Here is a 127,727-nt window from a genome sequence, read left to right as displayed (position 1 = left end):
CCGATTGACTTATTTTGCTAAGCATAATACCCTCTAGTTCCATCCGCGTCGTTGCAAATGGCAAGATTTCATTTCTTTTAATGGCTGCATAGTATTCCAGTGTGTGTGTGTATATATATATATATATATATATATATATATATATATATATATACCATATCTTCTTTATCCATTTATATGTTGATGGACATCTAGGTTCTTTCCATAGTTTGGCTATTGTGGACCTTGCTGCTATAAACATTTGGGTGCACATGCCCCTTCAGATCATTACGTTTGTATCTTTAGGGTAAATACCCAGTAGTGCAGTTGCTGGGTCATAAGGTAGCTCTATTTTCAACTTTTTGAGGAATCTCCATGCTGTTTTCCAGAGTGGTTGCACCAGCTTGCATTCCCACCAGCAGTGTAAGAGGGTTCCCCTCTCTCTGCATCCTCACCAGCATCCGTCATTTCCTGACTTGTTAATTTTAGCCATTCTGACTGGTGTGAGGTGGTATCTCATTGTGGGTTTGATTTGTATTTCCCTGATGCCAAGTGATGTGGAGCGCTTTTTCATGTGTCTGTTGGCCATCTGGATGTCTTCTTTGCAGAAATGTCTGTTCATGTCCTCTGCCCATTTCTTGATTGGATTGTTTGTTCTTTGGGTGTTGAGTTTGCTAAGCTCTTTATAGATTTTGAATACTAGCCCTTTGTCTGATATGTCGTTTGCAAATATCTTCTCCCATTCTGTCAGTTGTCTTTTGGTTTTGTTAACTGTTTCCTTTGCTGTGCAAAAGCTTTTGATCTTGATAAAGTCCCAATAGTTCATTTTTGCCCTTGCTTCCCTTGCCTTTGACGATGTTCCTAGGAAGAGGTTGCTGCGGCTGAGGTCAAAGAGGTTGCTGCCTGTGTTCTCCTCAAGGATTTTGATGGATTCCTTTCTCACATTGAGGTCCTTCATTCATTTTGAGTCTATTTTTGTGTGTGGTGTAAGGAAATAGTCCAATTTCATTTTTCTGCATGTGGCTGTCCAATTTTCCCAGCACCATTTGTTGAAGAGGCTGTCTTTTTTCCATTGGATATTCTTTCCTGCTTTGTCGAAGATTAGTTGACCATAGAGTTGAGGGTCTATTTCTGGACTCTCTATTCTGTTCCATTGTTCTATATGTCTGTTTTTGTGCCAGTACCATACTGTCTTGATGATGACAGCTTTGTAATAGAGCTTGAAGTCTGGAATTGTGATGCCACCGACTTTGGCTTTCTTTTTCAATATTCCTTTGGCTATTCGAGGTCTTTTCTGGTTTCATATAAATTTTAGGATTATTTGTTCTATTTCTTTAAAAAAATGGATGGGATTTTGATAGGGATTGCATTAAATGTGTAGATTGCTTTAGGTAGAATAGACATTTTCACAATATTTGTTCTTCCAATCCAGGAGCATGGAATATTTTTCCATTTCTTTGTGTCTTCCTCAATTTCTTTCATGAGTACATTATAGTTTTCTGAGTATAGATTCTTTGCCTCTTTGGTTAGATTTATTCCTAGGTATCTTATGGTTTTGGGTGCGATTGTAAATGGGACTGACTCTTCAATTTCTCTTTCTTCTGTCTTGTTGTTAGTGTAAGAAATGCGACTGATTTCTGTGCATTGACTTTATATCCTGACACTTTACTGAATTCCTGTACAAGTTCTAGCAGTTTTGGAGTGGAGTCTTTTGGGTTTTCCACATATAGTATCATATCATTGGGCAGGATGATTCTTAACCACTGGAGGCAACTATAGACTCTAATCAGCCCAGAGAAGGCACCAGAGGAATCTACATAACAAACTCATTAAAACAAACCTTATCTTCCATGGGTGCCTCTGTATATCTACCTTCTCACAATCTGCCACCCCTAAAAACCTAAACCCTGTTTCCTTTCTCTCATCTTTTCTGCAAATTCATTGTTCTTTTGGTAAGATGTTATATAAGCCCAAGTTCTAACCACTGCCTTTGTGTTATTCATCGCTGAATTTCTCCCATGTGTGCATACAGGTAGTGCATGTGTTGATAAACTCTGGTTTTCTCTTGTTAATCTGTCTTTTGTCCATCTAATTTGCAGGACCCCAGGCAGAGAGTCTAGAAGGGTAGAGTGATAAAGTTTTTCTTTCTTTGTATGGCTAATTCTGTCGCATTAATAGAATGTTCAAATATGGGAATGGTCAATTCACCAGGCTAGAAACAGACCAATTTAATTTAATTTAATTTTTGAGAGAAAGAGAGTAAGTGTGGGGGAGGGGCAGAGGACAAGGGAAGGGGGAATAGCAAGCAGGCTCCACATCTAGCCCAGAGGCCAATGAGGGGCTTGATCTCACACTCTGAGACCATGAGCTGAGCTAAAATCAAGAGTCAGATGCTTAACCAACTAAGTCACCCAGGGCCCCAGGCCTATTTTATTTTTGAAGAAAGGTCTTTCCTTGAGTTCTTTGCCATATTATTTGAAGCATTGTGCATGCTAGAATTTATACTTTTGAGAGTAGATTAATTTCTTGCAGCAGCAACTTTCTGTTGAAAGGAATTCTCAAATTATCATGATAATAGGGCACATAAACACATTGTTCCTTTTTATATATACCCCAAAATGTATCTATTGCCAAAAGTAACTAATTTCATTTTCTTTCTTTACCCTGCCCACTTTTATTAGAGATGTTAAGAGTAAGGTACACATAACCAACTATTCTGACCCTGGAAATTGAGGAGCAAAAAGTGAAATTAAAAAAGAAAGGTAAAATTTACTGGAACGAATCCTTTAGACTAAAAAATAACTCTTTTCTCTTTGCTGTTACTTAATCTCATTTCTTCCCTGATTAATAGAAATTCCTTAAAAAATGACTACTTCTTAATATCTTTTTTTCCCTCTGGCTAATAGCAAAGATCTTTTCTTTGTTCTCATGAGTTTCCCTCCTACATCGTGAAATATATATAACTTATAAAATATATTTATAAAGTAAATGTATATAGCATATAACATTAAAAATAATTTCAGTAATTATCGCACCTGCCTGGCTCAGTTGGTGGAGCATGTGACTCTTGGTCTTGGGCTTGTGAGTTCGAGCCCCATGTTGGGTGTAGAGATCCCTTAAAATAAAATCTTAAAAAAAAATAGTAACAATAATTCTTATTATCATCATATTAGTTGTCTATTGCTGTACAACTAATTACCCCATAATGTAGTAGCTTGAAACAACAAGCATATTATCTCACAGTTTTTGTAGGTCAGTAATCCAGACAAAGCTTACCTTAGTACCTGGGGCTCAACACCTCTCACAAAGTTGCATTCAGACTGCAGGTTGGGATTGTGATTTCATCTGAAGGCTCACCTGGGGGAGAATCAACTTACATTTCACCCATGTGGTTGTTGGCAGGATTGAATTCCTCATTGGCTATTGGCCAGAAGCCTCCCTCAGTTCTTTGCTGTGTGGACCTTTCCAAAGAGTGGGTCAAAACATGGCAGTTGGCTGCACTCAGGGAGAGAGGAAGAGAGAGAAAGTTCCAAGATTTTGTAAACTAGCATTAATACCAATACACCATCACTTCTGTATTATACTCACTAGAAATTAGTCGCTAAGCCCAGCCTATGCTCAAGGGAAGGGGATTACATGAGGGTGTGAAGAGCAGGAAGTGGGCATCCTTGAGTGCTGTCTTAGAGGCCATCTACCAGAGCCTGTGACCACATGACCATTTCTAGAAATGTATGACTGAAGGGTGCACCTCACTCATCTTTTTGGCCTGTCACCCATGCATTCTCTCATGTAACTCTTTCACTGGCTACAACACTCTGCCTTGTTAGTCCTCTATCTTTTCTGTTTCTTTTTTTTTTTAATAATTTTTTTAAAAGACTTTATTTATTTATTTGTCAGAGAGAGAGAGAGTGAGAGAGCACAGGCAAACAGAGTGGCAGGCAGAGGCAGAGGGAGAAGCAGGCTCCCCACAAGGAGCCCGATGCGGGACTCGATCCCAGGATGCTGGGATCATGACCTGAGCCGAAGGCAGCCACTTAACTGACTGAGACACCCAGGTGTCCCATTCTGTTTCTATTCTGAATCCTTTTTAAGTCATTTTCCTTTTCCAATTTCTTTTGTTTTGTTTTGTTTTTAAAGATTTATTTATTTATATGAGAGAAATAGCTCACATGAATGAGGGTAGGGGCAGAAGGAGAGGGAGAGAGATTCTCAAGCAGACTCCGCACTGAGCATGGTGCCAGACATGGGGTTTGATCTCACAACCTAAGCCAAAACCAAGAGTCAGACACTTAACTGACTGAGCCACCCAAACACCCCCTTTTCCAACTTCTGACTTTCATCTCTACACTGTTGCAGAAAATCCATCTGTCACCATTGAGACTTCCAGCCCAGCTCTCCCACCTGATGTTCTGCAAAACCGCTAACTGATATGCCAATTCCTCTCCTGAATTCCTGTAACACATAGAGGCAGTATCTTCAGTTGAACAGTTTTTTTCTCTGCTTATCTTATCTCCCAAAATAAAATGTTTGAGTGGGGATAATGATTTTTTTAACTGTTTTCTTGTATATCTTGAGTGCTCTGTGAGAGTACTTCCAATTCTAACATTCTATAACGCAGTGATTCCCATCTTCTACCTAACACAGTAGAAGAATGACATTGTTTTACTTTATTGGAAATCAATCTGGCGTATATTCATCCAATGGAAAGTAATAGGCATTTACTTACTGAATGAATACTTATCAAGTGCCACTATATGCATTGTGCTAGGTGTTTCATGCTAGGTGCTTTGGAATATAAAAGTGAAGAAGTCAGACATGGGTCCTACATTCAGGAGCTTACAATCTCAGATAGAAGTACAGTAATCACGCAAATAATTAATTATAAATATAAAAGAACCATGAAGGATGGGTATAACATGCTATGAAACTAAATAACTGAGGGGAATATTATCTAGTCTGGAAGATTATATTAACTGAAACCTTGAAAACGAAGCAGGAGTTAGGCAAAAAGAAGTGTCAAGGATGGATAACTCAAGGGCAACGTCAAGTTCTAACAAGCTCCTTATACTCTCCTACTGCTTAGTGAAGTATATTTTAAATATACTTTTAAATAATCATATTCTCTACTTGTGTCATGGTGTTACTTTCACTTTACTTCCTTTTACATCATTTCATCAGAGTTGTAACAACTGTCATATCAATTTATTGTCTTTAAAAAGTATTTGTGAACGTGGCTTCTTCAGAAAACGTCTACAAGGTAAGCGACCCATCCACTGCCTGCTTCTTTGCTTTGCTTCTGGAGCAACTGAGTTGATGTTGATGCCATTGACTGAGATAAGGAAGAGTGGAAGGGGAACAAACTTGGCAAAGTTCACTTGGGACATTTGAGTTTTATCTGGGATACTAAGTAGCTCTGTCAACTAGGCAGATGGATGCACCTATCAGAATTCAGAAGAAAAGCAGGGACTGAAAAAAACACATTTGGCAGTTTTCAATGTACAGATGTTATTGAGAACCTGGATATGATGAGAAAGCCTAGGTTTAGAATTCTGAAGAACTCAAAAGTTTAAAGTTGGGATGAGAAGGAGGAGTTGCCACAAAGAAAACAAGATATAGCCAGAGAATTGTGAGGAAACAGGGTTTTTGAAGGGACACATGTAGGCTCAAATTCTAGCTTTGCCCATTATTAACTGTGTGACTGCATAGCTAATATTGGTCACATCTTGTGCTGGAACACATCTCACTTTCCACCTGGAAATAGAGATAATTATGCCTATCTTAGAGAAAGCTAGTCTAGGCTCATGGCTAAATAACTTCATCTAAACTGCCTGACTCCTAATCTTGGCTCTATCACTGACCAGCTGGGAGCGTGGGCAGGTTCCCTAATTTCTCTATCCCTCATTTTTCCCATTAGTAAAATGAGCTTAATAGTACTTATCACATTGGATTATTGTGAGGATTAAATAATTAGAGCATGTAAAATGTTTAGAACAATGCCTGACACATAGTAAGTAAGGTCAGCTGTATTATGATTGCACTGTTTAAAAATTTAAAAGAGAATAGTTGTAGAGAACTTGCAAAATACTAAGTACAAAAAGATGATAGCTGTTATTATTAGTTTATCATCATGATCATTATTTTGAGAGAGAGAGTGCATGCGTGCAAGTGTAGAGGAAGGGGCGGAGGGAGAGAAAGAGAGAATCCTAAACAGGCTCCACACCCAGTATGGAGCCCAATGCAGAGGTTGATCCCACAACCCTGAGATCATGACCTGAGCCAAAAATCAAGATTTGGACCCCTAACCAACTGAGATACCCAGGCACCCCTTGCTTATTATTGTTATTATTAAACCGATATTGAATGTTGCATATGAAAAATTTAATCCAAAGTGTTTAGATGAGTCTTTCATGAAGATGGAAGAAAGAGGGCAAAACACAATGGAATGGCTATTTATACAGCTTTTATGGGGAAAACTTAGGGAAGTATAATGTATACACAATATGTCTGCAATATAGAATCTTCCCAAAGAAAAATAAGTTGGAAACTACACCCATTCTTTTACCCTTAGCAACTGACACAAGAAGTGAAGTGATGTCAGACTCTTTGGGTAATAACTTTTTCCCCCGGTTCTGTTTCTCACTGTGACAATATCATCTGGGTTATGAAGGCAACCACTTCTCATTTGGATTCTTAAACGCTTGGAAGCAGTGACAAGAGGTATTGCCAAAATTAAAATAATGAAGTTAGGGATCATAAAACCTAATCTACTGATTTTTAAAATAAAGCATCTGAGTCACAGGTTATAGGTGACTTGCCCTAGTTTCATTGTGTTACATGTACAGTAGCCAGGCTCCAAGACCAGACACCTGGTGATTGATTTCCAGCCCTTCCCCCTTACCTTTGTGTTATCGTGGGTATAGATTTAGCCATACACTGGTCTGACCCAGGCAGACATTCTTGTTTTATTATATGTACTGGTCGGCCTTGTTAGAACTAGATTATAAAATCATGTCTGTTCTTATTCTATATTCTGTGTAACTGTGTAAAAACGGATATCGATACTACTACATGTGTGGAACTCAGGTATATAAAGTGGGGAAATCCAATAAAAATGGAATTCTAGGAATTTTCATTCTAGGAATGGAAAGAAATACTGCACAAGAGCATGAGCATTGGAATCAGAAAGTCCAGACAAGAATGGAGATTCTACTTAGCAGCTATGTCATCCTGTGTACGTTATCTAACTACACTATACCCTCGTTTTCCCATCTCTAAAAACAAAGAAAATAACCAAATAGGATCATTGGGTGGATGAATGTGTAAGGCACACTAAGAAAGAGGCATCTGTTTATTTCCCTCCATTTATTCACTGAATCACTCAATATTAAAAACTTGAATTAGTTTTAATGCAAATCATGAAGAGGAGTATAGGGGCCTATATTTGGGCTGCTAAGCATTGGTACGTTGCTTGGTAAATAAAAGTGAAACTGCAGTCTATGATTGTTTGATCTAAAATAATGTGTTCTTTTCACTCTATTTTAATCCTACATTCCTACCTCAGTACACAGATTTTCTCCCTCTTCCATGAGAGCATTTGTAGAAGAGGAAAGTTTTTTCTCTACTCTCTTAGGTGTTTTTTCTGAGGAATGTGAATTAAACTGACAGAAGACAGATTAAAGGGGGAAATGGCATACAACTTCAATGGATATTTTTTATTTTTTCAAAGATTTTATTTATTTATTTGATAGACATAGATCACAAGTAGTCAGAGAGGCAGGCAGAGAGAGGAGGAAGCGGCTCCCCACTGAGCAGAGAGCCCGATGCGGGGCTCGATCCCAGGACCCAGAGACCACGACCTGAGCCGAAGGCAGAGACCTTAACCCACTGAGCCACCCAGGCCCCCCTCAAAGGATGTTTTTAATTTTACATGCAAGGAGGCTACACAGAAAAGAAATGAAAACCTAAAGAAGTAGATTTAGGTGCTTACATTCCACTTAAAGGGTGATAAATTATGGAAAAGTGACTGGACAAGGGGAGTTTGGACTTCTAGGGGCAGTAAGTTGTGGAAAGGTAAATATATGTGGAAACTAATGGGACATAAGACTTGTTTTAGTAAGGTTTGTTTGTCCAGACTCATCTTGGTGTCAATTTTCCATCTTCTTCATATTTACAAATCTCTCAGAGAGAGGATCAATGGAAGTCCTCATTTCATAGATGTTTATACTTTCAATCAGATAATGGAAAGTCTGAGAAGGCTTCTTTGTGAATCTGTTAATTCTGCCTTAATAACTGCCTTCAGCTCAAAATAATCCATATGCCAAAGTGGCATATTTTGGAGTAGAATATTCTAACCCCCTCATATCCATTCACTTAATAATTCCTTCTATCAAAATATTATTAAATGTCTTCTATGGCTCCAGGACACAAAGATTAATAATCTATAAATCATATCTTCAAGGAGCTCACAGTTTTTTTTTAAGATTTTATTTATTTATTCGACAGACAGAAGTCATAAGTAGGCAGAGAGGCAGGCAGAGAGAGAGAGAAGCAGGCCCCCCGCCGAGCAGAGAAGCGGCTCCCCACTGAGCAGAGAGCCCGATGCGGGGCTCGATCCCAGGACTCTGGGATCATGACCTGAGCTGAAGGCAGAGGATTTAACCCACTGAGCCACCCAGGTGCCCCAGGGAGCTCACAGTTTTAATGAGAAAACAAATATAAACGAATCATTTCAATATAACGTGATGAATGTTATAATAGAGATGTTCAGAGGCTGCTATGGGAAGCCAGAGATGGGCAGGGACCTAATCTGATAGATGTGGGGTGGTGGTAATAAAGAATGGGTTCCTTAGGGAAATAATCCTTGAGCTCCTACTTAGGAAACATTCATGGGAGAAAGGGCATTCTAGACGGAAGTGTAGTATGTGCACTAAGGAAAGAGGAAGTCCAGTCTATGCAGGTTACTGTTGTAACTACAACTTAGACCTGTGGCGGAAGTAGCATGAAGTGAGACTAGACATATAAATAAGAGCTATGCATTTTTAAGGGCTCCTGCTAAAGACTCAAGAAGTTTACCCTGTAAGGCAGTGACTTCCAAAGTGGGTTGACATAAAGGGGTATGTAAAATTATTTCCTTAGACACAAATACTGGAACTTCTATTTTTTCAGTTTTTGTTGTAGTTGTTGTTTGTTTTTTAAATTCTTACCTTTTCTATTTGGGGGAAGGTACTATTATGTATATATTTGTGTAGTACACAATTTGTATCTAAGTAAATATTACATGGATTGGGAGGATGACCTCCACCCCTCCCCATATGATTGTATGATCAAGGAGGTTTGGGGACAATTGCCATTGAAGGGGGTTGAATGATCTAATACTCTCCAAGGTCTGTAGAGGGCAAGAGTAGAAGCAATTAGGAAGAAGAACTAGATGGTTGTCAGCAGTGTGGGTTTGAGTTATGTGGCTATGAACTGAAGCTGTGGGGGTGGGGATACGGATGAGGACCAGGGCAAGATCTTTCTGAGATATATCCGTTGCATTTGAACAAGGGATGAGGAGTGAGGACTACCTAAGTACTGGAGAGGCAATACCTTTCCTCTCCGCTCTTACGTTCTTCATTTGGAAGTGTGTGAATTACACTAACAAAGGCAGATCAACAGGAGAGAAGGCACACTGTTTTTATTAATATTTACATGCATAAGAGTTCGCCAAAAAGAAGCGAAACACAAAGAAGCAGTTAGACTCAGTGTTTACACACCATTTTAACAAAGAAGGGGCTGTGGTCTTTAATGACAACTAAATATGGGAGTGACTTGGAAATACATGGGAAAGTGAAGGAAGATAAGTCCGATCTGTGTTTGCAAACCTTCCTGGGTGTTGACTATCACCAGGGATTTCTTCTTCCTGACACTGGGGTTGGGGTGGGGGGGGCAGACACCTTCACAAAGGGAGATTCAGGCACTGCTTTTAGGTAGATAAGGAGAGATTTAGAGAATTCTTCCTGCATCTGTTGATTCTCAGTTGCCTTCAGCCCAAAATAATCATTGTGCCGAAGTGCCGTATTTTGGGGTGACATATCCTGATCCCCTTTAGCACCATTAACTGAAAGAAGAAAAATAAAAGAAGTAGGTGGAGTTGGAGACCAACATGAAGTTCAATTTTGGACATTTTAGGTTTGAGGTGTATGTGGAATATTTCATCACAGTTGTTCCACAGCAAAGTCTTAGAAATGTGGGTTGGGAATTAAATTAAGACTATAAGACATAGGGTTACCTTTCTCACCCCCCCTCCAATATTGAGATTGGTTATTCTCCTGGACAAACTGACATGAAACCAGAATTAGAAATGTGATTTATAAACCTCTGCCTTTATTGGTTACAATAGCTGAGAAATCCCATCCTTTTTCCCCCTCCCCCTGCCAGCTTTATTGGGGTATAATTGAAAAATAAAATTGTAAAATATTTAAGGTATACATTGTGGTGATTTGATTTTTTTCCCCCTTTTTAATTTTCATTTTCAAATCGTGTTCTTAGCGCAGATTTCCAGTGCTTGGAGTAAAGGTTTCAGGCACACTGGTATCATACCAGAGTTAAGGACTACTGAAGCACTATTTACTCGGACTACAAAGCCATTTAGATGACTGTATTTCCTATTTCTGAAATGAGTTAGTACCAGCTAACACAGAGCATACACTGTGAGCACTGTGCTAAGTTCTTTTTATGAATCACCTCATTTACTGTTCAGAAAGCCCTATGGAAAAGTGCTGTTACTATCAAATTTTTGAAATACTTTATGTATGTATGTATGTATGTATGTATGTATGTATTTACATATTTAAGGGATGGGTGGCATGCGAGCAGGAGTTGGGGCAGAGGGAGAGGGAGAGAGAGAATCCCAAGCTGACTCCACGCCCAGCATTGAGTCAACGTGGGGCTCAATCTCATGACCCTGAGATGACAACCTGAGCCTAAATAGTCGGTTGCTTAACCAACTGAGTCACCCAGATGCCCCTATTATCAAGATTTTTAAAGAATTAAGAGCTGTGATCTAAACTGGTTAAAGAATTAGCCCACACTCAAATAGCTGTTATATTTTGGAACTAGAAATTGAATTCACGTAGTCTGACTTCAGAGATGCGTGCATCTTGCTTTCCATGGACCAGTTCTCTTTCATCCTCTTTCAAAAGCCTCAGCTCTGGGGCGCCTGGGTGGCTCAGTGGGTTAAAGCCTCTGCCTTTGGCTCAGGTCATGATCCCAGGGTCCTGGGATCGAGCCCCACATTAGGCTCTGCACAGCAGGGATCCTGCTTCCCCCTCTCTCTCTGCCTGACTCTCTATCTACTTCTGATCTCTCTCTGTGTCAAATAAATAAATAAAATCTTAAAAAAAAAAAAGCCTCAGCTCCTCTGGGTTTGTTCATTCCGTCTATAGTCCCAGTTACTGCAGCTCTCCAGAACAACATTCTGATGTCCTCATTTGTCCCCTTTAATTCACTAAAGTTCTTGGCTTTGTTAAGAAGAAAAGCACAGGCCCCAAATGGAGTCGCTTAGGTTAAAGGCCTCCCTTCAGCAAACCAAGACTTAATACTAAACCCAATTGCAGTTTCAATCCCCATGGGAACATAACCTTTAACCAGTCAACATGGAATTTCCTGGTCAGTACTAGAAAATATACTGATAGACCACTTCTTCCCCTCAGGAGGGTTAACTTGTCTAAAACAATGAATTCTTTGCTAATAATTTCCTTTATTCCCCTCTTTGCTTTAAAAACTGTCCCTTTTCTACAGCTTGATGGAGCTTTTTTCTGTTTGCTAGATGGATGCTGCCCGATTCATGAATCATTTAACAAGGCCAATTAGATCTTCAAATTGACTCAGTTAAATTTTTGTTATTAAATAGCTCTTTCATCACCATTTTCTTGGCAATCTCTACTCCTGTTAATCCATTAGCTCCAACCACGCTCACACATATACCTCATTCCCCTTAACTTCCCTCCAAACCCAGCTGAGAATCCATGATCCTTCATGACTATCATCTTCTTGCACACACACAATCCCCCTACTTCTCATTTTCTTTATCATCACTCTCATGGGGGGAAAAAGCCATAGCCTTGACTAAAACTAACTGTTCATCTCTTCTGGAGAAATTGGCATATGTAGGCTGCATGGTTTTAAAATTCATGATCAGAAACACCAAGTAGTGTCAGCAGCAATCCTTAATATGTATGTATCTCCATTGCTTTCATGCTCTTGAAGCTGTCTCTTTTCTATTTCCCCCCCTCTTTTCAACCTCCCCCAATCTCTCCCTTACCCCACTCTTAGCTGATAACCTTGCTTCCAATTTCATGATCTAGGAGGAAGTCCTTTACAATCCCCCTTCCAAGTCTATAAACCTATCTGTCCATGCATTCATCTTTGTTTTCTCTCTTAATATCTTGTGGAAATGCCATTGCTTCTATCAAAAGCACTCTTTCTTCTCCTTCTCCTTCTTCTTTTTTTCCCTTAAGATTTATATATTTAGGGCGCCTGGATGGCTCAGTCAGCTAAGCGTCAGCCTTCAGTTCGGGTCGTGATCCTAGGGTCCTAGGATCAAGCCCTGCGTTGGGCTCCCTGCTCAGCGGGGAGTCTACTTCTCCCTCTGCCTCTCCCCCTGCTTGTGCTCTCTCTTTCTCAAATAATTAAATCTTAAAAAAAGATTTTATTATCTTTAAAACTTTATTATCTTTAAATCTTTTAAAAAAGATTTTATTATCTTTAATCAGATCTTAAGAGAGAGAGGGAGAGTGGAGGCAGGTGTGGGGGCAGGGACAGCAGGAGAGGAAGAGAATCTCAAGCAGACTCCAAGCTCCACATGGAGCCCAACACATGGGCTCCATCTCACAATCCTGCGATCAAGACTTGAGCCGAAACCAAGAGTTGGATGCTTAACCGACTAAGCCAACCAGGTGCCCCTCGAAGGCACTCTTTCTGCTTGTACTTCAGATTCTATTCCTTCTTACCACTGCAAGAATTTTGCTCATTGTTACCTTTTTTCTTTCTCCCTGCATCATTAATATTTACCCCCCTACTTGGTTATGCCCAAGAGTATACTTCCTCAATATCTCTCATTAAAAATACAAAAAGATACAAACTTAAAAGATAGAAATCTAGCTTAAATTAGTCAAACTAGACATCAGCTTCTAAAAGATGGAGGTAGATTTATTTAAGATATAGCGCACATTCAGCAGGGCACCAGGCAGTTCATATCACGTGAGCCCTGTTTTTTGCTTTTTTTTTTTTTTAATTTAGGATTTATCCTGCCCTGAAATTGTAATTGCTTTCTCTTGCCTTTGCTTTCTAATGTGAAGCAGCATTGTAACTGGGTTTTATTTATTTTTAAAATTTTTTTTAAAGATTTTATTTATTTATTTGACAGACAGAGATCACAAGTAGGCAGAGAGGCAGGCAGAGAGAGAGGAGGAAGCAGGCTCCCCGCGGAGCAGAGAGCCCGACGTGGGGCTCGATCCCAGGACCCTGAGATCATGACCTGAGGCAAAGGCAGCGGCTTTAACCCACCGAGCCACCCAGGCGCCCCTGTAACTGGGTTTTAAATAGAAAATAGTATCATGTAAATTATATGTATATCCGTTTTTTCATACGTTGTAGTTCTGTCAACTGAAGCAGGCAAAGAGGAAAAGGCATTTTTTAGAATCTCCTCAAATAATGAAATATCTAGATAGACACTTAAAAACTAAATATAATGTAGTTAAAGAAAATAGTGAAGTTTGAATTATCAGAATGCAAAAATGATGACTTCTTCAGAGAAGTGTATTTATTCCAGTTAGACATTGCAAATGGTATCCTCACATCAGACCACCAACGTTGGTGGTTTTTGACATTTTTCTTTGGAAGGAAGACAACGGGGAGTGTTTTCAGTCTATGAAAAAGTCTAGGCATTAAGGCAGTGGGATACATCACAAAAAGCTTGGGTTTTTGGAGTTGGACTTGTGTATAATACTACGTTTACTAGTTTTGTGATATTGAATTAATCTTTCTGTGACTCAGTTTCTATAAAATGGGGATTGTAATACCTATAGGATTATTATGATTATTAATTAAATAACAAATTTAAAATAAGCAGAAGGTCAATAAAAATGCTCTCCTTTTGATCCCTGTATTCACATGATTTCCTTTTAATACCTCATGAAAGGTAAAGACCGACTTGGATAGGCATATTTATTCATTAACAGCATAGAGGTAAATTTTCTTAAGGTAGGCAGAGAAAATGAGAAAAGCTTTTCAAAAGAACAGCAATGGCCATTTCCAGTACGGTGGTTTGGGACAGTTCTATTTTGTTGTTTTTTTGAAGTAGGCTCCATGCCTAGCATGGAGCCTAACACAGGACTTGAATTCACAATAGTGAAATCCAGACCCGAGTTGATATCAAGAACGAAATGCTTAGGGGCACCTGGGTGGCTCAGTGGGTTAAAGCCTCTGCCTTCGGCTCAGGTCATGATCTCAGGGTCCTGGAATCGAGCCCCACGTCGGGCTCTCTGCTCCGCGGGGAGCCTGCTTCCTCCTCTCTCTCTGCCTGCCTCTCTGACTACTTGTGATCTGTCAAATAAATAAAAATCTTAAAAAAAAAAAAAGAACGAAATGCTTAATTGACTGAGCCACCCAGGTGCCTCCCTTCTATTCGTTAATCAGTGGTATAGAATAGCAGCATATCTTTCTCCTTCACTACCCTTTAAATGATCGACCTATTAGCAATGTTTTGGAAAAAAAAATCTAAGTACAGTAAACATCAACACTCAATTTGTGAAGGCGATTTGCCTGCTACTAATAACTGTAAAGCGAACCAGTGAATAGAGGCAAATGGGCAAAAGCTGAATGCAAATGAATCTAGATCCGGCTCACGTACTTGAGGTTGGTAGCAGCTCATTTAGCGGGCTTGTGTATCAGGTGAGGCGCCACATGTCAAGCAAGAATCAAGACCAGTTTTGCACCCTTGTTCCTTTGGCCCCCGACCAGTCAAAACCAACCAGTATGAACACCCGGTGAGATCGTGTTAGAAGATCCAAGCACTGTTTTGATAAAAATCGGAGGCCAGATACACAGAGGAGATATACAATTCAAGAGCAGTTAAGTCGTGTGGATAAACGAACACCCATTTAAAAAAGTTGACTTGGTTTCGCACTTGGAAGAAATGACAAGACCAGCCAATTTTTTAGACGAGTGATTACATTCAGTAACTCAGATCATTCCATTTTAATTTTTTTAAAATTTGCTTGCTAGGACAGGGTACTTTCTAAGATAGGTTGAGAAAAACCTCTGTTCTTCACTCTGGGTTGTTTTTATGTCGAACACCCAAAAAGTGCTTCTGGAAATTCCCCCACGGGACTTTCGGAGTCTTTCTAGGGCACTCTTAAATCTAGACCCATTCCTAACCAACTTTTACTTTTCCCACCAGCCATACTCTATAGCTTCTCCGGTTTCCAACTTCCTAAATCTTCAACCTCACCCCTCAAATTAGTCCAATCAAACTTTCCCTTCTTAGACCTCTTCCTTACGTTCGCTCCAGGAAACTCCCCTGAGAATCACGTGGCCAAATTTGTCCTTAATGGCGCTCCGTAATTCTCCTACTGTTCCACCGCCCTTCCTTACCTCCTGTTAGCTCCGCCCTACCCCATTCTAACCCCCCCACCGCCCCCCCCCCGCCAAGAGCCTGCGCCTGCGCATCTACAATTCAGGCGCTTTCCCTTTCCTGGCGACCAATCCACTTCCTGCCTCCGGTCCTTGGACCGCTCCTCCCCTCCGCTGGGGACCTGACTTGATATGCTGGTTGTGGCTGCCCTGTTCATTGCCTGTCTGAAAAACTGGCTCCTCTTCTCCGGTGGACAATTTGAACAAGTCTCTATCTGTATCGCACCTGTCTGAGCCTTTGATCGCGACCCGCCACTTCGGGGTTAAACTAAGGGCATCGATATGCCGGGGGCAGGGAGACCCGGACAGTTTTCGATCAGGCAAGAGCCCGAACAGCTTCCCTCTTTCCTCCTCCCTCCGCCCCGCCCCCACTCGCAGCCCGGCCGCGCTGGTGAGTGGCGGGCGGGAGGGCCGGCGGGCGGAGGGAGGAGGGGGAGCTGAGGGAAGGCGGGCCCTCGGCTGCGAGATAGGTGGGGGGAGGGGAGGGGAGAGCCCGAGCGCTGGAGTTGGTGCTGGGAAACCCGGGGCTAATGTTGACAACAGGCTCGAGGTGAGTCCCGGGGAACCTCCTTCCCCTCCGCTCCAACGATCGGGAGGAAGCGGGGCTGGGGGGCACCGGCCTGGACTCCTACTCCCTGAGGGACCCAAGAGGCGACTCCGCACCCCAGCGCTCCGGGGGCGGCGAGCAGTAGACGGACCGCAGCTCCGGCGTCGTCCTCCTCAGACCCCTCTCCCGGAGACTCCCATCAACGCGGGCGCCCCCGGCCCGGGGCAGACATGAGGGGCGGTCGAGGGGGTGTCTGCCCCACATGCCCGGGCTGGGCCTCGGGGCTGAAGGCGGGCAGCCTGCTGTGGCGGGGTGAAGGTGTTCGGGGGTGTGGAGTAGAGAGAAGGGAGGTTGGGGAAAGCTCTTCGGGAGCCGGGAGGGAAGCGAGGGCGAGGAAGTGGGGAGGGTGCGTTGAGTGGGAGGATGTGGAGTAGGGAGACCAGCCGGAGAGTCTCGGTCTCGGGTGGTGAAGGGAGTGTGGGGTGAGAAGTTAGGGTTGGGGCGAGGATGGTCAACGAAGGTGACCGTAGGTACCCGTAAGAAGGGGAGTTGTGGCGGGGAAGCGTGTGGGGTATGGGAATGTGCAGCAGGAGCAGGGGTTTGTGGGAGATACGTGTGGAGGGGAAGGGGTTTCGGTGTTTGGGAAGGGTGGGCATGGGTTATTTGGTTTACTTCTTTTTAGTCCCATAGGCTGAGGGTTCTTTGCTTTGCCTTCGCCTTCATCCCAAAGCTCCTAGTATTTACTCTCATTGGTACTTTTGAACTGTGGAGATCATCACAGGGTATTTGGTTGTCAGGTTGACCAGACAGAGCCAGCTTATGAGTTTGGGGTACACACTGAGCCGGGCCATCAGCTCTCCTGCTCTTTTAGGACTTGTATGTAGTAATGCATCAGACCAAAGTAAAATGATCACCCACCCTTATCGTTTATCGTAGTTTTTAGGTGTTTATAAAAATTGTACAACTCATCAAGAAAACCAGTTTTGAACTCTGGTGAAATTTATAAAAACTTTGAACGAGTCCTTGATATTAAGGACTTTTTATAAAGCTAGACACTGGGAGATAAAGCCCTTGTGCAGTTAGGGCTTAGAACATTTTGAATAACACAGAATTAAAAGGTGAAACAGCATTGTCTTTCTCTGGACTATTTTCAGAGCAGTCTGATTGTGATTTCATACATAGTCCATATGGTACTTTCCTAGAGGACTATCTCTAAAAGGGAAACACCCTTACTCTGCACTCTGTCCCCTGGTACACTCCCTGGGTACCTGTTTTGCTAATAAAGTAGTTCTACTTTCTTTTGGACATTCAGAGTATGTTTAGAAAACCAAATAAAATATACAGCCCAAAGGCCAGGGCACTACTTGGGGAGATAGGAAGGTGGTTTTAAAACATGGCTTCCTTTTAAGGACTGGCTGTAATTGTATTGAGTAATTTGTAAGAACTAAAAAAGATCACTAATATTAATTTTGATTATTTTGAGATGAAATCTATTTATAATTTAAGTTTTTACTTGAAAAACATTTTGAAATAGTTCAGTTAAAATATTTGGGTGTTTATTAAAGCATGGATTATCAAAATAATTTAAAGAAATATTAACATTTCACTAAATACAGTTTAATTGATAGTACAAATGCATACGGATCTAAATTAGGTTGTTGGTATATTTTGTTTGGCTTTTAAAATCTTGAGTCAGGGTATATAGTGGAGAAGAGCACTGGACAGTGAGTCTTGACCCAGCCATTAAATTAGTGTAATAGGGCAGGTTATGCCTCTGCTGCCATGTCAATGTAAAAATTGAGAATTGGAGTAAACTTTAGTGGTCCTAATTCTAAAAAAAAAAAAACTCATCTTCCAATGAACTTTTCAGTGTTTTGTGTGAAAGAATATACATTTATTGAATGCCTTCTTGATACTACCTTCCATGTTAGTAGTTTAAGAATTCTGTAGGAGAGGTAAAAGTACCTCCATTTTATCAATGAATAGACTCAGAAGTAAAGTTTCCCAGTTCCCATAGCTAGCAAGTTGCAGAGTTGGGATGCAAACTTTAAAAGTCTGACTTCAAAGCCTATACTGTTTTCACATGTTGCGTTGCTGGTGTTTACATGGGTCTTTATATTTCTGTCACATTTTTTGTTCACTGAAATTTAGTTCAAAGTGTACTTTGGGTATGGATATGCTTTTAATACAAGGATGAAGTGATTTAAAGAAGTTATCAGTATGAAGATTTAAGGGTCTTACTGAGAATCTGTTTTTTTATGTTCTAGAGCAGGATCAATTCATGAGTGCCTACTACAGTTTGATATAGTAGGCACTTAAACATTTATTTTTTTTTAAAGATTTTTAATTTATTTGACAGAGAGAGAAATCACAAGTAGGCAGAGAGGCAGGCGGGGCGGGGTGGGGGGGGCAGGCTCCTGAGATCATGACCTGAGCCGAAGGCAGAGGCTTAACCCACTCAGCCACCCAGGCGCCCCTAAACATTTATTGAATGAATAAATACTGTAGAGAGTCACAAAAGTTTAGGAGACTCTGTAAAGCTAATACATGATCCTTTATGAATTTGTTAGATTCCAAGTGAATTTAATGTTTTTATAGAACTTAATATCTAAATTATCGTCATAAATGAAACATTACTTGTAAATTTTTAGGCCATTCTTTTTATTTTCTGTAGTTCTTGTATCATTGAAGTACCGCTTGTTGATAAACTTCACTTCAGAAAATACCAACTCTGTATATAAAGAGTATTATTTTTTTGCACATAATGACAAATATCCCTAAGTAAGATTGTATTGTTAACGTTAGGAATTATCTTCTCCTGTATGTTTTAGCTAGGGTCTAACAAAAGTTTAAAAAGTGTTGTAAAAACTGCTTTGCCATTATCAGGGACTCTTTCAATTCAGATGCATAATTCTATGATTTGTCAATATCTATGATCAAGTCTTCCACCTCACAGTTTGGTACTCTCAAGGTTCTTAATAACTTTAGCTGAGAGTATGGGTTCCAATTCCAGCTCTGTCACCAGCTGTGGAGGCCTTGGTCAAGTTACTTACTTGGTCAAGTCTCAGTTAACTCATTTATAAAATAGGGAAAATAATACCCACCTGATAAAGATTTTAGTATTAAATGAGATAATGTATGTAAGATGTTTACTGTGGGGTCAGTGAGTGGTAGCTATGAGTATTTTCTTTAAAGTTTGCTTGGTTTAGGGCATGGTTTTTTCACATTAAAGGTGGTTATTTGAAGCTGCTACTCTTCCCAGATGATACAAATGTTAAGACTGCTTTGCCACGCAAGTAAGTAAGTATGCTGTTTCAACGGGATTAAGAGCTTTTTTTCTTGAGTTCCACCACTGAGGTTAACTGAAGCCTTTGGGTGTCATTGTTAAAATAAATGCACAGAAGGTAGAATGTAGGGGCGCCTGGGTGGCTCAGTCAGTTAAGTGTCTGCCTTCAGCTCAGGTCATGATCCTAGAGTCTTGGGATCAGGCCCTACAAGAGCTCCCTGCTCACCGGGGAGCCTGCTTCTCCCTCTCCTCCCCACTCATTCTCTCTCTCTCTTAAATAAGTAAATAAAATCTTAAAAAAAAATTAAATGCATAGAATGTGGACCTGGAGGAGAGTCAGAGTAAAGGAGAAAAAGGGAAAGGAAGAGGTGGTTGAGAGAAGATAGAGTGTTGCTTGTGCCTCCAAAAATTACTTAAAGGGCTTCTTCTATTGGCCTGGGTTTTCTTTCTGTGATAACATCCTATTGGACTGCTGAAATAAATGTATTGTGTTTATAAAATATTTAAAAATATTTATTGTTGCAAATGTTTTGTTTGCTAACCTAGTTTTTATTGCTATAACTTAAAATCTGTATTTGAAAATGATTAAGAATACTGTGTGTATTTTTAGCTCTTAATAAAATTAGGAACTTTAAATAGTTTAATTCTGTATTAAATAGAAAGTATTTTGATTTTCTCATGTACAATTTTCAGATGATGTAGGACTTAAAACATGAAGCACTGTCCATAAAAGAAATTACATTAGAACACTAGTTTTTTTTTTTTTTTAAAGATTTTATTTATTTATTTGACAGGCAGAGATCACAAGTAGGCAGAGAGGCAGGCAGAGAGAGAGAGGAGGAAGCAGGCTCCCCGCTGAGCAGAGAGCCCAATGCGGGGCCCGATCCCAGGACCCTGAGATCATGACCTGAGCCAAAGGCAGAGGCTTTAACCCACTGAGCCACCCAGGCACCCCTAGAACACTAGTTCTAAGTAGAGAAATTTTTTAGGAAAGAAAAATGCTGAATTTTGCTGGGAATTACCGTTTTTTGTTCCCCAGTTTATTTCCAGTTAACTGTATAGAGCCTGTACTATCAACCAGTGTTATCCAGTAGAACTTTCTGTGATATTTAAAATGTTGTGTTTCTGCACTGTCTGATGTGGTAGCTGCTAGTCATGTGAAATTGAGCGCTTGAAATATGGGTAGTGACTGAAGAACAAAATTTCAAACTCTTAATTAATTTTCATGTAAGTAGCCACGTGTGGCTAGTGCACTGTTTCTCAGCTGGTGGTGATTTTGTCCCCAGGCAACATTTGGCAATGTCTGGAGTAGTTTTTCGTTGTCAGAAGTGGGGAGATAACTGCTGGCACCTCCTTAGTAGAGAAGGCAGCGATGCTGCAAACATATAGTGCACAAAATAGTGTCAATATCTTCCCTTCCCCACCAAAACTCCCAAAGAATTAGCTTGCCTGAAATGGTAGTAGTGCCAAGCCTGAGAAATCCTGAGCTGGTGGCTACTGTATTGGCAGATGTAGACAGAATATACAGATTTTGTAAACATCATTATGTTTATTTATAGATTAATTTTGGCTAGTACTAATGAAAAGATTAAAAGTCTAGTATAATTTGAGATAGTTGATGGTTTCTGTATTCGAAAATTTGATAAGGTTAGAATGATAACATGAAATCTGTCTTCTATTTTGTCAGTTCATTTATAGGAGGCGAGAGCTTATGTTCCAACTTAAAAACTTCTTTTCCATGATGTGTGAAATATGTCACCAGCATCTCCTAACGGATGTGAAATGTTGGGATTAAAACTGATTGAAAATATTCTCAGATACATACCAAAGTATTTAATTGAATGTTATGTTTTGTAGTTGCTAACGGTTGAATTTGGGCAGTGAGTATATGGAGGTTGGTTATATTGTGCTCTATATTTTTGTTTGTGTTTCAGTTTTTCCTTAATAAAAAGTAAAAAAATGGGGTGCCTGTGTGGCTCAGTGGGTTGAGCCTCTGCCTTTGGCTCAGGTCATGATCTCAGGGTCCGGGAATCGAGCCCCACATCAGGCTCTCTGATCGGTGGGGAGCCTGCTTCCCCCCCATCTCTCTCTGCCTGCCTCTCTGCCTACTTGTGATCTCTGTTGGTCAAATAAATAAATAAAATCTTAAAAAAAAAAAGTAAAAAAATACTTAGATGAGGTGTAACTAATAATGATAGAATGTGGAATGTGACCAAGAAATTATTTTATCACAGAAATAGTATTCATTTTGCATGCATTTATTTAATCTTCCACAACAGTTTCATTAATATGTTCTGTTTAGAAAACAGTGTCACATTACTAAAAGTCACTGCATCTACAACAGTACAAAGAATACTGACATTCTTTTACTCTTACAGATTGTTCTGGGTAACATAATGCCAGCTGAGCGTAAAAAGCCAGCAAGTATGGAAGAAAAAGAAACTTTACTAAACAACAAGGAAAAAGACTGCAGTGAAAGGCGGCCAGTGAGCAGCAGAGAGAAACCAAAAGATGAGATCAAGCTTACTGCCAAGAAGGAGGTTATTAAGGTCCCTGAAGATAAAAAGAAGAAACTGGAAGAAGATAAGAGAAAAAAAGAAGACAAGGACCGAAAGAAAAAAGAAGAAGAAAAGGTGAAGGCAGAGGAAGAATTAAAGAAAAAAGAGGAAGAAGAAAAAAAGAAACATGAAGAGGAAGAGAAAAAGAAGCAAGAAGAGCAGGCAAAACGTCAGCAAGAAGAAGAAGCTGCCCAGTTGAAGTAAGAGCAGTTATTTTATTATTGATATGAAGGAATGGGAAGATTGAAATAGTAGGAAAGCAGTGATTATTTGGAATCAGACTTCTGGGGTGCACTTCAACGAGAGTATCTTTGGTTACTTGATCTGTTATTTTCAGTGACTAGAGGCATGCTTATGATGCTTTAATTATTTGTATTTTTTTTTAAAGATTTTATTTATTTATTTGTCAGACAGAGATGACAAGCAGGCAGAGAGGCAGGCAGAGGGAGAGTGGGAAGCAGGCTCCCCACCAAGCAGAGAGCCCCATGCGGGGCTCGATCCCAGAACCCTGAGATCATGACCCGAGCTGAAGGCAGAGGCTTAACCCACTGAGCCACGCAGGTGCCCCTAATTATTTGTATTAAATAATAGGAATTTTAACATATTTTTTGAGGTGTGGAGTAATCTGGATTGTTTCTGACTTTTTTAAAAGCTTTTTTTCTGGTCTCTGTCTTATGTTGAAAATCTTTAGTTCTTAATGGGTCTTATTTGCTGAATTCTTAATATGTGCCAGGCACTACAAAATATATCAGCACATATCCTAAAGGCAGCCATAATAATCCTCGTTTGAAAGATTAATAAAATGAAGTTTGAGGAGGTTACAGTAAACAGTGGAGTTGCTGGGTTTTTTGAACCTAGGTGACTTTAAAAACTTGTCCCTAAAAAGAACTCCATAATGCTTCCCATACTTATTTTCATCTAAATCTGTTTTTAGGGATGCCTAGCTTAGTTGGTTAAGTGTCTGCCTTTGGCACAGGTCATGGTCTTAGGGTCCTGGGATCAAGCCCCACGTCTGGCTCCCTGATCAGCAGGGTGTCTACTTCTGCCTCTGCTTCTCCTCCTGTTCATGCTTGTTGTGCTCATGTATGCATGTGCATGCGCGCGCTCGCTCTCTCTCTCTCTCTCTCTCTCTCTCCCTCCCTGAAATAAAATCTTTAAAAAAAATAATATCTATTTTTAACTTTGTAAATCTATACAGGTAGCATAATGACCTGGCGAAAAACAAGGTATTTCTCAGGAAAACTACTAGGATGTAGCATGAGTGACAACTGTTGAATAGCATGGGCTGTCCTCTTCGTGTGTGTGTGTGTGATTAAAAAAATTGCAAATAGGAATTTTCATGGATCTCTAGAACAGCTCAACCACCTATTCTCCTACCAAAGTTCTTTAGCCCTTCTATTTTTAGTGAGGTACTGGAGCCTTATGTATGGAAGGCAGTAGCAGAGGCCAGTTTGGGAATATTCAGAGCCATGATTCTTGAGAGTTTCTTGCTTATAATTTACTTAAAAAAAAAAAATAACTTACAAGGAGCTGTGGACCCACACAGAATGAAGTGGGTACAAAATGAGATTGATGTAAATGTGAGTGTTAACATTGGATTTTAAGGCTCATGAAAAAAAGAACGTAATGCATTTCTCTGCTTATTTTATTTTAATTACATGTTCAAATTAAACTATTTTAAATTTGTGCTAAAAATGTATTCAAATTAATTATAAAATATTCAGAAGGGTATTCAATTTCACTGTGACTTTTTGCTTTTCCCTCTACCCTAGTACAGAAAGAGCAAAAAAAAAACCCCACACACACAAAAAAACAAACCCAAAAACCCCACAAACAAACAAACAAACGAAAAAACCAAACCACCAGGCTCCCAACTTCTTATTGGGAAAAATCCAGATATGCAAAAAACAGAGAAGAATAACGAACCAGTCCTCCCAACTCCCCCCCCCCAACCGTCTGTCTACCCAGCATCAACAATTATCCTCTTTTTTCTTGGAGTACTTTAAGGCATTATTATTTCAGTGGTAAATATTTCATTTATGTATCTTAAAGTATTTCTATTGCAGATGAAAATGGACTTACTTAAGGCATATACATGATGAGTTATTCTTTATTAAAGTGTGCTCTCACTGTTAATCCTTTATTGTGTGTAGCTGGGAGACTCCGAGAGATACTCACATGTCCTGTGTTGCCAGTGATGGATGCAACTTCTTGTTAACTTACTGTGGCTTTTAGTTGAAAAGTTATAGAAGGGTAGCTCAGGGATGGTTATCTCTGAAAGGTACAAATGTGTTTTTTAGAAATTTATATTTTAAAGTTACATATTTTGGTATCTCAGTAGCCTCAAAGTCAGATTGTCTGTACCTTCCTGTTCCTGCTCAAGTTATTTTACTACTTTTGTGATTTAAACATGTTCCATCTTTTAATTTTTTTTTTTCCAGAATAAACTGTTAGCCTTTTTTAAAATTAAAGGAGTTGTATCTTATAACTATCTTCTGGTTCCTTTTCAGATTTTCTTAATTACACTTGAAATTTAAGACCCAAACTGAGAAAGGTACTTTATTAGAGGTTTGGTTTAGCCTGAAAAATATGGAAAAGTGGTACTTAACATATCAAAACATTTTTAATGCATTTTTTAATAAACATTATTCCTTAAAATATTCTTAGTGGACATTTTTCTTTCCCCGTGTATTCCCAGTGCTTTTGTCTGTTTTAGGTCTTATATCCTTCCCAGGCATATTATTTTATATTTTTCATTTAGTGCATCATGTGTTTAATCCATTAATTTTTGTAGCTTTATTGAGGTAGAATTGACAAAAGTATTTTATCCATTTAGTTTGCCAGTTGACAGAATGATTTTGCTCTAGTTATTCAGAATCATCCACTCTGCAACATTTGGTATTTTCAGTATACTGGGTTCTTACCATCCTAAGTCATTAATAAAATGTCTTTAGAAGTTGGAAAAGGGATGCCTGGCTGGCTCAGCCGGTATAGCATGCAACTTTTGATCTCAGGATTGTGAGTTTGAACCCCATCTGGATGCAGAGATTACTTAAAAACATAATCTTAAAGTAAGGGTACCTGGGTGGCTCAGTCGGTTAAGTGTCTGACTCTTGTTCAGGTCTTGATTTCAGGGTTGTGAGTTGGGAAAAAAGATCTTAAAAAAAGGTAGGGGCTTTTTGTGTGTTTCGTTTCTTTAGGATGCTGATCCTTATATGATTATGTTTTCAATGTCTTTCACTCTTATGACATTTGTCAGTGATTCTTCGAAATATACAAGGTATTTTATTTACGTGTTTGTTTTTTATGCAGAGAGAAAGAGGAATCCCTTCAGCTCCATCAGGAAGCCTGGGAACGACATCAGTTAAGGAAGGAACTTCGTAGCAAAAACCAAAATGCTCCAGACAACCGACCAGAGGAAAATTTCTTTAGCCGACTAGACTCAAGTTTGAAGAAAAATACTGCTTTTGTCAAGAAACTAAAAACTATTACGGAACAACAGAGAGACTCCTTGTCCCATGATTTTAATGGCCTAAATTTAAGCAAATACATTGCAGAAGCTGTAGCTTCTATTGTGGAAGCAAAGCTAAAAATATCTGATGTGAACTGTGCTGTGCACTTGTGCTCTCTCTTTCACCAGCGTTATGCCGACTTTGCTCCATCACTTCTTCAAGTTTGGAAAAAACATTTTGAAGCGAGGAAAGAAGAGAAAACGCCTAACATTACCAAGTTAAGAACTGATTTGCGTTTCATTGCAGAATTGACAATAGTTGGGATTTTCACTGACAAGGAAGGTCTTTCCTTAATCTATGAACAGCTAAAAAATATTATTAATGCTGATCGGGAATCCCATACTCATGTTTCTGTGGTGATTAGTTTTTGTCGACATTGTGGAGATGATATAGCTGGACTTGTGCCACGGAAAGTGAAGAGTGCTGCAGAGAAGTTTAATTTGAGTTTTCCTCCTAGTGAGATCATTAGTCCAGAGAAACAGCAGCCTTTCCAGAATCTTTTAAAAGAATACTTTACATCTTTGACCAAACACCTGAAAAGGGACCACAGGGAGCTTCAGAATACTGAGAGACAAAACAGGTGATTTTCAAATATTTCTCAGAATTGAGAATTTATTTTGGAGCTCATACTTAAAAATATCCAAAGTCTTCATTCATGCCACTGAAAGAACTTGTGGAAAGGGCTCATTGCAGGTGATTTCTTAACATTTCCAGGAGAATTTCAAAGTCCCAGTCTAAGTACTCATGTTTAAATGGGAGTCTGTGATAGATTTTATTTATAAATTTGAAAGAAACCTGGCAAGTATATGGTGATTTTTACTTTGTGGATGTGTTTTCTTCCTGTGACTTAAAAAAAACTCCTTGATGTTGAGGGATAAATTTTCTTTTTCTGTCGCTTTAACTTAACCTGCTGTTATTTTTGTGTGTTTTGTTGTGCCCTCTCTATAATAGTTTTGCTTTCATTGTTTTGTATCCTTCTTATTGATGTCACTGTTGATACTACTACTTCTTAGAAGATGAGTCATTAGAGCAGAAATGAGAAAAAGTACAGGTTAGTTGTGAAAAAAAATTTCTTAAATGCTACTATGTAAAGTGCATTTATAGGAGTCTTTCTCCTGGGAACATCCATTTAAAGTTTCAGGGAATAATATGGAATAATGTATGTGCCTGTGGTAATTAGTGAAGATACCTGATTGAGCGGCCACCTTTGACTACTGTGTAGCCTCTGTACCTGGAAGGCATCAAGTTAGAAGCTGATGTAGTTGGTGAGCAGTAGATCAGTTTTTATGGAAGGTGGATTTGGAGGAGGGCTGAGGAGTACAGAAAAGAGGCAACAGCAGTAGCGTTTGGCTGAGTACTTTGCACCTATTTAAAGTGCATGGTTAAGAGTCTGAAATTGCTGTTTTTCAAGAAGTAGTATGGGAGGGTACACTTTATTTCTGTAAACCTGCAGTTGGGAAGGACGTGCTGGTTTATTCAGAAGGTGATTGACTTAACTAGAAGCGAAGACTGTAGCATGTAGCAGTACGGTTAGGTCTGCGTCAAGATAGGTCCACAGACCGTAAGACTAAACCGTGATGGTTGAGGGTCACTCAGGATGGGAGAGTTTAAGATGGCAGTGGTGTTCCTCAGGGTTTCTTTTAAAAAAAAAAGAAGAAAAAAAAGATCTTTGTTTTGTGCTTTGAGGTCTGTTTTAAACTTCGAATAGGCAACTTCAGGGTGTATTTATGTAGTCAATAATGAGTTTAAAAAGAAAATAGTGGTCCTCTAATTCTCACATATTTAAGGGATCTTAATTACAGCTTACATAGTGTTTTGTCATTTTCTTAGTCCTTTTTTTCCCCCATATGTTCTACCTAATACCTCATGGCTGATTTTATAGTATGCTTTGATTACTTTTTATTGGCTACTTTAGGGATTTTGTGTGTGTGTTTACTTCTGATTGGCCTCAAGGAAGCTTAGAGGATAGAGTCTACAATGATTTAATCCAATCACCTTTCCAGTGCAGGAGTCCATTTTACAGATTATCTGACAGATAAAGTATTCTTTCTTTAAAAGTGCCATTCCAGTGTTGGCACACCTACTTACTGGGAATTCAAGCGGCAATTTAACTTTCCATAAAATGGTTCCCTTTGATTTAACTTCTGGTAAATCTGGATTTTGATTTCTGGTACCAATGAAATAAAGCTGCTTAAAATGGGGGTTCATGAACTGTTTACCTGTTTGCAATGAATTAAGTATAGGAACAGACTAAGAACTTAGACATCTTTATAGCAGTTTTCCATTATTCCTTATATTGTTACTGTATTTTATAAAAGCATCTGCAGTGATGAGGAAAAAACTAATTCCTTTACCATAGATAGTTTGAGAAACACTGATGTGGGACATGTCTCCTCTTTCAGACCCATGATAATACCTCAAATATTTGCAGACTGCTAGGATGTTTCCCTTTCATCTTCTCAAGGCTAAACACCTCTTGTTCCTTCAGCTTGTTGCATGATTTCTACACGCCTATCCTTAGGACGTTCGTTTTGGATGCATTTTTTCCTGCCTGTAACCTCAGATTCCATTGCTTTTTATAGCCGCCTTGTCATTCTTTTGACTGTGAACTTGTATATACCTGAAGATTAATTTCTCAAATGAACTGCTGCCAGACCAGTTCTTCACCTTGAACTAGTGGAAATCATCTCTTAAACCTGAATGCATTTACCTCTTTCAACTTTATTTAGGTGCTTTTGGCATATTACTTTATCCTAATGATAATTTTGAATATTGATTGTTATTATCTGCTCTATATATTATTATGTACTTACATGCTGATCACATTCACCTTTGATAAGCAGACCTGTTCTTTTATATTATTCAAGTTGTCATGAAAATTTTGAACGGGATGTAGTGTTAAGAGCATGGTTTTGTGGCCTTTACCTAGAAATTTTTACTCATTTAAAGAGAACTGTTAACGTGTGGTTATTAGGGAGGTTATATACCTAGTATAAATTGACCTTAGCATTGTAGCAGTCATTTTATTTTTTTTTTAATTTTTTAAAAGATTTTATTTATTTATTTGACAGAGATCACAAGTAGGCAGAGAGGCAGGCAGAGAGAGAGAGAGAGGAGGAAGCAGGCTCCCCACTGAGCAGAGAGCCCGACGTGGGACTTGATCCCAGGACCCTGAGATCATGACCTGAGCCGAAGGCAGAGGCTTTAACCCACTGAGCCACCCAGGCGCCCATAGCAGTCATTTTATCATGGGATACTGTCTACTTAGATGTAATAATTTGGGAGATGGGAAGATTTTTTTTTTTTAGATTTTATTTATTTGACAGAGAGTGAGAGCACAAGCCAGGAGACAGAGGAAGAGGGAGAAGCAGGTGCTCTACTGAGCAGGGAGCCCAATGTGGGGCTTGATCCCAGGACCCTGGCATCATGACCTGAGCTGAAGGCAGCTGCTTAATGGACTGAGCCACTCAGGCACCCAGGGAGATGGGAAAATCTTAATCACAGTATAGAAAATAATTGGCATATGGCTTAATAAATAACTCATGCCTTAGGATAGCTTTAAATTGAGCAGCCTCTGTAGTATAGATTTGAATACCTGACTGACCAAGAGACATGAGGAATGGATTAGTGGAGTGCCTTGGCCTAGTATTAGTACATTACAGTGTACTGTTAAAATGACCAGTTTCCCAAGGTTTCCCCTTCCTGGTCATTACCCAGTAGGTGTTTTGAGATTATTCTACATCATGGGAACAATTGTGGACAATAGTCTTTACCCAGTAAGGTTTCTTTTAGGCATGGTCATGCTGGAAATCTCAGTGCTGAGCTAGCGGATATTTAAGACTCATGTAGTTAAATTACTTTAAGCCTTATTCAATATCTTAATAATGACAGTTAAAAAAAAATGCTTTCTATTTTCAGTCTGTGAGTCCTAAATGCTTTGGGTCATTTTAATTAACTTGGGAGATGGCACTGTTCATAGAGGTTGTGAAGTCTTTGTCTATACTCATTAAAGTCTATACTTAAGAATTCTTTCAGCCAAATTAAAAAAATAGAATAATAAAATCTCTGTTATTTTCTAAGAGACACTAATGAGTGAATGAAGACAGTGACTGGATAAGACCTGTTGAGCCTTAGCTGTTCTTTTCTCGTGTTGCCTGGGCTGATACTACAGGTATTAGATAGCTAGTTCTGTTTCAAAGCCCCTATAAGCAAGTAATACAACTGACCCTAGGATTTGGTGAATTCTCATAAATTTGACCTGTTAGGTTTTGTACCTCAAAGAACTTTTAAAATACATTTTGATTAAGTGATTGATCCTGGGGAGTATAATTAATACTTACTTACACATTTGAAAATACCTGGTAACATCTGCCAGTTTAGAGTTAATAGCTTTACTTGGTAGGTTTTGCTTTTTATAATGTTCAGTGCTCTTACTTTATACTTAAAATACTTTGTGCTATGAGATATTATCCTCATGGAGTAATATGACCTACTATTTTTTGGCATTTAATAAAAATTGAAGAAATTAATTTTATTAGATATAATTTAATTATGTAACAGTTTGTTTTTTACAGAAGTGAAATCATGAATTCATATATTAAGTCAGTTCTTGCTTGAGTAATTTTGAAATGTCTTAATTCCTTTCTTTCTCCCTAACTGGTGGGAATGGTGGCAAAAGTTTCTTTTTTCAGTAGTGGTGAATAGGACCTTCATGATTGCATGTTCAGACAGCACTAAGTGATTTGATTGAAAGTATAGGAGAAAGATAAGTAGAATGTAGGCTTCCCTGTTGTTAATAAAATCAGAGATTTATTTCATTTATTGCAAATTCATGCAGTATTACTTTGCCAGTGTTAAAACTTAAAAGCACATTAATCTAAAATTAAGTAGTGTTGCTTTTACCTTCCACTTTCCTTCCAGGTAAGTTGTACCTTGCCTTTACAGGTGGAATGTTTGATAAATTGTATAGCATTTAAGCACATTAAGATGTTCTTTCACTGTACTTAAGACTCAATGAGGCTTTAACAATTTTGTAAGTACTCTAAAATTGTTACATCTTTTCTGAAATTCTCATTCAATGGCTTTGACAGTTATTTAATAAATATTTGATTGAGTAGTTATGCTTATTATGCTGTAGTATCTTTTCATACAGGATTTTAAGACACCCATAACCAAATTCTTTTTTTTTTTTTTTAATTTTATTTATTTATTTGACAGAGAGCAAGCACAAGCAGGTGGAGTAGTAGGCAGAGGAAGAGGGAGAAGCAGGCTCCCTGCTGAGCAAGGAGTCTGACACAGGGCTCAATCCCAGGACCCTGGGATCATGACCTGAGCTGAAGTCAGTTGCTTAACCAGCTGAGCCACCTAGGCGCCCCATAACCAAATTCTAAAATAAAACCAAAAGAAAATTTAATTGGCTTGAAAATTTGACTAATTGCTAAAGGAGACAAGTGAAACCTAGTTGTTTTTCATAGTCTGCTTTATGATTATTTTTTTCAAGATTTTGGCCATGTGTTCTGTTATTTTGCATGACTGTATTAGCTCAAAGCTAAAATGGATTTTCTGTGTTCTTGCCAAGGTTTCTTTTCTTTTTTAATTTGGCTAATACAAGACCAAATAATATTTGGCATTGAAGATCTTAACCTTTTTCACAGTGGACTGTGGCATTTTTTTTCTCATTAAAATACTGTTGTACATTGATAAAATGCATCACATGTTTGATTTTAATTGACCTTCATAGTACCCTTGAAAGAAATACTTCTATTTTGAAGGTGAGCAGATCTAGGGATTAAAGAGCTTGCCCATTGTGATTTATATAGCAAGTGACAGATATAGTTCTTTCATACCTCTTCATACTTTATTTTTCACAATTTCCATATTACTCATCTTCATCTCCATTTAGTACTTGTACTTGATTTTAAAGTGTCTGGTAAACACAGTAGCCTCTCGGTACTTACCAAGTGAGATTCAAACAGAAGGACCTGAAGGAATATAAAATAAACACCCCAGTGTGAGAAGGCTTGCCGTTGATATATGCATTTGAGAGACATTCTGATTTCAGTATAGGGTACCAAGTGGGTAATTTTAATTTGGGAGGCAGTATAGTCTAATAGTTGTAAGCATGGACTCTGGAGTCAGTCTCCTTGGGTTCAAATCTTAGATCTGTTATTTACTCAGTTCTGTAATTCTTGGCAAGTTATCTCACATCTCTGTGCTTCAGTTTTCTCTTCTGTAAAATGGAATAATAGCAGTCTACCTCTGAGATAAATGTGAGTGATGCAGTGAATTCATGTGTAAAAGCACTTTTAATAACAGTATCTGGCTCATTGTAAGTATAAATGTGAGTTTATTATTTGTAATATATTGCCTGCTTAATCCTTCAGAAAGACTTGATGAGAATTTCTCTTGTGTCTTTTGATGATTTTGAAAATGTGTATTTTTAAAACAATGCAAAACAACAGTAAACAGTGTATAAAATAAAAGAGCAAGAGCGTCAAGCAATAAGAAAAATTTAAAAAAGGAAAACAAAACAAAAATATGTCTTTTAATAGAATTTTTTTGAGGCATTTATGACTTTTCTTATGAGATAGAATGCGCCATTCAAGAATGGATTATTTGATATTTTCTGTCAGCTTTACAGTGTTGAATTAGTAATATAAAAAACACTAGAAATCAAAGATTGATGTACCTTAGGATTGCTACCAGATAGTGATAACTCATCATCGGGTGAAGGAGGTCTACTATCTTGTATTTTTATTATAATGAATAAGATTTGGAATTAATTTTGTTTTCATTGTTTTTTATATCTTTAAAATGCTCCCAGTAACTCCCTATTTTATAGTGATGTCATGAGAGAGAATGTACTCACTTGCAATACATTTAACAGATAATGATTCAGTGAACTCTAATTATAGCACGGATTGGCAAACTATGGCCCACAGGCCAGATAGACCCACCACTATTTTTTATACAGCTGGTGAGCTAAGAATAAGAATGGTTTTAACTTTTTTGGATGGTTAGAAAAAAATCAAAAGAGAAATATTTTGTGAAATACTGAATATGAGTTCAAATTTCAGTGTCCATAGATAAAGTTTTATTGGAACATAGTCATGCTCATTTGTTTATGTATTATCTATGGCTGCTTTTATGCCATATCAGCAGAGTTGAGTAGTTGCAACAAAGAATGTATGGTCTGTAAAGCCTAAAATACTTATATCTGGACACTTTGCAGAAATAGTTTGCTAACCTCTAATTTATGACCGTCTCAAAAAGAATGGCTTCTATTCAACTTTCTGAATATATGTCCTTCTGAAGAGATTGTAATTAAAATGATATGTGATAAATCATGTATTCAGCTTGATTTTGCATAGTGATATAGTCCCATGGAATTCTCATAAGAAAATTTGGTGAGATTTATACCAGAGAGAGTAGGTACTTTGGTCAAATGTGCTGCATAATGTTTAGTTCCCTCATATAGGTCTTCTAAAAAAGTTAATCAAACTGAAAATCTTTTCCAGGGGGTTTCATAAACATAAAAAACTGCCATGTGTGGTACAGTCATTAAAAAATGTTTCATTTTAATTTGATGGGCACTTCTAAATGACTCTAGGGATTTTGAATGTTCAGGTACCTATGATGCATTTATTTCTCTGCTTGATCTTTATAGTCTTATTAGGTGTTGTATGTTTAGTCTGATGTTTAGTAAATATATTAAATAAATGGTCAAGGAAAATATGAAGGACTAGGTAAATTCTGTGTGTGACAGAACTCTTCCAATGCCATTTCATTGATATCTTGTGCTGCTTGCTAAGTTTTTAGTGTAAGATATGATTAGAAAATACATCTATCAAAACCTAAGCTTTTGTCCTGAGGACTGTTCTTGCTAGGTAGTGACCTAAGCACATGTAAGTTAAGCAGTGAGGTAAAATAGTACTGTTAAAAAATTTGATCATGGAAAAAAAATAAATTTGATCATGGGATTGAGCTTTGGGGGAGTATGGGAGTTACCTCTGGAGTTTCAGAATTTCTAATTTGTTTTAGGGTGATTGGAAAGGAACTAGAATGTGTACAAAGGGAACTATCATAGAGTTAAATCACTCACTGTTAATTGATCGAATGCGAAGTCACAGGCAGATGTTTGAAAATGAGATTGATATTGGAGAAAGTACCAGTGTTTTTCGTTGTGATAAAATAGTCATCACTTTATTGCTGCTTATATATTATAAATGCTTGGTGAATGTTGTATAACCTAAAACTGGATGTACTTCAGATTACTAGAATGTCAGAACTTGTTAGAGAAAGTTCCAGGTTCTGTTATTTTGAGATGTTTTCCAATTTCTTTTCAAGTACTGAAATAATTTTGCATCTTAATTGTCAGTAGATGTTTTGAAATCTCTCAGGACTGTTACTATCACTCTGAACATAATCTTACAGTTAATCTTACAGTGAATCTTATAGAATAAACTTAAGTTTTTATTGACATTTTTTCTAATAGTACACTGCAGAACATTTTAGAATAGCCTACTTTTGAGTATTAATTTAAACAATTTACTTAATTTTAGTGTCTTTTTTATCTTCAAAAATGATACAACTTCTAATTAAAAGTTCTAACAAGCTTCCTCATTCAGAGTAATAGTCATTGCTTTCATGAGTTCAGCATTTTTGAATGTTTTGGGTTTTAGAATTCATTCATAAAACTTACTGAAAGAATTTTTTCCTGTAAAATTAGTTTGAAATAAGTGGTTAAAGAGAGAAACTCTATCCTTGTTCATTGAATGACACTAATGTACTTTTAAATAGTAAGAAAATGAGTGAAAATTCATCGTTTTGGATTCCTAATAGGCTGGATTTGAAAACAGAAGATTGGACTTAATGAATAGTATCCTATGCATTGATCTACCCTGTATATACCCTTATAATGGGAGCTGATATTCCTAACTTAGAAAATGTTGGCTGGAATGTTACAGCATTTAAACAAAAGTTTATGTGGGTAGAAATTGGGTAAGATAGGAAAATTTGGAAATTGTTCTAGGTAAGCTGGGATGAGTAAATTTAGGCATGGTTTTTCACTTTATTTTCTGTAACTCTTAATAAGATAACATCACCAAAAAACACCTCATTTTCTTCCTTGTTCATAAGAAAACTCAAATGACAAGTAATAAAAAACTTTTGTATATTTTGGTTTTTTTTGTTTGTTTGTTTTTAAAGATTTTATTTATTCATTTGTCAGAGAGAGTGAGCACAGGCAGACAGAGGCAGAGGGAGAAGCAGGCTCCCCGCTGAGCAAGGAGCCCGATGTGGGACTCGATCCCAAGACCCTGGGATCATGACCTGAGCCGAAGGCAGCCGCTTAACCAACTGAGCCACCCAGGCGTCCCATAAACTTTTGCATATTTTGAAAATGACTTAATTTACATTTATAATTGGCTTTTTGAAACCTATATTGTATTTGCATTAAGGTTTTACATTTCACATGTTATTATGTATGTACTTAGTCAAAAATAGATGCAGGTATAGACATCTCAGCTATCTGTTTATATAGTAAGATTTTTATTTCACTGTTCATTTTGAAAATTTTCAGTAGTTCTATATTTCTGATTATGGGTGGCTTATTAGTGATTTGTTTATAGAGTGGAAGACTAGTTATATTCTCTGTTCCTGAGATGACCTGCCCTTGCTTAAGTGTGTTGCTCCATTAATATTGATTAAATGGATAAATAACCAGTACTTGTACAGTAAACTGAGAAGTGGCTGTTTGGGAGATGTGGGCTTTTTCAAAAAATCTTGATTCAGATCATTGTAAAAAAATTTAAGGATACTGATTTTATAACCTGTTGTTTTGAATAGTAACTTTTTAAGGTATGTTAAGTATTTTTGATTAACTATCTGAAGGGAGTATTTTAACAAAATACTTTAAAAATAATTTTTAATTAGTGGCATTGTCAAATTTTACATTTCTGCAGGCATAGTTAATCACAATCGCCTTTGAAGAATTAATGTTGAAATTTAATTGCTTAGGTGAATTTGATTATACCAGTTTTAATTTTCAGATACATCTTGAAAATCTTAATAAAAATAAATTGAAGAAAATACGCAGAAAGCTTATGTGATAAAATAAAATTTTATGGAACATTCCCAGTGTAACAATACATGATCGCATGTATTTTGATGAGATTATCAGATTATTTCATCGTTTGTTTATAGGCGTATTCTCCATTCTAAAGGGGAGCTAAGTGAAGATAGACATAAACAGTATGAGGAATTTGCTATGTCATATCAGAAGCTGCTGGCAAATTCTCAATCCTTAGCAGACCTCTTGGATGAAAATATGCCAGATCTTCCTCAAGACAAACCAACACCAGAAGGTAAGATGGCCCTAAAAACATTGTGATTTTTCAGTAAGCACTATCACTTGTCTTTACTTTGTCAGGTGTACAGTATTGAAAATTTAAGTTTTAAACATGCCTTTAAAATGTTTTAAATGAAGAAGTACAGTATTAAGACCTAATAAGGACTTTGAAAAGCTGCTATTTGAAACACTCCTATGAGTGGAAAAGGGTTTACACCCAGAGAACAATAATTAACTCATATGATTTTACGATGCAGTCCTTCAGGTTTTTTTATATTAGGTATCTTTGAATTACATCCAACTCCAACAGGGGCCTCTTTTTTTTTATTTTTTAAGATTTTATTTATTAGAGCAAGCACATTGCAGGGGGCAGGGAGGAAAAGAGCGGGAGGGAGAGGGAGAGGGAAAGAATCTAAGAATCTCAAGCAGACTCTGTGCTGAGCGTGGAGCAGGTCACTGTGCTAGATCCCACAACCCTGAGATCATGACCTGCACGAAAACCAAGAGTTGGACACTTAACCAGCTGAGCCACCCAGATGCCTCCAACAGGGGCCTGTCTCAAACCACAGTTGGGGTTGTAAAAGGATTCACTTTATTTTTCATAAGGTGGAATGGATTTTTGGGATTCTAATATTTTTTATATTTATTTTTAATCTATTTGTTTTGAATGATATAGTATCTTAAATTGTTATTTAGAATTAAAAGTTACAGTTTTGTGAGATAAATTGTTTATCATTTTGTGTGATGAGTTGTTTTCCATACTGTTTCAAAGATGTTTTAAAGTTCCATTTTGATTGTCCTTAGGTTGGTAGGGCTATTAATCTTCAAGCTATCTGGCAATCCTGTTCACTTAAAAATTTTAAGAGTAAAGTATTTGTAAGATAGCCTTCTATAATATCAAAAGATATTTTGTATTTTACATCTCAATATGAAACACCTATTGTATAGTGTTTATATATAATCATGTGTATAATGCCTACTAATTTTTATATCCCTTCATCAGTGAACCTCAAAATTTTTGCTTTTTTAAAAGAAGTTCCACTGTGTGTATAATTTGTGTTTGTTTTAATCTGGCAGGCTTCTTGGAACTTTTCAGTATATTTATCGTATTTTAGAACTAAAATCTTTGATATTGTTTGGCATTGATTTGGTATTGATTTATTTCTACTGAAATTTAAGGTAGTTTTTCTTTTAATGTTAAATGACTTGGAAAGTATTTTTAGGCATTTTCCAGAGATAACAGGCCAACACAAAATTCTGTCCTCATTTTAAAAGATATTTTAACCAGGTATAGAATTTTAGGGTGACTTTTTTTTCTTTGAATAGTTTTGGTTTTTTTTTAAACATATTGTGTATTTTTCCTCTGGCTGCTTTAAAATTTCTTAATTATGATGTGGCTAGGTGTGGTTTTCTTTACGTTTCTTGTGCTTGGGTTTATTGGATTTCCTGAATCTTTGAGTGTTTAATTTTCATCAAATTCAGAGAATCCTGACCCTTGTTTCTTCAAATATATTTTCTGTTACTCTTCCACCTGCTACAGAGATGTAATTTTAACTGTGTTAGGTGGTTTGAAGTTGTCCTTTTTATTCTCTAATACTTTTTTCTCTGTGTTTTGTATTGGATAGTTTCTATTGCTGTGTCTTCAAATTCACTAGTCTTTTATTTTACAGCGTCTAATATTCTATTAGTCTTTTTAAAAAAGATTCATTTAAGAGGGAGAGAAAGCACAAATGGAAGGGGCAGAGGGGGAGAGGGAGAGAGAATCTCAAGCAGACTCTGCTGATCTTGCGCTTGATCTCACAACCCTGAGATCATCACCCGAGCTGAAACCAAGAGTCTGATGATCAACTGACTGTGCCACCCAGGCGCCCCATATTAATATTAGAGATGTAATTTTTATTTCTAGAAGCTTGTTATATTTTCCATGGTCTCAAACATGCTTAGTCTATCTCCTAGCTTATTGAGTATATGAAATATAGTTAGAATATCTGTTCTAATGTCCTTATCTACTAATTTTATCATATATGTCATTTCTGTGTTGGTTTTTAATTAAGTGATTGATCTTCTCTACAGCTCTCGTATTTTTCCTACATTTTGCCTTTTCATCATGTTTAAATTGGATAACTGCTGGATAGTTTTGTATTCTTAGAAATATCATTGACCTTCATTCTGGGGCACAGTTAAGCTACTTTGAAACAGTTTTACCCTTTTCAGGTTGGCTTTGTTAGTTGGGATCAGAGCAGCCTTTAGTCTAGGGCTAATTTTCCCTATTACAGAAGCAATATCCTTCTGTACTCTATTTGATTTCCCATGAATCTTCTATGAAGATTCATAGTAGTTATTTTCCCAATCTCAACAAGTTCCCTCAGACATAGGGGCTGATCAGTATTCCACTGAACATTCAGGAGGAGCCCTCTACTGATCTTTAAGGTCTGTCTCTGTGCTTTTCTTCTCTGTGGCACTCTGTCCTGCAGTATCTGGCCACGTGGGCTAGAGTCTGGCCACATTCTCAGCTTTGTTGTTTTCATCTCACAGAGACTTCTGGGGTCTGTTTTACTTCTCCCTTACTTGGCTATAGCCTGGAAAATCTTACCAGGCATTAAGCTATAGGAGTTAATTGTAGGGCTCAGGTTTTCTGTTTCTTTTCTCTAGGAATCACTTTCCTGTGCTATCTTATATCCTGTTCAAAAGCTTATGTATGTGTTGTCTGGTTGGTTTTTTTTAGTTGTTTTAGAACACTGGTACCTCATCTTGGTCTGAAGAGGCCTGAACTTTTAAGTGATCAGAATACAGGTTCCTGCCCTGCTGAAATGAGATCGTATTATATATACTGTTCTGCAACTACTCTCTTTTTTACATTTTATTTTTATTTTTTAAGTTTTTTAAAAATTCCAGTCAGTTAACATATAGTGTAATATTAGTTTCAGGTGTACAGTATAGTGATTCAATACTTCCATAGGGTATATGCATTTTAAGTTTAAATATATAAAGTTAAATATTCTTCCGGAGAAATTTATATGCTACTAGCTATGTGAGAATGAGTTTTTCCTTACGTTCTTACTGTATTGTAGTACTTGACTTTTATCTTCTGAGTGACGTTGAGCATCTTTTCTTTAAGTTCATTGGCTGTTTTATATATATGTTTATTTCTCTGTGACATATTTGCTTGAATTCTTTACCGCTGCCTTTTCTTTTTAGTCAAATATTTATCTATTTTTAATTAAAGTATAAAAGCACTTTGCATATTTAAGAAATTATTCTTTGTCATATGCATTGCAAATAGTTTCCTGTGATTATCTACTGCTTTTCGACTTCGTAGCATTTTTTTGCTTCTCAGAAGTTGATTTTTTCATAATTTATAATTCCTGTGCAAATACATTTTTCATATATGTAAAATATTCATGGATATTATAGAGTAGAAAGTGAAAGTCTCCTGTCTTATGCATTCTGTTTTCCAAGCTATCCATGGTTAACAGTTTAATATGCCTCTATCCAGACTTTTTAGTACAAAATACATATGTAAAGTACATAATCAGATTTTGATACATAGTTTTCTTGTTAATTTATATAGTATGTTATTTTGTATTAACTTTTCTATTTCAATAACATATTTTTGAGAAATTACTGAATTCAGATAAATATGCTTCATTCTTTTAGTGTCTCATTAATATTACAGAATGTATAAATGCATTTTGTCAGCCCTTATGGGTAGATATTTAGATTCTGTTCAGTTTTGCTCTGTTACAAACAGTGCTACAGTGAATATCCTTGTAAATCTTACTTCACATTTTCTTTTATTTCTTTGGTATAGATTCCTGGAGGGAATCTTACAGGATCAAAGATTATACTTATTTTAAATATTGATAGATACTGGGGCGCCTGGGTGGCTCAGATGGTTCAGCGCCTGCCTTTAGCTCAGGTCATGATTCCAGAGTCTGGTATTGCGCCCCATGTGAGCCCATGTTGGACTCCGCACAGAGGGGAGCCTGATTCTCCATCTCCCTCTGCCTGCTGCTCACCTGCTTGTGCTCTTTATCTCTCTGTCAAATAAGTAAATAAAATGTTAAAAATAAAATAAATATTGATAGATACTGACAGATGACATCTCCTTAATGCTGTGTTAATTTATACTCTAGATAAGAGAGTGCTTATTTCCCTGTGGGCTTGTCAACATTTGCTTATATCAGTCTTTTAAACATAATCTAATGTGTTGCAGTGATAAATGTTAGTTTTATTTAACATTATCCTTTTTAGCATTGAGGTTAAGGTTCTTTTCATATGGTCTTTTACTTAGCCTGTTCAGGGGCTTTATCCATTTTCTATTGGGATTTTGGTTTTTGGTTGTAGGCCTCTTTATGCTATGAATATTAATTTCTTTGTATGAATATTGCCAGTATTGTCTTCTAGTTTGTTTGTCTTTGCTTTTGTTTATATTTTTCATTGCACAAAAGTTATAAATTTATCAGTCTTTTATACTATATGGGTTTGGTGCCCTGTGTTTAAATAATATGTGCTGTAAGGCATATAAGGAGTGTGCTAGGGAGCCAGTGTTGTGTTGATTTTTGCACTTGGTCTTGTTTTTGCTATGAAATGAGTCATTTTCTTAGGTTTTTTTTTTTTTTTAAGATTTTATGTATTTATTTGAAAGAGAGAGAGAGAGAAAGAGCATGAGAAGGGGGAGGGTCTGAGGGAGAAGCAGACTCCCTGCTGAGCAGGGAGCCTGATGTGGGACTCGATCCTGGGACTCCAGGACCATGACCTGAGCTGAAGGTAGTTGCTTAACCAACTGAGCCCAGGCGTTTCTCTTATGGTTATTTTTAATCTATATGATCATTCTCCTACTTACAGTTCTAGTTAGGAGAGAAGCACAGTGAGAATAGATAAATTCACGAATGATCTCATGATCATGAAGTTGGATATTAATTTTATTCTGATTTTAGGAAGTTATAGTTGTATGTAAAAGGTGGACTGTGTGTGTGTGTGTACATGTACATGTGCAAATATTTGCATGGTTTTCTACCATCTACTGAAATATCTTCATAGTTTTTCTTCTTTCCTTCTGTTCTTTTTCTGTTATTTATCTCTTGACACTTGATAGCAACCTGCCTTATACCACGGATTATACCAAAGAATCATACCAACACTTAATTTAAAGCTTATGGTTTACTTCTGGGGCACCTGACTGGCACAGTTAGCAGAGCCTTGACTACTTTTTTTTTTTTTTTTGAGAGAGGAAGAGAGAATGCATGCGTGCGCGCACACACACGAGTGGGGTGGGGGCAGAGGCAGAGGCAGAGGGAGAAGCAGACTCCCCACTGAGCAGGGGAGCCTGACACACGGCTTGATCTCAGGAACCTGAGCTCAAGGCAGATGCTTAACCCCCGGAGCCACCCAGGCACCCCAGAGAGCATGTGACTCTTGATCTCAGTGTTGTGACTTTGAGCCCCACACTGGGTACAGGGATTGCTTAAAAAAAAAAATCTTAAATATTTTTTGGTTTACTTAGAAAGATAATTGAGATGTAAGTGGTACAGAGGGTTGGGAGTCATAAAAAAAATGCTTTATGGGAGATGTGAATATTCTAGGAATGGCCAGGCTTATATATTTCTTATATAAGAGAAAAAGCATCTTTCACATATGTTGTCCTCTAGTCTGTCCTGATTTGATATTAAAGATGATTACATGAACAGTCCAGAGTGTTTGTTGATTGAAGAAGCTTCTATTAATTGAAACACTCCGGATTCATCAGTTGTAAAATTGAAAATATCTTGTTACGTGGTTTTGCATACAATACCTGAAATGGTTTTAATTTCCTCTGGCTTATTTTATTGTAGAGCATGGGCCTGGAATTGATATTTTTACACCTGGTAAGCCTGGAGAATATGACTTGGAAGGTGGTATATGGGAAGATGAAGATGCTCGGAATTTTTATGAGAACCTCATTGATTTGAAAGCTTTTGTTCCAGCCATCTTGTTTAAAGATAATGAGAAAAGTTGTCAGAATAAAGATTCCAACAAAGATGATTCCAAAGGTAAATTCTAGAGGATAAATTTTTATATTAAGTGCTGTAAAAATTAATTTCAAATTAGTATTTGTAAAAGTATTTTTTTAGTTACTAGTTTTGCAGTATGAACATTGAGTCATTAGATTAAATAAATGACAGAATAACATGGAATGGAGAATGAAAGGGTGATAGATGACATAATTTCAACAGTACCAAAACATTTATGTTAATGTGAAATAATTTGAAAATGTTTGTTTATAATGTAATGAGTTCATGTGAGATCTTGGCAAGAGCTGAAATTCTCCCAGTTGAATTCTCCCAGTTAGGAGAAGTGTCAGTTCTGTGGTGCTCTTTACCTATAAGACTCTTTCTAGGCCAGATAACCCTAGCTCTTTGTGAAGGAGAGTTAATTTAGAGAAATCACAAGCTTTGAGATCATTAACATGGTGGAAGGTCCTGAGTACCAGTCACACCATGTTCTCTAAAGGGAATTCTGCCAAACTAGAGATGGAGGGGAGATGGGAGGGAATGGTGGCAGGGATTTGTAGAGATAGCAGATAATTTTTTTAAATGTACTTTTGTAATCCGATATATTTATTAGGGAACTCATGTAAAAAAATAATAGCTAGTAGTTTTTATTTAATAATCACTTCATGCCAAACATCATTTTAGTACTTTATAAGTAAAACATTGTTTAATTCTCTTAATAATCCTCTGAAGTGCAGCTACTATTATTTTCCCTGTTTTCAGATGAGGAAACTGGCACGAAAGGGTTGAGTAACTACCCAGGTTTAGGTAACACAGCTAGTAAGAGGTGGATCTGAAATCTCAGCCTTGTTAATGAATGACTTGGGCCCTAAATTCCTGTGTTAACACTGCTTTTTGAGTTATGTTAAGATTAGTAATTTATGTGCCTTACACTAGAAACTAGAAAGTAATATTCTTTGCTTTGGATGCAGGTATTATAATACATACTTCTAAAACAGTCCATCATTCCTATACCCATGAAACAGTTTCTCTCCATTCCTCCCTTCCTCTAACCCCTGGCAAATACCAATTTGCATTCTATGTCTATGGATTTATTTTTAGTGTGTCATATAATTGGAGTCACAAAAGTATGATCTCTTGTCTTTTTCTTAGCATCATATTTTGGGGGTATATTCACATTGTACTTTTGTTAGTATTCCATTACTATTTATGGTTGAACTATATTTCATTTTGTGTGTATATCACATCAGTGGACTTTGAGCTTTTTATTTTTTTAGTTGAAGTATAGTTGACATGTTATATTAGTTTCAGGTGTACAACATTGTGATTAGACAGTTCTGTATGTTGTATGGTACTCACCACTGTAAGTGTAGTTACCATCTGTCACCATACAAAGCTATTATAATAACTACAGAATGGGAGAAGATACTTGCAAATGCTATTTCTGATGAGGGGTTAATATCCAAAATATATAAAGAACTCCTACAACTTAACACCAAAAAACCACATAATTTGATTAAAACATGGGCAGAGGATCTGAATATACTTTTTTTGAAGAAGACATATAGATAGCCAATAGACCATGAAAAGATGCTCAACACCACTACTCACCAAGGAAATACAAATCATACAAATACAGTGAGATATCACCTCCCACCAGTCTGAATCACTAGTATCAAAAAGACAAAAAAAATCAGAGGTGTTGGTGAGAATGTGGAGAAAAAGGGATCTTCATTATTGTTGGTGGGAATATAAATTGGTACTACAAATAGAAAACAGTATGGGATTTCCTCAAAAAATTAAAAGTAGAAATATCATACAATCCACTAATTCCACTATTGGGTATTTACCCAAGAAGAACAAAAACAGTAATTTGAAAGGATATATGCACCCCTATGTTTATTGCAGCACCATTTACAGTAGTCAGACTGTAGAAGCAAACTAAGTGCCTGTTGATAGATGTGAACGGATAAGAGGATATGGCATATATATAAAATGAAATGTTAGTCATAAGAAAGAATAAAACCTTGGGCGCCTGGTGACTCAGTCAGTTAAGTGTTTGCCTTCCTCTCAGGTCATGATCTCAAGGTCCTGGGATGGAGCCCTGCATCTGGACTCCCTGCTCAGCAGGGGGGTCTGCTTCTCCCTTTGCCCCTGCCTGCCCCACTCCCCTGCCCCCCCAACTTGTGTTTTCTCGCTCACTCTCAAATAAATAAAATCTTAAAAAAAAAATAGAATAAGATCTTTTTATTTGCAACAACTTGGATGTTGTTGGATCGACCTAGAGAATATTATGCTAAGTAAAATAAGTCTGATAAAGACAAATACCATATGATTTCACTTATATGTGGAATCTGAAAAACAAATGAAAAGAAAAAGAAAAAAACCAGAAACATATTTGTTAATATACCCAACAGAATGGCAGTTGCCAGAGGGGAGGGATGCAGACGGCTGGATGAAATAGGTGAAGGGGATTAAGAAATACAAACTTCTATGTTTAACTTTTAGAAGTTTTTACAGTGGCTGGACCATGTTAACATTCCTACATTTCTCTACATCCTTACCAACACTTGTTGTTTTATGATTTTCTTTTTCCTACAGCCGTCCTAGTGGGTGTAAAGGTGGATTGTAGTTTCGATTATGTTTTCCTAATGACTAGTGATGTTGCATATCTTTTCATGTGTTTGGTGACCATTTGCCTATCTCTTTTTAAGTCCTTTGTCTATTTTTTAACTAAGTCATCTTATTGTTGTAAGAATTTTTAAAATATTCTGGAGGGCGCCTGGGTGGCTCAGTGGGTTAAAGCCTCTGCCTTCAGCTCGGGCCATGATCCCAGGGTCCTGGGATGGAGCCCCGCATGGGGCTCTCTGCTCAGCAGGGAGCCTGCTTCCTCCTCTCTCTCCGCCTGCTTCTCTGCCTACTTGTGATCTCTGTCAAATAATTAAATAAATAAATCTTTAAAAAAAAATAAATAAAATATTCTGGATATTAGACCCTTATCAGATTTGCAGATTTTTTCCCACTCTAAAGATTGTCTTTTTACTTTCTTGATAATGTCCTTTGACACACAAAAACTTTTTTTTTTTAATATTAGACTTCATTTTTTAGAGCTAAAGCTTTAGGTTCACAGCAAAATTAAGCTGAAAGTATACGGTTCCCGTATCCCCCATTCCTCCATACACACACAGCATCCCCCACTGTCAGTATCCCGACCACAGTGGTGCATGTGTTACAGATAACATATGTAGTAACATATCACCCAAACACCTAACGTTTTTAACTGACAGCTTTTTTTTAAAGGATCAGTTTTGTTTTCCTTTTCATATATAACATATATTTAAAATGGGGGATAGGGTGGTACTGCATACTAATTGAAAGAAGAGTAATAAAACAATTTCTTTTTATGACATTCTTATTTAGAATCTAAGTTCTAAAATATACTGAATGTGAAATGAAAAACAGGCTATTTTTTAAAATTTTATTTTTATTTAAATTTAGTTAATATATAATGTATTAATGGTTTCAGAGGTAGAGGTCAGCAATGCATCAGTCTTACATAATACCCAGTGCTCAGTACATTACATGTCCTCCTTAATGTCCATCCCCTAGTTACCCCACCCTCCACCCCACTCCCTTCCAGCAACCCTTAGTGTTTCCTGTGCTTAAGAGTCTCTTGTGGTTTGTCTCCCGCTCTGATTTCATCTTTTATTTTTTTTCTTCTCTTCCCCTATGATCCCCTGTTTTGTTTCTTAAATTCCACAGTCAGTGAGATCATATGATAGTTGTCTCTCTCTGATTGACTTATTTCGCTTAGCCTAACACCCTCTAGTTCCATCCATGTTGTTGCAAATGGCAAGATCTTTTTATTTTTTGATGGCTGAGTAGTATTCCAAAAATTAGGCTATTTTTGTGTACACTGTAGTTGAGGTCATCCTATGGTAAGAATGCTGTAGGATGGTGGTACCATAAAAATATGTGGCACTATATTGTGATACCATAAAAAAATAAAAACCTCTTGGTTAATCTCAAAGATGTTCTTACCTTAAGATAAATTTTACTTTATATTTTATGGAAAGTAGTGTTGAAATATTTGAAATGTTTCAGGAAGTATAAGGAAAAAATATATAAAATGCTTATTTTAGATACCTACTGCTCAGTTTTGTCAATTAAAGTTTCTCAGAAGGCATTTCCTCATATATATACAACTGAAGCCCTGAGAAGTAGTTTCTAAAACATTAGTTACCTCAGTATTTCTTTCTGCCATGGTAGGTTTTTCATAGCATCATTCAACTTTGACTTACTTGAAAGGTTCTAATATTTGTTTTTCTTTGAGGTAGTGGGATTAGGGTATCAACCTCTCTTGTGAGATAATGTACTGAGGGACATGGACAAGACAAATATGAGCAAGTCTGTGGACTTACAGTCACATTAGTGGGGAGCAGCTGGGCCTCAAAGATTTAGAATATGAAAGAAAGTAGGAGTGGGGCCATAGGAAAAGTACAAGAACTGTGGCAGTTGAGACAGTGGGGCTGGGGGCACCTGGGTGGCTCAGTCAGTTAAGCTTCTTACTCTTGATTTCAGGTCATGATCTCAGGGTTGTGAGATTGAGCCCTGAGCATGCAGCTCCTTGCTCAGAGTGGAGTCAGCTTGGAATTCTCTCTGTTCCTCTCCCTTGTCTCCTCCCCCGCCATACACCATGCACTTTCTCAAATCTTTAAAAAACAAAAACAAACAAAAAAACGCGTGGGGTCAGTAACCATGGTTGGAGATCAGATAAAACTCTGTGGCAGAAATGGACCTTTGTGACAGACTTTTTGAAGCTTAACTTGAATTTTGACATGAGATATTGGGGTGGACCTTCCAAGTAGAGAGAATGGCATGAAAAAAAGACACAGAAGCTGGAAATTATCTAGTATATTTGGAGAGGAAATGAGGATCAAATAATTCATTTTGCCTTTTTAGAAGGTATAATAAATTAGAAGGGTAGTGAGAAATTCATTTGAACTATCTCACTACAGACCATGAGTATCATTTATTTGAAGTTAAAATAACATAGATGCATAGCCGTTATTGATACACAGCTTTTTGTTACTGTTTTGTTACTTTCTGTTAAAAGGTTACTCTGTCAGTGGTATGGGATAAATTAGAAATATGGCGTGGACCAGCAAGTCTCTGTTTTAGTAATATAAGAAACCAATCCTGTGAACAGTATTATGAAAGGAGAAGGGGGGATATGGTCTTATGTACAGAAATGTACCCAAGAATGAATAGATCAAAATTGGTGACTGACTAAGCAGTTGAACTTATTGAAAGAAAGAAAATGCTATTTTATTTGGTAGAGGTATTCTGTGGATAAAAAATTATAGGACAGTTTCTACTAGTAACTGGTTTGAACTTAAGGCATCTCTCTTTACCTTTCATTCCTACCAATATGATAGAAATTAATCTTCCCAAACTGCACCAGCCCTGAAATTACCTCAAACCACTAACTTAAATACCTCTGTGTCCTTATACCTTATCTTCTCAGGTACACTCACTGCCCCTCTTCTGCCTCTTTTGAGACATCTAGTCCCTTGCTTGGCTTCCTCAATTTTTAAAAATTTTTAAATTTGTGTTTTTTTTTTTTTTTGGCCTTCCAGTAGTTTCCACCTGCCTTCACTTACCTTCTTTTCGAGATTGCATGCTGCTATACATCTTTAATATTTCTCTTACACATTCTTTCTCCTTCTGTCTTTCATTCATACATGCCTGTCAAGTTCAGCCCTGGATGAACTCAGTCATCCGCCATATATTGATTTCTGTATCCAAACAGTTGAGTTCTCTTAGAGATGATCATTTAGATAGCTTGATAACTTGATAAATTCATGGTCACCAATCTCAACTAGGTTCTCAACACTGCAGGGAAACTTGACAGCATCTCTGTCCTTAGTTCCCTCTCCCCCACTTCATAACACATTTTCATTCTCTCTCCCATTTTCGTTCTGCTTCCCTCCTTAGCAGAAGATGATGTGCAATATAGTACTTCATAGAGAAGATGGAGGCCTTCAGATATAATTCCCTCAACAGTGTACCCCTTCTAATTTATAAATCTGCCTGTCTTAGAGCTTATACAGTGTTTCTTCCCTGGGTGATAAGGTGAAATGCTACAACTTCTGTATAAGGCCAGGTCATCATCTTGTTCTGAATCTTGTTTCCTTCTTTGTCCTGAACCCTGTTGCAGTCCATTATCCCTTTTTATCTCTTTGATATCAAATTCTCTGTCTCTCTTTCCCTTTCTCTACTGGATCCTTAATCTCAGTCTTCAAACATATTCTCATCTTTAAAAAACAAAACAGATCAAAGCAAATTGTGAATACTCTGAAACCTCCTGGGCTTGCCATCCTTTGTCAGGTACTGTCCTGTCTCTTTTTTATGTAGTCCTTTTGAAACATGCGGATTGTTCACTGTCTTACTTCCTCATTAGTCTACTTCAGTCTGGCTCCAGCCTCACCTCTACGCCGAAACTGTTTTTTGCCAAAATTACCAGTCATATTCATGTTGCTGTATCTCAAGGGCAGGTTCCAGTCCCTGTCTCATTTGATCTCTCAAACCATTCAACACAGTTTACTATTTCCTTTTTGGAGCATTTCCGTTCCATGGCTTCTGTGGCACTAAACCTTCTTGTCTTCTCTGCTTATCTTCAGTTTCCACTTTCATTGGACCTTTTAAATGTCAGTGTTTTTCAGGGTCCGATAGAAGAGGAAGGGGCAGTCACTGTAGTAATCAAGTTTGCTTATTTCAACCTTTTACATGTATCTGAGATTGATTTTGTTCTTACTGCTTCTATTCTAATCTAAGGAACTATCGTCTTTTAACCTGGGCCACTGTGTGATTCTTCCTCTCTGGCTGCCCTGGATTTGCTCTTGCTGCCTTCTGTACATTCTAAAAATTAACTTTACTCTCCTGTCTTTTAATGGCTTTACATTTATTTGGAAGATAATGTAAACTTGTTAACCTTATCTCTTGGACCCTGCACAGTTCGGTGTAGGTCTTCCTCTCCAATATCTGATATCACATTACCCTTACTTTTTTCTCCTTTTTAGCATCTGCAGCAGGATAGTCCTCTTGCTTCATGGCCTTCCCTCGTCATGTTTTCTGCTTGTAATCCTCTCTTCACCATACTACTCACTTGTGTATATTAATTTAATTTCCTTGGATAGATCATACATTTCTTGAGAGCAAGAGTCACATTTATGCTTTTTGTGAATGTTCAGTTTAGCATAGTTTTGAATACATAGTAGCTGGTAGTAAATGTTGGTTTTTTTTGATAGCCAGACATCAGAGAATACTGGGAAATGAGTATATGCTCCATATGGGCAGGGGTTTTTATCTCGTGCAAAGTGGTATCCTTGTTGTTTAGAACAGTAGTTAGCATGTAAGAATTTAAGTGTTAGTTGAATGGAAGGGTAAATGAATGAGAAAACTGTCTCCAATAGAGGTAGCAGAACCAATCCATATTAGAGTTTTGATTCTTCCAAATATGGGATGGGATCATGTATCAGTAAAACATTTCTGCTTTTACTGCAGAAATTATGAGATTAGGGACTCTAAGAGAAGATGAGGCTGAGAAATATAATTTCAGTGGACACCCTAAGTCTACTACTCTTTAAAGCATAAAGTCTTGAACTCAGGCTTTTTTGTTTTTTTCATTTATGAAAATTTTCAAACACAAAAGTAAGGCTAATCCATTGAATATTATGGCAATATTGTTGAAATTGAGTTTACTTCCACTTTCACTTTTATCCTTTCTGTTGAGCCTTATTACCAACTCCAGGCAATTTTCCTTGGTTTTGTTGCATTTTTTTATTTCCTCTAACCCCTGACATCTGAATTATAAGGATGTTTCCCCAATTTGTCTTTTTGCATCTGGTCTCTCTGATTAATCTTGTGTATTGTTGCTAAGTCAGTTTTCACATCACCTCACATTTAAATGTTATCTCCTGCTCATGACCCAGCAAAGCTCATACTGTGTAAAAGAGAAAGTCTGAACTTGTCATCATGGAGTTTGAGATCCACCTTAATCTGAGTCCACTTTATCTAATCAACTTTATTTTCCTCTCTTTACCACAGATCCTCATGCCATGTATGTCTCCATCCATCCATCCATCCATCTACCCACCCACCCACCCATTCCTACGGTTAATAGATGGCTTATAGAATCAAAGAAGTTATGGTCTTTGTTCTCAATGAGTGTACTATATTTTATAAAATCTGAGAATATTAAATATATACTCAAGTTTATTGCCAGGTATATATGTAGATTCTAAGACAAATGATGCAGATTTTATGAATTCTTATCTATTTTTGTGACAGGATTTCAGTATGACTTTTAATTCAGAGATAACTGATTCTTTGTTTTCAAATAGAGACAAAAGAACCTAAAGATAATAAGGAAGTATCAAATCCTGATGATTTGGAACTTGAGTTGGAGAATCTAGAAATTAATGATGACACCTTGGAGTTAGAGGGTGGAGATGAAGCTGAGGATCTCACAAAGAAACTTCTTGATGAGCAAGGTGAGTGTTATTTTGCTAACAATTTAATTCTTGATTAATTTTTATACACAGAGCTCCTGCTTTACTCTTTAGTTCTCTATTTTCCTATTCTTTCCAGGCCATCACTTTTTTGGAATTTGATTTGGAATAGAAACATAACATGTCCCATGTAATGTAAATACACGCTTTAATGATCATCCAAATTCTCAATATCTTAATAGATATTTCTTCTGCATCTTTACTTGCTAGTGTGTCCTGAATTTACTTTATGGTATGATCTTTACAGTCTTAACATAAAAGTACTTGAAAGTTATTCTAAAATGGTTGAGAGATAAAAAGACAACTAGTAGATCAGTTTGTTATAATTTTATTTGTTTTTATAGTTGAGTAATATTTTATATTTAGTAAAAAAAGTTATATTGTTAATTATTCCCTAAATACTTCCTATTAGGTTTTTTTAAATTAGTTAGGACTTTTTATTGAAGTACAATTAACATACAGTATGTTATATTAGGGACAGTTGTACAATATGATGATTCAGTGATTCTGTACATTATCGGTGCTCATCATGATGTCTACTCCTGATCCCCTTTATCTATTTTATCTGCCTGCCCACCTGCCTCCCCTCTGGCAACCACCAATTCTCTGTATTTGAGAGTCTTTTATGTTTGTCTCTTTTTTCTTTGTTCACTTGTTTTGTTTCTTAAATTCCACATATGAGTGAAATCCTATGTTGTTTGTTTTTCTCTGACTTATTTCACTTAGCATTATACTCTTTAGGTCCATCCATGTTGTTGCAAATGGCAATATCTCATTCTTTTTATGGCTATTAGTAATATTTCATATATATATACACACACATATATATATATGTACCTCATCTTTATCCATTTATTAGCTGGGATTTTTTTATTAGAAGGATACCTTTTGTTGGTATTGCTTACTTCTCTATTGTCTTCATTGTTTCCTACTGCAGTTTTTTTTTTTTTTTAAGATTTTATTTATTTATTTGTCAGAGAGATAGAGTATAGGCAGGCAGAGTGGCAGGCAGAGGCAGAGGGAGAAGCAGGCTCCCTGCGGAGCAAGGTGCCTGATGTGGGACTTAATCCCAGGGCACTGAGATCATGACCTGAACCAAAGGCAGCCGGTTAACCAACTGAGCCACCCAGGCAACCCTACTGCAGATTTTCTTTTCTCCATGTCATGAAGGGAGGGTGGGTGTGGTTGGAGGCTGCACTAGGCCCAGGTCCTATCAGCTCTTAATATCAAAGGACAGGAGAGTCTCTCTCAGTATCTATACATAAATGTCATGGAAGGATTTGGCTAGTGGTTGCCTGTGGCTAAAAGGAAGGCAATATGCTGTGCTGTGGCTGTGCCCTTCCCTATCAGAATCCCATGAGTTGCCTTCAAAGCCAAGCAAGTGATGGGAGGGCTGTTATTACTTGAAGATGTGGGGGCGGGAAGCTCAGCAGATAAAAATAACAAATTTACTATAAAACTACATGCAATTTATGTTTGAGTTTTTATGTCTAATGCAAAAGTTTGCCTTTTCATATTTGATACCTGAAAGCCTATAGTGTCTTTGGGTTCTGATTCTAGATATACCCAAATATTAGGGTAATAGCTTCTATTTTTCATAAAAATGTTTTCATAAAAAGGCTTCCATTTTTTCATAAAACTCCAGATGATCTATTTGCCAAATAAGTTAAAATTGAATGTTTCTATTCTTGTCTGTATTGTCTCTTTGTATTTTTTTAACCTATTTAAAAAATAATTTTATATTAGAACAAGAGGATGAAGAAGCCAGCACTGGATCTCACCTCAAGCTCATAGTAGATGCTTTCCTCCAGCAGTTGCCCAACTGTGTCAACCGAGATCTGATAGACAAGGTATAATTGTCATGGTTTAACTTTATGGAAACACATAGACCTTGTGGGATAGCTCTAATTAGGAACGCCTGTGGGTTTTGGACAGTTTTAGCCATAGAATGAACTATGTCTTCAAGTGGACTCTTATATGGGAATCCAAAATAAACATAGAAAATTGGAGCCAACTTGTAGATGTTATCTTTTAGTGTGAAACTGTCTAGAATTGGCTTGATGCTTCTCCCCTTCATATAGGGACCCCACAGTTTGGAAAATATGGTTTTAGACCCGAAATTCTTAAAGTATGCTTTGTCAGTTCCTGGATTCTTCTGAGGCGCTTTCATGAGGTCTGTAAAGTTAAAACTCTTTTCATACCAAAACTAGGGTCCCGTCCCCCCCACCCCCACCCCGCACTAGCCTTGCCTTTTCATTGTTTTTGACATTTGAAAAAGCAACTGGCAATTTAGCATGAGTGGGTGAAAACTGTGCTAGTAGCCTTTGTATTCTTCGCTGCCATGATTTGCAATTAAAAAGAGAGTGCTACTTTTACTTAAGAATCTCCTTGATGACTAAAAAATTTATGATTTTATTTCATTTCTTTTTTTTTTTTTATTTTTATTTATTGATTTTTTTTTTATTTATTTATTTGACAGACAGAGATCACAAGTAGGCAGAGAGGCAGGCAGAGAGAGAGAGAGGAGGAAGCAGGCTCCCCGCTGAGCAGAGAGCCCGATGTGGGACTCGATCCCAGGACCCTGGGATCATGACCTGAGCCGAAAGCAGAGGCTTTAACCCACTGAGCCACCCAGGTTCCCAGATTTTATTTCATTTCGATCTTTGAATGCACATCCTTTTAATCTGAAAAAATGGGACTTTCATATAAGGCACTTCTGCTTTCTCAAGGTTGTCTTGGGAAAATCCAGTTGTGTGATTGAGTTTCGTGCTGAACTAGTTGCTTTTTTCATAGAATAAAATTTTTACTTGAAAGAAGTGATGGACAAACTGTTTACTCAGACTTGGGTATTTAGCAGACAGTTTTCTAACATGAACAGGGTGATCCTGTCACTTCAAGGACAGCAACAAAGTATTTATTACCAATGAAGGAATTAGTTTTTTCAACAAAAGAATTTTGGGAAACTTAGGTCTACCACAATAAGCTTGATACCTTCCCAATTGTTTTCTGAAGAGATTCATTGATGAGACTTTCCTGATGAGATTGGCAATGATATTAAATAATGTAATTTTAAATATATAAAATTATGTCTGTGGAAGATCTGCATCACTCAGTGAACCATTGTTCTAAGTGACCACGAGACAGTGTTCACAGAAAGATTGACTCCAAAGTGCAAGTTAGACCAGTGGATTTTAATGTATCATGAAAAATTGATTTATATGGTTTTGGTTCCACATTGCAACTAACCGTTAGGAAACTACCACTTGTCAAGTTTTGGGGTAGTATCAGAGAATATCTACAATTAGTGGAAAGTATACTAAAGTACACCTCCCTTTTCTAGCTATGTATATATGTGAAGTTGGATTTTCTTTATTTACTTCATCCTAAAAAAACAAAAAAACACATCATGACAGACTGAATGTATAAGTAGATATAAAAATCTAGCTGTTATCTAAAAAGGTACCACTTTTGGCACTAAATTTTTTTCATCTTGAAAAGTATATAGTTATTTCCGAAAAGAAGTAACAACTAATAGATTTATTGGTATTTTTGAGTGAAATGATATTTTAAAAGTCTCTCAATTTTAATTTCTAATACAGTAAATGATGATAAATGTAACCCATGTAAACAAAGTTCTTTCAGGTAAAGGGCTTTTGAGACCCAAAGTTTGAAAACTTGCTTTAAGCCAATTTTTTTTTTTTTTTTTGGTCAAAGTATAATATAATCATTTTTTCCCCATAATGCTTTGACAGTCTCCTGTGGAGAACCACAGAAGTTAAGTTATTTTTCAACTTTGAACTCGTTTAGCCCTCCTTCAAATAATTTAGATGTATTTCACTAACTATTCATGTAATCAAGTAGGCTTGAAACTGTTTCCAAATTGGCTTCTTGGAGTGATTAGGTCATTGTACAGTTTTCAAAAACGTATTAGCAAGTTTGAAATATGAATGAATATTTCCTCTGCCAAATTTTCATGTATTTATTCATGTGACATAAACAGAGGATGATAGAGAGATACCTTGACACTCCTGCTTCATCCCTATACCCCATTTTGAGTTGTATCATGAAACTTGAAGGTGAGAAGGAACTCATCAGTTTTGTATATATAGTAGCATTATTGTAATGAGTCTGCATTGGAAGGTATCCTCTAGCGCCCTGCTCAGTATTAAGAGTTATTGCCAGTAATGACTGTAAATTCTGAGTTAGCCCTCTGAGGGTCACATGGGCCACTCCTCCCTATTGGTCCCCAGTTTGTTCCTCTGGGGATTGTTCCTCTGGGGAGTTAGCGTCCTCATGAAAGGAATTTCCTCCATATACACTCACAGATGTCCAAGTGGCTTAAAGAGAAAAGTACTTGGGAAACAGAAAAATCCAAGAACTCTTTGAATTCAGTAATTATGTAACACTATAGAGACCAGAGTGAAGATTTCTTTTAGGTAACTTCTGTGAGTAATGTCATTCATGGTGATGTTTGTTTATTTTTTTTTTAATGTTTATTCATAAATTTGATGATCATAAGAATTTATTTTTACTTAATAAAATAAGAAATGATTATTGAACTTTCATTGACCCAAAATGTTTTGAAACAAGTTTTCAGAATACTGCTTATTGAGTTGCCAATCAGCAGTTGTTCCTTAGGCAGCTAGATGCTGCCAGAGAGACTCTTTGCTTCTTTTTTTTTTCTTTTTTTTTGCTTCTTTTTTTTCCTTTTCTCCCAAAAGGACAGGACTGGTTAAATCTAAGAATAATATACATATGAAACTTTTCTCTTTTTAATTTTCCGAAATTTAACAATTCTAACAACTTTCTACTCATCTTGTCTTTTATTTATTCTATATACTTAGAGTAGTAGAACCCCTACTGTGTGTTGGGCATTGGAATGCTTTAAGGATGACTGATCTGTGGAGAGTTTTGAATATTGTAGGTTTTTTTTCCTACCTAACTGGCCTTTGATTATTGTGCTAGGTGAAGTGATTATTGCTTTTTCTGTCTTTCTAAAATTTATTTAGGTAGAATATGCAAAGTATTTACGTATTTTAAAGGACAGTGTTCTAAAGTATTCACTGAAATATATTTTATTTTTCATGTTTTCTAATTTGTAGTGAAACATAAGCCATTATTGGCCTTTTAAAATGTTTCTAATATTTTCAAAAATGTTGATTTGAGAGTTTGTGTGTATATGTCTGTATGTGAACTTTTCTAGTGTTAACCTGTTTTATTTTCTGAGTACATGACTTTGGGGTTTCTGTTTTTTAGGTCCAGAATTTTTCAATGTTGCAAATGGGTGAATTGATTATAGGAAATTTATTGTATTTTCTCCTTTCTCTTTGTTATTTTAATTTGCTATGAGAAGCTTTAATGTTATAAAATGTAAGTTTTAATAACATTGATTATACTCTCTTTACAAGTAGAAGAAAATTCTAAATTGATTTTTCTGTCTTGACTAATGTTGATGTACAGTTTTGATCTTGGTGAATACTTGGAATGTGAGTTAGTGTCCCAGGTTTGAATCTAATCAGTGTTAGTTGTGCCATTTCCTCAAAAGATTTAACCAAATGGGAGATATTTCAGTGCGTTCTGTCAATAGTGAAGAGTAGAAATCCTTAATAGATCTGGAACCTGTGGATCCTTTACGTGCATCTGATAATCAAGAAACTAAGGATTGGGATTAATGATAAAATAATCATTATATTACATGTGAACCTATGGAAGGACAATATTTGAAATCCTCAGAATTATATTTAAAGGTAGTTTATTCCTTTTAGAAGTGTAACTTCCTTATTTTTCTTAAACCAAATATACTGAAAATCTTTAACATTTTAAAATATACATGCCTATGTTTTAAAAATACCAATTACTCATATTTTTGCTTTCCACTGGCTTCCTAGAACACATACCTCTCTCAGCTTTTCTTTTATGCTTAATTGTCAGACATAGTGATGAAATACTGAACGCTTCTTTGTTCTTGCTGTATGGAATGGTAGATTGCTGCACTAGATAACAGGTGTGGGTATTTATTGCAATCCTGTGATGTTTTTTCTTTAAGTTGTCGAGTCTGACTGTTGACACTAAACTAAAACTTTTTAGTCAATGCTTAGGCACTTATTTTTACATGTTCCTGAGAATAATATATACCTTTCTGTCATTTCTAGTTTATCTCTGTTCTTTTGATTATCCTGATTAGTGGCAATAATTTTCTTGGTTTCTGGTAACTTTTCTTGCTACTTTCTAATTCTGTCAGAATATTTTCCAGTATTAATGTTGATTTACTTGACTTCAGTGAGCTCAGAGGCATTAGTTGCCATTTCATATAAATGTTTGCCAAACAATTTGTGGCAGGTCTTCAGTCCACTCACTTGGGTTTCTATTTGTAACACTAGGTTGCAACTAAAAAGCTTATGAGACATGTATTTTGAGATCTAAAAAGAGAGAAGATTTTAAACTTCAGTGATCTTTTAGTTTGGCATATGCTTACAATGCTAGTGTTCTAAAACTATTTTGAAATGCTTAGGAACAAGTAGAAGTCCTTTGTAGCATGCATGGTTTCTGCTTTCATTAGCTAAATTGAAAAAAAAAATTTTTTTTTTTTTAAGAAAAAAAGTTTGCTTTTTCTCCTTTAGGCAGCAATGGATTTTTGCATGAACATGAATACAAAAGCGAATAGGAAGAAGTTGGTACGGGCACTCTTTATAGTTCCCAGACAAAGGTAGGTATTAAAAACCAAAAAGTAATTTGTTAGTGTTTTTACGCTGTAGTGATGATTGTAAGATAAATGTTTTTACTCAACTATCTCTTTAAAAACATCTCTTGTCAACAGACATTATTATTTTTAGCATATTTTCTGGAACTTTGTTCTCGTTGTTTTCTGTTCTTTTGTTCATTAGTTTTAGTGGAAGTATTTCTTCTGATACTAATCTGTTATTTGAAGAGAAAATGTTTGAGAATAATAGCAACCTAAGAGTAATAATAACTTAATCATTTCTAGAAGCAGTTGGTTTACATTTTTGCCTCTGAGAAGAAAAAAATAAAAAGGTATATAAGTTTTTTGAAGAGTTTTTATTTTGTATAAGGATCAGACTAATGTTTCTAATTTTTGCAGTTGTATTTAAATGAAAAGTTCCATGTTTTTGTAATTATGATAGTTTAGAATTGAAAGTTATATTCATGATTATGTTGCTAGTAATTCAAGCAGCATATTAGTTGCATAATGCTTTTAGAGAATAATAATGCTGTAAATTACACTAACTTAATGATCCTGAAATATGGAGGACCACTCAATCTATTGTCCTTACAAACCTGGAGGAGATGTTTTTCTGTTTATTCAACAGTGAGTAATTAAGTAATTTTGTTCACTGTTATGATGATTATATACCACATAGCTAATGTAGATACTTCCCCAGAAAGTAAGGGTTCTGAGGGATTTCACTAAAGGTTTCTTAAAGTTTTCATTAGGTCCATTTGTTGGTGGAGGCCCATAATCTGTTGATATAAGCTTTCTCAGTGAAACCAAATCGCTACTTCTTTTTCTTTCATACTGGTTTTTGCCTCCTGCCAGCATCATTAGTATGAACATTTGATTTTTCATCTTAGTGGGATAAGAGAGATGGAATGTATTAATAATAATAATTAAGCATTCTCTAGTTGAGAATGTCATGTACATGAATATTTTTATAATATGCATTTGATTTCATCAAATCTAAGGTGCCACCAGTTATGAAGTGCACCATTATGTAAAACTAAGAAAAAATATTGCCGTTATTGTTAAGTCCTTAATTGTGAGACACATCCCACTGTCATGTATTTGTAAGTGGGAAAAAGAGTATGCCTCTCATTGATGAAAATTCAGATACTTTTTCCTCAGTATCTTGGACTGATTTTTTTCAAGTGGTTCTCTTCTTATACAATGGAAATTTATTTTCAGATTTTTTTCAACTCTATTTGAATGAAGAAATAGGTATTAACAATTATTTGAACTTAATATAACACAGAATAATCCAAAGTTAGCAAAATAAAAGTCTTTGTTTACAAAAGAAATCATGCAGTGATGTTTAAATAGTTTGCTTACAAAAGAGCATCCTGTCTCCCTTCATCCCTACTCTGTCCTGTTGCACCCCACCCTTCCCCTCCTCTGGCGGCCCACCCCCCAAGAAGGCCCTCAAAAACTGCACATTATTATTTGGTCTTTGCTGGTTGTATCCTTTATAACTCAGTTTATCTGCTTAGCTCATCAAATAGCTGCAAATTAGATGTACTTGGAATCTGCTAGAAATGTAGACTTAAAGGTAGTAGTAAGTGACAATTTATGGTTTGAGAGGAGAGGGAAAAAGTAAAGAGACAAGTGTATAGTACGCTAGAGCCATGAGGAAGAGACCTATATGTAGTCTTATATACCCGAAATGTATAAATTCAGTCCTTTAGGTTTTTTTTTTAATAATATACTTGAGTGATCAGAAAAGATTATGTTCTAAAATTTATTTATTTATTAACTAATTTATTAAGAGTTTGCTATATTCTGTGCTAGATTAGTGTTAGAGATACAGTGGTAAACAGGACAGATTAGGCTCTTGTATTCACAAAGCTTACAGTTTAGAAAAGAAGAAATACAAAGACTTCTAAGTGCAGTTACCAAGAAGAATCAAAACAGCATGCTTTGAAGTATTAGCAAGTGGAACTGATTGATTTAGTCTGGGGAGTCTGAGAAGGCTGCCTGGAACAAGGGTCATTTAATGTGAGTCTTGAGAAAGGAATTAGCTAGGCAGGGATGGCTGGGGAAGGGGAGTGTAGAGAGAGCATTCTTGTGGAGGCAGCTGAGTATGTGCAAAGAGCTAGAGACGGGAAAAGTGTTGCAAAAACTGCTTTCTTGTTTCCCTGGACGTTGTCCTCTAGACTAAATAAGCTGCAGGGAGGAGGCCCTGTTTCCTTCTTTATCTCCAGCACTCAGGGTAATATCGGACAGGTAGAAGGTGATAAAATTACATACCATGGTATTTAATGCCTTATCTTATCTAGCCCCCTTTCAGCTTTAGACGGGAATTCTGTCCACTCTTCTCTTGCAAAATCCTGATTTCTTCAATACCTTTCCCTCTCTCAGCTTCCAAGCCTCTGTCTTCTAATCTGTCTGGGATAATCTTTATTTTTCACTGAAAATTTCTGGCTCACCCTTTAAATCTTAGCCTAAGAGCTATATTCTCTGAACAGCCATCTTCATTGCCATTATATACATATAGATGCTCTTATAGCACTTTTAATATAACGTCTTTGTATGAAGAATCAGGTACATTTCCCAATATTGCTTTGCCACCTGTATCCTTACCAAACTGTATAAACTACAGGCTCTTTAAAAGGGAGTTCTTCCCCAATGTCCATAACCCATTGGGGAGGGTATGTGCTATGGTGAGTGCTGTGAATTGTGTAAGACTGATGATTCCACAGATCTGTAGTCCTGAAGCAAATAATACATTATATGTTAATAAAAAAATAATAAAATATATGTTAATATGTTAATAAAAAATAATAAAAAATAAAAGTGTAAGGTGTGGAAGGAAAAAAAAAGGGAGTCTTTCGGAGTTCTTGCAGCACCTGGCTGGCTCAGTGGTAGAGCATGCAACCCTTGATCTTGGATTGTAAGTTTGAGCCCCACATTAGGTGTAGAGATTACTTAAAAAATAAAAAAGAGAGTTTTGGATCTTTTCATTTTTTATATTTCAACACGTATAGTTCTGGTAAGTGCTTGAAAATAATCAATGAATTAATGTTGGTCATATGCAAATCTAAAATTTCATTTTAAAAAATAAGTGAGGCATTTATAGGCTCAAAGCCCAGAAGTATCAAACACTGTGCTGAAAAGTATCCTTTCCATCCTTGTCTCCTTATACCCAGTTTCCACTTTTCCATTTGGAAACCCCTGTCTTGATTCTTATATATCCTTCTAAGTTTCTTTTTCATTACATTACGTTACATTACAAGAAAATGTAATTATAGGGCGCCTGGGTGGCTCAGTGGGTTAAAGCCTCTGCCTTCGGCTCAGGTCCTGATCTCAGGGTCCTGGGATCGAGTCCCACGTCGGGCTCTCTGCTCAGCAGGGAGCCTGCTTCCCTCTCTCTCTCTCTCTCTCTCTGCCTGCCTCTCTGTCTACTGTGATCTCTCTCTGTCAAATAAATAAATAAAATCTTTAAAAAAAAAAAAGAAAATGTAATTATAAATTCTTGTATTTCTTGTTTTTTATACAAGGGCAACTTACTGTACCTGTCATTCTGAACATTACTATTTTCATTAATAATATATCTTGGAGAGCTTTCATATCCATATATAAAGATTTCCCTTGTTCTTTTAAAGCTGCAGTGTTTCTAATTATGGATGTACTATATTTAACCATTTTGGACATTCCAGTCTGCCATTACAGACAACGCTGTGTTTGTACTTCCCTTTTCTTTTTTCTCCTCTTAAGCATGTCAGCTAGAGGTTTATCCATTTTTGTTTTTCTTACCAGAAAACCAGCTTCCAAATTATAATTTTTTCTATTGTTTTACTATTTTTTTTACTCATTAGTTTTGGCTTTTGATCTTTACCAATTCCTCCTCTCTTGCTTTCCTTCATTCATTTTGTTACTTTTTTGGCATTTAACATACTGTCTTGAGAATGGTCTTAGCTGTATATTGTAGTTCTGGCATGTGGTGATTTCTGTTTTTGTTTTTTAGAAATTCTCCAATTTTAGTTTTAAGTTTCATTTTGTTCCCTAAGGAGGTATCTGAGAGAGGTTTGAAACTTCCGGATAGTGGGACTTTTTTTGTTCTGTTTTCTTGTCTGACTTGGTTACTAATTCATATTTTTACTACATTATGAATAAAAAATACAGCCTAGACTTTTTGGATTTTTTTGAAATTTTCTTTATGGCCTATTATATAGTCAGTCTTCGGGAATATTCCACAAGCATTTTTTTTTAAGATTTATTTATTTTTTAAGATTTATTTATTTATTTTAGAGGGAGAGCATGTGGGGGCGCAGTGGGGCAGGACAGAGGGGGAGAATCTTCAAGCAGACTCCGTTCCCAGAGTGAGCTGGGAACCCAATGCTGGGCTCTATCTCATGACCCATGAGATCATGACCTGAGCCAAAACCAAGAGTTGGACACTTAATTGACTAAGCCACCCAGGTGGGGGATGCCCCTTCCCCCCCAAGCATTTTTTTTTAAAAGGTTACGGTCTTTGTTTTTATGGTACAGAGTTAAATGTATTGATCAGGGAAGTTTACAGTATTAAATTAACTTTTATTAAGTTTGTCCATTTTCTTGACTTTTTTTTCTCTACCCAGGGGTTCTGGACTAAGGTGAATTAAAGACTGCTGTTGATGTGTGGTGTTTTCCTAATAACTGCTATGATTTCAGCTTTTTGAATGTTACTGTTGTTATTTAGTATGAAGATAAAACTTACACCTCACTGTGGATTGAGCCTTTTATCACTATAAAGTGTCATTCTTTGTCTTAATGCTTTTTTGGCCTTTTACTACCTTATCTGGTATTAATTTCTTTCTTTTTCTCATACGCTTTTGACCTTCTATACTGACCTTCTATATTCAGTATTTCAGAATCACTTTATTTTAGTTGAGTCTCTCATACATTCTGGAATTGAATTTCACTTTGACATCTTTTCTGAAAAATATGTTTCTTATCAATAAGTTAGGCTGTTCACATTTTTTTTAATTAGATCATGAGCAGGAAGTGGAGGTGGGGGGGAGGAACAATGAGAAAAGGGAGAGGGATAAGCAGACCCCTGGCTGAGCAGGGAGCCCGACGTGGGGCTCTATCCAGGACCCTGGGATCATGACCTGAGCTGAAGGCAGATGCTTAACCACTGAGCCACTTGGGCACCCTGTTTACTTTTTGATAAGATAGATATGATTGGTCCAAGTTCTGTTATATTATTTGTCTTTTTGGTTTTATTTTTAAAAAGTCTTTCATTATGTAATCTGTATTGTTTTATTTGCCTTACATATGTGGGTATTTGTATTTTCTGGTTTGAGGAAGGTTTGTATTTTTATTTTAGTAGTTCCCTTCATAATTGTAGGTTTACTTCATGGTCATTTATTTAGATAATCTTTGTTTTTCCTGCCACAAGTGATGATGAAATTAGCTTGTGTTCTCTTCCTTTCGTCTCCCTCTCCTTACCCACCTGGTGTCGGTCTGTAATGTTACCTTCCTTGACATTTTCCTTTTTCAGTGTTAAGTGTGCTCAGACTTGTGTCATTTGGTTTGTCAGCTTTCAGTGTTAATTCTCTCCCAGCGCTACAGGCAGGCAAGCAGTAAACTTATCAGACTTCCCCTTTTCTCTTCTCTTCGTCCGCCCTCCCCGGTTTTTGTCTCCATGTTGATAACGCATCCTAATTTGTCACTCTAACCCCCTCATTTGTTTTGTCTTAGTTCTACAGTTTAAAATACTCCATGCTCCCAGCCAGCCCTGTTTCTCTGGTTTTCTTAGTTATCTCTTGGTTTGCTGAAGTTCATCTTCTAATAATTTTCTCAAGAAGCGTTCTTGGGAAAAAAATATCCCTTGAGCTCTTATACATTCAGTGATGTGTCTGTGGATTTCTTTCTTGAAGGACAGCTTAGCTAGTTGTAGGATTCATGGCTCATACTTTATCCTTAAATACCTTATTGGTGTTCCCTCAGTGTCATCAGACATTTGGTGTTACTGTGGAGAAGCTGTAGGCCAGCCTGCCTTTTTCTTTTTCTCCTGTGTGATTGACTTGGTCATTCATACGGCTCCCCGAAACTCTTTCTCTAGTAAATCCAGTGGAGATCCAGGATGGAGATTCCTCAGTGTTGTTGTTCATTCTCCATGCCCTTTCAGTGTTCATATTGAATACTTCAGGGAAGTTTTCCCAATTTTCGTCTTTAAGTATAAATAGATAATTGTTCTGTTCTCTTGTTTTGGTTTTCTTTTTTAGGTACTCCTAAAATCTCCTTTGCATATTTCCAGCTACCATATTCTCACTAATCACTTTTTTCAGTGTCTTCTTTTAATCTTCCGCCTCTTAGTGTTCTCAAAGTATGTTCTCCCCTGTGCTCCCTTCCTCATTTCTTGTTTTGGGTTCATTTCATATTTTTATTATTTTTAAAAGATTTTATTTATTTATTTGATAGAGAGATCACAAGTAGGCAGAGAGGCAGAGAGAGGGGGAAGCAGCCTCCCCACCAAGCAGAGAGCCCGACACGGGGCTTGATCCCAGGACCCTGAGATCATGACCTGAGCCGAAGGCAGAGGCTCAACCCACTGAACCACCCAGGTGCCCCTCATTTCATTTTTTTTTTAAAGATTTTATTTATTTATTTAACAGAGAGAGACACAGTGAGAGAGGGAACATAAGCAGGGGGAGTGAGAAAGGGAGAAGCAGGCTTCCTGCTGAGCAGGGAGCCTGATGTGGGGCTTGATCCCAGGACTCTGGGATCATGACCTGAGCTGCAGGCAGACGCGCAACGACTGAGGCACCCAGGTGCCCTTTCATTTCATATTTTTAAAATCACAACAAAATGGCCAGAATTTTAATATATTTTGTGGCAATATTTTTCTGGTAAATTTTGATATGTTTTAAAGAATTTTTCCTTTTCTTCTTCTTCTTTCTTTATTTTTATTTTTGTAAGTGCCCAGTGTGGGGCTTGAACTCATGGCCCTGAGACCAAAAGTGATCTGAGCCAGCCAGGCACCCCTTTGTATTTTTTAAATAAATTGTGGTTAATAATATTAATAAATAGATTTTGAAAATTTTCCCTGTTTGGATTAGCTCTCTGTTCACTTTTCACTTGTGGCTTCTGCTGTAATTTACCTTCCATCAAATCTGGATTGATTTTGGTAGCTCCATTCAAACCTTAAGCAACATTGGCGTTTACTCTGAAAAATGAAGTTTACAGACTTCATCTTATATCGTTGCCATTACTTCCAGGATTGCCATGGCATGAAGGGACAGTGTGTGACCTCAGCTCATTCCTGGGTACCTTGGACAAAAAGTTATACATCGTTTTCACCTCAGCCCAAAGCCTAAGATGACAACAATGACATTTGGAAAATGTAGGGAAGCATGTGGAGCACTCGGGTAGCACTGTTGCCATTGCTTCAGATACACTCATAGAGATTTGTTTGAGGCCATTAAATTTATATTTCTCTAGTAAGTTTTCTCACTGAAAACGATAAAAGAGATATTAAGTATGGTTTGGCTGATAGAGGGCAGTCTGTTCAGCAATGGAGTTTACAAGTAGCATTGACTGTTAACTCTTTACTGACATTTCCATATTTCACACATATTTCAGATGAGCTGCGTTTTAGAAAAATCTCTAATTTATGTAAGAACAGATGTCTCATCTGTCTACTTTTCTAGTGTAAATAGTATTCTCTAGTCTCCTCTAACGATTTCAGTGTTTAGCTAAAACTTGTCTTGTTTATGTTCCTGAGTGACTTGGAAAGGCAAGGACTCTGTTTACACATCTTTAAAATGGTGAATTAGAGTCTCGGACAAGGTTGATGCTTCCTGGTTAACTGTATATTTTTATTGATTGCGATAGCCTTTAATTTTGAAGGGCTTTTGTTGTTGTCCTTAACCCCAAGGCATCTTTCTATCTTACCTGTGCTATTTGGGTTGTCCTGAGGATTATAGCTTGGTCCCTAAGGAGGCCAGAGTAAAAATAATAGTCAAGTGCCATTAAGTCTTCTCTCATTCCATTTTTCGTTCTCTTTTTTTCCTTATTCTCTTCCCTTCTCTCATAGGCTCACAAACCCGTCTCCATCTTTTATTCATTTTATTCATTCAGTCTTGAATAAAAGAGATGACTGATCGCCTGTAGGGGGAGTGGGAGGAAGAGGGAACAAAGCAGGTTGGGTCTAGAGTGAGCATGCTAGAATGTTCTCTTGGGTAGCCAGTTATTAGTGTATTAGGAGTAGCAGTTATTTGAGCCCTCTGGACTTGGGGACGAACTGGGACCCTTTGGGAGAGAGGGCCAAGGAGATTCTTTACACGTTTTAGCTCTTGCTCTTATCTACCCCCACTGTCTGCTGTGTCCACATAGACTCTGTGGGACCCCTTTGATAAGGTGCATCTTTCTTTTTGGGTGGCATTTTCTCTCCCCCACCCTCCCCAAAGGACATGAGTCCTTTTGAGCGTCTTTGTGGCCAAGATTCTTTACTTATGGCCGGGATTCTCTCCTTCATCCAGCCCATCCTGCCTGAGCTGACCAAATAATGTGCTACCAAAATCAGAATAAACTATTTGTTGTTTGAGTGCCTATGGCTGTGAGGGCCCAAAGGTTTTATATATACAGTGGACTCTTGAACAACATGGGACTTAGGGGCACCAACCTTCTACACATAAATTAATATATAACTCTTGACTCCCCCAGAACTTAACTAAGGGCCTTCTGTTGACCAGAAGCCTTACTGCTAACATAAACAGTTGATTAACATGGATTTTGTGTGTTACATGTGTTATATACTATATTCTTACAATTAAGTAAGGTAGAGAAAAAAAAGGTTATTAAGAAAATCATAAGGGAGGGGTGCCTGGGTGGCTCAGTGGGTTAAAGCCTCTGCCTTTGGCTCAGGTCATGATCCTAGGGTCTTGGGATGGAGCCCCGCATCCGACTCTCCTCTCAGCCGGGAGCCTGCTTCCTCCTACCCGCCTCTCTCTGCCTGCCTCTCTGCCTACTTGTGATCTCTCTCTCTCTCTTTCTCAAGTAAATTTAAAAAAAAAAAAAATCACAAGGGAGAGAAAAATAACATTTACAGTGTTATACTGTATTTATTAGGAAAAAAAATCCATATTTAAGTGGATGTGCACAGTTCAGTCTTGTGTTCAGGGGTCAGCTGTATACAGGTTCCCCCACTACCCAAAAGTAGAATGTTCCTATGAAATCTTTCTTAAGTTGAAATGGTGTAAAGCAGTAATTACCGTAAATTTATATGGAAGTCTTTGCATGGACCCAGACCCTTCCCACCACCAAGAAGAAACCTCTCTTAGACTTTTCTGATAACTTAGGACACATCTTAGTAACAGAATCCAGAAATAAATCTAGCTAAGGCATGGATGCTCACAGACACAGTTGAAAGCTCTGGCGATTTGATGTCAATCTGTGGAGTGTAGTTCTTGGGGATGGAGCCGCTCTGGCTGCTCCCGGTGTGCACCGCCTCTGTAGCTGCCTCACTGCAAAACCAATGCTGAACCTGATACTTGCTTTTCACCTTTTTTGTGCAAGTGAAAAATCCTCTCTGGATTTCTTCCAGGTAGCAAAACCAGGTATAGCTGTAGGTCTTAAGCAGAAGCAGAGTGGTATAACGTGAACTTTTGAAAGGCAAGGGGATCCCTATATGGCTAGTGTCTGGTAGAGAATTTGGCTGTCTTACCTAATCTGTATATTTTAGTTTAGGAAGCACTAAACTAGGTAACTCTTAAGGTTCTTTATGGATCTTTTCTTAAAAAAAAAGCAGCTTTATTGAGCTGTGATTCACATACTGTACAATTCACACCTTTGAAGTAATACATTCAGTGTTCTAAATATCTGTCACTATGATCAAATTTTAAAACATTTTTGTCTTGCCCAAAGAAACCTTCTATTAGTAGTCAATCTATACTTTCTCTGCCCACCTTTTCTCCCGCCCTAAGAAACCACCAGCCTTGGGGTGCCTGGGTGGCTCAGTGGGTTAAGCCTCTGCCTTCAGCTCAGGTCATGATCCCAGGGTCCTGGGATCAAGCCCCGAATCGGTCTCTCTGCTCAGCAGGGAGTCTGCTTCCCTTCCTCTCTCTCTGCCTGCCTCTCTGCCTACTTGTGATCTCTGTCTGTCAAATAAATAAATAAATAAAATCTTAAAAAAAGAAAAGAAAAACCACCAGCCTATGTTTAGTTGCTATGGGTTTGCCTATTCTGAATATTTCATATAAATAAAATACAACATATGCCCTTTGTACCTAACTTCTTTTACTTAGTATCGTGTTTTCAAAACTTATCCATGTTATAGCATGTATTAGAATTTCTTCCTTTTTAAGGCCAAATAATATTTCACACAACATTTTGTTACTCATTTATCAGTCGAGGGACAATAGGATTGTTTCCACTTTTTAGCTACTAAGAGTAATGTTGACATGACTACTTGTGTACAGGTTTTTGTGTGGGTATTGTTTTCATTTCTTTCGGTGTATGTCTAGGAGGTGTATGTCTAAAAATTGCTGTGTCCTGTGGTAACTTTTTAACATTTTCAGTAATTGCCAGACTTTTTCACAGTGGCTGCACTATTTTACATTCCCATGAGCTATGTATGAGGGCTCCAATTTCTCAATATCCTCAAAACACTTGTTATTGTCCCTTTTTTGCTTATAGCCATCCTAGTCTGAAGTGGTATCTTTCTGCGATTTTGATTTACATTTTCCTAATGGTTGATGGTTTTAAGCATGTCTTCATGTGCTTATTGGCATCTGTATGTCTTCTTTGGAGAAATGTCTGTTTAAATCCTTTATCCCCTTTTTAAAATATGTTATTTATTACTGAGTTGTAGGAGTTCTTTATGTGTTCTTTGTATGTGTGTCTTACCAAATATAATTTGCAAGTATCTTCTCCCATTTTGTGAGTTGTCTTTTCACTTTCTTGGTGTCATTTGTAGCATAAAAGTTTTAAAATTTAATGTCCATCTGTAAAATTTTTTTAACCTGTACAGTTTTTATTTTTTTATTTATTTTATTTTTTTTTTAAAAGATTTTATTTATTTATTTGTCAGAGAGGGAGAGAGAGTGAACGAGCACTGGCAGGCAGAGGCAGAGGGAGAAGCCGGCTCCCTGCTGAGCAAGGAGCCCGATGCGGGACTTGATCCCAGGACGCTGGGATCATGACCTGAGCCGAAGGCAGCCGCCCAACCAACTGAGCCACCCAGGCGTCCCAAACCTGTACAGTTTTTAAAGGTTCAGTCTGAAACAGTGTTTTTACTGTTAGTGTGTTTTTCCTTCATTAAATAAATAGTTGGTCAAAAAAAATCTTAGAAGCCTGGCATTTTATCTCAGCCTATTGAAGGGCTCCATAAAATGAAATCTACTAGAAATTCCCTTTGATGTTTCATATCATTTTATAGTTAATTTGTAATTTAACACTTATAATTGAAATTTTGTACAAAGTATTCACATCTTAGGTATACCTATGTATCCACCACCTAGATCAAGTTAGAGATTGGGCTTAGTGTCTCAGAAAGCCCCCCGCCCCCAAACTAACTTTGAGTGTAAAGTACTTAGAAACGGCTTACTTGTTCATTGTTCTGGTACAGTCGAACCCAGTATTGGTTTTAATGACTTTGAAGTTGTATGAATTTCCAAGTTTTTACAGATGGATGATCAGAATCTCTTTAGATTTAGATTAATATAAACAAACTTCAGAGAATGAAGTGTTTCCCCTGATTCTTTTAACAGCTTTTCCTTAGTCTTTGAAGCGTGTTAGCATGTTATACCACTTGATGGCGCTGTTGCACTGGGAGTGGAACATTGTGAAAAAGTCTCTAGGGCATTTGGTTGTTGATTTCGGAGTAACTGACTCCAACCTTTTGTTACGTTTCATATGTTTTAAATCATTTGCTTCATTGTTTCCTTTGTATTCTTTTAATTGAATATTGGCAGTATTCTTTCACATTCCTCCTTTTTCTAGGCATTTTTGAACAAGGTAAAATTAATACCTTCCAACACTTAAATTCTTTAGATTTTAAAGAGAAAAAGAAAAGCTGGACATTTCTTTTAGAAAGCTGATTGATTATGACATAAGAACCTTTAAGAATTTCTTTTCTTTCCCCTCAGTAACAAAATGTGTTTCTGCATTCTTTATTACTTGTAGTTAATGACTGGATGTTTACTAACTTGATGATCATTAACTGCTAGTAAGATACTTAAATGTGTGATTTAAGAGACCTTAAAATGTAAGCAAGGTTTTATTATTTAAGAAAAAAATGTTCTTTTTCAAATGGTTCAGTCATTAACTGTTGGTAAAAATAATCCTCACTCTGAAGACAAAAATTGTTTTCAGAGGGAGGATCTAAGTTTATTTTCTAGTTGACTTTCAGAAAAGTCTAAAAATACATATCTAGCTTAAATTTTATTATAAATTTTACTCTTTAGTTTCATTAAAATGTTTTATTTTGTAGTTAATACCTTTAATGTGGTTGGCATAGCATTTAGCACTCCATTCCCTTGCAGCCTTGCATGCATAGAGGGTAGAACAGACAGAAAGGCGTACTTAAGCTGGATTAACATTGAAGAAATATATAATTTATTACCTTATTTACAACATAAGGGGTTTTAGTCTGCGAAGTAATGGATGAACAGTCAAGAAATTGAAGATTTTGGGGCACCTGGGTGGTTTCAGTGGGTTAAGCCTCTGCCTTCAGCTCGGGTCATGATCTCAGGGTCCTGGGATCGAGACCCACATCGGGCTGTCTGCTCAGCAGGGAACCTGCTTCCTCCTCTCTGCCTGCTTCTCTGCCTACTTGTGAACTCTGTCAAATAAATAAATAAAATCTTAATAGGGCAGGGTGACATTTACTTTCAGCCCTCCTTTTAATTGTGACAGGTATAATGGAAAAGAAATTTTATTTATTTATTTATGTATCTTATTTATTTATTTATTTATTTGACAGAGAGAGAGAGAGAGAGAGAGCGCACAAGCAGGGGGGGCAGGGAGAAGCAGGCCTCCTGCTGAGCAGGGAGCCTGATGTGGGACTCCATCCCAGGACCTGGGATCGTGACCTGAGCTGAAGGCAGACATTTAATAACTGAGCCACCCAGGAGCCCCAAAGGAGGAATTTTAGAAAAGTGTTAGTTTGAGAAGAACTTGGTGAGCTTTTATATGAGTAGAGGATTCCGAGAAAATAGAATATCTAACTTCACTTTCATGTGGCCAGAACAAAACCCAGGATTTCTAACTATCTGCAAAGGCATAAAAGAGTTAAGATCTTCCAGGGAATCCTTAAACTATTTTTTTTTTTGAATCCTTAAACTATTTTTAAAAATCGCTTTGGAAGTTGAAAGCACTTACCTATTTGTTAGTTCACTGATAAGAACCTGAATGGATAGCACAGATTGGTTTCCTCTAGAAAGGTTAACTATCTCTACCTTTCTTTTGAGACTAGGAAAAAGCTTTGATATAGATTGGGCTGATTTTGTAGAAGAAGAAAATAATGAAATAAAGTATAAGTGACTTGTCCAGGAAAAGAAGAAAAAGGAAATGATACAGTTAGGTTAAAATTTTTGTGCTAAGTGGATATAATCTTAAATTGTATTTTTTTTCTAAAATATTTTATTTATTTATTTGACAGAGATCACAAGCAGGCAGAGAGAGAGGAGGAAGCAAGCTCCTCGCGGAGCAGAGAGCCCGACGCCGGGCTCGATCCCAGGACGCTGGGATCGTGACCCGAGCCGAAGGCAGAGGCTTTAACCCACTGAGCCACCCAGGTGCCCCTAATCTTAAATTGTATTGAAAAATACATTGAGAAAGACAACCAAAATTAAAATTAATTTTATTTTTTTATTTATTTTTTTTTTTTTAAAGATTTTATTTATTTATTTGACAGACAGAGATCACAAGTAGGCAGAGAGGCAGGCAGAGAGGCAGGCAGAGAGAGAGGAGAAAGCAGGCTCCCCACGGAGCGGAGAGCCCGATGCGGGGCTCGATCCCAGGACCCTGGGATCATGACCCGAGCTGAAGGCAGAGGCTTTAACCCACTGAGCCACCCAGGCGCCCCTAAAATTAATTTTAAAAACTCAAGAGCTAGTTCTTAAAATCCAAATAGGGAAGCATTTAGAAAATTTAAACAAAAAAACATTTAAAAGTTTAAGAAATGAGCCCAATGATATGCTAGAAATACTTTTAAAAGCACTTGAAAGAATCACAGTGAAATTGAAATTTTTTGGGAAAATACACATTTCCAAATTATTTCAAGATAAAGTAGACTGGTGAAGTTATCAGTTAATTTCATCTTAAATAGAGTAAGACTGGATAGTTTTTTTGAGTTCTTTCAGTCTTTTATGGAAAAGTGATTTTTCTGCTGTGTTGTTTGTTCTAGAGCATAGAAAAGCAAACTTGCCGTTTCCTACTATGAATAAGCAGAATGTAACAAAGAGCAAGGAAGTTTGAAGGATTGGCCATTCTCACTTTTGAATGTCCATATAAAAACTCCACAAGTGAAAAACTAGCAAATCATATTTATTAGTATAATAAATAAAAATCCAGCAGGATCAGAGGATTAATCTTAGGATTAAAAAGATATTTTAAATAGGAAACCTATATATAAAATAAAAACATACATGATTATCCTATTAAGTACATAAAATATTTGATAAGCTAGCTTTGATAAAATGTAAAACTTGATGAAGTTTAATATTATTTTTATAAAAATCAGATGATCCTTCCTCAGAGTGGTGAAGAATATTTTTGACTAAAAGCTAACAGTAAACCTGGGGGAGCCTAGGTGGCTCAGTTGGTTAAGTGTCCAACTCTTGGTCTCGGCTCATTTCTCAATCTCAGAAGTTGTAAGTTCGAGCCCTGCATTGATCTCTGCACTGGGCATGGAGCCTGCTTAAGTAAAGAAAATAATAAATAAACCTAATTGTGAGATACCAGTAACATTTATTTACCTAACAAATGTTTACTGAGCGCCCACTATGGTGTTGGCACTGTGTTGAGTACTAGTTAACTGTTTCCCATGGAGTTTACTTATGTTCTGGTGCGGAAGAGTGACAAGATAATAAACATAACAAGCAAGTAGATTATATAATATGTTAGAAGGTGAAAATGTTACTTTAAAAAATTAGTGCTGGGTAGAGGATTGGGGGCATGGGGCCCGGTGGATTTGTGGTTTCAGGGGAGTATTTGGAAGAAGTCTCATTGAGGAGGTGAATTATTAGCCACATAAGATTTGGCCTTTGTTAGGGTGTAAGTGTAGATATTTGAGGAAAGAGAAAAGCATCTTCCGGCTGAAAAAAGAGCCAGTGCGGAGGTTCTGAGGTGAGCTTCCCAGCCATGGGAAGGTTAGCCAGGGCAGCTGAGACTAGAGGTTACAGAAGTACTATTTGAGAGAGTTAGAACCTGAGTCTCCTAATTCGGAGCATATTCCTCTTTGTTGTCTTATGACCTCAGCTCTTGTATTCATTTAATGTATCCTTCATTTTTCTGATTGGAAATTGTAGCAATTGTGGGTGGTAGAACCTAGGCATAGGTATAAGTAGTTTATTTGTATTTGGCGATTGGTTATGAACTGAAACAAAAAAGTATTTGTTGCTCAAGCGGGTTTGAAAAACAAATGAAAAACCTGATAATATATTCTAACTAAAATGTATTACAATTATATTAAAATACAATATTCCAACCAAAGTTTAAAAATTTATAAAGTAAATTTGCTATTAGCGTGAATCCATCTGTTATGCAAGAAAGTTGAAGGTTCATTTGTCCTAGGCTTGCTTTTTACGCTAATAGACATGAAGAAAATTGCTATTTATTTATGAGAATATATCATGGGAACACTTCATTTTTATAATATCAAGGAGTAATGTGTCCCACATGTGCATATTTTCTGTATGACAGGAGCTTAACCTTCAGTTGATAAAACTTCTTAAATAATTCAAAGAAACATTTAAAGTAACATTTAGCATTAAATATTTTGTGTTAGACATTTATGTAATGGATTGAACTTCTCATTGTTTCAGTAAAGAAAGGTGTGATGCCTTTAACAAAATTTACTGAGTCCCTAATACAAAGCTACTATTTTCCTGACTTCTCTCAGCATCTGTTCCCTTATTTCTGAAATGGTAGTTAAAATATCCACCCTATGGGATGGTTATTAGTATCAACAAGTTCAATGAAGTATATTATTCGGTGCCTAGGACAGAGCCTGGCACGTAAGAACGAACCAAATGATAATTTTTAAAAGAAATTATAATGGTCAAAGAGGAATGCAAAGGTTTTTAGGCTCTTAGGTAGGAATTTGAGCACTTCTCTCCATCTTTCAGATTAACCTCCATTTCTTTCTTTACTTGTGTTTCTTCTTCCAGCTGAGCCTTAATCTGTCCATGCTTTGAGTTTTCCAGATCTAATCCTAAACCTTGCATGGTGTGCATACTTTTTCCTCTGATGATGAAACTGTTTTCATCACTATTCTGTAGTGTTGTATTCAGGGATAACCTGTAGGATTATTGTGTTTCTGTTCTCCATGACTGTGGGCTGCTTAGTTTTTTGAGCTTTTGTGTTGAATTTTTATAATTTTTAACTTCCTTTCTCACTGTTAGCTCCCTATGACTTGATGCGGTCACCGCAGCTGCTTTTGTTAATTCCTCACTGCTGCTAATCTGCAGCGTCTGCTGAGTATTGCATCACTTGGTAATCGAATTCTATAAAATAATGGCTGTGGCAGGAATGGAAAGTAATTTTAGCTTGTGTATTCATTCTGATTAGTAGTGGCTGCCTGGAGTGCTGGGTTAAGCAGGACTCTGGGGCTGCATTCAGGTTTGATGAGAAAGTACTCTAATAATGAAAGGGGGTGGCAGCATGAATAACCACATATTTGCCAGTTATTGTCTAAAGTAAGAGAGGATAGGCACTGTGGGTGAATCTGAATAGGTTCTGTAATGAATAAGATGCAGAAGTTAGTGTGTGGGCTTTGGATAATATTTTGACTTCTTAGATGCCATCTTGGTTATTGGTTACCCTTTCACTTTAGACATTAAAGTTTCCAAATAATTTACCTGTGGGTAAAAGAAGGAAATAGTTTAAAAGGATTCTGTTTTGCACTATTTAAGTTACCATTAGGTTTGTTTACTTAGTAATTATGTGATCAAAAATTCAGGCCATGTCAAAACTTGATGTTTTCTGCACTTGGTATTTCATATGTTATCAAAATTGTATACTCAGTGAAATTGCATATGTGCAGTAAATGCACTGAATAGCAAATGTCAAATTATTAGTAAGCTTTCACAAAGCAGGTTGAATTTCCATATGCTTCATTATGATGGCAATAAATAGGCACGTCTGTACGATTACTAGTTTTTATCATTTAATGTGTGAATATATCTTAGAAAGTTTAAATTTTAAGATTAATTACTTCTGGTATGTCTTTCCTTTTACATATATCACATATAACTTTTGCAGGTTGGATTTGCTACCATTTTATGCAAGATTGGTTGCTACATTGCATCCCTGCATGTCTGATGTAGCAGAGGATCTTTGTTCCATGCTGAGGGGGGATTTCAGATTTCATGTATGTATTTAAGCATTTATTTTGTTATATATGTATACACACATATTTATATACTTATAAGTTGAGTGAGGATTCTTTAAGAATATAATTTTGTATTGGTAAGCATATTTCTGAAATTTGATAGTGGTTAAGAGTTCAGAATTAATGGGCTTCTGAGATTTTAAAATGTAATTTTCTCAACAAAGCTTGAAATTGATAAGTAGTATATTCCAGTTTGGAGATGAGCTGTTGCTGCTACCTTGTTTCCTACAGGTACTGCACTTTTTTGCTTTTGTTAATTAAAAACCATTCTTTAAGGTCAAGAGAGCCAGCAGTTCTCATTGGTGTTCCCAGAAGAAACATAGGATTGGCTGTGCAAGTCTGGGCACAGTGCCTGGAGGATGCCTGTTGGGGTGTCGGGAGTCCAAATGTCTGGGGTACATGAGGTTGTATAATTTATCTGAGCAGTGAATGGTGTGATAGCCCATGTTTTTATTGATTCTTGCCTTAACAATCTTTATCTTATATAGCGGTAAGTTTTTAAAGTGTACCCTGGTAAGTACCAGGGACCGGTTTCCAGACAGCTCCCTCCCTTTCTGGTTCTAGGAGTCTTAAATTGCCTGTTAGTTGTTCTCCAAATCCATACTACCCATCACCTTGTAAGGGGATATAAATAAAGCCTTGAAAGGAGTAAAATGGTTCCTTAAACATGACTGAAGGTGAATATTGTAGACTGAAAACGCATGAAATTCAAGTGGTTATATTAGCCAATGGGAAAAAATTGACAAACTTAGCTTTATAGCAAGTTGCTTGTGATGCAAATAAATGTTTGCTGTGCCCAGTATGCACTTTATTGCACTCATTATATAGAAATTGGTATTGCTGAGTGCTCAGAGAACAGAAATAATTCCTGAGAACAGGAATCTCACAACCTAGTTGTGAAGAAAAGGCATAAATACAAAAATGAGAGTGAAATAAACATTTAAACCCTGAATATATTCTATATTATAAGAAATTGCATGTTTAATTGCCAAACAAATTGTTCAGGAGTAAGAACCTTGAGTTCAGACAAGGAAAAAGTCTTCAGTGTAGAGTGGGATGACTTCTAAAGGCCTCTTGCCATAGGAGTTAGTTTATATGAGATTTGTGGTTAAGATTTTTCTGGGGCAGTTTTTGCTTAAGTGTGTTCTGGATTTTCTTTTTCTTTTTTTTTTTTTAAATTTTTTTAAAAAATTTATTTATTTGTTAGAGAGCGAGCGAGCACAGGCAGACAGAGTGGTAGGCAGAGGCAGAGGGAGAAGCAGGCTCCCCGCCAAGCAAGGAGCCCAATGTGGGACTCGATCCCAGACGCTGGAATCATAACCTGAGCCGAAGGCAGCCGCTTAACCAACTGAGCCACCCAGGTGTCCCTGTTCTAGAATTAAGAAAGGACTGGTTTCTGTGTTTTAAAAGCTGTTTGGAAACACTTGAGATCAAGAGAGTTAAATGATTTTGTTTTGTTCTCTTTTAAGAATTCCCAAAGCTTTAATAGGGTAATGTGCACTTTCAACCTCCTGGGAGGGGTCAAAGAACACACTTTGATAAATGCTGCCAGTTCAGGGATTGATGCATCAAGAGTTATGATATTCTTTTTGATTTATTTAATCCCATTATGCAAAACAAGAAACTTTTCCTGGCAGACAGTATTACTCTATTATATGAGTCACACATATACCCCTCAACCAAATCCAAAAACAACATACATGCTGGACCAAGCATAACTAATGCTTTTGGTGAGAAATTTAAGATTAAGGTTATTCTATTCATGTATCTTTCGCTTCCCACCTTTGATAATTGGGGTGAGAGTTGCAGGACTTGGAAGTTTCATTCCTGATGTAATGCTTTGTTACAACTCAGAGACTTAGCGGAATTCTAGGAGAATACTGTGGGAACCACTGCTTTCAGGGGAGAGAAGAGTAACTTGAAGTCACTTGATCAAATAACTTGATCACTTCTGCGTCCTCCAGGATCTATCTTTTCTAACCCTGACATCTGCAGACTTTGCCAGCGACTTGCTTTTTGTCTCTATATGTGCCTAAAGCTTCCCATCCTTAAGTGAAACTAAAATAATAGCAACAAGAAAATGTCTTCAACCTCGCCCCCCACGCTCTTTCATTTGCTTCTTGTTCGAGTTGTTTTAGAGTATACTTGTCTCTTCTGCTTCTGACATTTACTCTTTGTTTCATCATAGCACCCTGGCAGAGACCACCAGCATCCTCTTAATCACTTTAAGTTAGTTGATGTCCCTACAGATTCTAAACTGCTGGCTGTTCTTTTTTTCTGCCCTCCTGTCTGCCCCACTTGCTAGCATTGTTAACGCTGGTCGAGTTACTTAAGTGGGGATAATACTGGTATCTTTTCAGATGGGATTGTTCTTATGTATTACACAAGATAATGGATATAAAGTTCATCACTCAGTGCTCAGACATAGATGTTATTACAATAATAATTATCCCTTCTCTCCCACCACACTCTCCTGGTTCTTACTTGACTGCTTTTCTCAATATCTTTTATCAAGAGTAAAATATCTTCTACTTTTTTCCAGCTGAGTCTGTATTTTTGCATTCCCCAGACCTCCTTCTTCACCCTCCTTTTTGACAGAACACATTTTACCTGGGCTTTAGTTGACTTTTATTTCTCAGCAACCTCAAATACATGTCTCTTGCCAGAACCTCTCTCTTTGTGCTTAGAAAGTTCTCTTGTAGTTCTGGGTAAATATGTTTATAAAATAAACTCATTAATTCTCAAAAAAATCTTCAGCCTTCACTTTCTCATATCAACCTTTATTCTCTCTGTAAATTTGCAATATTTTTTCTCTAGTCCCTAAGAGAAGTACTTCTACTTTTGCTCCTTGGACATTCCAGAGCCAGCCTTCACCAAATTCTGTTGGTACTATCTTCTAAAACACTTCTCCAAATCTGACATCTCCTCTTCATAGCTTGAATTATGAGAATAGTGTTTTACTTAGGCTTCCCTGTCTCTGTCTTCTAATTCCAGCATATAATCACAATCATACCCTTTGCTTAAGAATCTCACCTGAGAAATAAAACTGGTTAACAGAACTATGTGAAATCTCATCTAGTAGTCAAAGAAATTCTAGTTAAAGCAACAATTAATCTACTAATTTGACCAACAGATTAGTAAAGGTAATAGAAATGAGAAACCACATGCACTTGAGGTCAGAATTTGGAGAAGGAATTAGGTAATATGTTTCAAGATTCTTACATGCATTTATACATTGGACAACTTTGAGAATCTGTCCTAAGTAAGTAATCCTATATACCCAAAAAAGCTTTATTCACATCATGAATTGTAGGGAAAAAATGGAAAGTAAGCTAGAAGCCCAGCAGTGAATTAAGAAAATGGTCAGGTAGTCATAGTGCTGAAATGATATAGAGCCATCAAAAGTAATACTTACTAAAAAATTTTTGTAACATACAGAAAGTGCTTCTTTTGGTGGAAAAAAAAAAGCAAGCTGTAAAATCTTACACAGAATAAATTTCTAGTTATGTTAAAATGCTTGGAACATAAAGAAAGAAAAGAATTACATATCAATATGTTAGCAGTGGCTGTCTTTGAATAGTGGGGCAATAAGAAATAAAATATTTTTTTCCATTCTAATTTTCCATGCTCTCCAAATTTTCAGCAGAGCCTACTTTACAGTGAAGGGACAGCTTTTATTTAAATATAAGCATATCAGACTGACCTTTTTTTTTTTTAAAGATTTTATTTATTTATTTGACAGAGATCACAAGTAGGCAGAGAGGCAGGCAGAGAGAGAAAGAGAAGGAAGCAGGCTCCTTACGGAGCAGAGAGCCCGATGCGGGACTCGATCCCAGGATCCTGAGATCATGACCTGAGCTGAAGGCAGAGGCTTAAGCCACTGAGCCACCCAGGTGCCCCTGACTGACATTTTTAAAATTAGCAGTCTTTCAGCTTTTTAAATCAAATCTCTCTAGTGGTAAAATAGATTGACCACATATCCCAGTTTGGCATACTTACATATGAATTGTATATATTTGCAGTTGTATGAAATATTTTATGTAAATTTATAAAATAAAAGTAAATTGAAGAGTGTGAGATCAAAACATAAACAGAAGTTTCAAGACTTTTTTTCAGACACTCTAGTAGATCAAGAGTCTTAACCTACCTTACCCTGGAGATCAGTGGTCCACAGCACAAAATAAACCTTGAAGGCAAGTTTATTTGTTTATAGACTTAGTGCCTTCTTAGTGTCTAGTGTATAGTAGATTTTCCAAAAAATTAGAATAATTAAATGAATAAAGTTTATGTAGAACAAAATGAGCAAATTATAGAGGACAACGTATCATGTCTATTTGGGTGAAGTTATAGAAGGACCAGTTTGGGGAGGAGGGTCTTCCTAGATAGGCCTCGGAAAGCCTTAATTTTTATATGTTGATGTATCCAAAGAGTTTTTATTAATGCTTAGGAATTTAGTTACTCAGTTGATCTCAGTTTTAGCTGTCATTAATAAATGAGTTGTAAGCAACATCTTTGCTAAGTAAGATTGATTATGTGAGTAAAATTCTGTAAGAGACATTGAACTAGAAATACATAGAAAAAAATTTTTTAAAGTTTTTTTAAAGTTTATTTATTTGAAGCAGAGAGAGAGAGGAGAAAGGGAACATAAGCAGGGGGAGTGGGAGAGGGAGAAGCAGGCTTCCTGCTGAGCAGGGAGCCTGATGTGGAGCTTGATCCCAGGACCCCTGGGATTGTGACCTGAGCCGAAGGCAGACACTTAACTACTGAGCCACCCAGGTGCCCCAATATATAGAAAATTTTACATTGTTAGTTTATTTACTTCTGCCGAAATGTTTGGACATACCTTTTTGATCATAAGGAGTCAACAAATGAGACTAGAAAATAATGAATAGTCAGAATAAGTCAGTCTTTTTTATAAGTTATAGTCTTTTAAAAAGCCTTCATTTTTTTCATCTGAAAATGAGGGAATGAGGTAGAATTGATTTTTCACAATTCATTTAAAAATTCTACAGTTTTGTCATGTTACTTAGATTGTACTTCCTTACCCTCAATAATATTTAAGAATAATTGTAGATGGTACACTATGTTACTTGTTTTGAAAGTTATAATGCTCAGTAATACCTAAAATTGTATAATGTTCCACAGCAGTTACTAAGAGCTTGTACAAGCAGAGTCACCCAAAGAGATTTTTATTTTTTTTTTAAAGATTTTATTTATTTATTTGACAGAGAGAGATCACAGTAGACAGAGAGGCAGGCAGAGAGAGAGAGAGGGAAGCAGGCTCCCTGCTGAGCAGAGAGCCCGATGCGGTACTCGATCCCAGGACCCTGGGATCATGACCTGAGCCGAAGGCAGGGGCTCTAACCCACTGAGCCACCCAGGCGCCCTAAAAGCAAACCTATTAATCTTTTTGTATATTTTCTTTACCTCTTTTTCCTCTGTAGTTTTTTTCTGGGGGGAGATGAATTTATAGTATTTAATTTTCCATTCTTTATTTCTCACTGAGATGCATTTTGCCATCATTTAAAACATCTCTTATACCATTTTGAAGTGGGTATAATATTTTGTTCTGTAAACCAGTTGCTTAGAAATCAAGTGAAGCATAGCTGTCGTTAATACCACCACTGCCTCTATCATCATCACCATCCTTATTTTTATCTATATTTTACTAGGCGAGCCAGTGGTTGAGGAAATTTGTGTGAATTACCCAAGATTATATATCCCCAGAATGGTGTAGAATGACTGAAAGGGGCTCAGATTTCTGACTATAGATTATTTGCTCTTTTTTGTCCCTGTGATATTCCATAAACATTAAGCGTTTTCATTTATTTGTTCACTCCATAAACAGTTATTTTGTGTCCACATAATAGTGATACAAATATACAAAGATGAATAAAATTAGTAGTAGCTAATATTTATTGAACTCTTCCTAGCGCCAGGCACTATTTTGTGTGCTTTACATGTATCAGTTGACTTAAGACAACAACTTTGAGGTAGGTTACTTTTATTAGTTCCATTTTAAAGACGAGGAGATCGAGGCAGAGTTTAAGTAACAGCTAGTAAATGATAGAGCTGGAATTTAAACTCAGCAAGTCTGGTCCAGAATCCATACTCTCAGTGTATCCTAAGAATTCATAAAATAAGATAAATCAGGGGCACCTCGGTGGCTCAGTGGGTTAAGCTAGTTAAGCCTTCAACTCAGGTCATGATCTCAGGGTCCTGGGATCAAATCCTGCATTGGGCTCTCTGCTCAGCAGGGAGCCTGTCCCCCCAACCCCTGCCTGCCTCTCTGCCCACTTGTGATCTCTGTCTGTCAAATAAAATCTTAAAAAACAAAACAGAACAAAAAAACTGATGAATCAGTACGAGGAGCTTTTCATACATAGTACTTAACAAACATTTATTTGTGAAAGGATCTTTATGAAAGCTGTGCTCTTTTCTGAATTGCTGAAACAGTCAAGGTTAAAGTTCTCTAAGTTGAATTCTGTGATTTTATTTTTAATCGATGCAGTTTTATTGATGCTTTAATAAATGCTTATAGTGAACTTCTAGTTTGCTCTGATGTTTTAAATGAGTAAACTTAGTTTTGTTTAAAAATTATCCCTGAAGAGCTAAAAAATCTTAACACCTATTTCTGCTTCCTATAGAAAGTAGGTCCTTAAAAATGAAGACGATAGATTCAATCCAAGTGTTAGCTCCTTGAGTATGTAGAAGTTTAGTATTTATATAAATGACTGTCATTAATCGTCTAGCTGCTGGTAAGGCCTTATTTTAAAACCCTGCACATACTAAGGTAGTGGAATTCTCAAGTAATAGGAAACTGGGATTTTAGTACTGATCTTTCATCAAGTCATTTGAGAGCTTTGTGTTGTTTTGTTGTTAAATTATTAAATCAGATTATAACCTATTGTTCCTTTCTCAGAATGTTGTTACGTGGAACAAATAAGATAGGATAGTAATCTGGAAAAGAAAACACTAAACTGGTTCAAAGCACCACCATTTTGAACAACTGAATAAGACAGGAGAGGATTCTGAAAAAGTACATTAAACTAGTTCGAGACACCACCATGTTGTTGTCACTGTTGTTCACATAAAAGATTTTTAGACTGTTTGCTGTTAGTCTGTTTGCTGATGAATGTAATCCATTTACATTTATCTTGACATACGTTTGCTTTGTACTACTGTAATAGGATTTTGTTATGCTGAATATTTTTTGAAACCTGCGCCTAAGTTAGAAGGCTTATATTTGCAAAGGGTTTGAAATTTGATATACAGCTATGACTGATGATAAAAAAAGAATAGTGATTATATCAAAAATTTCACTGTAATGAATTTATGATAGAAAATGCATACTGTAGTTCATAAGTATAATACACTAAGCCTTGCTAATATTTTTGCTTAAGTAAGCTCTTGGTACTTATTATTTTTAAAGCAGCATTTCGTAAAGTGTGTTCCTTATAATATTAGTGAGATGTTAACTTGTAATTACTAGCATCTCAAAAGGAGCTTTATGTTGTTAAATAAATGAATTAAATTAGGTTAAACAGGCTCTTAAACAGGCTTCTTTATTTGAGAATCTATTTAAGCCCAATAAAGTGTATCATTTCCCAAAATTATTTGACCATGGAACTGTTTGCAAATCATATCCCAGCACTCGTGTTCCACAGAGCTTACTTTGCCTTAACTTAAAGTAATTTGAATAGCAAGAAATTTATGCAGATTTATTTAAAATATTTGGGGTGAATGCAATCTTATTAAAATTACATTTCTTATCAGAGATTTCAAAATGTTAATTCTCTAAGCTAATGTCTCTTTTCTTTTAATTTGTAGGTACGAAAAAAGGACCAGATCAATATTGAAACAAAGAACAAAACTGTTCGTTTTATTGGAGAATTAACTAAATTTAAGATGTTCACAAAAAATGATACATTACATTGTTTAAAGGTTAGTGCTGCATTATTTGAGTTGTTTTTAGTAGACAAAGTTTTAGTTATAAATGCTGGAAAAAAATGAAATAAGTAAGGAATATTTGTTTAATACGGAGGACAAGAAAAGAGTAAAAAAGAACTTTAAATAGATGAGCAGAGCCAAAAATAAATAATAGTATGGTAGATAGAAATACAGGTATCACAGTAATTACATGAAATGTAATGGGACAAAATCATGAAGTAAAAGCCTGAAGAATGTAAGACTTTATTAAAACAACACTGTAAAATAAGTAAGTAAATAAATAAATAAATAAAACACTGTAGGCTGCCTAACATAAAAAGGTGAGGGGAGTATACTGTGGAAGAACTGACTAAAAATCACTTGGTTTTGGGGCGCCTATTTGGTGCAGTTGGTTGAGCATCCAACTTTTGGTTTCACTTCAGGTGATGATCTCAGGGTCATGGGATCGAGCCCCATGCTCAGTACAAAGTCTGACATCCTCTCTCATCCCCTGTCACTCATGCTCACTTGCTCGCTCACTCTCTATCTGAAATAAATAAATAAATCTTAAAAAAGAAAATACACCTGTTTTCATTATCATCAAGCAATTAAGGTACAAAGCATTTATTGTAAATAAAGAAGGACAATTCATAATGACGAAGAGCTAGTTTTAGCAGGAAACTATTACCTTCCTGAATCAGTATGAATCCAGTAAGGGACCTTAAAAATATATAAAGCAAAAGTCAACAAGGAAAGGAGTAAACAAATCCACGGTCATGGTGCGAGACTTTGAAACACCTTTCACTAACTAAAAGAAGAGGGAGACGAAATTAGTATGTGTATACAGAACTGAACAGTACAGTTAACAACCTGGATCTAATGGACACTATACCCAGCAGCATCAGAACTTAAAATCTCTTCAGGTGTACGTGGATCATTTACCATAACTAACAACAACAAAAATCGCAGCAAATTAGAAAAGACTGAAATTACTCGATTATGTTTTCTGTCCACAATGGAATTAAGCTAGAAATTAGTAAGTAATTATATGTGGTAAAGCTGATGCAGCAGAGATGGAATAATTCTCAAATTTGAATTGATCATGATAGACAATGACAGATTTTGTATCAAATTGATTTCCTTAGGTTGTTAGGTATATTACACAAAGTGGGTCTCATGGATTCAAGTACATTTGGAAAACCCCAAGTTAAACAAATTTATCAAGTTTCTTTATTGCTTGATTTCTTAAGAGTGTTTAAAATATTAATAGTCATTGTAAATATTTAAGGGGTTAAGTTTCCTAAGTCTACTTGGGGCATCTCAGAAGACAGCAGAGTACATTTAGGGAATCTCTGGACAGCATTTTAAAAACGATTGTGAAAGATTTCTCAATGCTGTATTTGAAGGGAATCATACCATGGAACAATTTAAACGTTAGTATATTTCTTTAGAGTAATTATTACAGATACATAGGAAGGGTATACATTTCTTTGACCTAGAAATTCCATTTCTATATGTTTGCTTTAAGGAAATAATAAATGTACAAATTTATCTACAAGGATATTTGTCCCACAGTTGTTTAAGTAGCAAGAAATTGTAAACAATTTCAATATCCAATAAGTAAGAATTACTTAGGTTTTAGTGTAGTTCATATTATGCAATAATATGCCTCTTTTAAATCATGCCATAGAAGGATAAATAAGGACTCAGCAATATAGTCATATTAGCTAAAAAACACCAAGTTATTAAATAATGTGATATGTTTGAATCTGTTTTGGTTTAGAAAATGTGCATAGAGAAAGATTAAGAGGATAAATACTGAAATGCTATGGTAATGTGTTATGTTTCTAAATTTCATACAGTGTGCCTGTTGTGGTCAGAATTTTACAAGTGAATGTCCCATAAACCAAAAACAACAAAGTGATTTAGAAAATGTTAGTTGTGTTGTGTATGTCACAGGTGTTTAAATACATAGCATCTAATAGTCATTATATACAAAAGGCTTTGATACTAGTTTTCGTATCTGAAAGAAAAGGCATTAAGTATATTGAAGATTTTATATAAAATTTTTGTGACTGAACACAAGATACTCATCAGTGAAGCTTGTTAAGCCAAAGTAGACTAGCTTTTGTTTTTCACAGTTGGCATTTCTGAAGTTGTTATACACATTAGATCTGTATTTTCTTTAACAGGATTGAAGTGTTGTCTTTTGTGTTTTCTCATCATCATTGTTATTACAGATGCTTCTATCAGACTTTTCCCATCACCATATTGAAATGGCATGTACTCTACTAGAAACCTGTGGAAGATTTCTTTTCAGATCACCAGAATCACACCTGAGGACCAGTGTACTTTTGGTAAGGGCTTGAGGATCCTAGCAAGAGCTTGAGGTTCTTGATTTACTTCAGGGGTAAGAAATACTGACCAGTGCCTATGATCTTGGTCTGCTATATAAAAAGAAACATTTCTGTTTAAACTAGAACCTCCCATATTTATGTGCTGTGGCCATTCCAGGAGAGTTGTAGGAATTTTCCGCACTTGTCTGCCAGTGAGTTCACTGTATGGTAAAGGAAGATTAAGTTCAACCCCAAATACCTTTTGATAAATGATGCAAATGAGCAAGTACTGGTGATACTGTTGTGTTAGAGCCGTTTTTTATGGATGTTCTTGAATGTTTAAAGAAGCTGTTGTTTATGTGCCATAAGCATATAAATTATAAGCTTAAAAATATAAAATTTAATTTAAAAATTAAAAACTATAAGCTTGAAAAATTAACTTGGGGTAGAAGCTATTTCTTAAGCTAGTAGGATGCTGAAATGGCCATCAAGTTTATAAAGCAATTAAGTTCTTATGCTTATTGATAATATCCATGCATTCCCTTGCAGACTTGGGAGGATGGGAAGTGTGATGGCAGAGGGAATATTGGTGTTAGTGTTAAAAAGAGCTCAGGTTTAGGAATCCCTGGGCATAGACTGTCATTACATTAGTGTTACTGTTACAAAAGTCTTGATTGTATCATTTTCTTTAGATAACTTATTTTTTTTAGAATCCAGTTGTGAGCTTGAATACTCTCTGCCAATAATATTTAATATGAAGAAACAGAATTTATTTCTAATAAACAAAAATACTAATCTGGAGGCCATCAAATAGAATTGATTTCCAAATTTTCTGTAGGCTTGTATCACATTAACGACTTAAACGTCATTCCAAGTTCAAATTTTTATCCTAACAAGGAAAAAGCTCTTGTTTTTTTGGCTCAGGCTCTTAAGGTTAAAAGAGACTGTGTATATAAAAATGTGATAGAGCTAGCTTTAATGTCTTGTATTTATTTACAATATTTGAATCCTCTATTTTTGCTAGGAAAAACATTTACTAGTCATGGTGGTATGGGCGATATTGGATTGGCTCAGTGGATCTTTTCCCCTCTTACAGCAAAGGCAACGAGTTTTTATCACTGGTTGACTAGATCTGTTTTGAATCACCACCTCTTGGGTTGATGCTCAGAGCTGTGGACAAGTTTATAAACCTGGGGTGCTTTTTTAGTTTTCTTGTTCGTAGAGCTGTGTCAGAGCCTAAGGCCTAACACCAAGTAGTCATGGACTAATTTGTTCTAAAAACATGATTTTGGTATAATAGTGTGCTAGTACATTCTTAGAAATACCTAGTGATTGGGGTTTGTTAGTTTTTTTTTTTTCTAGTCCTTTATCCTGAAATCCTATCACTGAGAATAGAAATTTGGTTAGGAATAAAAATTAGAATGAAAGTATTTTGACTTAGACATTTTATTTTAGGAGCAAATGATGAGAAAGAAACAAGCAATGCACCTCGATGCAAGATACGTTACAATGGTGGAGAATGCATATTACTACTGCAACCCACCTCCAGCTGAAAAAACAGTGAAAAAGAAACGTCCTCCTCTCCAGGAATATGTCCGGAAACTTTTGTACAAGGATCTCTCCAAAGTTACCACTGAGAAGGTAAATCCTGTTGAAATCACAAAGTAATAGTCAATTTGAGATTTGTAGTAGTGCTAAGATGATATAATATTCAACAGAATTAATTCTTTTTCATTCTAGTGATTGTAGTATTAAGAACAGTGCAGTTGGCTTCTAGCCTGTGCACTAAAATGTTTCAGTCCAGGACATATATTTCAATTTCTCCAGATCAGCTTGTTTATAAATTGCTTCAGTGTTCGACAAAGTACCGATAAGGAATGTAAGCAGCTTGCATTATTCATATTCTGTAACTGGAGAAATTGAAGCAGAGCTGTTAAAGTTTCGGCAGTGAAGTTTAGGAGAGTTGAGATTAGATCAGAAGTTGAATTGTGACTGCTTCTATACAAGTCATCATAAAGTGAAAGTCATATGATGAACATAAAACATGGGATATATGTTTTGTTTTCCTTTTATGACTCTTACTCTGAAGTAATTGTTCTAATTTTAATTTTGGTACTGTTTATATTTGAAATTACTACTTTGTCTCTGATATTCTATAATGAATTTGACTTTTAATATTCTGCTTCAGTACAGGGGATCCTAACCTTGAGTGGGCTTTAGTAGGTCCATGGCCCTCTGAAATTTCATAATTTTGGTCATTTTCCAGAAAAGGTTAAGAAATGCTGACCTGTTTTCATAATTATTGCAGTTACCTTGTTAGAAATTTCACTTTCAAGTAAGATATGTTGAACAGAACATTTCATGGTTAACTCTTGAAGTTGAAACAACACATTGTAAACTTTTTTCCTCTTTAGGAAAAAAAAAAGTAAAACAGATTAGCGGTTGCACAGAGAAAACCTGTGGGGAAAAGAAAAGGTGTGCAGTAATACATGCGTTATACACGGGTAATGAGCAATGATCATGTGACTTTGGAAATTGGACTCAACTTTAGAGAATCACAGATAGTAGTTGTTTCAAACAACAAGCAATTTGAAAGCTATTTTAGAATTAGCTATAAGTTTAAAAATATAGGTTGCTCTGTGGTTGAGACAACATTAATATTTCCACTGAAGCTGATTTGAGAACATATTAAGTGGCTTGAAAGATGGATGGTGGCTACAGTGCCTTAATGGCTCAGTTGGTTAAGCATCTGCCTTCAGCTCAGGTCATGATCCCAGGGTTCTGGGATCAAGTCCCACATTGTGCTCCCCACTCAGTGGGGAGTCTGCTTCTCTTTCTCCCTCTGCCTCTCCCGGCTGCTGCTTCTCTTTCTGTCTCTCTCAAATAAATAAATAAAATCTTTAAAAAAAAAAAAAAAAGATGGGTGGTGGCTATAGAGATGGCTTTGCAATCTGCCATTAGTATCTTTTTTTTACTTTTTCTTTTTTTTTTCCAGAATAAAAATGGGAGGAACTTGATTATAGGTAGAGCTCTGCTCACCATCTCATTACCAGTAGAGTTTTTGAAATAGTAATGGCTGACTTTTCTGTCGTACTTATAACGAGTCAGACAGTTCTATGTGCCTCACATATTTTAACTTGTCTAATCCTTAACAATAGACTGTGGAGTAAGTGCTGTTACTATCCCTCTTTACACTTGAGGAAACAGGATGCTGTATAATGTTAGTTTTGTATAATGTTGTATCCTCCATATCAAGTGATCTTTTAACCCATTGATCTTGGGTTTATTTATGTACTGGAAATTTTTGATTTACAAAAAGTACCTGAGATTATTTACATTAGTGATATGCAAAAGAAAATACTATTTTTGGTAAACCTTGGGTATGTGTTTTTAGTGACTGGTATTATGGGTATATACTATTATCCTGATTGAAGATCTGGAAACTCTAGGAAATTTTAGGGGCATCATGAAGAGATGTAGGGCAAATGTGAATAAATTTTGCCAATAATTAGAAATATTTCACTTTTCTGTCTCTAAAGTTAAGAAGCTGGTAGAGGATCTCTAAAGTATTTTTTATTTCAAAAGTTAAATGACTGCAGAATCAAAATATGTATATTATTGGGTATATTGGAGTATTATGTACATATCTTAGTAATTGAAACAAAATTCTTTCCGTGTAGGTTTTGAGACAGATGCGAAAGTTGCCCTGGCAGGACCAAGAAGTGAAAGACTATGTTATTTGTTGTATGATAAATATCTGGAATGTGAAATATAATAGTATTCATTGTGTAGCCAACCTCTTAGCAGGACTGGTCCTCTACCAAGAAGATGTTGGAATCCATGTTGTGGATGGAGTTTTAGAAGATATCCGATTAGGAATGGAGGTAATAAGGACTTTCCTTGAAGTCATCAGATTGGGAGTTTGTGGAGAATTTAAACAACTTTTAAATCCGATTATTAAAAAGAGTAATTTGGAAACCTTTCTTTTCCCTTGTGATGTCAATTTACTGTTTTTTTAAAGTTACTGTTGTCTCAGATTTCCTAGTCATCTTTCAGGCTAGTGCCGGAGAGTTTTTTGCTGCTTTTTCTCAAGTTCAGTTAGGCTTATTTTGGAAGAGTATAATAGATTTTAATTATTTCTAGGGCACTAGAACTCAGGTTATAGGAACCTATAAATCTCTTAATTAGGTGAATTGGTAATCTTTTGGTAAGAATTTCTATAGACTGTTTCCTCTTTCTGTTGTCTTGTCATTTCCTTAATTCATGGATTACAGAAAAATAAGTTATGGGGGAGGCTGATAGGGAGAATTACATAACTGTATCATCAACTTAGTTAATGATAACTTAATACTAAATTTTAATATTCTTTTTAGTAAAACATTTTAAAGATGGCCATTTCTTAAAAAGGATATGCAGAAGTGATCACTTTACTAGATAATAAGGAAAGGACCCATTTTTCCCCCCCTCTGTTAAGTGTTCTTTCAGTAATTGGTATTATCAAGTGACAGAGGAGAATTTTACCTCTTTTCAACATATTACTGTTCTTTAATGGAAATCTGTGTTTTTTTTTCCCTTTAGGTTAACCAGCCTAAATTTAATCAGAGACGTATCAGCAGTGCCAAGTTCTTAGGGGAACTTTATAATTATCGAATGGTGGAATCAGCTGTTATTTTTAGAACTCTTTATTCTTTTACTTCATTTGGTGTTAACCCAGATGGCTCTCCAAGTTCGCTAGATCCTCCTGAACACCTTTTCAGAATTAGACTAGTGTGCACTATTTTGGATACCTGTGGCCAGTACTTTGACAGAGGTTCCAGTAAACGAAAACTTGATTGCTTCCTTGTATACTTTCAGGTATGTAAACTAAATATGCAGTTTGGCATCATTTAATGCTTTGCTTGTGTTACAGAAATATTAAGAAGAAACACAGCATTCATATATCACATATAAGATGTGTTCATCATTAGATTACATTTTTTTTCTTCCTGCAAGGATGTTTTAGAGATTAAACATATGTGATGAAAAGAATTCTACTATATAAACATTCTATTTGCATTGTCGTTTTTATGATTAACAATGATTATTGGGGAATTATTTTGGTATGGTTTATAAATTTGGTATAATTTATGGATTATTGTTTTAGTATGGTTAATTTATGAATTTTTGTACATCTGATAACATTTTCAACTCATCTGTGTTCTGATATTATATCTAAAATTCTTGTTTCTAAATGATTTCACTTCTATCATTTTTGGGAAAATATGCTCTTCTCAACACAAGATAAAATATTTGTTCATTCATGGTAATTCTTGAGTTGTGCTTCTCTATCTTAATATCAGTTAATTATATAAACTTAAATTTTAGACTAAGTATAATATAAATTAAATTCAGAAACAAGTATGGAGACAGTTCTACAACTTCTATAAGGTTGGTGTTCCAAAAGTTAACTTAGGTTTAGGTTTAACTACTCACTATTGAATTTTCCAGGTGTTACTAAAATAAAGTACTAAAAGCACCATTCAGTTATATATGATCATTCTAGTGTATATAATCTCTTGTTAGTGTTTTCTTCACTTATTTTGGTCAAGAAAATAAATTTAAGATTACGACTTTTGAAGTATCAGAAATATATCCACGTAGTGGCTGCTGTTAAATGGGGGCAAATGCTCTGGGGGAAGAGCAGATAACTTTGTTCTGTCACCGTACCTATGCAGTAGAGGACAACTTGTTACTCGCTTGTTTTCTGACTTGATAAGAAGAAATGGGGAGGAAAATTCTACAGATTTGAGAGTCAGATTGCCAGTTGTATGCAAGGACTATCTTACGTTGGAGACTGTATCAAAACCAAACGTTTGTGGCAAAATGTCAGTTGTAACTCTCAGCATCAAAAGTAAACTCTCTTTCAGAAGAGTGTCCTTATTTGCATTCACTCTGAAATCCCAGACTGAGAGAAAAAAGCCACTCAGAACTATCCAGGAGCAGAAAGAGACAAGATGAGTTTTTGAGTAACAAGCAGAAATGTGTAGCAGGATATACCTGGGGAATTGGGAGTAAGGAGTGAGTGAGGCCTGGGGGATGAGGGCAGTGTGTTCTAGGTCAGAGAATGTACATGTACAGTTAAGTATGGGAAGGCCAGATGGAAAGGACCTTCGCAGCGCTGCTTCTAAACTTTAATGTACATATGCGCCACCTGGAGATATTATTAAAATGCAGATTGTGATTCATTTGGTCTAGGGTGGGGGCCCAAGAGTCTGCATTTCTAACAAGCTCCCAGTTGAAGTCCACATGTCAGTAGCAAGGACCTAGAACAAATTGGAGAGGAGAAAGCACCCAGAAGGATACCCTTTTGTATATAAGCAAATTCTTGGGTTGTGCTTTTTAGTTAAACTTATGAATTACAAAGTAGAAAATAGAATGAAGGAATCAGGCTAGGAGAAGCGAGGGAAGATCTCTGAACAGCATCATATATGACACAGTAGCTGTCCAATAAATGCTTGTGGGTTAATGGTTTTTATATATTTCAAAAAGTGTATCTTCAGATACTTTTTTTTTTTTGTATCTTCAGATACTTTAATTGACCTGTTTAAAAATCAAAGCAAGTAGCATAGAGAAAATAATAAAAACGTATCAAAACTATGGCTTTGAATTTGGTTTTATTGTTTTGTAAAATAAATATTTAAACCCTGTTTGGAGTTTGGGAGTGGGGTTTCTGCCTTGTTTCAGTACCTAGAAATTTATTTGATATTTTATTGACGATTTTTCCTTGCCTTTAGAAAGGATTTTTGACAGTTGTAATAAAAAAAAAATTAAAATCACCAAATGGCTTAGAAAGTGGACTAGGGTTATTACTGTTGACCATTAATAAAAATGGTAGGTGTTTTGTACAACTCTTTAGTTTAGTTATTTTAACTAGGTAATATCACAATATAGATTATCATTTTAAAATATTTTTGTTCTTTAATTTCCTATAGCTAAACTTATTTTTCATTTGTTATCAGCGTTATGTTTGGTGGAAGAAAAGTTTGGAGGTTTGGACAAAAGACCATCCATTTCCTATTGACATAGATTACATGATCAGTGATACACTAGAACTGCTAAGACCAAAGATCAAACTCTGTAACTCTCTGGAAGAATCCATCAGGCAGGTACACGACTTGGAACGAGAATTCTTAATAAAACTAGGTAAGCAATTAGTTACAGAGAGAAAATGAAGATGATGTTTGGCAGATTGTTTCTAGAATTTGCTTTATATTATTATCAGTGTTTGCTTTTGTATACTTTCTGTTTTCAATGTTGAGTGTTATATAATAGTGTTGGGTAAGACCTGGGTGACATACTTCTTGATTTCATTAAATAATCCCAATTTGGAGGAGAATAGTCATGAAAGGAAAGGATAGTGATGGAAAAACACTTCCTGTCAGTCTCTCTTAATTAGTAGAATTTTTACTGCTAATACAAAACACTTTTGATGAAAGCATCTCTTACGTATACAGTATATATTTTCAACAAGCATTATCTTCTAACATAGTGCAGACAGACACTGTAGGGGAAGTATCAGAAGTTTTGGAACTACCTTGTGGAATTTCAGACCTTACTTGGGAGAGTTAATCTCTGTTTCTTAGGACTAGAGAAAATGTGAGAACTATGCGCTATAGGACAATTGGTCTGTTTACTTTCTCAACATTCTTCTGAGACTGTTCTTGAAGAAGAGTTAGCCCTTGAACAGCTCCCACAAGGGACTAGGTGCTGACAAACTTTGTCAGTGGAAATAACTGGAATGAGGTGCAGCCTTACCAATCCGGTTTGCTTGCTAATAGTTCTGAGCATGTTAGCATGTTTTATTGTAGTCATTTCAAAGTGACACGTTTTTAGGCTGTTAAGCTAATGTTTTATTTACTGCCAGCACTTGGTACCCATATGTCTGTCATTAGGGGATCCTTAAGCTTCACCATTTATGCTAACTGCATAAATTTACTATGTTGCATATCTAAAGTACTTCCTTTCATGGCAAAGGCATTTGTGACTTTTTTCCTCTAAAACTATTTTTTTCATATTATATCCAGCATTTTAATTTCTTTCTTCAAGGGTCCATCCTCTGGAGAATATGATTCCTGTTAACTATTTGAGCGGTATTTTTAAAGTGCTACTGATTGTGCAGCTGTTCACTTTTCTACCACTCCACCCAGAAGAGCATATGTGATTCCTTTGTTCTTTGAACTTTGTCCCCAGTTAACTACTTTTTTTTTTTCCTTTTCAGATTTCCAGTTGTATAAAGTGACCATTTCAGGCAGAGTACTCACTTCTCTTGATTATTTCATTTACTTCAAATGCTTTTTAAGAATTTTTTATTTTAAAGATTTTATTTATTTATTTGAGAGAGAGCACAAGAAGGTGGGGGAGGGCAGGAGGAGAGGCAGAAGCAAACTCCCTGTTGAGCAGGGAGCCCAACACAGGGCTCAGTCCCAGGATCCTGAGATTATGACCTGAGATTAAGGGCAGAGGCTTAACGGACTGAGCCACCCAGGTGCCCCTACTTCAAATGCTTTGATATAGTTAAGTCTTAGCCTTGTTTCCCCAAAACTTTTACAGATGGTACATTCTGTGTAGTGGGCATCAGGTAACACTAGTTTGACACCTAGTTTGGTAGCAGTAAAGGGTATGGTGTACTTTATCCTTTTTATAGAGCAAAGGGTTAAGTTAAAGGATCTCAGGCTTCTTTTGAGGGGGTCTGTTCTTGTTTAGAATATGGGAAGAAAAACACAGGCCACCATTTGTGGACCAAACTCTAAAGATGATGGCAACTAGAATCAGTATGCTCTCAAGTTGTCCCATTTTCCTCCTGTTTTAGAATCTAAGTATCAGGAAGAAGATGTACAGGAACAGTTTATATTACTCTATTTCCATATCTTGCCTTTGGTAGTTTTTTTTGTTTGTTTTCAAGCACTTTGTAAATTCATTATTATTTTAACTTTATAATAGCCCAATGCTAAAGAGCTATAAAGTTCCTTTTTATTTTGAAAGTCATGTTTATATTATTCAAAGTAGTGCTTGTTTGGAGCACCTGGGTGGCTCCATCATTTAAATGGCTGACTGGATTTTGGCTTAGGTCATACTCTCAGGGTTGTGGGATTGTGCCTCACATCAGGCTCTGCACTCAGCACAGAGTCTGCTTGAGGTTTCACTCTCTCTCCCTCTGCCCCTCCACTCTCTCTTTCTCTAAAATAAATATATACATCTTAAAAAAAAAAAAAAAGTAGTACTTGTTTGTGGCAAAAAATGAGAAAAATACCAAGAAAACAAAAATCATGTTCCATACACAAGAATAATCACGTGTTAACATGTTTTGGTATATGTTCTCGTCCTTTAAAATTTTTTCACGTTTGCAGTTTTATAACTAGATTTTTTCTACCGAATATATTAGGAAATTTCTTCCTGATATGAAATATTTTTCTAATTCTTAATTGGCTGTATTCCTTTGTGTGAATGTGCCATAATTTATTTAATCCTATTGCATGGCACTTAGGTTATTTCCAATTTTACATTACTATAAATAACATTTTTATGTGATATTTATGTGTATCTTGGTTTTCTCAGTATAGACTTAGAATTACTGGCTAAAACATTCTCTTTAAATTTAAGAACAAAACCAAAATGGTTATAGGCAATATAATTTAATCTCGTTTTGGAACTTCTAGATTGTATCATCATATAAGGAACAGAAATGAGGGAAATAGAAGTGAAAAAGAAAGAAGCCACATGAATAAATTATAAAGCCAGCAGTGTATTTCACGAATTAGTAATAAAATCAGTAGAACAGAATAAAAGGCCTAGAAGCACCCCCCAATTAAATACAAAATAATTTATATATAATGAACTAGGAATCTTAAGAATAGGATAAGGGCAGCAGGTCAGCATTTTGGAGGAAAGTTGATACAGAGCCACATCCTATCAAACTGCAGATGGATTAAGGAGTTAAATATTTTTAGGGACACCTGGGTGGCTCAGTTAAGCATCTGCCTTTGACTCAGGTCATGGTCCTGGGATTGAGTCCCACATTGGGCTCCTTGCTTGAGTCCCACATTGGGCTCCTTGCTTAGCAGGGAGCCTGCTTCTCCCTCTACCTGCTGCTCCCCCTGCTTGTGCGTGCTCTCTTCTCTCTCTGACAAATAAAATCTTTTTTTAAAAAAACTATTAATTTGGGGGGCACCTGGGTGGCTCAGTGGGTTAAAGCTTCTATCCTTCTGCTCAGGTCTTGATCCCAGGGTCCTGGGATCAAGCCCCACATCGGGCTCTCTGCTTAGCGGGGAGCCTGCTTCCTCCTCTCTCTCTGCCTGCCTTTCTGCCTACTTGTGATCTCTGCCTGTCAAATAAATAAACAAAATCTTAAAAAAAAAACAACTATTAATTTTTAAAAATAGATCTGATTATCAAATATTTGAAGAGGCGTTAATTTTCCCAAATTCTAAAACAGTAGAAGAAAGCATATACATGGCAACAGATTGGGTTGTTTAAAGCTTTTATACAGTACAAAAATAAAATTAAAGTGAAAATAGTCTCCATGCCAGGTTAGTTTCACTTATAAAAAGAGCAAAGGCAAATTGGTAATAAAATAGAATATCCCGATAGATAAATGGACATGACATAATCACATGGGGGGGGTGGTTGCTGTTTTATTGAGTACTGTCTGATGCCAGAGTGACACAGGAAGGTAATGTTAGTTATATTTGACAAATCAAAACACTGGGTTAACCTGCCAAGCCAGAATTCAAACACTGCTCTCTCTGACATATTAAGTATGGGAGGAAATGCTCAACATCTCTCGTAAGCAGAAAAATAAAATTTAAAGCAGTCTGAACGGAAGTATTATTACTTTCTCTGTTATGAGCAGGAGAAGTGAGGCACCAAGAAGCATTTTGTTGTTTGAATTTTTTAACCCTATATCCTGTGGGTGTACATTTTTATCTCCATTGTTTAAGATTGACAGTGTTCTAGGGATCAATAGCTAGATAGTTATTATACTGTTTAGCAAATGCAGATGTGTTTATAAATTGTTTTTGAAAGTATCCTGCAATGCAAATGAAAATGTGTTAGAAATAGTATGTGTCTTCCTTACAAATTAGAAGTATGACTGTCAAAACAAAGCAACTTCTACATTATAGTTCTTCCCACTATGCATGTTTTAGGTGGATAGAAAAAAGGTGTAAGGACAGCTCATGCTATGAGTTTATCAGCACTGTGATATTTTTTACTCAGAATGTTTAGATTTAGACAGTTGTGACTAAATTTTTTGGCTTTGATAGCTTAAATAACAGTCCAATATTCTGCTCTTAAAGTGCCTATATATAAATAAGTAAATAAATAAAATGTTTCTGTATAAAATCTGTATTTGTGTTTGAAAACTAATAAGTGACAGAAATTTTAAGTTAATGGATTCTCATTCTGAAGCTTCTCTTCTTTTCTCAGTATTATTTTTAAAAATTTTCAGACTTCAGTTACCTACTTTAATCACCTTGTACTTTCATGTTTTTGTTACTTCTTGGTTAATTTCTTGAACTTAAGACTGGAATAATTTTTTACTCCTATTGGATAGGTTATTCATATTCTTTGGACTTCAGTATTCCTCATAAAATGAAAGAGTTAAATCATTATATGATTGCTAAAGTTTCTTTCTGCCCTAATCATCTAAGAGTCTGGATAAACAAATATTTACTAAACACCTAGTGTGTATTTATCAATATATGGCCTATGATAAGTTTTGAATATATAAAACAATTCTTTGTCTTAACAAAGAATTGTTAAGAATTGTTAAGAACAATTGTGTTGTTCTTAACACAATTAGTCTTTGTCTTCAAGGGCCTTATAATCTGATATAACAGTTACGAAATCATTAGAAAAAAAACAAACATTGTAATGGTGTATCCTTAAATGTAAAGTGCTATGAGAAATTCTCCAAGTGCTTTAGGAGCAAGTAGGAAGAGTAATAGGTTGAGGTACTCACTGAATTTATGCAGAAAATAAAATTTAGACTGAACTTAGGGAATGTACAGGAAGGACTTGAAAGTGTACTTTGAAGGATATTCTCTATTGAGAAGAGTATCGGATGAGCAGGAGTCCAAAATAGTATGCTTTGTGACAAAGAGGCCCAGCTACCAGAGAAGGCTCACGAGAGAGCAGCAGAAAGTCAGATCAGATGAGGCATCTTGCAAATAGAGAGAGTGGTTTGGAATTCAGATGTTAATTAAGAATTGACTAGGCCTTGAGCTGTGGAAGCAAATTCAAGCCAGGGTTCTCTGAGGAGGAGAATGCCAATACTGAAGAAAAAAATTAAGCCCTTTGGTGACACAACTTTGCCTCCTTCCCTTAGTCTTAATGTGCAGACATTCAGATTGATAGCCAAATGACTTCTCTATGAAGGCAACTTAATTTTATATCTTTGATGTTGGAGGTATTCTAAAATGTCACTTAAAAGTGTGGCTGAGGCTTCATCTTACATGGTTAAGGCTGCATTTTATATGCTGGTATGTTTTGTGTTCTTCTGAGATGGAGATAAACAGAAGCTGAAAGAAAAAAATACGTTTATATGTTTATATGTTGTGTTTATATATGCATTATATATGTTTATATGTGTTTGTTTATATATGCAGTTATGTTTATATATGCATATAGATATACATATATATAAAATGTGTTACTGCTTTTTTGTTGAAATGAAGGTCTCTGTAGTTTGTAAAATGTTTCTCAAATAATTTTAAATTGTATTCTTATTATTCTGAGAAAATGGCTGTTAAATTATCTCACTTAAAAATTAAGTGGTATAATATTGAAAATTTACTCCTTTTTATAAAAAGTTTTTTATTCCACTTTCTCCTCATTTCAAGGCCTAGTAAATGACAAAGATTCAAAAGATTCCATGACAGAAGGAGAAAACCTTGAAGAGGATGAAGAAGAAGAAGAAGGAGGAGCTGAAACAGAAGAACAATCTGGAAATGAAAGTGAAGTAAATGAACCAGAAGAAGAGGTGATGACTTTTGTTTATAGCCAATAGGTACATCTGTACAAGAGTATCTTGATTATTTGAGCCAAAAATTTCTTTAATTTGTAAAATAAGATCTCCTCCTTAGTTTTATTATAGGAACTGTAACTAGTAGTATATGTCTGTTATAAAACCCCTGGAATTAAGGGGTTTTTTTTGTTTGTTTATTTGGTTTTTAAGTAAGAAAATCATAGTATTGACCAGAAGATCATAAGACATTTTTTTAGTAGAAACATTTTTTTGGAGTAGATTTTGCTGCTGCACTAATTAGATAAACAGAATCTAATAAATTAAACATCCTTAGTAGTTTTGTCATTGAAAAGTGACTCATTTTCCTGTATTTCTCATCTGAAGAGTTGGGATGTATTTCCTCTTTTTAAAAAGTGAACTATAACTTTGCAAGTTGTATAATTTTTCACCATTGTTTACTTTTCCAGTTGCAGTTGTAAATATCATACATGATACATGTGTGTTTGCTAAGTAGAAAAACACAGTGTTCACTTGGCATTGCATGAGCCTTGTCTCCTTCTCAAGACCACCCTTTCCCATGGCTGCTCTCCAAGTATAAGGAAAACATTTTATTTTATTTTATTTTTTAAAAGATTTTATTTATTTGAAAGAGTGAGAGAGCATGAATTGGAGAAGGTCAGAGGGAGAAGCAGACTCCCCATGGAGCTGGGAGCCCCATGCGGGACTCCATCCCCGGACTCCAGGACCACGACCTGAGCCAAAGGCAGTAGATTAACCAACTGAGCCCCCCAGGTGCCCAGGGAAAACATTTTAAAGAGAGAAAATAGGTTGATTCATAAGAGCAGTGTGAGATATTCTACAGCTTTAGCTGAGAAAGGGCTACAGTGTACTCTTCAGACAGATTGTGCTCTTTTATTCTTCTTGGTCCTCAACTTGGTCCTTGGCTCCATATGGCCTTTCAAAGTTATTCCTAGCACCGAATAGCCCGAATATTTCCTCCTGAATGTCAGCTGTGTAAATTAAAGATAACAGTAAAGATGAAGTAAATGTTCTGCTAAAATTATAATTTTCTGTAGTGTAGCATTTATATAATTTAGCAGTAAGTACAAGATTTAATTTATCATTATAGTAGTAATAATATTTATATTACCATTTTTCATACCATGCTGTGAGGTAGGTGAGAAGATAAGGCACAGGTAGTTTAATTTGCCCAAGATCTCACTAAGTGCTGAGCCAGTATTTGAATTCAGGCAGTGTGACTTGTGCTCTGCTGCCCCTCCTGCTTTCCTTAGCCAGCTTTTGTGGTCCATTCACTTCCAGATCGCACAGATTATTATGTATAATAGGGATTAGAACAGTGGAATTCTTGTTCAGCATTTCAGTTTCGAAAGTTAATCTATTTTATTTTGCCTGATTAATGTAAAAATAAAGGGTAAGGAGGAAAAGTTTATGCAGTTTAACTTAGTTTAGCTTAATTTTTGAATAGGAAATATTTTTTAAGTGTTAAGAAATGATTACTTTTTTCAAGCAAATTTAAGAACATCTCTTGCAAATTTGATTTTGAATTACAGACTTATGTTTAAAAAAGTAAATACATTTTGGGGCACCTGAGTGGCTCATTCCGTTGGGTGTCTGCCTGTGGCCCAGGTCATGGTCCTAGGGTGCTGGGATCAAGCCCCACGTTGGTCTCCCTGCTCAGCAGAGAGCCTGCTTCTCCCTCTCCCTCTGCCCCTCCCTCTCCCTCTGCCCCTCCCTCTGTCCCAGCTCACGCTCTCTCTCTCACTCGCTTTCTCTCAAAAAAAAAAAAAAAATAAAATAATTTGAAAAAAGTAAATGCATTTCTTACATTCCCAGAATATTTCCATTTTATTTATTTGTTTATTTATTTTTAAAGATTTTATTTCTTTATTTGACAGACAGATCACAAGTAGGCAGAGAGGCAGGCAGAGAGAGAGGAGGAAGCAGGCTCCCTGCTGAGCAGAGAGCCCGATGTGGGGCTCGATCCCAGGACCCTGGGCCCATGATCTGAGCAGAAGGCAGAGGTTTTAACCCACTGAGCCACCCAGGCGCCCCAGAATATTTCCATTTTAGAAGCACTAAAAATCTCTATCTATTTAGTAAATTATAATACATTCTTTGGATTTTTGGAATTAATTGTTATGTATACTAAAAAGGTTGTGACACATTTAAATAATTCATTTTTTTTCTTAGGTATTATTTCTCATTCACATATTTCTCAGCATAATGAGAAGAAGCTGGATTTAGTGTAGTCTTCTTTTTAAACTTACAGAACTGAGTGAGACTGAATTGTGTTGTTGGGAATGGAAGAATACACAGATATGGTGCAACTGTGTGCTTTTTGTGTGTGTCCTTGTGCAAAGTCACTGAGGTTATTTCCAGTCTTCTGTTTGAAAAGGAAATTTGGCTGATAGAAGAGGAGGTGGGGACGTTGACAGGAGAGGATGGGGAGAAGTGTGGGGATCAGAATGTCTACCTCCTCTGCTTAGTAAGCAAGTGTGTCCTTGGGCAGGTCGATTAACTTACCAAGCATTGTTTTTGTCCTGTATAAAAATGGGGACATGAAAGCTTATCCTATCCTGCCTTCTTCAAAATTTAATAGAGCAAACAGAATGGGGTATGTCCGTACACCTCCCAAGCTGAGGTGCTTTATACACTGTAGTGCTTTATAAATTTAGTGTTCTTGATTTCAGCTGCTAACCATGTTAAATTTGAACTACTTACTGATTTTCAGAGTTAGATGGATGTTAAAGAACTACTGTGAGAAATTCAGTCTCAAAATAGTCAGGGAGGAGAAATATATAAAAGGTTCAGGAGGCTCATTCCTTCTGCAATGCAAGGAAGAATTTCTACAAAGGATCTTTGTGTTACTAGATCAGTGGAAGATCGTGAGATGGGTTTTCAGCTACTGGTGTGTATTAGTTTTCAGCTAATGCCAGCTGACTTTGCTCTGAGTTGTAGGCAGACTGCATAAAAGGCTGGAACTTGAGAATAGTGAACAGTTATACAGAAATTTTTAAATCTTAAGGCATTTAAAATAGAGATCCTTTTCAAAATGTTTTAATCTTCTAATGTTAAATAATTTCAGGAGGGTTCTGATAATGATGATGATGATGGTGAGGAGGAAGAGGAAGAGAATACCGATTACCTTACAGACTCCAATAAAGAAAATGAAACTGATGAAGAAAATACTGTATGTATGGCTGAAAATTGGCTTTTGAAATCATGCCACATTCTCTTTGTTATTTCAGTTTTAGCCACTGAAGTTGTGTTTCTTGTGATTATTGAAAAATATTCCTTTGGAAAATCATTTTCAGTTTGTTTTCCTAAATACTATATTAACACTTTTTTTTTTAACATGAAGTAATGTTACATACTTTACTCACTCATTCTCTGAGTTATGTTGAACCAACTTATCAATACAAAAGAATCTGCCATCCAAAACATGATCTTATAATTCGTGGTCTGGTTTCTTATTTTGTTTTAATAAGGAGGTAATGATTAAGGGAGGTGGACTTAAGCACGTACCTTGCGTGGAAGATGAGGACTTCATTCAAGCTCTGGATAAAATGATGCTGGAAAATCTTCAGGTATGAACAGTTCCTCTACTCCAGAGTGTCTTCTCACTACAGAATAGTGCGGCACGTTCCGTTCTGGTTGACACGAGGATCTCCACATCTAAACAGACGTTTGCCTGCGTGGCAGCTGCTTCCTCACGTATACAGCTTGCACTTGACAGTGCTTCTCACATCCCATATCCCAATTTGGACATTTTTTGAGATACACTGGGGGAAATGTAGTAAATATTACACTTAGAGTAATTTCATCATACCAGTCACTGCCTTTTCTCCCTGAAGTCCTCTCTCTGTTTCTAAGACCTCATAGAGTTTGCTTAGGATTCAAACTTTGCCAAAGATAAATATTTGGGGAAATTTAATATACCAAATTCTTAAGTTTGATTTAAAATTTGAATAACTTGTTTGTAAATATATAGAGGAATATTGGTCATTTGGTGTTTAAAGAAATGTTTAACATATTCTTGACATTAATAATACACTGGACTTATGAAAAGCTCCATTTCCCAGTAATTTAGATTAATTATGTTTTTCTATAATTAGAGGTCACATGATGTGGACTGTTTCTTTCCACCCTCTTTATGGCTGTTGTTAAATCTGTTAGTGATTTGAGGAGAGTCCTTCTTCTGGGATAGGGTATGCGGGCCCCATGCTGTAGGCTCATTGGAAAACAGGAAGGGAGAAAGTGAAAATAGTAGATATAGAGACAAGTGACCCTAGAGGAGTTTTACTAGAAAGGGAGGAGAAATGGAGAGGTGACTAAAGGTAAAAGAGTTATTTTTGAGATGGAAGGTTTTATAGTCTTTCTGTGCTGGTGGAGTAATCCTTAGGGAAGAAATACTGGATTTTACTTTTGTGGATGCTACCAAGTCCAAAAGCTCTGATAAAGTACAAATTAGTACTATAGGTTTTTAGGCCAGTTTGCTTCTTCCTATGTTATTAAAGCTTCTTCATATATCTAGAAATATGGAGTCTTAAATTTATCTCATTTAGGAGCATAAGTCATCAGATAATCATACTCCCTTTGAAGAGACAGATAATAAACAGTTTATCTCTTTTTAAAAAAAGATTTTTATTTATTCATTTGAGAGAGAGAGATTGAGCACAAGCAGGGGAGTGAGGCAGAGGGAGAAGCAGACTTCCCGCTGAATTGGGACCCGATGTGGGGCTCAATCCCAGGACCTGGAGATCATAACCTGAGCTAAAGGCAGATGCCACCCAGGCGCCCCAACAATTTATTTCTTAAAAAAGCTTTTCCTGTATTACATAAGTTTCCTATCTTACATAAATCAATAGCTGTTGACTCTGTTGTTCATTTGTTTAAGTATTTATTGAGTATGTCTGTGTGCCTAGCACTATGCAGTGGGCTTTTAGAAAGTAGTAAATAAAAACAGACCTAGTTCCTGCCCTCAGAGACTAAGTTTTATGGGGGAAGATACATGTTTAACAACTAAACAAATACATAATTTCATACTGTGCCCAGTGCTGAGGAACTGAAAGAACAGAATGCTTTTGAGATAAGATAATCAAAGATCATGAATTTTAGACAAGACAGGCAGAAATGGAGCCATCTAGGTGAATAATTGGGAGAATATGGGGACAATGTGTCAGAGGTCCTGAGGCAGGAGATGATGTGTAACGTTTGAAAAACAAAAGGAAGCCAGTATTACCAGAGCGTAGTCGGGTCTGTGGAGAGGGTGTCCTGGTATGTGAATGGATATTTATAATGGGTTTTCTTTGGATGGCACAGTCGTGTATGAACCATAGGTTCATATGAAGGTTTAGGCTGGGATAAGATGAAAAGCAAGGAGAGTGTCAGGAAGACTGATTAGAAGGCTGGTGATCCTGGTGACAGATGATGATCATCTGTCTAGAATAGTGGCGGGGCACAGGGAATGAAGTCTGGATTCAAAAGCTGTTTAGGAAGAAGAATGAACCAGATTTATTTGGCACTTGATTAGATAGCGGTGGGGTCAAGGAGTCCAGGACAGCACAGGTTTTTTAGCTTAGGCCACTGGCTAGTTATCTCTGGTTGGAAATAAGGGGAAAATGAGCAAGAGTTCCATTTGGCTATGTTAAGTTTGAGAAGCCTGTGAAATGCCAAAATGGAATTGTCAGATATCAGAAGAGAAACATAAGTGGAGTGGTTGTTAGAGCATACTTAAAGATGGAGCAATAAATGAATCACCCACATATAAAGTTTGGAGAGAGGGGGTGCTTGGGTGGCTGTCAGTTCAGTGTCCAATTCTTGATCTCAGTTCAGGTCTTGATCTTGGGGTCATGAGTTCGAGCCCCACACTGGACTCCACACTGGGCATGGAATCTACTTTATTATTTATTTATTTATTTTAAAAGATTTTATTTATTTATTTGACAGAGAGAGACCACAAGTAGGCAGAGAGGGGGGCAGGGAAGCAGGCTCCCTGCTGAACAGAGAGCCTGATGCGGGGCTCGATCCCGGGATCCTGGGATCATGACCTGAGCTGAAAGGTAGAGGCTTTAACCCACTGAGCCACCCAGGCGCCCCTGGAACCTACTTAAAAAAAAAAAAAAAAGTTTGGAGAGAGAGGAGGAGCAGGTTCCAGGTTGAGTCCTGAGGAGCCCTTAACATTTAGAAATAGAAAAGCTGATGGAATCAAGATACAGTCTTTTGATAGGGTCCAATAATCATTGGTTATTGGGAGTTCTTGAAGAAGCAAGCTAGAAGGATGGGAGGATGTGATCAGAGAGGAGGGAAGCTTGAATTCACATTTATGCGTATGTGTTTAGCCTACTGGAGAAAATTTAATCCCAAGTTAAGCACTAATTTTCAAACACTGTCAAATACCCAAAGCAAACAGCCACAAGGAGTTTTTTTCTTTTGATAAAGTTGTCACAGGAAAACACAGTAGTGTAAAAGATACTGATTCTCCATAAATCAGGTCCTTATATTTTGTGTAGTCATAATTCTGTCCCACTAGAAAGATTAGCAGGGGATGGGAACGATGGATTGGGGGAGGAGGTAGTTGGAGAAGAACAGGGAGATAGAGGCTGAATGAAATTAACAAAATTCTTTTTTTTTTTTTTAATATTTTATCTGGGGCGCCTGGGTGGCTCAGTGGGCTAAAAATACTTTATTTGAGAGAAAGGTTTTTTTTTAAGATTTTATTTATTAGAAAGGGCTTGTTTTTAAGATTTAACGAAATTATTCTGTAAGAATAAAATAGCTAGGAAACTTCTGGAAAGTAGGGGAAGATACTCTATAAGAAAATAAAACTTTTTAAAGACACAGTAATTGGCACAGCAGTAAATAGATTAATGAAATAAGAGAGTCCAAAATAGACCGAAAACATGGCAACTTAGACTGTAAAGATAACATTGCAGATCAGTTGAGGGAAATGGATTATTCAGTGAATGGTCAATAAAAATAAAACTGAATTTCTTTTTTATTTCCACAACAGAATTAATTGCAAATTTATCAGGAATCTCAAAAAATGTTCAGACTATTGAGTACTGCATTAAGACTTCACATTTATTCTTCATACAGTGCTGTCAGATACTGTTAATATTGCCATGCCACAGTTAAGGCCATAAGCCTCGTAAGTGGTGTAGTCTGTTCTCAGCCACCTTGCTATTTTGCTTTCCATCTCAGAATGCCATAAGAAATGACAAACCGGGTGGGGGGTTGGGGAAGCGAGGGTGCGTGGCAGGTGTGTGTGTGTAATATAAATATAAAATTATGTATGTGTATATATATATATATACACACACACACACACATATATATATGGTCTATATAATGCAGGGTTAATAGCTGTACTATAGCAGCAGATCCTGCAAGCCAGTGAGAAAAAAAAAATGAATGACCCAGGGTCTTTTTGTTGATTGAAAAAATAAGTGAAATCATGCTAAAGCTCACAATAATCAAAAGATAAGCAAATTAAGGGTGCCTGGGTGGCTCAGTTGGTTAAGCATCTGCCTTTGGCCCAGGTCATGATCCCAGGGTGCTGTGGTTGAGCCCCGCATCGGGCTCCCTGCCCAGCGGAGAGTCTGCTTCTCCCTCTCCGTCTGCCTGTTGCCTCCTCTGCTTGTGATCTCTGTCTCACAAATAAATAAATAAAATCTTTAAAAAAAAAAAAAAAAGTAAATTAGGATGAGCCTTTTTATCAGATCACCAGATATTAAGATTCAAAAAGTAATAATACCATTGTGGTTAAGTGTTGGTAAACATCTACATTTGGAATGTGTAAATCAGTCCAGCCTTTTGAGAGAGAAATTTAGTAAACCTATCAAATGGGGATGCCATTTGATATAAAAATTTACCCTTACTCCTGTACCCCTGGGGATAAAAATACATTATATGTTTATTAAAATAAAAAAATTTAAAAAAAATTTACTCTTACTAATTGTCTCTCAGATGCATGAAGTTAAATATGCAATGATGTTATATTGTAATAGAACAAGAATCTAGGAGCCCCTGGATGGCTCAGTCAGTTAAGTGGCTGCCTTCGGCTCAGGTCATGATCTCAGGGTTCTGGTATCAGGCACTCTGTCTGTAGGTTGAGCTTCCTGCTCACCTGGGAGTCTGCTTCTCCTTCTCCCTCTTCCCCAGCTTGTGTGCGTGCTCGCTCGCTCGCTCTCAAATAAATAAAATCTTTAAAGAAATAAAAAGGAAAGGAAAAAAGTCTAGACTATCACTAGAGGACCAATTACATAAATAAGGGCATAGCCATGTAATTAGCTTATATATACTCAACTAGAAAGATGCCCATGGAATAAAAAAGAAGAAAAACGCATATAGAACAGTATGCACATTTGCACCTCGTAAATTTTTATGTATATATTAGTATCTTCAAGAAAAATCTGAAAGAACATGCCCCATCGATACTGGTTTTTGCACCTTGGAGCAGGTAGAGGTGGTCGGTCGAGGGAGAGGTTGGTATGGATGGACACACTAGCTGATACATTTCTGTGTTTAAATAATTTACAAAGAGAATATGTTAATTTTGTAATTAGAAAATGGTTGATTTATAAATCAAGGGCGATCTAACCTGATCCTTTCAAGTTTTAAGTAAAAAGTCTTTGTAAATCTTACAAACATGGGAGAACTTCAAATTCTAACAAAGTGGAACTTAGAAATAACAAAATTTTACACCTTATTACCATTTTACTTTATTTGAAATTTCTTGGAAATAAGGAGCCTGTATTGAAAGATCATTTAAATTGTACTAAAACAATTTCAAAACCTTCATGGCCTTTTCAGCATTACCTGCTTAGCTTTGAAGAATCATGTTCAGCTCTTTCCTCATTTGTGCTCCATTCAGCAAATACAGAAAATTGTGTGTAGGTCCCTAAGTGCACCATGTTTCATGTCTTTGCTTTGCACCTATTCTTCCTCTTCCTAAATTCCTTCCAAATCCCCCAGACTGCTCTGCTACCGTCTGCTTATAAGAAATCATATGAAGCCTTAAAGATATTTTCAAGTGTCCCATTTTTATGTCTTTTATGAAATCTCAGCATCCACCCACTCCCAACTGGGCCTATATATAGCCACTCTACGCCCAACACAGGTTATATATGACTTGGATGAATTGTAATTAATTGATTTCTCTCTCTTAACAAGTTATGAGCTCTCTGAGGATAGAGACTATATTTTTAGTATTAGTACCTCAAAGCCTAATGCACAGTAAGTCTTCAGTGAAGGTTTGTTTAAATAATTGGTTGATGAATCCGGTGTAAATGTTAAAAACTTGGCTGTTAACAAACATAAAGCTAATCTGAACATTAATAGATTTCATTCATTCTTAAACATTAATTGAGCACCTGCTAGAGGACACCAGGGAAAGGGTGTGAGTGCTGAACCCCACCAGTCTGGTGGAGGATTCTCACAGAGGAGCAGGCACTTGTGACACATGGTAATTATGTAGGAAGATGTGTGGTGTGGCTGTGCATTTCAGGAGCAGGTAAAGTTAGGAGAACCTACAGCATTGTGTGTTTTGGCCTCAGGGGAGGCTACAGTGATAAACAGGAGCTGGTCACAGAGGTCTGCCAAGCCGGCTGTAAGAGCAGGGGCAAGGGAGGGGCCAACTCCATTTTTCGGTTACCTTTCAGAAAGATTACTTTGGCTCCAGTGATTGGTGTGTTTTAGGAACTATGGCACTGAATGAATTGTTCACAATTATATTTACATATATCCATGTGTACATTGGAGTACTTATATTTTTTCATTTCTGTCTTTAAGCAACGAAGTGGCGAATCTGTTAAAGTGCACCAACTAGATGTTGCTATTCCCTTGCATCTCAAAAGCCAGCTGAGGAAAGGGCCACCACTCGGTGGTGGGGAGGGAGAGGCAGAGTCTGCAGACACAATGCCGTTTGTCATGTTAACAAGAAAAGGCAATAAACAGCAGGTAAGAAACTGTCCTCTGTGCATTCACAATTGATTGTTAGTTACGGAGTTTAATAACTGTTTTGTAGGTTCTAAGTTATCTTTTGCCTATGAGGGGGAAGAGTTGGAAACATTTAAAGTATTCAGAGGTAGAAATAATTTTATTTTTTATATGTGCAGAAGACACATCTGACTTCTAGTGAATGGATATGTTTTAAAAGAAAGGACATTTAAATCTTAAATTCATATGTATTTGTTAGAATATATAAATACCTTGACTTTCAGGAGAAAGGTTTCATAAGTAAGCTCGGTGGGAAAGGAAAGGAGGATGATGACAGATACAGCTCAAGAAGATGTTCAGTTGTTAAGATTTCTCTTGAAGGGGCACCTGGGTGGCTCAGTGGGTTAAAGCCTCTGCCTTCTGCTCAGGTCCTGATCCCCGGGGTCCTTGAATGGAGCCCTGCATTGCATCGGGCTCTCTGCTCAGCAGGCAGCCTGCTTCCTCCTCTTTCTCTGCCTGCCTCTCTGCCTACTTGTGATCTCTGTCAAATAAATAAATTAAATCTTTAAAAAAAAAAAAGATTTCTCTTGAAAATCATTGTTTTCTGATCTCTGATCCTTCTCCATTCTCCTTATACTGCTTCCTCCTTCTTTCCATTATCTTATAGACGGTCCTCAAAATCATTTCCCTGACTGCTAAACTATTAAGGGATTCATACACTGATTCATTGTTCATGCATCAAATATTTATTGGTTATTGAGCATTTGCTACATGCCAAATACCAAGTACTGAGGCTCTGGTGATCTGTAAGATAAAGTCCCTGCCCTCGTGAGTTCACATCCTGCCAAGGTTGATAGACAAATGTATTTGCAGAGAGTGCAGTGTGCTATGAAGAAAAAAAAGCTCAGCTCTCAGATACAACTCTAGGATATATCAACCATTACCAATTCTGTAAAAATTTTCTCACATTTTAACATTTCTGAAATCAAGCTGCCTCCTATCATTGATTGTATCTTGTGATAATTGGCAGCATTTTTTTCTGTTTTAGTGGTGTGTAAAATAATGGAGCATCTTAAAATTAAGGGACCATTAGGTTCTATGAAATATGGTAGCTACCACAACTCACTATAGGCAGGCATAAATTAAACCACAGCTAAGAAACTTCTGAGCTTTGAAAAATAAATTTTTTTCAGCAGTCCTAAATTCTAAATAGTAATGATGGAAGTAAAACTTGTTTGTTTTTTAGAAGGAATATTTTTGGTTTAAAGTACATAGATTATATACTGTATAACCCATATAACTTTATACAAAATGAGGAGTGGAAATTCTTATTTCTTAAAATGTGAAATTTTAATTTTTAAGGAAACATTTTTATTGAACTTTACTAAAAATATATTAGCAAGACGAAGTGAGAGCACAGAGTACTTGGTTAATAAGTAAATTTTCAACTCATAAACTTTATTTGGAATTTTGGAAAATGTTCAGTTTTAGGAACATTATTTGAAGAAACATCACTTTTGTGGTCTGAAAAAGAAAGTTACTTTGTTCTGATTTTTATTTCTTTATTTAACTTTTGGGTGTTGGCCCTTCTTGTGTAACGGTTTTTCTAGAAATGTGAAATGTTTTGCCTTATAGGATTCTTTAGTTCTTAAATGAATGATCTCTTTGTGTACCAGATTTCTGCTGAGAAATAACTTTCTTCTGTAGTCATTAGGAAAATAAAAGTAGGTACTGATGAAATGAGTAGTTGAGAAGAAGAGGATAATGCTATTCATAATTTATTTTTCTAGATTTAAATATTTATAAATTAGAATAGTGAATTGAAATAAGTTTTGGCTATTAAAATAGAAGTTTTAATGAACCATTATATAGTGTTTTAAAGAACTTTTTTGACTGCTCTAAACAAATGTACAGTATATTTTTTATATATAATATTCGTAAACAACCCATTTTTTTGCAGTTAATATTTATAAAGAGTCATCATAGCCTATAATAGCTATATCTTTTCACTATAGCAATTGATACTTGGAATTATGTGTGTATATTTCAGTTTCAGCTGCAGTTATGAAATAGCTTTAAAATACAGCCTAAGTCACCTTTATTGCAATTATTGCATTCCAGAAAATGTAGTTTAAAAGACTTTCGTCTTTTTGTCGTCTAATTTGCTATAAAGTAGTAACTCTCTTTTAAAAATGTTTTGGCAGCTTTACAGTAAAGTCAGTTGGTGAGGGTGGCATCAGGAAATTGGTTTCTTGTGCTCTCTTTTATATCCTTTTTAAGGACTTCAGAACATTTTCTTTTGTAGAACTTATCTCAAGTCAGTCTTATAAATGAATAGAAGCCTATATTTTTCATATTTTTTTATCAAATCATTATGAAATTTCTTTTATAATGTTTTATTAGTTTGGTAAGTATCATCATTATTCATCTCTTTAGTACTGAACTATGAAGGACAGTTCAAATGTTATTATCAGAAACCCAAAAAGGGGAAAAAAACGGCCACTGTTTTCTCTCTGAGTGTGTTAATGTGGTAACAGATAGAAGCATCTTTGAATTGCAGCTTGTGATTTCAAGAAATTATCTGTCTGCCTTTCTTATTGGGCTGCTTTGCCCTGAGTATTTTGTGAAACAGTAGTATGTCACTCTGTGTTTGCATATATCTACACATGTTTAAAACCAGTTTGTAAAGCTATTAAGGAAAAGCGGCTAGCTGAATAAGTAAGAGCATTGTAATGTTGGAGTCTGTAATTTACTTTGAGAAACTCAGATTTTCACCTTTTTTTATCCTTATTTCAAATAAGGTATCTTACTTGATACTAAGAACAGAGAGTGACTTAAAATATAGTTGTGATTCTTGAAACCTAATAGGTATCTTGTATTTCACTGCGACAGTACTCAGCATTGCCCAATTTCTTACTTATAATAAAAATAAGAAAGTAATTGTGGTGATAACAGTAACAGCTAAAACATACTGAATTCCTACTTTATTTCAGATATTGTTCTTTTATGTGTAATTGTATCTTTAAAACTAATGTATTAATTTACGTAGCTCTGTCTTTATTGATTTATACTGGCAGGTTAAATTTTATTTAGAGTATTTGTATCTCTGATATATCTGCTAACCAGATTTCACAATTGTTCTGTTAAGAGAAGATTGGAAAATTGCTTTAAGTCATCATTCTGGAAATTGTCCTCATTCTTGTGGTCTTCCTGGAATTTGACATATCTGCTTTTGCTGTCATAATAATGTGGCCCACCTCTGTTTGCAGTGTCTGGATTGCTTTGTTTTTTACGCTTTATTTTTTTAAGGTTTTATTTATTTGAGAGAGAGAATGAGCAAGTAAGAGAGAGAGAGGACACAAGCAGGGGGAGAAAGTCAAGAAGACTCACCACTGAGCAGGGAGCCTGATCCCAGGATCCTGGGATCATGACCTGAGCCAAAGGCAGATGCTTAACCAACTGAGCCACCCAGGCACCCCTGTAGTGTCTGTTTTAATCAGCTTTTCTCTACCAGTAGTTTATAGTACCTGGATTTGGGAATGTAGGTGAAACAGAATGCTTTCTTCACGCATAGTGCTGGAAATTTAAAATTTCATTATGAATTAATGCAACATCTCAGTAATTCTGCTTAGGAAGAGTAAATTTATTATGAGGTTTTTGTTTCATCTATTAAATAACATGTAAAGAGTCTGGCAGAAAGGTTATTTTGAGCTGAACTTTTTCATTAACTTGTTTTTTGTGCGTCTCCTTGATTTGTGAAAAATAAAAGATTTATTAGCAGGAATGATGACCATTTTATTTCAGTTGTTTTTGTTAGTGGAAATAAGACACAGTTGGGGCAAGTCCCATCTGATGCAGACACATTCCTGATGTAGACTACTACACAGGCCTCAGGACAGTAGATAGAAGTAGTTAAGGTCTTCAGTTTCTACTTGGTGGTTGTCAGTGTCATTCTGCTAAGAAAGTGATGTTTTTAGTTGACTTGTGATTTGATTTTTCTGCAGTTTTGGTTTCAGCTGTATTGTGATTAATGAGGGTGACCATTATTCTGAACTTTGTTATTTTGATGCATTATTAATAGGTAATATTTATGGAGAACCTACTGTGTCCTAGGCACTGTACATATTTATCTTATTTAATTCTTATAGCACCCTAAAAGATAGTCTTGATATCATTTTATAGCTGAGAGAAAGAGCGTTCTTAAGTGATTTGCCGAATTGTACTAATATATAGTAGGCCTGAGCTGTGAACCTCATCTGTTTGACCATAAAAATCCATGGTCGTCTTTGCAGCACTGCCTGGCAAGTGTGTATTTCACGAAAGCACTGATTGTAATGTGGAACTGAAAGGAAGTTTGGGGGAGGGGCAGGAAAAACACAGAATTCATAATTGTGGATGAAGGGGAAAATGGACTATCATCAGACCATAAACAGTCCACAGCTAGCAGTTTTTAAAGGAGATGTAGAGGATGTGTAAATGCTTTTTCTTTTAATTGAAGTATAGTTGACAAGAGGAAGTACTTTTTAAAATGCTATGTTCAGGATCATAAGAACAAGGAAGGGTAATCCCACCGTTTGTGGAGAGATTTTGGGCAGGGCAGGCAGGGGCGGGAACGAACCAACCATTCACTTTTGCTTTTATCAACAAGGAAGATTTCATCCTGGCAGTTGGTAAGTTGAAGATTGGGTAAAATTAGATAGTGTCGTAAGGGATAATTTATCTACTTTAAATGAGTCCCAGTCTTTAGTTAAAAACCAGTTATATCCTCAAAGACTGAAATAACTTCTATAAGTAATTGTAGAGCAGTTGTCGTTAAACTTAGAAAATCTTTCATATTGAGGTAGTAGTCGAAAGATTCCTAATGGACAGATAATTTCCTTGTTCAAAGAGCAAGGGAAAAATACATTCTGAAAACTGTACAATCCAGTAAACTTATATCAACTTTTAGCATAATTCTAGATTGAATTTTGAAACAGATGATTTTAGTCATGAGGAAAATGAAAATTAAAACCAAAGTAAAAATACCACTGTATACTCACTAGAATGGCTAAAATTAAAAAGGCCATCCCAAGTATTGGCAAGGGTGTGGAGGAACCAGAACTCTCTTACACGGCTAGTGGAATGTAAAGTGGTACAAATACTTTGGAAAATATTTTTATAGTTTCTTAAAAAGTAAAACACACCACAGGGTGCCTAGCTGGCTCAGTTGGTAAAGCATGTGACTCTTGATTTCAGGGTCATGAGTTCAAGCCCCACTTTGGGTATAGAGCTTACTTGAAAAAAAATAAAGTACACCAGCTAGTCCCAGCTTTTCTTTACTAGCATTTTGTATTTAAGAAAACTGGAGACCTTTGTCCACAGAAACATTTGTAAATGTGTTTGTAATAACCCAAAATAGGAAGCCCAGGTGCTGTCAACAAGTAAGCAGATAAGCAGATTGCAGTACGTTCATATTAAAGAAGTACTGCTCTTCGATAAAAAGGAACAAACTATTCATGCATGCAGCAACATGGATGTATCTCAGAATCATTGTGGGAATTAAAAGAGGCTAGACAAAATGAAATACATGTTGTATGATTCAACTTACATAAAATTTTAGAAAGTTCAAACTAATCAGTAGTGACAGAAATCAAGTTAGCAGTTGCCTGGGGTTGGGGTAGAGGAACAGATGGGTTACAGAGGGACAGAGGAGTCTTTGGAGGTAATGGACATGCTCATTATCTTGATTGCAGTGAGGTTTTCTTGATTGAATGTGTATGTGTTTTTTTCTTTAAAAGATGGTTTTGAACTCATAAAATAGAAAGGGGTGGTTTGAGAAAGTCTGTCCTTGACCACTAAGAGCACATTAAGTCAAACTAATCTCATTGGGGAGAATGGGTAAAGTCTGCTAGGCTGGTAGCCAAATGGACTACCTTAAATATATTTGTATTTTGAAATAGGAGATACTTTGTTATCTACTGTGATAAAAATGAAATGTAGTTAGTTGGGTTTGTAGATGTTTCATACCCCCACTTAATATTTTTCACCTTAGTATATCTGGCCTGGTGCATTTAGTGTTCTGAGTATTACATTTTAAGAGGAATGTTAACTGACTAAAGTACATCATATAAAAGTGAGTATCAAGAGAGGACGTCTGAGATAATATGAAGAACCAGATTGTCTGATCAGATTCACATGAGTCAGAGACTTAAACAGTGTTAAGCTTTACTAATTCAAGGATACAAGCATTCAAAATGGCATAGACCCACCAGAGAGAGGATCCTGAGCACAGGTCTTTATGTCTTTTCTTTCCTCATCAGGCATGCCATTGATCCAGAGTATTTGAGAAGTTCTCTTAACTGAGGTGTGCACATTATCCACAGCAGAGAGAATTTCCTTTTTGTGTTCAGATAGTTATGTAGCTTACTCAGCGATTTCCAGGGAGCTCTTAAACTCATAGCTTCTGTCTAGGTTTGTATACGTTGCACAATCCTAACCAGAGACATCCTGCTAAAAACAAAAACATTTCATAGATAAGGGCTCTCCTGTAACAGAGAAATAGATCTTACAGGGTAGTTTCTTAACTCTTCCTGTGTTCTATCTTTAGAAGTAAAAAGGTGTGTCAATACTAAAGATGGCGTAGATTTGTTTGTGGTATGGTCCAGGAGGCCCGAACTGGTTCCAGAGGATAGAAATAAAAAGGATGCAGGTTACAGCTTGCTACATAAAAAGCCTTTTTGACAATTACCCATACATAATAAGGTCTTTTTGATGGAAGTTGATACCCTGTTGCTAGATGAGTGTTTCTAAACAATGCAGGCAAGAGGAGCTTCTACTTTTCTTGAGGTTGAACTTGATAGTCTTCTACTTCCTAGCCAACCTGAGTGGATTTGTCTCTAGAAGATTAAGCCTATTAATCTGTTTTATGTTCTTGGATGATACTGTCTTTATTGATTTAGAGGAAAGACATTATTTTTTCTAAATTTATTTAATTCTACTTAACATTTTATTTGAAATTGTTTTTCTTTGATTTTCTCAAGCCATTTGTTATTTCTTTGTTATTTTTTCTCAGTTTAAGATCCTTAATGTACCCATGTCTTCCCAACTTGCTGCAAATCACTGGAACCAGCAACAGGCAGAACAAGAAGAGAGGATGAGAATGAAAAAGCTCACTTTAGATATCAATGAGCGGCAAGAGCAAGAAGATTATCAAGGTAAATAATCCTTCATAGGACAGAAGTGGAAAAGTTTTATGCTTTTTGGGCTTTTTAAATACAGAATATCAGGGTTTTTTACACTCTCCTCCTTTTCATGTCATCTTTGCAAATATTAAGCTTAAGAAATTGCTTTTATATTCCATTCTGTCTTCACTTACTTGCAAAATAACAATGTCATTTTCATCATATTCTGCCAGCTCCATAATTCAGGTTAGATTCTGTACTCTTTAGAGCTATGTTTGCAACTGAGATGATAATCAGTGTTTAATTGCCTCGTGTTGCCAGTCATCTGTGAGCAATTAATTCAGCACATATTTATTATCTCATTTGTCTGTCTGGGAATCCTGTCTCGAGGACCCCATGCTTCTTCAGATTTGAAGGTATACTCAAATTAAGATTCCAGTTTTGTGCAGATGTACCCAACACTCTTCAACTAACTAGAACCTCATGTATAGAATCCACGAACCTCATTAGCCAGCCTCTTGGCATTTCTCTGGCACCCAGATTTTAGAGCCATAACATGACTGTTTATTATATAGCACTGTATTGACAGACAGCTTTCCGTGCAAGAGAGATTGTTAAGTAAATAAATATTTGGTTTTCTATCTTTGAATCGTTCTAGAATCTCTTCTGGTAGATACCCAACATTTTTAACAGTCAGTAGTAATGGCTAACATTCAGCATAAGTTCCTACTATGGGCTGGGCACTGACTTCTGTACTTTTACAAAGCACATAAGCCTCACCACAATTCTAGGAGATAAGTGCTTATTATTACCTGCATTGACATTTAGGGAAATGAACTGGAAGTCTCATAGCTAGTTAAGTACCAGCGCTGGGATTTGAACCAATGTTGTCTGGCTCCAGATGCTATGTTTGTAGCTATTGAACTAGACTGCTTCTCATACTGTTTTATCATAAGCCTCACACTTATGTAGTGGCCAGATTGACAGTATGGGGAATATTGAGTAGTAAATGCTTAAAGAGCGTGTTGCCTCTCTTGGTGTGCTCTTTCAGAACTTCTCAATCATTGTAGTCTGTGTGATGGTTATTTTTCTTTAATCACCTACCTGACAGAACTAAAAAACTTGATCTCCCTAGGGTTTTATTTGCTTCATCAAGGGGAGTGTTAACCACAGTTAACCACTTTTTCTGTTTTGCTCCTATGTACAGAAATGCTGCAGTCTCTTGCCCAGCGCCCAGCTCCAGCAAACACCAATCGGGAACGGCGGCCTCGTTACCAACATCCAAAGGGAGCACCTAATGCGGATCTAATCTTTAAGACTGGTGGGAGGTAAGACGGTTTCTCTTTTTTCTCCTTTTTTTTTCCTCCTTTAGTTACTTGTTTTTCATGATGTCTGTATGAATAAATTAGATAGTTTTGGATTATACTTAATGATAGAGGCCTAATTTTTAGCAAAATAGAAAAGTCTTTGAGTTGTAGATATTTGAGAAAAGAAAACATTTATGAAATAATTACAGTTTTTTTGTTTTTTAATTTCAGCCACATTGATCTTGGCTTTCACTCTGTGGGTGGGCTTTTTTGGATTCTTTAATTTTCACTTCTCCATTCACAGAGATGAGTAGTTATAGATGAATTTGAGAGAAATCACACTTTTCTGTTAGGATTTTTCAAGCCAGTATTGGATAATATTTACAAAAACTCAAAACCTATTTCCTAGACTTTTAAGCCTGCAGGTTGAGTTTGTTTTGAGGTATTTGTTTGTTTGTTTTTAATTATAGAATGTCCTGCCGGGATCCATGCCAGTTCCGCTTAAACTTGAGTTGCTTAAAGTGAAATAATTACAGTTACATAAGGAGTTTCACATAGAAGATTGCCAATAAGACCTTATTCATCTTCTTTTAAGGGAGAAAATTACTTTAAGTTTTTCTGGGATCTGGTCTAAGGACCCATGCCATTAACTCAATTTTCTGTCTTGTGGTCAGGTTATAATCAAAGATAACATTGGCCATGCTGCTCTTACTGATCTCCTTCAGGGTATTGGTGTTTTAGCCTAAGGACAGACAATAGGCCCAGGATGTCACCTTGCTGTCGGTGGCAGGCAAGGTGGGTATGGGAGGGAGTGTGCTAGGGATAGGGAGCAGAATAGTTCATTACCGTGACAACAGTGCTGGGGAAGTGTAAGTCTCTGTCTTGTACGCACTCTGTGTTTGTGTGTACCTGATAACATTTCTCTTTGACCTATATGCTGAGACAGCTCTATGTCTGTCAGATAGCTCTATGTCTGTCTCTATATGCTGAGACAGATTATGGGTTAGCACATTGGTTTGTCATGATAGTTTAGGGGTCTGTTTTTTAACATCTAGTGAGTGTGATGTTTTTAGAAATCCAAACTAGGACTGATGTACAAATCCATCTAATGAGGCGCAAGATATTAGGTTATTTTTAATTATCCAAGCTTCAGTAAAGTCCTTTAGTAAAACCTTTTATTGCCACTAAAATGTAGAAGCTAGGTAGTTTTAACAAGCCACGAAAATTTTCATTTTCTGCGTTTTACATTTTCTTACAGAGCTTTGAATATATATCGGTGTTCTTGATACTGCCTGTTTCTCTTGTCTCCTGGTTGGCAAACAGATCTATTAGAATATTTTTATCTTGATGTTTTCCACCAACTTCACCTTTACGTATTACACCTTCACATCTCTGAATGGCATGATTTCTATTAATACCTAATCCCTTCTTGAATCACGTAATGCAAGTATAGTGCATTTTCCTAGTTTTTCCCAATTTTTAAATGTTTGGGTGAATTTAAGAATCAGTAACTCTGACATTTGATACGTATTTGATACTTGCAGTACGATTTGCCCCCCTCAGCTTTCACTTGTTCTGCACTTATCATGGGTTCAGTCCTACACTATGGCAAATTAAAAAGTCCAAAAAGACAAAGTCTTTATGCTCAAGCTTATAGTCCAGTGGGAAAACTAAGTATAGGTATTTGAAAGAGCTGATTTTGTCCAAGTCATATAATTATTTAAACATTCACTGAAAGTTTATTAAGTACCAAACATTTCTTAAGCAATAGGAAAAAAAATATGGGAAAACAGATGTGTAAATTTATATATGCTAATAGATGTGTAATAGATGAACACAAAGGTATGCTTTTTAGCTACCAGTTATTCAGTTGTTTATCAAAATTCTCTTTGTTAACTTGTGTTTTTGTTCCCTCCCTTCAGCCCCTAGTTAACCAAACTTGGAAGGATTGGCCTTATGCTCTTTCTTCCTCACCTCTCACTGGTCTGGCTGACTTTAGTCTACTGCCCCCTCACCCCAGCCCCCAGCCACCTCCCAGTGTTTCATTCTGTTTCTTTCAGGCTGCCTCAGCAGCACTCAGCACTTGGGCCCTCTTTTTCTTGACATACTCTCTTCCCTGGGCTTACATAGCTGTCCAGTCTTCTGGTCTTTCTCTTCCGTCCTTGACTGCTTCTTCCTGTCTCCTAATTCCTTTATGGGCTTGCTTCTGCCTGGAGACGCTCATGTCATTCAGGGTCACTCCTAGACCCTCCTCTCTTATCCCTGTACTCTCCGTAGGAGGTGTCCTTCCCTCCTGTGGCAAAGTTTCCATCCATAGCTCTGGCTCAGGTCACAGGTTTTAGTTTCTGACTGTATGTCTACCTGTCTTCTAAACAACCACCTAGGAGGTGTGTCCCTTGCCCCCAGGTCTCTGTCCTCTGTTTTCTGGCTCAGCGAGCAGAGGCACTGCTGGGCCACTTGTCCACACTAGAAAAGGAGGTTTAAGTTTGGACTATTCTCCATATCTAATTAATTAACAGATCCTTTGATTCTACTACTGAATACCTCTCACATTTGCCTATTTTATTCTACCTCTGCTGCAGACAACCTAGATCAGGCTGCTATCACTTCTTCTTCTTCTTCCTTTTTTTTTTTTTTTAAAGATTTATTTATTTATTTGACAGACATCACAGGAAGGCAGAGAGGCAGGCAGAGAGAGAGAGGGAAGCAGACTCCTCGCCAAGCAGAGAGCCCAATGCAGGACTCGATCCCAGGACCCTGAGATCGTGACCTGAGCTGAAGGCAGAGGCTTAACCCTCTGAGCCACCCAGGCGCCCCGGCTGCTATCACTTCTTACTGGATTGCTGCCAGCAGCCCCCTGATTACTTCTCAGTCTTCAATATCAACCCCTTCTAATTCATTCTCTTTGTTGTACTCACTTTGTTCTTTCTAAATTTGCCCATCTGCTGTCTGAGTAGGTGAACTCTTCTACTTAAAACCTTTAGTGGCTCCTCATGACTTATAGGATAAAGTCCAAACTCCTAAACTTAGTAACCAAGGCCCTGCATTATTGGGGAAGGGGGGTGGCATTTGTACGTACCTTATTGACTTTATCTCTTTCTCTTCCTCTACTCCCAACCAAGCTGGCCTTTTAAGTCCTTCTAGTTATGTTTTCTGTTTGGAACTTTCTCGTGTTTTCCTCTGGAAATCTCCTGTTCTTCCTTCACATCTTACCTGATAGTCTCAAGTCTGACATAAGTTGGTGCATATATGCTGCCCTGTATTTCCACAGACTTTGTCCTGTGTAATCACCTACTAACTTGTCTTTATATTCCCCATGAGACTGAAGATTGAGGACAGAATTGAAGCCTTATCTTGTTTTCTGTTATAAATCCTCCATGGCTCTTGGGCCTAGCACATAGTAGATGCTCAGTTAATATTTGTTGAATGGACAGAGAAACTTTGAAAAATCTGTATTTAGTCATTTAATAAACTTTTTCCCTAAGCTCTGTCCCCTAGCTCTTTCCTCATTTCCTGATTTTGTGAAAGTCCAATTCTTGAGTTACCATCTCTTCCTGTTTTAAATCTCTTCTTAAAGTCATAACTCAATAAAAAATGCTAACTTGTCCATCATTCTTAAAAATGGCTTTCTGTAAAATATTATGGTGGTCTTATAATACACTGGTCTTATAATACAGGCACGAGTGAACAAGCAATCATGCAAACATAAGTTTTTGACCCGTTCGAGCACCAAATGTTCTTTGCCATTTTTTTAAACATAAGTTTTAAGTGAAGAAATGTAGTCATTTGAAGGAACATAACTCGTGGGGTGGAGTCTCCTGGTGGTTTGGCACCTCTTTATTTACTTTCTATTTTTAACACCGGGCCAGACAGTAGAAAGATGTGTATCTAGAGCAGTGGTTCATCAGATCCCTTAGGAAGAATGTGCTGTGAGATGAATTCCTAAACAGAGGAGGGGGAAGAAAACTTGAGTCAGGTCTGAGAAACTGTTCTCAACTTGTCTCTTAACTTGGCTACTATTTATTAAAAAATAAAAATTAGGTATTAATATTGTCCATTTTATATGGCAGATAAGGAGAAATTCATTTGGACACTGGTTATTAAAGCATATTTTTATAGATTCCCAGGCATTAATTATAATGATTTAAATTTTTTCTAATCACAAGTGATCCTTAAAATAGGCTTGAATTAAAATTGCAGCCCTTCTCACTGGGCAGTGATACCCTAACAAAGGATAGGCGTTTGCTTTTAATGCATTAAAATTGTAATAATGTTCTAGTAAAACAGTTAGCCAGTGCAGAAAAGATTGTTTTCCGCTCTGCCAGTATTGAAAATACTGTGAAACTTCACATCTTTGGTAGGTGTTAGTGCTGATACAGTTTCTGTGCTAAAATTCATATGAATTAAACCAGTGCTCCTTAAACTTTAAAATACATATACATATAATTATATATATATATGGTTTTATTTTTTGTTTTTTGGGGTTTTTTTAGAGAGAGTGCCCACATGAGCAGGGGTAGGGGTAGGAGAGAGAATCCTAAGCGGGTTCCACATCCAGCATGGAGCCCAGTGCAGGGCTGGTCTCAACGGCTCTGAGATCCTGACCTGAGCCAAAATCAAAAGTCAGTCACTCCACCAACTGAGCCACCCAGATGCCCCTAAATACGTATTTTAATTTTCGTGGCTTTTATTAAACTGCTAGTTTTCATTCATTGCTAACATCTCTCAGATGATGTCAAAGCTGCTGAAATACAAATGACACTCCAAGTAGAGTGTTATACTTTAGACTTCTTTTAACCCATCTTAAGGAGATGTGCCTTTTATTTTATTTTATTTTATTTTAAGATTTTATTTATTTGCGAGAGAGAGCAAGCGAGTACAAGCGGGGTGACTCAAGCCCAGAGGGAGAAGCAGACTTCCCACTGAGCAGGGAGCCCGGGGGTGGGACTCTGTCCCAGGACCCTGGGATCATGACCTGAGCTGAAGACAGATGCTTAACCAATTAAGTGACTCCAGCACCCTGAGATGTACATTTTTTATTAGAAATTTTCTTTATGTCCATATTATAAAATTAAATAAATGATACTTTTGTTGTAAAATAGAGTCCCTTATAGAATAGTTTAATCCAAAATGTATATTGTATTTTTTGAGCTCTTAAATTTTTTAAATCTCTCAAAATGATTGTTTGCCTATAAAGCAGTCAAATGACATTCTATACTATATTCAGGAATATATTTATCTTATCAAAGACTGGGCATTTTGAGGGGCACCTAGGTGGCTCAGTGGGGTAAGCCTCTGCCTTGGGCTCAGGTCATGATCTCAGGGCCTTGGGATAGAGTCCCGCATCAGGCTCTCTGCTCAGCAGGGAGCCTGCTTCCCTTCCTCCCTCTCTGCCTGCCTCTCTGCCTACTTGATCTCTCTCTGTCAAATAAATAAATAAAGTCTTAAAAAAAAGACTGGACATTTTTTCCCATCATTTATTGTATTTATTTAAAATATCTATTTTAGACCATTTGACTTGACTTCAGGAGAGATACTCTCTCAGGGAATACTTGTGTTATTGACCTTGTTCCATTCAGTTCAGTCCTGTTATAGATATATCGAGCCGAAGATACACTTGGCCATATTCGCATCTTATTCTTTGAAATCTGTTTCTTGCTCATATAAGCTTCTCTTGTGAGCAGTGAACTGTTAGTGCTGCCAGAGGACGCAGCACCCGCTGGGTGATGGCGGCCAACTCCTCGTCTCGGTGCCAGGTGTCTGCAGGCTTGCCTCCTCCTGACACCTGCGAGGGGGAGTCTGTTCAGGGTCCTCTCTCAGCTCCCGCATCACTGCCGATCCCTGCACCTCCATCTTCACCTGGCATTCCCCCTCTGAGTGCATCTGTATCCAAATTTCCCCTCCTTAGAAAGTCACACTGGATTACGGGCCTGTCCTACTCCAATGGGGCCTCATCTTAACTAATTACATCTGCACTGACCCTTTGCAAATCAGGTCGCATCCTGAGGTCCTGACATTAGACTTCAACATGCGGATTTGGGGGGTGGGGTGGACACAGTTCAACTATTATACAAACCCTAAGCACTCAGCACCTTAGAAAGTAGTTACAGGCAAGATTCCAGGACCACCTGTCTGATCTCCGTCAGAATTGCTCGTTTTAGTGCCCCTCTGCTCCTGTTGTTTCTTAGTCCAGTAGGAGTTTGTGTGCTCTTTAAGAAGCACCGATTTGCCTGGGACACCTCAGGAAACAGCGGTTGGTGGTGTTGAGGGGGCCTTTTCTTGCCAGAAGTTTGCCCTCAGCGCTAGTTCTTTTTAACGTTGCCCTGTTTGTGCCTCCAGGAGACGTTGATCCAGCAGCACGTGTCATTTCATTAGGTCCTGTATCTGATGTTGTGGATAGTGGAGTCCTCCAGCAATTGAATGAGAGCAGTGGACACATCTCAGCATGTCGGTCTAGAGAGTTGCGAATCTAAACCTGGGACAGGCTGGGGCCGTGAGGCGGGAACAGCAGCCTCTGCCAACACCGGAACAAGCCGAAGCTTCCAGATAAGGCGTAAAGGCCTTTTGTAATGGAAATCACGTGAGGGTTAATCTTCTCTTGAGAATGGCGGTCAAGAAATGAGATGGTTAACTTGACTACTGAGCAGTTACACCGAGAAGAGCGTCAATGAGATGACTGAGCCAGAGAAGAAACGGTTGTGATGGTAATGGTATGGGGGAAATGAACTTGAGTTTTAAATTTGATTTGAGTTACAGTGTCTCTGAATTGAACATCCCATGTTGGAAGAAGATACATTTGGGGGCTCCAGGACTGCAGTAGAAAAGTATAGAGCAAGCAGTAAAACCTTCTAGTAAAAACTTACATGCAGGACAACAAAATGATGAAAGATAACCAAATACCAGATAATCCACCAGGAAGGCTTTTGTTTAGGGATTTGTTTCAAGAGGAACAAGGGATGAGGGAGAAAAATCAGTTTTATCCATCAGAGTCAGTAATACAAAAATGCCTACTAGGGTAAAAGAAAAATGTGAAGACTTCTACTACACAAAGAGCAGGAGTTCAGATGGCTTAGAGGAATCTGACACCAGCCCAAGAACAGGGAGAGTTGAGCCCATTGTAAGTATCATAGAAAACAAACAGCGTACCAGTCAGCATGTCACAGAAAATGGACGAAGGACAACAAGGAAAGGGGATCAGAAGATTTTGTTGACCTTCATGGGTTTACAGCCTCTGTCTTTAAAGAAAGTATGGAAACAGTAGAGCTTTTATTTTGCGTTTGTTTTTGTTTTGTTTTGTTTTGTTTTGTTTTGTTTTCCTCCCCCACTAAATAGAAATGAGGGTTCTTAGTCTGTTTCTGGCAATCTGTTAATTTATTAGGATAGTTGTCTTTCGTTTGCTTTCCGATAGGCATAGTAAATTTAGTTAAAGAGCACATCTGTATGCTACAACTTGATTACATCTTTTTTTTTCTAGCTATTTTGCATTTTTTTCTTTTACCATGTTTCAGTTTCTGCATGTAGAATTAAATAAGAACAAAACTTGTAAAGTTGTAACATTTCACATGGAAATGCTGCCCGATCTTCACCAGCTTCAGAAATCTGACCTTTGCCGATGCTGCAATAAAGTGTTGTAATTTAGATTTGCCATGGTTGTGTTTTATTTGGTTTGGGTTTTGGAAATTTTATTAAATGGGTAGATCTTTGTCTTCAAAGGTCATCCTTGTCCTTTCTGAAACAGTCTCAGAGACGGTTTCTTGGGCATATCAGTGGTAGTGCTACTCTCCCTCTAGCATTCTGGGTTTGCGTGGTTTTCCTGGCTGAGTTACCTCACCTGAGGGTCTGTACACAGATTAGCCAGCCCATGGAGACCAGTAGAATAAGCATTTTTAGAATGGGCTTAAAGCTGGTTAGGTGGAAAAGGTTGACATGGTCTGGCCTAGAGTGAGGCAGCATTTCTGGTTTTACCCATGTATGTGCAACAGGATTGACAGACGCCTCTGTGCAACTCAGAAAGGAATCACAAGAACCACTCTTTTCAGTTTCTTTCCAGGTGTTCATTTCAAGGCAGTCTTACACAATCCAGAAGACATGATTGTGATTGCTATTTCTAAAATGCATCTGAGGGTCATTAGAATTTGAAAAGAAAGAAACTTTTAATTAAAAAGGGAAGTTTCAAAACTACTTAATTCTATTAATCACATTTTCCTACTCTCTTTGCCATCTTTGTCGTGGTTTGGTATGCCATTACTTGTGATCCTACGTTGGGGAGAATGGTTTACAATTGTTATTATTTTTACATTCTTTCTGAGTTTTAAATTGTTAGAGGAAGCCAGAGATAATTCAAATGTATATCATACACAAGGCAAAGAATATCTGAAAATCAGCTGTGATAATTCACCTTCAATCTTTCATCTGGAAAGAAAAAGGTCGCTAGCAGGTGTCCCATGTTTTGGGAACTGTAAAGAAAATGGACCAAATAAGGTGGAGTGCAACATTGGTACTTGACTCAGCTTACTGGAACAAAGATAGATTACTGGTAACCAAAAGATCAGTGCTATGTAAGATAGGTTATGTGTTAACCACCAGTAAGCTTGCGTCTATTAAAAATAAATAAGGGTGAGAGCCTCCTGACTTTTGGGAAACATTGTGGTTCTCATAACTTTGTCAGTCTTCGGGGCTTCTTTTTCCTCTTAGGGTCCATTAAAGGTAAGCAGGTGTTAACAAATCTGATATCAGGCTTTGAGCCCTTGATTCCTTTTGGGAACTAATGAGCCAAAAAGGCCTCTGGGCAGCCTAAAGTTCCCTCCTCAGGTGAGTCCCTGGGGTTCACTGTGGGAGTCGCCCATACCTCGAATGTTCTCCGTAGAGTCATCACCAACATGCCCATGTAAACCTCAGTCAAGAAGAAGGAAGAAGGAAGGGCAGTGGTAGCACACAGCTGGAAGAGTGGAGAAGGAGCAAGACCAGAAAGCTAACAACCACATGAGCAAGACACAGACACACGAAAGATAAGAGAACATGGTGCAGAGCTGGGCCCCGTGGGGTGGTGGTAGTCAAGGAGTGTGTGGGATGTTAGTACTGGAAGAAATAGTCTACAGATGGTAAATCGTCCTGGAAAGTGTAGCCATTTCACCCCACTTAATGCGATGAGGTCAGTCATTGGTGATATCAGAATTTTTGTAAGCAGAATTTTTATAGGAAGGAACTGGGTCCAGAGTGGTGAGGCCAATAACAGAGGTAAACCTCAGATTTCCTAATAATCTCCCACTGTAGTATATAATATCTTGATAATACTCATAATGGAAAACCTGACATTTAAAAAAAAATACAAAAACCTCATAAAAGGCAGAGGTGAAACATTTTGTGCTTCCTTCTGAAACGGTTTTAAGGTTTTTTACATTTATGGATGACCTTCCAGCTATCCAGAAGCCCACTGTGCTATGTTGTCACAAATGAAAGATACCCAATTTGAATTTGCTTAAACCCACGGGAGACTAAGGATCCTAATGTGTGAAGCCAACACAGGAGTGTTATTGGGCTTCGGAAGTAACGAAATGCAGTCCAGATTCACACTGTGCTTTCTGCTCCTCTGCTTTGTTCTTCCTCAACTGTCCAAAGTCTCCTCAGGCTGCCCTCACAGAGTACCACAGACTGGGCAGCTTAAACAGCATTTCTCACGGTCGTGGAGGTTGGAAGCCCAGGGTCAGGTGCTGGCGTGGTCAGGTTCTGGTGAGGCCTCTCTCCCTAACTTGCAGCTGGTGGCCTTCTCACGGTGTCCTCACTCTTCGTCCCTCTCTGCATCCTCCACTTCTTCCTCTTGTAAGGACACCACTCCTATCACATTAGGGCCCCACCCGAGGACCTCATTTAACCTTAGGTACCTCCTTTAGAGGCCCCTTCCAAGTTACAGTTGCCCTGGGGATTGGGAGTTCAACCTAAGAAATTTGGGGAACAAGATTCAGTTCATAGCATTCACTGTAAACTTGGCTGCCAACATCTCCTGAGTCTTCTCTCTCTAGCTACAGAGATGACCTGATGGTCTGTGGCCACATCTGCATGTTACTCAACTGCAGGCGGTGTTTGGCTCAGGCGTTTGACCTTGGGCTAGTGAGCTATGCTCAAGGGGAGGGCCCTGCAGTACCATGGCTGTCCTTGCAGGGGCCTTACCAATTATCCAGGAAAGGGCCAATTCCTGTACTTGCTTTTCCAAAATTGGATTTCTCTCAGATTTTACTTACTTATTTATTAATTAATTTATTTATTTTAAGATTTTATTTATTTATTTGACAGAGAGATCACAAGCAGGCAGACATGCAGGCAGGGAGAGGAGGAAGCAGGCTCCCCGCTGAGCAGAGAGCCGGACGTGGGGCTCAATCCCAGGACCCTGGGATCATGACCCAAGCCGAAGGCAGAGGCTTAACCCACTGAGCCACCCAGGTGCCCTCTCTCAGATTTTAAATGTGAGGTTTCCCACACTGCTGTCTCTCAAGTTTGGTTTTTAAAGAACCCCAAGTGTTTTTATCTATACAACCTCTTGTTATACCATCCCTTTTACTTTGTGTGGCTGCATCAAGGTGTAGCTGTCCAGCTCACCATCTGATGCTTGTCCTTATTCTTGTTTTGGATGAAAATAAAATGAAGGTGGGATCCATTTAAAACAAATTTTAAAATACCTAACATCCTATAGTAAAATCACATATTTTATATTTATTGAAAAAGTTTTTTTCTCTTTAACCTTTGGAAATCCAAAGGACACTCAGCTACCTGTTATCTCAGTAGATAAGCTTTCTGGAGGAATAACTTAGAAAATTGTTGAATTATTACTCAAATGTTTGTTTCCTTGGAAGTCATTCTAATTTTCTAGTTTTTGAGAAAAGTATTTAAAATTCTGTAGAGTGCGTATGTGTGTACAAATACTCATATTTTTATGTCATTCTGTTTCTATGAACTGTTTGCTTTGTGATCTAAGAGGTAAACTTTTTGTAATCTAAGAGCTGGGATTAATGTGTCTCCCCACCAAGAGCTGTGTGCACCTGTATACACTTGCCATTAGGGGGTGCTCGGGTCTGGAACATATTTTCAGCAACACCCAAAGGCAAGAAATGCCTGCTTTGTTCAGAGGGGCAGTGAAGGTGCCAAGCTGACCCCTGATAGCTCACTCATTAGTTGTAGATTGAGCACCATCTCCAACACTTCCTTCCTATACAACCTTAGGTAGTTACTAACCTCTAGACCTCGGTTTTCTCATCTGTAAAATGGGGTAACTTTTTAGGGTTGGATGAGGAAATA

At 36.9% G+C, this 127,727-nt stretch overlaps 1 protein-coding gene across 4 annotated transcripts; it reads left to right on the top strand.

Annotated features, from left to right (window-relative positions):
• Positions 1 to 16,099: 16,099 nt before the first annotated feature.
• Positions 16,100 to 124,076, top strand: UPF2 (UPF2 regulator of nonsense mediated mRNA decay; the record flags this gene model as incomplete). Of its 4 annotated transcripts, none has more annotated exons than XR_013967236.1 (22): positions 16,100 to 16,204; positions 21,866 to 22,245; positions 25,358 to 26,137; positions 35,761 to 35,921; positions 41,740 to 41,937; positions 50,304 to 50,453; positions 52,218 to 52,321; positions 57,092 to 57,177; positions 74,614 to 74,722; positions 82,574 to 82,687; positions 84,913 to 85,029; positions 86,464 to 86,649; positions 88,689 to 88,892; positions 89,587 to 89,862; positions 92,007 to 92,190; positions 97,887 to 98,053; positions 101,118 to 101,222; positions 101,521 to 101,619; positions 107,825 to 107,992; positions 115,023 to 115,164; positions 116,339 to 116,459; positions 122,778 to 124,076. XR_013967236.1 is itself a non-coding variant. In XM_080810481.1 (22 exons), exons 2-22 carry the CDS (start codon positions 21,884 to 21,886, stop codon positions 122,824 to 122,826), a joined length of 3,819 nt encoding a protein of 1,272 aa, XP_080666607.1. In that variant the 5' UTR covers positions 16,100 to 16,204; positions 21,866 to 21,883. The 4 variants fall into 4 exon arrangements, 3 of the variants coding, with proteins under 3 accessions (XP_080666607.1, XP_080666608.1, XP_080666609.1); XM_080810481.1 differs by having other exon boundaries at positions 97,887 to 98,026; positions 122,814 to 124,076; XM_080810482.1 differs by having other exon boundaries at positions 97,887 to 98,026.
• Positions 124,077 to 127,727: the final 3,651 nt, after the last annotated feature.

This window comes from Martes martes (assembly GCF_963455335.1).
Source record: "Martes martes genome assembly, chromosome: 8".
Lineage (NCBI taxonomy): Eukaryota > Metazoa > Chordata > Mammalia > Carnivora > Mustelidae > Martes > Martes martes.
Note: the sequence above shows the minus strand (reverse complement) of the source record. Positions and strands in the feature narration are given on the sequence as shown.